General features: G+C 36.7%; 1 protein-coding gene and 1 pseudogene across 3 annotated transcripts; one reads left to right on the top strand and one right to left on the bottom strand.

The window, feature by feature from the left end:
- The first annotated feature begins 24,605 nt into the window (after positions 1-24,605).
- ZNF148 (zinc finger protein 148) lies at positions 24,606-121,500 on the top strand. 3 transcript variants are annotated; one of them, XM_087818194.1, is made up of 9 exons: positions 24,606-24,712; positions 58,915-58,995; positions 66,824-66,959; positions 75,402-75,750; positions 97,903-98,028; positions 106,371-106,494; positions 107,747-107,830; positions 117,392-117,510; positions 118,053-121,500. In XM_087818194.1, the coding sequence occupies exons 4-9, from the start codon at positions 75,418-75,420 to the stop codon at positions 119,649-119,651; spliced, it is 2,385 nt and encodes a 794-aa protein (XP_087674320.1). In that variant the 5' UTR covers positions 24,606-24,712; positions 58,915-58,995; positions 66,824-66,959; positions 75,402-75,417; the 3' UTR covers positions 119,652-121,500. The 3 variants fall into 3 exon arrangements, with proteins under 3 accessions (XP_087674320.1, XP_016055438.1, XP_016055439.1); XM_016199952.2 differs by lacking the exons at positions 24,606-24,712; positions 58,915-58,995 and having other exon boundaries at positions 66,069-66,959; XM_016199953.2 differs by lacking the exons at positions 24,606-24,712; positions 58,915-58,995; positions 66,824-66,959 and having other exon boundaries at positions 74,759-75,750.
- On the bottom strand, positions 42,079-42,578 carry LOC148092896 (large ribosomal subunit protein uL23 pseudogene; annotated as a pseudogene).
- Positions 121,501-123,696: the final 2,196 nt, after the last annotated feature.

Genomic DNA, 123,696 nt, shown 5'->3' with positions numbered 1-123,696 from the left:
TCTCACCAGCAGGATGGGCTTGTTTTAGAAAGAGGCCCAGGAGAGGGCCAAGGGGTCAGGACCCTCCATCCTACAGGAAGGGGACAACAGCCCAGGGATCAGCCACTAGCTCTCTGTGTTGTTCTTTTGTTTTGTTTGTTTGTTTGTTTAATCCTCAACATATCACCAAGTGCGATAACTTCATAATAAAAGGCTTTCTGGTTTTGTGGGTGGATGGTGGCCGATAAGGCAACATCTGATCTGATTTTCTCCTTCTAATGTGACCATCTTCCTGGATACTATCTCCTGAAATACAAACGAGAAACAAGGAACAATTAACTACATAAACTGAAGGGCAGACGCCAAAGGAGAGCTTGTTTTCTTTGTCTGAAATATCTGGATTCTTGAGTTATGTCCTGGCTTGCCTGACATCTGAAACGATGTGACATGTGGCAATTGGAAAAAAAAATTCACAAAAAGAACTTCCATGAATGGGTATTCTCCTTTTAAAGAAAAAGTAACCTCTTATTGATGCTATTTCTTTCAACTGGAGGCAGTCAACATTTAGCCCGAGTGGGTCCTCACAAGCTCCTCTAACAACTCAAACGAAAAACCTAGATAGTGTCTAGTAAAATTCACAGAGTCTCAGAAATTCCAGGGAACATACCGTTCTCATGTTTTAGAGAAGGAAGCAGGTATGGAGGTGGAATCTGTTGAAATGAATGTCACCCTGCCAGGAATTATGCTCCTGTGATTGGAGAGGAATTTAAATGTCCTCAACATGTGCAACTATCCAAAGTCACAGAGTGTGAAATATTCACCTATTCATTTATTTAACAAATATTTATTGAGAGCCAACTCTGTGTCCACAGTGTCGACTGGAAGGTGGGAAGCAGCTCTGCCCCAGGGGCCTAGCTCTGTAGGAGGAAGATAGCGCATATTCATTAATCTCCCTCTGAGAGGCAGGGTGGGCCAGGTGACTGGATGACAGTCGGGCGCATGGAGCATCACCGTTATGTTTTCTTTTGTGAGCTCCCAGCAGCTTTCATGTTTCGAAACACAGCTGTAGAGGCAAATGATCTCACCTGCACGGCTAGGATTGGGGCCACCTGAACCCAGGCGTGCTCACCTTCCCTATCTCCACGTTAAATTGTCTCTGTATCTTCACTCGGTCCCTCCTTCCCTCTTGTTTCGGAGAAAGAAGTGTCCAAGGCAGACTTCTCCAGCTGTCCTCACTTTCTCCAGCATCTGACCTTTCTCTTCCCTCTTCACTTTTTTTCTGTTTCCACAAACATACCTAGTTCTCCCTGTCTTGTACAGACCATCTCTCTATTCTGTTCCTCCTCAAACTACCATCATTTTTCTTTCTCTATTCCCAGTGGCCAAATGTACTGATCAGCTGGTACTTCCTCCTCTCTATTCACTCTGTTCTCTCTGCAAATTACACACAGCCCACTAGATGAAATTAACTGCAAAAGCGACCAGTGACCTTTATGTAAAGAGTTGTATTCCAATACCTGTAATTTTTTTCTTTCTTTAGAAATAGAACCCATCAGTTTTAGCTGAGTACCAGACTGCCCAGCTAAAGGCAGTGTCTTCCAGGTTCCCTTGCAGCTATGTGTTGGCATATATATAACTTCTGGGCCATCCTCTTAAAAGGAAGGTGTATGCTCTCCACTTTTGCTGTTTACCTTCATGCTGGCTAGACTGCGGAGGGATCACAGGAACAGTCATTTTAGACCTGAGATAGAAACTTCATGCTCAAGATGGTAGAGCAGCAAGTTAGAAGAAGGTTGGGTCCCCAACAAGATGTCATAACCATATTAGCCCTGAATTGTTTATGCTGGACTGTTATGTGAGGGGAAATACATTTCTCACTGTTATCTTGGCCTTTATTACAGCAGTCAAACGTGTCCTTATAGAATAACCCACATCTTCATCAACAAAGCTTCAGAGCACCACTTGCAATGTCCATTTCGCAGGCCCCACTCTTCTAGAGCTCTCTGCAGCTCTGGGCGCTGTGGAAAACCTTTCTTCTTCAAGACGTTTCCTCCCTCGGCTCCCCTGCTATTGCACATTCCTGATCCCCTTCCCACTTATCTGACTGTTCCTTCTTTGTCTATCTCAGTGGCTTTCCCTTCTCTGCCTCTCCTTTAACCATGGCTATTCTCCACTGACTTTCTCCTCGCCATTGGGTGCCCTGCACTGATAAGCAGATCATAACTCACAATTTCAGTCCTTTCTTTAGACCTTGCAGGCACTGCCTTGGCCCGCCTCCCGGGCGGGGGCAGGCGCTTACGTAGCAGTATGGCGTGAGAGTTAAGAGCAAGGACTCTGGAGCCACACTGTCCTGTTTGACTCCCAACTCTGCCAGTTACTCATTGTGGGATCTTGGGCAAGTCACTTAACCTCTCTCTGTTCAATTTCCTCATGGACGAAAGGAAGATAATAAGAGTACTTTTCTCGGAGGGCTGTTTTGAACATTAAACGGGTTAATAGATACATAGCAGTTAGAGCACACAGCCTGGCACCTAGAACGCGCTATGTAAGTGTTAAGTCTCGTCGTTGGCATTTACACCCGAGGACACAGGTCCCAGTCCCTGACCGAGTCATGGCTGGCCCAGACATTACATCAGAGTCACAGTCACTTCGTAGTGCTTTGGTGGCTGGAAACGTGATTGGATTTCTCTGCCTGCCTGGGTTCCTGATCTCCTCCCTGCTCTGGTCTTTGGAAATTACACAATAGCCTTATTCCCCTTTGTGTCAGTGACATTTGGACACCAATCTCCATTCCTAACCCTTCCCTGGAGCCCCAGTGCTGCCTCTTAAACAATCCGTGGCTGTGGCGCCTCGAACCCTTGCTTCACATCACTGTCAAAGCTGCCCGGTTGGGCTCTGCCTAGTGGGTGGACTCACAGGCCTTGTGGGGCTGATCCATTGAGATAATTCCCCCAGGCTACTGAGCATTTTTTCTGGGAAGTTTCTCTTTCCTTCTCCTGGATAACTGTGGTATGTAGATTAGTAGGAAGACCCAATTCCAGAATCAGACTGATCCTAATTCAAATCCAAGCTACTCCCCTAGCATCGGGGAAATTATTAAACTATTCAGAGTTCCCTAACTCAGCCCACAGCTATGTTAGGTAAAACTGGATACATTCAGGAGGTAGTTGAGAAATATGCTTTCTCTTGTTTTAAAAGTAAAGCTCATTCTATTTACTTTTATTTATGTTTTGCCTTTGTTTCCCTGTTAACCTTATATGAGATGCTAGAGGGTTTGAATTTGCTTGTGCCCTTCTCTGTAGGGCAAGCTCACTACTAGAGGTTTGCTAGCAGTGCAATGACTCAAACAGTTTAAAATGAAATGATGAAATTGTATCAGGCTGATTTCAGAAGTGAGTTTGAGTGACCCTCTCATGGAGATTAGCTTGCTTCCTTCCCTAGCTATGCTGCATTAAACAGGCAGGATAGTCATTTTTTCATCTGACTTCACACAGAGCCAGCCCAGAGGAGCTTTGCTGTTTTTGTTGTGTTTTTTCGTTTTTGTTTTTTTTTAAAATAGGAATTGTTACTGAAAGGTAGGTCACTGCGATCTAGCTTTGGTCCTTTATGTTTCTCCGGTCTCATGACTGATGCAGTTCTGGGGGAAATAAGTAGTTGTCTATATACCCTGCCTCTGGAAAAAACAAACAAGCAACGAGCATAGGGCTAAAAGAAATCAAATAGGTTCTTGTCTCTGTCCTTAAGTAAGAGCTTGACTCCCTTAATAAAAATAAGGTAGCTCCTTCAACATTAGCAGTGGAGGAAAGCTCCAAATAGTGCATGAGATCTACTTAAACTAAAAATGATTTATTGTTTATCTGAAATTCAAATTTAACTGGGAATCCTGTATTTCTTCTGGCAACCACAACTAGCAGAGCCAGAAAAAGCGGTCACGGTGATGGCATCTACGTGAGAAGGGGGAGGGAAATTGGGCCCATGTAGGTAGGCCAGCGTCCACGGGGCGAAGGGAAGAATTCTGGCGGACAGATGACTGTAGCATGTGAAGCAGTGTGCTCTTGCTGGGTCTGAGCGGAAGGCTGTGCCGTCGAGGGCTGGTGGTTTTGTTTTTCTTTCCTCGGCTGCCTTAGAGAGAGTGCCTGGTGGAGGCCTCCATCTATCTCCCCACTGTCCTCAGAGAGCGAGACTTCTCTCCAACCCAGGGCCAGTTGTTCTTTGGAGAGCCTTCTGAGAAACGCAACACTGAGGGGAAAAGGAAGAGATATGCAGTGAAACGCCTAAAGTATAACCTCGTCTGAGCCAAATGTAGCCCACAGCATCCTAAAAATGAGACACGTGGGCACCTCCAGCCTCTAATTACACCGCGAGGATGACGCAGATCGGCTGCAGCTCAGGGCTGCTAGAGAGTGGACCAAACCAGACGTTTCTTTCCTTATGGGAAATGGGGAAGCAGTCGCTTTGGAGATGGCAGGGTGGAGAGAAGGCATGCATTTAATTCTTGTCGGTATGAACACATTGTTTATTTTAGCCTACCTAATATAGATTTTCTGTGAGGCGCAAAGCATCCAAAATGGTCTGTCTGTTGTAAAATGAAATCAAAACAGAGGAGCTCACTAGTTATTAGGGAAAATGCAAATTAAAAAACACAATAAAATACCACTACCTGCCTTCTAGAATGACTAAAATTAAATTACAAAACAATACAAAAACTGACAATACCACATGCAAGCCAGGTTGTAGATCAACAAGGCAAAAGGATGCACTCACTTTGGAAAACAGTTTGGCAGTTTCTTACAAAGTCAAACATACACTTACCAGGATACCCAGAGACCTCATTCCTGGTGTTATATTTGTTTATTCCAAGAGAAGTAAAAACACACATTCACACAAAGACCTGTATGCTAATATTTATAACAACTGTTCTCATAATAGCCAAAACACTGAACCAAACAAAAGTCCGTCAAGCGGTACATGGATAAACAAACCGTGGTACATCCAAACAACGGACTACTACGCAGCAACGAAAAGGAACAAAGCTGCAGAAACATCAACAACACAGAAAGACTGCAAAGCATTATGTACGTGAAAGAAGCCAGACTCACAGGCTAGGTGCTACTCTATGATTCCATTTACATGGCGTTTTGGAAAATGCAAAAAAAGATACAGAAAGTAGACCAGTAGGATGGGGATTTTCTACAAAGGGATATGAAGGAATTTGGGGGTGATGTAACTGTTCGATACCCTGATTGTGGTGGTGATTACACAATTGCGTACATTTGTCAAAACTCGTTGAACTGTGCACTTTAAAAAATGATTTTACTCTATAAATTAGCCTAATAAACCTGACTTCAAAAAACTCTTAGGTATTATTTTTATTACGATGTTGTTATCACCTATGTTAATGTGAGCTACTATTTGAATAATAAGTGCCAGTCACTATGCCACACATTATATGTATATTAGATAATTTTAAATATGTATTAGATGACGGTTCTATACATGTTAGATAATTATATATATGCATATATGTTAGAGTGATTATGAGATGAGAAAACTAAGGCTCAGAGAGGTTAAGGAACTTGCTCAGGGTCACCAAGGTGGTCAGTGGTAGAGCTGCGATTTGAACCCAGGCGCGTCTGATTCCAGAGCCGTCGTATCTTGCCGCCCTAGTTCAAGGTGCAAGCATCGTCAGCTCACATGTGTCTAGTCACGGTTTCTGAACCTCGGCACAATTGACATTTGGGGCTGGATATGTTTTTGTTTGGGGGGACTGTCCTGTGCATTGTAGAATGTTTAGAAGTACCCCTGGCTTCTGCTCAGGAGATGCTACTAGTGCCCCTTCAGTTGTGACAGCCAAAAATATCTCCAGACATTGCCATGTGGACTCTAGCGGCAAAGTCCTCTCCTCCCCCCATTAAAAGCCCTGAGATTTCAGTGAGACTGTCCCAAAGAAAAACCCACATGGACCCTCTGAAAATACTATCCAGAGAGGCTGTTTGGCATATTTGGGTGGCTGGAGCACTGACTTGGAGCATTTGGGTAGTGGGTGAACCCTCGGGAGTTAATTCTACATAAAGCTCATGTGAAGAAATATATGTGCACATGGACATTGAAACATAAGAATAAATCTATAGAGTTTCATAACAATTACTTATGGCAAAATGTGCGTTTTCCTGCCAGTGCAATCACCCTGGGAAGCTTTCTGCTCGTGCCAGCGGTGCCTCATAGTCTGGGGCAGCGCTGGGGCTGCCCTGGGAGCCGCCTCTGCTTTGAAAGCTTCGCCTGGGGCGAGTCTTCACCTTTGGAGACAGCTGGCAGTGCCCAAGGAAGGCAAACAGGCGGGCAAACAAACTAGGTGATTATGTGTGTGTGTGTGGTTTTTTCTGAAAAAGATGCAGCTCTGGCCTGTGTGCTCTAGTGGTTAGAGCACTGGCTCACACAGAAGGGTCTTGGGTTTGGTTCTCAGTCAAGGGCATGTATTTGGGTTGTAGGTTTGATCTGCACCAGCCCTGGTTCAGGGCTCCTGAGGGCGGCAGCCAATTGATGTCTCTCCCCCTCCCTCCCTCTCTTCCATTCTCTCTATAAATCCATGAAAAAAATGTCCTCAGGTGAGGATTGACAACAGCAACAAAGGAGATGTAACCATGAAGTAATAAGATTGATCTTTCTCTGCAGTTTGTTTAATGCCTTATGTGTTTAGTGGTTTTTTAAACAGATCATGCAATAGTAATATTAGCTACCAATCAGTCGCCGAGCGCTTACTATGTTACCTTGCAGTATGAGAGAGTCATCTTGTTGAGTCATCATAAGAACTCTGAGAACTATTATCATATTTAAAAATTAACTCAAAAGGAATCAGTGACCTCAATATAAAAACTAAAACTCAGCGGCTGAGCATCGGCCTATGATCCAGGTGTGCGGGAGGCGGCACATCAGTGGCTCTCTCATCGTTTTTGTTTCTCTCTCCCTCCCTCTCCTTTCCTCTCTCTGAAATCAATAAAGACATATTTTTTAAAAAAGAAAAGCTAAAACTATTAGTTTTATAGCTAAAACTCTTAGAAAACATAGATATAAATCCTTGTGACCATGGATTAGACAATGTTTGTTTTTAAAATATGACACTAAAAGCACAAGCAATAAAAAAATAGATAAATTGGACTTAAAAGCTTTTGCGTTTCACAGGACACTATCAAGAAAGTGAAGACAGCCCTAGCCGGTTTGCCTCAGTGGTCAGGAGGGTCCCAGGTTTGATTCCGGCCAAGGGCACATACCTCAGTTGCAGGTTTGAGCCCTGGCCCCGGTTGGGGCATGTGCAGGAGGCAACCAATGGATGTGTCTCTCTTATATTGATTTTTTTTTCTCTCTCTCCCTTACATTCTTTCTGAAAAGCAATGAAAAAAATATCCTCTGGTGAGGGTTAAAAAACAAACAAAACAAAGACAGTCCACAGAATGGGAGAAGATATTTGCGAATAATAAATAAGAGATTAATATCCAGAATATATAAAGATCTCTTACAATGCAACAATAAAAAGACAAATACTCTGATTTTAAAATGGGCAAAGGAAATACACATTTCTGTGAAGAAGATACACAAAGGCCAATAAGCTTGTGAAAAGATGCTCAACATCACAGCCATCAGAGCCATCAAGGACACACAAATCAAAACCACAGCGAGATAGTACTTTATACCCACTAGGACAGCTGTACTAGGATGGCTGTGATAAAAAAGACAGACAATACCAAGTGTGGGTAAGGATGTGGAGAAACTGGAACCTTCATACATTGCTGATGGGAATGTAAAATGGTGCAGCTGCTGTAGAAAGAAGTTGGGCAGTTCCTCAAAAATTTAAATTTAAATTTTTGAATATGACTCAGCAATTCCACTCCTGGATACACACCCAAGAGAAATAAAAATATTCCCACAACAAAATCTTGTACAGGAATGTTCATAGCAGTAATATTCATAATAGCAAAAACATGGAAACAGCTCAAATGTCTGTCAACTGATGAGTGGATAAATTGTGATACACTCATCCAATGGACTATTATTCAGCCATGAAAAGAAATAAAATACTGCTACATGGTTATAAAATGGATGAACCTTGAAAATATGGTATGATTTCATTTATATGAAATGTTTAGAATAGCCAGATCCACAGAAGCAGAAAGTAGGTAAGTGGTCACCAGGGTCTGGGAAGAAGGTGGAATGAGGAGTGACTGCTGTGGGTATGGGGCTTCTTTGTGGGGTAATGAAATGTTCTGGATTAAACACCTCAGTAGTGATGCCTGCACAACTTTGTGAATATGCTGAAAAACACTGAATTGTACACTTTAAAAGGGTGAATTTTGTGATGAGTGAATTATATGTCAATTTTAAAAAAAGAACTCTGTGAGGTGATTACTATCATCTCTCTATTTTACATAAAAGAAAACTCATGTTCAGAGGCAAATTATTCAAAGTGGCTGAATAATATGTGAAAATTCTGCTTTGTACTTCCAAACTCTTTGCAGTTTTGTGTATTTGCTTGCTTTCCTTTTAAAAATGTGATCACGAGTGTGTGTGTGTGTAATATAACTATAATGTAAATCATGTTATGCCTATTGTGCTACATCTTGCTGGCAATTTTTATTATATACATATAATAAAATATATATGAGAAAAATAGAGAGAGGAATTCCTTAGTATTTCATAGAATAAGTGCATCGAATTTATTTAATCGTCTCCTCTATTGATCGATATTTTAGCCTGCTCATTCTGTAAGCAATGTGTTTATTCCATTCTTGTTTGCTCACTACTCTTCTCACTCCCACCCACGCCCCCTGGATCCTCTCTCCTCCACTCTATGTTACCCCTACCCAACGGCACCTACCCAGTACCTTCGTTAGACTTAGACGAGAGTCTTTCCCCAGACTGTGTGTACTTTAGAGGACCCTACACATGCATACACACAATGTAAATTAATTGAGGACTATATGGGCCCCTTTATCATTCAGGATCCAGCACTCAGCACAGGTGCAATGTGATCCACATCTTTAAACATCTACTCTACTAACTAACACAGCCCAGGGAAACACTTCTCTACATCTCTTGCCCTATGTCCCCCAAACAAAGGCAACTGCCTCCAGACCTGTGCTGCCGATGTTGAAGGCGGATGCTGCTCCTGAGTTTGGAGAGGACTGGAGCAGGGTAAGTATTTAGACAACTAACGCGTCAAATCCTTCCTCTCACACTGCAGGGGTGTAATAGATTATTGCATAACAAAGTATTTCCCAGTAGTGCTGAACATCCATTTCTCGCTTCTTTTCATGTTTCTAAATCATGATTCTCCTGGTAGTCACACTAGTTGCACAGAATGTCAAAGAAATATTTTACAATAGTAAACAATGTTATTGTTATATATTTTATTGCTTAATACATATTAATTGTGTATATGTAGGTCTAGGCATAACATATGTGAAGCTCTGTAAATAACCAATCCTTTACAATGGCAATCTGATGGGCTGTGGTAAATTGTCTGCAAAGATAGCTGCCAATAATTTCTCTCATTCCTGTCTACTCATGCCATTTCTCCCATCGAGAAGTGGAGCCTGCCTCAGCTAAACGTGATCCCTGCTTTTCTCTGATCCCCACCACATTGGGCCTCTCCTATGATACCCAATTAACTCTATAATGTGCTATCTCCCTTCTCATTGGAAAACTTCTTAAGGACAGGTATGTCACATTTATCAATTTTCCTTTGGAGTCTAGCACACAGCAAGGCCCATTAAATATGTTTTTTAATAGAAATAGGAGTTTGACATCAGTCTCAAGGGCTTTTGGTGTTTATAAGCTGAATTTTGAAGGAATCCTAGAGCTAGAAGATTCAAACCCCAGCTTCTTCAAGTCTTTAAACAACTAAACAAGAGAGGCAACATAGTTTTATAGGGAAGACTATGAATTCTGCAGCCAGACTGTCTGGGGTTGAGTCCTGGCTCTTACCACATACTAGCTATGATATGACCTTGAACAAGTTACTTTATTTCTCTCTGCCTCAGTTTCCTCATCGGTAAAATGAGGATAATTACATTTCCTACCTTAGAAGGTTATTAAGAAAAATAAATGAATTGATATCTGATAGCACTTAGCTCAGTGCCTGACACATAATAAATTAATATAATATTAAAAAAAAAAGAAGTGGAGTCTGTTTCTTTTCCCTTGAATCTGGGATGACCTTATGATTTGCTTTGATTAATAGAGTATGGCAGAGGAGACTGCCATTCAGGGCCTGGGTGTTAGGCCTGGCAGCTTCTGCTTTCCTGCTGGGATCTAGCCACTGTGTAAGGAAGCGACCTTCGTTCAGACGACTGAGTGATGAGAAACCATATGGAGAGAGAGGTCTCAGCCTTCTAGCCATCCCCTTAAAGGCTCAGACATGTGAATGAGGTAATCTTAGAGTCTCCATCTTGAGTGAGACCGCCCCATGACTGCAGTCTCATGAGTGAGCCTGGGAGAGACCAGTAGAAGAACCAGCAATTCAATTCACAGAATGGTGAGAAATAAGAGATCATTATATTAAGCCAACACGTGTTTTCTTAAAATATATTTTTATTGATTTTAGAGAAAGAGAAAGGGAGAGGGAGAGAGAGAGAAACATTGGTGAGAAGAAAGATCAATATTGATCGGCTGCCTCCTGCACGCTCCCTCCTGAGAATCGACCCTGCAACCCGGGTATGTGCCCTGACGGGAATTGAACCATGACCTCTTGGTGCATGGGTCCACGCTCAACCACTGAGCCACACCAGCTGGGCAAGCCACTAAGTTTTGAGGTGATTTGTTATGTAGCAAAAGATAACTAAAACATGAATGTTGCTAGAGTTGCTAATAGTTCTATCTTTATAAAAATAGTTAATAAGATTTAAATTGTCAAAAAATTAAAACTTTCAACTTTAAGTAATTTTGATCTAAATTGTTGCTATTGATGAATTATGATCTGCATTTTTAAAAAAATTTTAATAGTTTTGAATAGTTTAGGGAAAAAAACTTTAAATTTTTACATTTCTCAGACTTATGTTTTTATGAACATTTATTTTAAATTTTGTGTACTTTGTTTTTTTTCTTTTGTTTTTTAAAAATACACCTTTATTGATTTCAGAGAGAAGAAGGAAGAGGGAGAGAGAGAGAGAGAAACATCAATGATGAGAAAGTTGTCACTGATCGGCTGCCTCCTGCAAGCCCTTGACTGGGGATCGAGCCTGCAACCCAGGCACGTGCCCTGGCCAGGAATTGAAACACGATCTCCTGGATCCTAGGTCAATGCTCAACTGCTGAGCCACGCCCACTGGGCGAATTTTGTGTACTTTGAATAGTTACATTTACTTTTTAGCTCTGAATAATCACTTCTGTCATTTGAATACAAATTATGTGAAAATCTTCATTATGACAACATTATTGAACATTTTACTGAAATGAAAGCATGAAAAACAAATTTCATGGCTGAAAAAACAATAATTCACGAATTACGTGTATATTTTATGACCCACCAACAGAACTCCCACATTGCTTTTGCCATTTTACACACATATTTAAAATTTTTTGCCATTATAAACATAAATTTGTTAAGGTAAAAGGAGAGAGTGTATTTCATTTAACAATAAGTTAGTTTGATTTATAACTTTTATTTATTTAGTTAGTTAGTTGTTAATCCTCACTTGAGGATATTTTTTCCATTGATTTTTTTTTTTTTTTTTTTTTTAAGAGAGAGTGGAAGTGAAGGGGAAAGACATAGCGAGAGAAACATAGCCTGCAACCCAGGTATATAGCCTTGACCAGAAATGAACCCGCAACCTTTCAGTCCATGAGCCAACACTCTAACCACTGAGCCAAGCCGGCTAGGGCTGAATAACTTTTAAACATTTAGATCCTTGGTATGTGGTTATTTGTGCTCTTGCCCCAGGCCCTGCAGACGTTCGGGGCAGGCTTGTCTCTGTCATGACCTTTCCTTCAACCATCTGACAAATACATTTATTTACCTACTAGATAGCTCTGCCTACTTGCCTACGAGAATTTCAGACTCAGCCTGTCCAAAACGAAATTCATCATCTTTCTCTACCAAACATCCTTCCCCTTCTGGTGATTTCTCTGGAAATCACCCTTGGTTTCTCCACCCAGTTACTCTTCCTTAACTCCCTACATAATCCAATCTGTCCCCTCATTTTTCCTCACCTGCGGAGGCTGGGCCTCGACAGTCAGCATCTCCCGCGGAGTTATCTGGCCCGCGGGCCAGGCTGAAACACGAGCTCCTGGGCTGCTCCCCCAGAGTTTCCACTTCAGGGGGTCTGGGCTTGGACTCGATAATCCGCATTTCTAACAGGTTCCTAGGTGACGCTGCTACTGGTCCAGGGCTGCACTTTGGGAACTATGGGCATAGAGGGTGAATTCAAATCTTACTGCTCTTATTTACTCTGGGAACTTAGGCAATTTTCTTAGTTTCTCAGCCTGTTTCCCAATCTATGTAATAGCGATAAACCTTTGAGAGTTGAAGTCAGTGAGCTAACACAGGTAAAGCACTTTATACAATAAGCCTGGACCAGTAAGGGCTTGATAAGTGGTAGCTAGTCCTTCATCACCTTTCTCCTGCATCTATAAAACCATCTGAGTAATCTGTCCCTATCTCTGACCACAATCTCTTCCTTTCTATTCCTGCCTACTCAATAACATTTGAACGCATTCAAATCTCTTCCAATTAAAAAAATCCCCACAGTTTGGCTTTGACTGCATTCCTTCCTCTAGCCACCCTATCTCAATCCTTTCCTTCATATCTAAGCATCTTGAAAGAACTAAGATTGCTGCCTCTACTTCTTCTGTTACAAGCCACTCTTCAGTCCATCTTAGCCTGGCCTTTGCTTCCTCAGTCTCCTAAGCCAGCTCTCTCTAAAATAGCAAATGGCTTCCCCTCATTGCCAAATCTCCTGGACAGTCGACGGCGATATGACATTTAACGCTGCTGACACATCTTCCGTAGGAAGCAGTTTCGAAAATGGATCCCAGTGATCTCCACCTCCTGGTATTCACTCCCTTTTATAACCCCCTCCCCTTCTGCGTGGGCTGAGCCTTGTAACTTTGTTCCAAGGAACAGAATAAGGCAGAAGTGAGATGAGATGACATGGTACTTCCAAGATGAAGTTATAAAAGACTCTTTCTCTGAGTCTTCTTGCATGTTTGCTCTGTGAAGCGAGCTCCCATGTTGTGAGGTGCCCTGTGGAGAGATTCACATGAGAAAGATCTGAGGCCCTCTTCCTAACAGCTCTCTGAAATGGAATCCTGCCAACAACTGGAACAGTTTGCCGATAGTATGGAAGAGAATCGATTCCCAGTCAACCCTTCAGATGAGATCGCAGCCTTGGCTAACACCTGGATTGCAGCCTTGTAAGATACTTTAAAACAGAGGACCCAGCCTAGCATCGCACGGATTCCTGACCCACGCAAAGAGTGAGATGGTAGATGTGCTTTGTTTTAAGCCACGAAGATTTGGGATAATTGTTACACAGCATAGATAACTAACAGATCTTCCTTCTTAAAATGACTTTTCCATGGACTTCCACAGTTCCTGGTTTTCTCTAATTCCCTGTCTCTTCCTTCTTTCTCTCCTTCACAAGCTCTTCTGATATTGCTGCCTCTCACCTCCCACTGTTTCTTAAGATTCTTCTTTTCTTTCTACCTACATTTCTTGAAAGTATCACCCCTTCTATAATGCCATCTATAATCCAGTGGCCCAGATTTATATCTCCAGCTCTTTTGAGTGCCAAGCCCATATAGTCAACTGCCTAAAGGCCATTCCCACCTGACACAGACTCAGCATATTCAAAACTGAACTTTTTATTTCCTACCTAATCCTACCTCATCCTGTGCTTTCTGCCTCAGGGAGCCACCAGCCACCCAGTTGTTCAAACCGGAGACCCAAGAGTCACCTTTTATTTCTATATTCAACAGATATTTATGGAGCAGCTAAAGTGTGCCAAGAGTGCTCTAGGCTCAAGGAGAGTTTATATTCTTGTGAATAGAGACAATGAAGATAAATTACATGGCATGAGATCTATCTATCTATATCTTTCTCTTTCTCTCTCTCTGTAACATCTATATAACATGAAATGGTACTGGGGGAAAACTGAGCAGGCAGGACAATGACCGTCAGGGAAAGTGAATTGCAGTATCAGACAGTGTTGTCAGCATAGGCTTCATGAAGAAGGAGACACTCAAAGGAAGCAAGGACTATGCTCTATGAATATTTGGGAAAAGAGCATTTCAGGAAGCGGGGACAGCTAGTTCAAATGCTTTGACAAGAAACTTAACTAGGAGTGTGAGGAACAGCAAGCTGGCCAGTGTGGCTGGAATAGAGAGAGCTGGGGGAGATTATTGGTGATAAGGTCAGTGAGGTACCCAAGCCCAGATCATGTACAGCCTTACTGGCCATTGTAAGGATTTGGGCTTTTACTCTGAGCACAGCAGGGAAACCATGGGAGTGTATGGAGTGGAGAAATCATGTGATCACTCTGGTTACTATATTTACAATAGGCTGTAGAGAAATTATTTCCTCTTCTTTTTATCTCTCAGCCTCCAAGCCCTGCTTATTTTATCTCTTAAATATATCTCGAACCCTTCTACTTCTCTTAATTTCTTTTATCACTACCTAAGTAAAGCCAATAACATCCCTCATTCATTCACTCAACTAATGCTTATTGAACAGCTACTATGCTCCAGGCACCAGTCCTCAGTGCTTGGGATACAGCAGTAAAAAGACAGCCTGTATAGAGCTTACATTTCTCCCTTGGACTTACTGCTTTTAAAAACTTGTCGTCTCTTAAATCGTGTTATTAATTATTTGGTTACTTGTGAAATCAGGGACATTATCAATTTTGTTTACCAACGATATTCTCAGGGTCTAGAACAACAACTTTCATATAATATGTGCTCAACAAATAGTAGTTGAATGAATAAAGTACTGCAACAGCCTCCTAACTGGGGTATTTCCAGTGACTTTTAAACTTTTTTGACCTTGACCTACAGGAAGAAAAACATTTTACACTGTGGTCCAGTAAAGACTCACACACACACACACACACACACACACACACACACACACACACACACACGAATGCATGAATGTATACATATATAATCAAAAGTATCATTATGTGTGGTGCTGTCTGCTTATGTGTGAAGTTACCTAATATTATTTATTCTATCCTATTATGTTTCATTAAAACACCCTGCCAGTTCCAACTTTAAATTTTATTTGAGAGTCCACTACTGGGACTTAACCAGAAGTTTGACAAACACTGCCCTAAAGTATCCTCCACAACCAGAGTGTTGTTTCTAACTCAGAAGTCTTGTCATGTTACTTCTCTGCATAAAATCCTTCAGTGACAGCCTGTTAGTCTCAGGCAGTTTTTCCCAAACACCAGTCATTTATGACTGTTCATGTACCAACTATAATGTAATATATTCAATTTTTTGCCTGTGAATTGAATCACTTTTGTCACTCAGCCTCATCTTAAGCAATAATTTAAGAGAAGTAATATGTTAGATGCATGAATTATATATTTTTCTAGTGCTTATGAAATCCATTCACTACCCAAATAAAAAACACTGGACTGTGTGCCATCTAAAATCCTCTTATTTATCATCCAGCCACGCTTCGGGGAAACCTGCTCTCAGGATAAAGGTCAGATGCCTCAGCTTAGCCCACGAGGCACTCTGAAGCTGGCTGGTGCTTTCCACTGCAGTCTCATTTTTTTACCACTTCCTGCATTCATTCATTCTGAACGACTGGCAGGCCCCCGAATGCACTAAGCCCTCTTTGGCTCTAGGACTCTGTACTGCCATCTCCTTCTGCCCAGAGCTCCACCAGAACCTCCACTTACCCCTCTTCAGGTCTCAGCTTAGATGCTGCCTTGGGAGAGCTGTTCTGGCCACGGGGCTGGGCTGGGTGCTCCCTAGGACCCCAAGCTTAGCCCTGTCTTCGAGTGCATCCCTCTGAAGCGAAGCAGTGTCTTCACCATGTTTTACTTCAGCTGAGGACCACGAGCTCCTTTAGGGGAGAAAGAATATTTTATTTACCATAGTATTTCTAGTATTTGGTAGAGTACTAGAAATTTAATAACAATTTGGTTGATAGACAAAAGAACCAATGTATGGATTTCTCAAGGAAATGAACATTGCTAACAGTGCGTTGCCTGAAACATATTAGGCATTCAAAAAATATTGTTGAGTGATTGAAAGAAGTGAGGGCTGACCCTCACCCTAGTGACATTGCTTAAAAAAAGATATTTGAGAGATGGTCTCAAATTCTAATGTCTTTGCTCAGTGTGACAGTATTCTCTGCTCCCTGCCCAGGAAGAGGTCAGAAATGAGGTCAAAGTGTCTATCTGTGGCCTCGGAGACTTTTGGTCCCTTGATAAACAAGCCTGCTGCAGCAGAGGACAGGGTCTGTCGGGAAAGCCGCAGCACAGAGGGGACATATCTGTACCCTTTTCTCTTGCTCAGTGTGAAGTAGCTATAAAGTAAATATCAAATGTTTGAATTAATTTTCGAATCCATACTTCATGCGTGTGTTCACTACACTTAATGTTATTTTACTATCTGTCCATATTTTGATGGCATTACTCCCCTTTTCCAAGGTTTTAGAATACAGCCTATGTGATTTTTAAGACTGATGGTAATAATTTTTCTTACACTGTGCGCCATAGGGATATATGATAAAGGTTTCACAGTAACTAAATTGTACTCTAAGACTTTTATTTTTCTTTTCTCTATTAGCTCTCCTATCTGGCATCTTGGAGAGTGGGGTATTTGGTATAAATAGAGTCCCCCTATAACTGATGTTTAATACTGTAAGCACCAAAACATTAAAAAACAAAATATTTGGAAGCTTTCCCAATATACCATATTCCCTAGCTTTTTGAACAAGATGCCCCAAATATTAACGGTTCTATGCTGACTCGGGCTCTCCCTATGGAACCAGTTTCTTGGATGTCATATCTGTTCATGCCAGAGGTCTGCGGAGCCCTCCTGCAGACTCAGATGACATGGGGCCTGAGGCTAAGCGGGTGATGACTTTAGCTGTGACATTGAAATTCATTTTCTTGCAAACAAAACCAACCCCCAAATCAGCTGATTTCTAAGCTTTCCCTGCTTTTTTCTTTTTCATGTTTTTGGAGGGGTGGGGGGTAAATGCTATTTGTTGGTTCTCCGATTTTATAATCAGAGCACGGAAGACTCGCTCACAGTTATGAAAGATGCCCCCTCCTTTTCAGAAGGGAAGAATGAAGCTTATGGAGCTTTATCATTATTTTCCGGAAAAGTATAAAATAATTGTCTTTATGAAATATCAGTTAGCGAAAGGGAAGGTAAAACAGACTTTCCCACCAGACAGTCATCTACTCGATCACTGATGCTGTCGCTTCCTTTCGCTGTTGCTGCTGTAGGTCACTTTCGCATGGTCCTCAGCTTGCATTTGCGCTTCAGCCTTCCTTGTTCACATTTTGTTCACGGGGCAGGGAGGATTATTTGGCAACCAGTTCAAGATGATTTTTTTTGTGTGTGTGTGTGTGTGTGTGTGCTTATGTGTGTGTGTGAAAGGACTTCAAAGCTTACACATTTTTTTAATTATCAGGAGATAAGTGCTTCTCTAAATATAAAAGTCTTGCATAATGTTTGATATTTGTACAGAGCTTCACATGTCCGTTTTTAGATGCATGGACAAGGCGGAAAGTATTGTTTTGGTATTGGAATGACAGGCTAGAGGCTCCGTCCATGAGGTGACCCAAAGCACCCTCTCTATACCTCGATGTTTTCACAGCGTATTATGCTGAAATTATTGCATTTCTTGAGCTGTCTCCTCCGTTAGTCTAAGAGTGTCTCCTGAGCTTACAGCATGTCTGAGCCTTCTCTGAACCCAACACTTGTATTCTTATGTAGCTGCATAATCTTCAGAAAAGTATAAAATGGTTGCCTTTATGAAAAATCCATTAGCGAGTGAAGAGGTAACACAGCCCCAGCCCCGGCCCTTCTTTCTCGTGTTCATGCACATCTTGGCCTCCCAGTCCTGGGTCCCCCACATCCCTCTAAACCACAGTTACCCCAGGGTTGGTGAACCCAGTGCCTCCTTTACATTCTTCTGTTGTCTTGCATGTGGGCTCTCAGTCAATGTTTACACTGCACATTGGCAGGTAGGAAGATAGTCAACTAACTCCTTCGTGTTGATCTCCATCATTGTTTAGCAGCAGGGTCGTTTTCATATTCCCTGATAAGTCCAGAACTCTGACATGCTTTTAAATTTAAATTTTAAAAAGATAGTAAAAACAAGAAAGAAAAAAGTTCATCACTGCACTATATCACACTCTCTGGCAATATGCAAATGTATAAAATCTTTAAAAGCTCTAGAATGATACAACATTTCCAATCGATATTTTCTTTTATGGACACTCACAGCTTTAATATATCTGAGTAGTTAACTTATCTTCATTCTGCTTAAACTTTGGGAAAGGAGAGGTGGGAACTTGATTCCCTGTCATTTGCTAAGTAGAAGTATCTTTACAAAAGCCCAATTTCATCAGCTTTATAAATAAAATTAGTCAAGCAAAGATTATGCTCAGAAATAAATTCTCTGAATAATGTGACATATTTTTTTATGCGGCTTAATTTTTCCTAGTGCCATCTACCTATCGTATGCACTTTTTATTCCCCATGCTGAACATCCTTTAAGATATTTTCCCACCTAAGTCATTTCTTATACTTGTATAGTTTCTGTCCTTTCTCTTGCCTCAACCCACTTGCAGAGCTGACTTCTTTTCCCTATTGAATTCTATTTTTAGGAAATTTGATTCAGCACCATTTTTAAGTCCTTCTTAATAGTAAGAATAGCAATAACTATACTACTACTACTACTACCTACAACACAAAGAACATTTAACTATGTGTCAGATATTGTTCTAAATATTTTACGTGCATTAAGATTTAATATTCTTGCCTGGCCGGGCATGGCTCAGTGGTTAAGCATCAACCTAGGATCCAGGAGATCAGGGTTCGATTCCTGGTCAGGGCACATGCCCGGGTTGCGGGCTGCAGCCGATCAATGACTCTCTCATCATTGATGTTTCTATCTCTCTCTCTCTCCCTCTCCCTTCCTCTCTCTGAAATCAATAAAGATATATTAAAAAAAAAAAAAGATTTAATATTCTTAACAACCCTAAGAGGAAATTACTATTATTAGCCCCATTTCCTAGGTGGGGCATTTGACAGCACTGAGAAGTTAAGCTAGTAAGTGGTAGAAGCAGGATTTAAACTGAGGAGTGTTTAATTGCAATCTGTAGACTTAACCATCAGGCTAACCTCTAGGTACTAATAGGATTGTATCCTCACAATGTTGCTTTATTTTATTTTTTTTCCTTTCCCACTGGCACCATCCTGGTCCAAGACCTTATTTTCATTTATTATTGTGTTCTTATGCATCTTGATTTTTCACTCATGTCTTTTCTATATCCCTCCAAACAACAGTTATCTCACAGTTGATGAACGTTAGCGTAATCGAGTACCTCCCTTAGATGCTCCTGAGAGGTGGAGGGCTACTTATCTTTGTAAACTCAAGAATTCATTACATTACCTAAATTCTACATACTAACAGAGTAAGTAGGAGAGACTAGGCCATTCATTAGTTTTCTAAAAATTTATTGATTGATTTTTAGAGAGAGGGGAAGGAAGAGAGAGAAAGAAACATGGATTTATTGTTCCACTTACTCATACATTCATTGGATGCTTCTTGTACGTGCCCTGACCAGAGATTGGATCCCTAACTTTGGTCTCCTGGGATGACGCTCTAACCAACTGAACCACTGGCTAGGGCCCATTCGTTTTTTTGTTTTTGTTTTTAAACAGCCTTACTGAAGTATAACTGATATACAAAGAACCGCACATATTTAATGTGTACCATTTGATGAGTTTGGACATATGCAAGCCCCATTGATACTATCACTACGTTCAAGGCAATAGATATATCCAACACCTCCCAGAGCTTTGTCTCTCTCTCCCTCTTTCTCTCTCTGTAAGAACACTTAACATGAGATTGGTTAAGAAAACAAATTGTGAAGTACACAAAACCATATTGTTAACTGTAGGCACATGTTGTACAGCAGTGCTCTAAAACTTATTCATCTTGCATAACTGAAACTTTATACCCATTGAATAACAACTCCCCATTTCCCTGCCCCCTGGCACCTGGCAACCACTATCGTATTCTCTGCTTCTATAAATTTGACTATTTTAGATACCTCATATAAATGGAATCATGCAGTATTGGTCTTGCATGTCCTCCAGGTTCATTTGTGTTGTCACGAATGGCAGGATTTCCTTCCTTTTAAAGGTTGAATAATATTCCATTGTAGGTATATACATTTTCTTTATCAATTCATCTGTTGATGGACACTTAAGCTGTTTCCATAGCTTGGTCATTAATTTTAGAATATATCAATGATATGGAAGTGCCCTTCAGACCTGAAGTAGGATCTCAGGGGCAGGTGTTGTAGGAAAAGGTGGCCCATTGGACCAGGAAAAGCCATTTTTCTCCTGGGTCCATTAGGAATGACGAGATGTGGAGGCAGGCTCTTGTGGGCCAGTCTGACAAGGCTACAAATTTAGAGCTTTGCAAAAGGGAGCCAAGTTTCTCCTTAAGGTAGAACCAGACTTGACAAATGGCTCATGCTGCAGAGAAGATAGTTCTTTCACAAACTCCTGAGCTTGAGAGGTCCAGGATGCTTAAAAGATGGATCTGAAGACCTGGTCAAGTCTTTGGGGACAAGAGATGGAAATACATTCCTCTTCTAAAGAAGCCTGAGGACCAACACTGAAGAGAACCCTTTCCTAAGCCAGAGGAGAGGAAAGAGGCTCTGGGAGACCCTGAAAATCCCACCAGTTGAAGCAGTGGTGCCAGCCCTCTCTAGGTTAGGCCACATCAGGTAAGATAGATGGGTGGCTATAGGCTGAATGACTCCCAGACATGTTTTGTCTGACATGCTTTCATGTTTTAAAGAAATGGAATTAGTTGTCAACGTTAATATTGGGGAGAGCTCACCCAATAATTTGGATTCCTTTCTCTTGCTTTCCTAATCTTCACATTCCCACTTGGAAATAATCCGTTGGACATGAGTAACGGCTATGCTCTTTAGCCTGGCTTGAGCTCTGGTTCTTCACAATCCCTTTCACTGACTGTGGTCTTTATATCTGGCCTGTTTCACCTATTCATGTTACCTGCTTGGCTTTTTGGGCATTTAAGTTTGCTACCTGTGGACTGCATTCCGAGCAGCTTAGTTTAATGTGTATCGCACCCTCACCCCCCATTTTTTCTAGGCTCACTTAACAGATGTTCATTTCCTGGAGCCATCTGAAAAAGGGTGTCAAAGAAAGACATAAGCTATATAAACTATTTCAAGAAACTTTGTAACTTACCCATAAGAGTTGTGTTTCTCCATGGTGGTATGGAACAAAATTCAACAAAAGGGGCCCACAAAGTTGTTTAAAAGCACACCAAAGAAAGTAGGAGTTAGACAGCATTCATCCTGTTCCCCCTTTTAAAAGAGAAAGAACCACAATGAGATACCATTACATACCTATTAAAATAGCTAAAATAAAAAAGAGTGATAAAACCAAGTGTTGGTGAGAACTGGAAGAAACTCTATCTCTTATACATTGTTAGTGGGAATGTAAAATGATAGTGATTCTGGCAGTTCCTTAAAAAATTAAGTGTGCATTTACCATGCAACCTATCAATCATACTCTCAGGCGTTTATCCCAGAGAAATGAAAACTTAGGTTCACACAAAAGCCTGTACAGATATGCCTTGTTTTTATTGTGTTTCACTTTATTACACTTCACAGATGTTGCATTTTTTACAAATCAAAGGCAAGACCCTTCACCAGCAGAAAGATTAAGGCTAGCTTTATTGTGATACCACTTTTTTGCAGTGGTCTTGGAATCTAATCCACAATATCTCAGGTATGCCTGTACACAAATGTTCAGCAGTTTTATTTGCAATAGTTAAAAAAAAAAAAAAAAAGGAATCCAAATGTACCTCACCTGGGGAATCAATGGACAGACCCTGGTATATTTATACACTGGAATACTACTGGGCCACAGAATGAATGTTTGATACCTGCAACAACCTAGATGGAACCCAAGGGCATTATGCTTAAGTAAAAACACCAGTCTCAAAAGGCTATATGTTGTATAATTCCATTTATGTAACATTCTTGAAATGACAAAACTATAGAGATAGAAAACAGATTAGTGGTTAGCAGGGTTCAGAAATGGAGTAGGGGGTGGGATGGGGAGGTGGATTTTTGAATACAAAAAGGTAGCATGAGAAAATTCTTTTGTGGTGATGGAACAGTTCTGTATCTTGATCCTAGTGGTCACGTTAATCGACACACGGAATAGCATTGCATATACACACGAATTAAGCTTTTTCAAAATTGGTAAAAATGAAGTAAGTTTGTAGCCTAATTGATCATTGTTAATTTCCTGGTTTTAATGTCTTAATAAAATTTTAAAAGGTGTCACCATTGGGAGAAGCTGGGGAAAGGTAAATGGGACTCTGTACTATTTTTGCAACTTCTTGTGAGTCTATACTTCAGAATAAAATTTTTTAAAAAAAGTAAAGTTGGATGAGTGCCTACAGCTGGTATTTGGGGAGGTGAGCAGAGGAGCATGGAAAGGCAAAATGGGGCTGAGAAATATTTGTAGAATTTTAACCTACAAAAGGCTTAAACTTGCTCCCCCTCTCCACTTCTGCTGTTACTAACTCTATGGTGCTCTTTATTCAACTCACGTTACAGTGTGTTGTTGCTCAGTTATGGTGTAGAGCAGAGAACCAGATCTATTCCTAACCAACCAACTTTAGCCCATTGGGTATAATCTCCAGGCCTTCAATCCTTTTTAGTTATTAGTTTTCCTGTTACCTATTATTCAAAGTTTGCTTCTTTGCTGCCAGAGGTGCTTCGCATTTTAACCTCTGAATCTGATGCCATTGCAGATGCTGGAAGTTGCCAGAAGGCTGTCCTCCGGATAACTCTCTTGCTCTAGTTTGAATCACTGTTCTGTTGCAATTAGCATTCAGAATGTGCACTGTCATCTTATTTAAAAATACATATTTTTAAATGCAGAAAACACACGGAGAGTTGACTGTGGAGCTGTGGCTTGTCCTTGCTCTTCTTCGTTACCTGTGTCTCAATGAAGCTGAACCGCTGGGCCTCCGCTCTTTCTAAACAGGCGTCAGGGTTTACTAAGGTTAGTGCCTGGGGGTACATTAACCTTGCAGACACTAATCTAATTCGGTGCCATCACAAGGGCATAATACCAGAGTTTGGAACTTCGCCAGAAAGCACTATTCAAATGAGCATTCAGTTGGCAAGGGGTGGGGACGTGGGTGTGGACAAAGGAAGGGCTCCAGAAATGGTTATACAGGTATCTTAACGCCTTTCCTTTCCCTCTCCCCTCAGAGGTTATGCTTAAGTACTGCAGGGGACGCTCTAAATAAATCTTCAGGCAATTATGAAGAAACAGTAGTGAAGGTGTTTCTTCCCATGGTAAGCGGCTGGTGCTCATAACCACTCAGCATTCACTGAGCATCTTTTATGTCACGGGGCTGACCTTGTGCTAGGGCGGGGACGTGGAGATGAGTAATTGTAAACCATCCAGTACAGCAGCACCTCAGGGTGCCTCATAAATGCTGGTTGAGGGAAGGCACCGTGGCGGAGGTCACAATTGGGCTAAGGTCACTTAAAGGGCTCCAAGGATGGAGACGCGTAATTGTGCAATTCTAGCGTTTCCTAGATCATCACCAAGACTTTGCCACACAGACGGAGAAGTTTTGGGCCCCAGGTGAAGGGAGCGGGAAATACCACGTAAGACCTTGCGCAGCGGGGTCCGGGGCCGCATCGCTGCGTCTCGTCGGCGGACACTAACGGGGTTCGCCGCCTTCCAGGGCGCAGGGCCGCCGCTTCCGGAAGAGGCGGCATTTGGGGTGGTGGAGGCTAACGGCCGGAGGTGGAGAGCGGAGCGCCAGGTAAGAGAGGAGAAACGAAAAGGCTAAGAAAGGCTGGCCGATGACCTTTCACCGACGCCCCGCGCCCGCCCTTCTCCCCGGGCCTGAAACGCACGCGACCCCCGGGTCCTCCGCTTCCCAGCGCGCTAGGTACTGATCACGGCTGAAGGCGGACCTCCGCTCAAAGAGTTTTCCACAGTTCCGATCTTTTTCAAACTGCTATCCTCCCAAGCGCAGCCCGGGGGACTCGTGGCCGAGGCCAGCCTCCCCGGCCACGCCGGGCGGGTGACACGCAGGCGCCGGGACAGAAACCACGCTGGGTCTTCCCAGCTCGGCCGCGGGAACAGGGAGAGCGAGCGCAGCAGAGCGCTTCCCGTGTGCGGGGCTTCCCATAATGCACCGCGCGGGCAGGGCCGGCGATCGCGGCGGCGCTCTAGCCGCAATGTCTGCGTCTCTACTGCTCTGGGAGGAGGAAGAGAAGGAGGAAGAGGAGGAGGAGGAGGGGGAGGAAGAGGAGAAAGGCGCAGGGGTGGGAGCAGTTGCCGAAGCTGCTACAGCAAAAGTTCTCCCCCCTCCCCCCTTCCCCTCTTCTCAAGGTCCCTAGAAAGGTTGGAGCTGCTGCCGTCTGCAGTCGGTGACCGCGCGACTCGGCGCCCGCCCGCGGTAAAGCGCTCGGCCTGGCAGGCCCGGGCCCGGGGGAGGGCGGGGGAGGGGGAGGGGGCGGCGCGCGGGGGGAGCGCACGGCGGTAATGGCCTGACCCCGGGGGGAGCGCGCCGTGGGGAGGCTGGGGGTGGCCGGGGGACAGGCTGAGGCCCGGGGAAACGCTGGAGCAGGCTGGGGGACTGGAGGAAGCAGGGCGCGGATGGTGGGTTGGGGGGTTGAGAAAGGATAATGACGGGGGTGGCAGAGGCGAGAAGGCGGCCTCCGAGGCCTGAGGGGGGTGGCAGAGGTAGGGAAGAAGGTGGGATGTTTGCATGGGGAGGCCGGAGGGTGCCCGGTGTGGGTGTGAAAAGGCTAGAGAGACACCAGGTCTCTGCCCACGGTGCCTGGTGCAGTGCTTTATGCACCGCAGGCCTCAGTCACTGTTGCTGCCTGAGTGTTCTTTGGGAGAAGGGAAGGGCAGGGGTTGGAGGAAAGGGAATCCTTGCAGGAAACCTAGCGGGAGTGTGTACAAGGAGAGAGGCCGGGGCGAAGAATGTCGGATAGGTGGAGGAATGCAGGGGATGGCTGTGGAGAAGTCTTGATTCTGGGGGGCTGTTCATTGTGCAGATACATTAGGTATTTCGTTATGGAAAAAACCCGAAGCGTCTCTAAGGAAAGGAAAGAAGGAATATAAAGAATTTCCGTGAATAGAAAGAACAGCGTTTGAAGCAAGAGGGAGCGCTAAAATTAGAGACTATGAAGAGAACGCATGATAGAATAGACAGATATAGTAGAATTAATACAAATGTTGGCCCAAGGACTAAAGAGTGATTCCAGATGGGCCGGGATGGCCTAGTTCCGAACCTGTTTGGGCTCTTCTGTAGATGACATCTGGTAAGTGTGACTCCCGGCAGTGGTTGGGGGTCACTGAGAATTAAACCTTAGTCTGTAGTTTGGGCTGAGACGTTTTAGACCTGCACCAATGAATGTGAGAATCTCAGGAACAGATCTTAAGAAAACACCTGGCCCACAGGTATTCTCCAGGTCATGGAGTTTATATTTTAGCAAATTTGAAGTATTATCACTTACCAGAGACTGGATGAACACTATCCTGGCAAATGCTGGAATGGAAATTACTTGACTTGGCGGTTTTCTTCTTCATGGCCCAGCTTCATGGTCTAGGAGAACTAGTGCCATGTTATTCAGCCTGGATTGCTGTACACAGGGTTATAATTAATGGTGGGGGGATTCCATGCATGGTGGCCCTTTGGAGGCTCCTTTTGTAGCTCCAATTAGTGTAATTGACTGGACTTGTTCCATAACTCTGGGGCCGATAGGAGACCTTTTGCTGTTCACAGCTTCTGAATGTGTACTCTTACTGAAGGGCTGGTGGTATTGAAGAAAATGCATCAGCCTACAGAGTGTGGGCCAGCAGAATGGAGGATCTAGAATATCTGTTTTGGTCTTAAGTTGCAAGGTTAGGGCTGGTTGCCTTGAGGTCTAGGGGAACCTGAAGAGACTGGATGATTCTAAATCCAGGTTGGAGGGAGTATTAGCATTTTTATATCAGGAAATGGACCAAGACTTAATGGGAGTTGCTGAGTTCACACCAGACCAGATTTCAAGAGGGAACTCTGGGCTAGAACCATACTCTTAAAGCTTTATTCACCTGAAAATGGGTTATTAAGAAAGACTTCTATACACATTACATTATAATATTAATTCAGCTGAGGAGAGGTTAGTATGAAAAATCCTTTTATGGAAGTAGAGGGTGGAGGGATTAATGAAGAAGGTGGAAAGAAATTTGGGAGAGGGATGGAAAAATTCAATCATTTAACAACTTCTGTATCTCTAAAGGAGGGTGATAATTTAGCATTAGAGTGGAGAGGGATTTTATTAAAAATGTTTAATAGAAATAATCCAGATTATTTTTTTTAAATTTGGAAAACTCTATGTCAGTTCCTGTGGGATGCTTCAATATTTTACATTTTTATTGTCATAGTATGAGAGGGTCTCCCCCTCCCTTATCACTGGCACTGTGTATTATCAGTTTTTTAAATTTTTGTAAGTTTATGGACTTTAAATGATACTATTACATTATTGTTTTTCTCCCCTTTTTATATTATATGAAATAATACATTTACATAATTTAAAAATAAAATTGTACAGAGGGAGCTTATGATGAAAAGCAGTAGTGCCTATCTCACTTGTTCAATTGCAGTTCCACTTTCCAGAGTCCATTACTTCTAGGCATTAATTTTTGTAGTTCTTATCATGCTTCTCTTGAGGTCCAAAAATTACTTGCATGTACTATTATTTCTTGATTGATTAAAATGACATTATGAAGTAGTCAGAAGACTTTTTACTGTGAATGGAAAGGATTTGTGTCACTAGCACTATCCCCTTCCTGCTTCTCCTTTTCAAAAACATAGAATAAAAACATAGAATAAAACATAAATTAACATACTTAATCTATGAACATGTTGCTAATATGGTGGAAAAAGGCATGTTGCTCATATATTAGGAAAGATTAATGAAATACTGGTTTTTGGAATTTGTGTATGAGGTGCAACATTACTGTGTCAGTGTGACTGAGATTGGGAGAATAGAAAGATCCCATTTTAGGAAGTCGTCTTTAACCCCACCTCTTGAGATCTCTTATTCTAAATAAAAACAGCATTCACATTTAGATTATATACTGCTAAATTTTGTCTTTGTTTATGGAATTATTCTCTCTTTGTTTTGCAATTGGTGGCTAGATTGTAACCTGCTCTAGAGCTGAGATTGACTTTAATCTCTGGGGATACTCACAATAGCTTGATTCTTAAGTACTTAGTAAAATACCTGTTGAATGACTAATAGAAAGTATTGTTTTAGTGATAATAGTGGGAATGTGTAAAATTGTTGAGCACTATGAGGGTATTGCTGACAACATGTGTGTGTGTGTGAGGGAGAGGAAGAGACGGAGGGAGAAGGAAGGAGAGAGAAAGAAAGGGAGAGAGAGAGAAAGGAGTTGAAATAGAGAGGGAGGGAGGGACAGAAGGGATATCCTACTAGGGAAGGTTTTTAGATTTAAGGGGAGAAGACAGAATGGATTAGAATGGAACTGTAACAATTCTGGAAAAACATTGAAGGGGAGGGACCAAAGGTTCTAGTCTAATCTGAGGCTAGTTTAATCTGAGTTAATCTGGTCTGGTCTGGAGTTTGGGACTGGTTTAATTTGGATTGTTTTACCTCAGGCCTAAATGACTGGAGATTTTTAGCTGTTTTAAGAATATGTCTGATTTAATTCATTTTTAAGATAATAAAGTGTTAGATGAAGTTTCTTCCCTCAAGGAATTTATAATACTTATATTCTTTTAGAAAGGGCAAGACAGTTTGAATTAACTCAGTACTGGTGTAAGATTGCAGAAACTTGATTTTTTATAACAAATATCAAAAGTATACCTTCGATGAGAATTTTTGTACTTTGATAGTAATTTACAGAGTTAGTATTCAGAACTTCTGAATTACCTTCTGACCCTCTTAGCACATTCTATACAATATACGTATTTATTGAGGACCTGTTGTGGGAGGGAGTCTATAAAGGTGAGTAAAACATGGTCCCTGTCCTCTAGGAGTTCATAATCCCTCCAGGATGGCACAGTTACAAAGAATACGGGGCATAATGTTATTCTGCCTTTTTTTTTTTTTTCCATAACGTTATTCTGAATAGTTTTATTGGTGATGGATCTTTTTAGTTTGAAAGGTTTGATTTTAAGAAATGCTGAAGATTTGTTGATATCAAGTAGAGTGTATAAAGAATAGTTTTGGTTTAAATTCACTGAGTCACAGAAATGGGAGTGATTTTTTTTGGTTGACTTACTCACTGACTTTGGAAAACACTCCTAAAGAGGAAGTCGGAAATATTTTAAACAATGGTGACAGTTCACATGTAGTTAGTTAGGTACTAGATGATATTGATTAAATGCATCAGATGGTTGGATGAATAGAATGAATAAATGAGTAAGTAGTAGTCTCCCAAGTTAAATATTTAAAAGAGGACCACACTGGTTTTAATATGTAAATAAATTCTGGGTGTGTTTATTAATAGTTTCATTACAGTGAACAAGATAGTTTATGATTAAGTTCCCAAATGAGTTTTACAGACAGTAAGTGCTTTAGGAGTTCAAAGAATAGAGAAATGAATATTGGCTAAGGTTTGGGGAAAGAATTTCAGTGTACCATACTTTAGCTAGATATTTGAAAGGATTCCCTAGGGATCTCAAGAGAGGAACTAAATTGCTCCAAATTTCTCTTGCAGCCCTAGAGTGAACCTAGAGTTCTGATCTATTTTTGTCTGAATGCTTTCTGCCTGTTTCATTTTAGCTACTTCTACTGATTTGTTTCTTTTCAAATCCACCTTTGCTGGGTAGGTTTTGAGCACTCCAGAACATCTGGGGGTGGGGTAGTGGTGGTGGTGTCTTTCCATCTGTGTCTAGTGTAATTTAATTTTCCTTTTTTGAGCCTGTACCTCACAAATTCCTTGGTTTCTGTGTGTGACGATCATGAGTCGACTTGGCTCTTATTCTAGCATTTTCCTGCATGCTTTAATCAACGTTGCTTTCTGAATTACAGAGTAGAATAGACAGAGAATTGAGGGCATATGTCCAGTAGACACATGTTTGATGAATAAATGAATGAATGAGAAAGTGCCTCAGATAATTAAGGAGATCTAAATTATCTATATGTTTTCTGTTTGTTTCAATTTATTTATTCACAACTAGCCTTTTTCTACAAAGGATTTAATGGGGCTGACAAATACATAGGGGTGCACAAAAGTAGGTTAAATTACCAGCCATCATTACCTAAAAGATAAGTCATAAGTAAGGATATGAAATAATAGTAATAATAATAAGACAAATAATACAAATAAATAATACAGTAATTAATTAATAAATAATACAAGAATAAGCTTTTGCGCATCCACAGCTGTAAACTTACTTTTGTCCATACCTGCATATACATGAATTGAAAAGACTACTGAAGAGAAAATGAAAGAAAAATCTGTTTAAAGACTGTAAGATCTATCATTATGGATGTTAGAAAACTAGGAATAAAGTGAAAGATAAGTAGGTGGAGAAGGAAAGGTGTTATCTGATAGGAAATATGATTCCGAAAGAAGAAAAAGATTAATATATGACAGGTTATATTTAGAGGAAAGGAAGAGAAGATTGAAGCGAAAGGATTATTTGAAATGGCCGTTTTGGGGAGGAAGATGGTAAGACTATTTGAAGGATAAGTCAGAATATAGTAGAAATTATTTATCATGTTTATTTATTACTGAGGTTTCAGAAAATAATGGGATGAATTTTCTTTAGTCCACAGATAATGCCTGTTTGTTATATGCAAAAGCATTGTTGGATGCAGTCGGGAATAAATCCTTTGGTATTTATATTCTAATAGGGGGCTGGACTTTTGCACAAATAACTACACTGTGATCACAAATGTGTCATGAGAAAAATACTGAATGTTACTGAAGTAAAAGGGAGTAAAAAACATTTGACTAAGGGAAAACCTGGGACTGCATTTAGTGGCATGGAAGTGATATTTTAGCTAGTCTTGGAAGGGATGGATAGGATCCTGACTGGCAGAAATTACTGGAAAGAGAGCATTCCAGCCTGAGGGATTAGCAAAATCAAAGTTTGGAGGTGAGGAGCCACGATGTGGAGAGTAGTGAGTTTAAAATTTTTTACTATGACCTGCAGTAAGAAATACATGCTACATCTTCACCTAATACATGCATGTGTGAATGTCTGTGTGTATGTATAAAAAAATTTCAGTAACAATAACAGTCCTTACCATGTTGGATATACTCAGATGTTTTCCATTCTGTTTGGCTAAAAAAGATAAAAAGATGGCTTTCACTCAAACTGATTTCAGGACTAACTAAATAATTGATTACCACCTGTAGTTTTGAACATAGAGTTCATGAATAGGGCATGATCTAAGGTAGAAAGAGAGTTATTTGAGGGTTGGGTAGAAAATGGATGGCCTTGAAAGCTAAGATAAATAGTTTGTCTTTGATATGATGTAGTGTTGTGCTTAGTAAGCAAACAGAAGCTGGGTTTTAGTATTGGCCCTTCTGTTTACCCATGCTATGATATGGAGAGATTACTTTTCTGAGACTCAGTTTTCTCATCAGGGAATTGATAATCATTATACCTTCTGGCAAGGATTTGAGGATTAAAGTATGTTAACATATATCATTAAAGTATAGCCATTGAACTTTTTTGAGAATTGAATCAAGGACTGTGTATTAGGTGACTTAACCTGACAATAGCTATACTGTACGGATAGATTGGGGGGTGCAGTGTGGTGGTAGAGTAAGATTGGAGGTGAGAAGCTTAGTTAGGAGGCTACTGGAGAAACTAAGAAGGACTTGAATTAATTTGATAGCATCAGGATTAGAAATGAGGGGTGGCATATGATTGTATGGAGAGAAGAGGGGAAGATGGAAATTTAGAGTTGTGGAAAGATTCAAAAGGCAGCTGCTAAAATTGGATTGTATTTTTGGGTAGTTCAGTGGGGTACATTAGAGTAAGTAGTTACAATTTCAATTATTTGTTGCACGATTAAATGTAAACTGAGAAATTCTGAGTGGAGACAGTGATGATGGGTTTGAGAAGGCAGGGTTAGATTGAGGGGTGCTTTTGATGGACTGCAGAGTATATTCATTCAGGGAATATTTTTGTATACTTAATGTGTGCGAGATTATATGGTATGCATTGTGAAGGATTCATGTTTATGTATGATGCAGTTCATGTTCTTTTAGGAGTTTATCAGGGACAGAAGTGTGTACATATCTGTCTATGACAGAGGTACTATGGCAGGTTCAATCCTGTGGAGGAATTGGTGTGTAGCTTAGACCTTGAAGGATAACTAGGATTGTAGTAGACAAGATGGTGAGAGTTGTCATTCTTTGAAGAGGGAGTGATATGCGTGGCAGTGAGAAAAGTTCTGCATATGTTTAGAGGTTGGTGGTCTCGATTAGCTGGAATTTAGGTTTCATGTTGATGAATGTAGGGAAATAAAGCTGTAAAGTAGTAGAAACATCTAAAAATCCAGACTAAACTGGTTTTAAAAGTACTTATTGACATATAACTTATATAAAGTGCTCAAATCTCAAGGGGTATAGGTTGAGTTTTTTTCGATATACAATGATGTGTAACTACTGCCGAGTTCAATACATAGAACATTTCCACATGTTTGTAGCCTTCCTCATGTGTCACCTCCAAGATGATGTCTCCTTCAACCAAAAGTAACTATTGATACCTCTATTACAACAGAGTAGTTTTGTATGTTTTTTCATCTCATGTAAGTGGAATCATGCTTCTTCTGTGTGTGATTTCTTGTGCTCAGCGTATGTCTGTGAGATTCATCCATGAGTCATATAGCAGTAGTTCATTCTTTTTCCTTGCTTTTTGGGATTCCATTATATGAATATACTACAGTGTATTTGTTTCATAATTGTTGGGCAGCCAAGTAGTTTCTATTTTTTGGAAGTCTAAGGAGTTTTAACTTGACTCCATATGCAGTGGGGGACCATTGCTGATTTTATTTTATTTTATTTATTAAAAATATATCTTTATTGATTTCAGAGAGAGGAAAGGAGAGGGAGAGAGAGAGACAGAAACATCAATGATGAGAGAGTCATTGATCGGCTGCAGCCCACAACCCGGGCATGTGCCCTGACTGGGAATCGAACCCTGATCGCCTGGATCCTAGGTCGAGGCTTAACCACTGAGCCACGCCCGGCCGGGCCATTGCTGATTTTAGAGTGGGGAAATAGGTGGGTTCAAGAATAGTAATGTGGTGACCTGTTTTTGTTTTGCAAAGGGAGAACTTAGTGACTAAGAGACAAAGTTAGAAGGCTATGACATAAGCTTGAAGTATTGAGAGTCTAAGTTGGAATGGTGGTAGTGGGAATAAAAGGAAAGGGATAGATATAAGAAATACTTCAAAGAAAGAATCAGAGGATTTGACAGCAAATGGGCTCTTGGGAAACTGGAGAAAAAGTGAACAAGAACAATTATGGTAAATTCTAGGGCTTTTAACATGGTGACTGAGAATGGTAGTGCCATTAACAGGGATTGTTGGATCAGTTAGCAGAACTATTTTGTGGGGGGAAAATGGCTACTTTAGTTTTAAGACACATTGACCAATGTGTGAGACGCCTGTGGAAGTTTCCAAGGGGAATTTTCTAGCGGGAGTTAAAAATACTGGATTCAGCTGAGGAAAGAGATCCACTAAAGAATACGTACATAGGGTTGATAATTGAAGCTACTAATTCTGAATTTGGTAGGACACTGATGGCTGTGAAATTATTTGGACTGACAATTGAAGTGTTAATTGAAGCAATATTTGAAGAATCTAGTTAAAAAGAAATCATTATATTCTAATTCCTCAGGAATAAATTAGATTAGCAGAGGGTAATGGTTTAATGGCTATTTTGGGGCCCTGGGGGAAGAGAACCATATGAGAAATGGAAATGTAGAAGCAGTGGTTAGAGATGAGACTGTAAGGGGAAGAGAATTAGAGAAAGCTCCAGGACAGAACTTGGCAAAATATCCACTATTTGGGCTAAGAAGAGGACCAGTAATCATTGGAGACAGAAGAAGCAACTAAAGAGACCAGAGTAGAAACTTGTGGTACAGTGATATAAACCAAAGGTAGTTCAAGTGTCATTGCCAAAGATAGGATAAGGACTTGGGTGGTGGGTCATAGGTACATGGAATTTTTTTTGAGGGGAGGGTGGTCATCAAGAGAATGATTCAGAGGCCAGTGTGTGTGTGGGTAAAGGACTAAGTGGATTGGATTAATATGGAAGAATTGACTTTAGGAATTGTACTAAGGAGTTTATTTTGAGAGAGAACAATTCTTTTTTCAAAACTGGAGGCAAGAAGTAAGTGGATGAAGATACAGAATTTTAGAAGCTGTCAAGAGTATTTGATGGTAGGTGGAGAAGGTGTGGTTTGGGGGAATTTCATGAAATAGATTGAGTATTTGATGGGTTTAATTATTTAAATATATAAATGATTTGGATCAATGAGATGAGAGTTGTATTTAGAGTAAATCAGTTGTAAATTATTTCATAGCTCTCTGGTGGTGCTTAACACCCAGTGTGTGGGTGGGTGTGGAGAAAACAGATGGTGAAGATTATCATTGGGGAGATACATGGTGAATATAATGGGAGGTCATGATATTCTGGAGAGGGCAGTATTAAAATGATTGATGGACAGATTTAAATTGTGTAGGAAGACAAGTGAAGCTAAAAGGAGGTGAAGAACAGGTAGAAAAATAAGTGGTTAAAAAAAGAAAGGGTTTCTGAAGTTACACTTAGTGGTACAGCACTTCCAGTTGATGACCTCTTTTCAATATATATATGCGTGGGTGAAGTACAGATGGAGGTTTTAGGAGTTGAAGAAGGTCAGGGTGTAGAAAGTTCTTCAGCATTGTTTTTGAAGTCACTGAGAATAATGGCTGAATCTGGGACAAAGTAGAATTGAAATCTTTGGGCAAGGAAGGTGGGAAAGTATTGTGGAGCTTGGTGATGTTGCAGATGGAATGGTTTAAGTGAATAATGTGAATTGCAAAGAGATTTTTTTAGTGATTGAGAACAGTGGGAGTGTCCCTGGGGAGCATGAAGCAGTTGGTCCCTTAACAAACTGAAGGAATAGGAGAATGGATAGCTAAGTCATTAGAGAAGCAGGTTGTCCAGGAAAAGCCAAGCTTGAGATAAAATGAGGAGGTGGTCACAACAGTCCAGGCAAAAGATGATAGTGGCATTGGGATGGAGATAGGTGAATTTGTTACATTCACCAGTTCTTTAAATTTCTTTATTATACTTAATTATACTTCAAAGTCATAACTGTTCATATGTAATATACTGATAAAAATTCTACTGAGAGATTTGTGGATTAGAAATGAGACAATGAAAGAAAAATAAGATGAGGTAAAGGTGTACTAATACGAAAGGCAAAAGACATGGGGTAATTTGTTGACAAAGAACATGAACAAGCTGATAGAAGCTACTAAATGGGTAATATGGAAAAGAATGAGGAGGTTGGAGTTGACCTGAATAGGAGCAAGAGTAAGATGAAGAGAAATGTGAGTAGCTTATAGCAGAGAAAATATGGAGAAAACAGTGCTACCTATGAAATAACTAATGCCAGGAGCCTATTTCTTCTCTGTGCATATATAAGGACAGTCCTTGCCACCCATGATGTTATAAAGGTGATAGTACATATGCATAATTTTTTTAATAGCATAAATGATAGAGACATGAGATCTTTGATCTCTACTTGAGTGCCTCAAAACTGCATCAAACTTGTCTGGAAAAATTGTGTGGTGGTAATTTGTATACATAAAGAGTTTTAGGTAAAAAGTGGAAAGAATGGGTGAAAGGTAAGAAGTAGGTGTCCTAAGGGATCTAAAATAGCCTCTGTAGTTTTTTTCTTTTTTGTCTAAATGACTTTAATGTTATATTTCTTACAGTTATAAGGAGGCTGGTTTGCTCTGTGTTCTCATTTCATTTATTACTTGGGTATGGGTGACTTCCAGTTGCACAATTCTATAGAAATGCTTTCTTGTCCTTTTTCTAATTGTCATTTATTGAATATCTCAAAAGGAACTATCTTGCCAGTTCCAAAACAAAATGTGGCTAAATGGAAACACTTTTTTTGTTTTGTTTTGTTTTGTTTTTAGATCTTGAACATTTAAGGGCTTGGAACCTTCATCATCTTCCATTGATGATATTTAAGACCTAGACCAGGTCTCATATTCTTTTGCTTCTCTGCTCTCAAACTTTTGTTTGTCCAGTTCTGTAGTAGTTAGACTTTGTCTTCTGTCAGCTTTAACTATGTACTATCAAAGATTTGATTCTCAAGGGCTTACCAAACTGTGGTTTTTGAGTTCTCTATCAGTGCCTTGCTGTGGTCCTGGCAACTGACATTTTAAACCATGAAGGTACCAGTACTGTATGCTTCATACCCTTTGTATTTGCATTGTATACCTCACACGATTAACTAATAACTCTTTCAGCCTCTGAGCAAAGTATACTTTCTGACCCTCCAGATTTAATAATGAAAGGCCTGTGGGGATCTAGAACTTTGACAGCCTAAGAGGGCCAAGGGATGTCACTTTGCTCAACTCAATCTTTGCTATAACCCCCCTGATTTCGTCTAGAATTATTTCTAGGACCAGCTTCAAACATAGCTAGGCCTTGGGGGATAGGGGCATATTCTGAATATTTGAGTGGATTGTTTGGGTTAGACTAATGATGGATATCTTACGGAAAGTGTTGGGAATGATTATGGTAGAAATGGGGAGTGTGTTAGTGATAATTATATTAATTTAACATAGATAAGTGACTTAACAAGATAGGGGTTGGATGCCTGGAAATCTTGGTTGGCATGGAGTTTTCCTTGTAAATTTGAGAGGAGTCAGTATCCAAGGAATTAGAATGAAATACACATGATATTCTGCATATGTGTTCTTGCCAACACATACAGACCTGCATGTATAGATACATATAATGGTTGAGGTAATGTATTAATTTGATTAGATTCTATAATTAGTCTTTAAGGAAATGGGCACGGTAGGTTATGAGTGATTCACATAAAATTGGTGGAGAATGTTTGGAAAGATCATTGTCGAGTTATTGGGGGTATGCTTAGGAAATGGGGTTTTCACTGACTGGTGGTCTCTGAAGTAGGTTCACAAAATATGAGGGCAATTTGGGGCAAATTTGTGTGTTCAATTGCAGAGTTAGCTTTCAGGGAATGAGGGAACAGACAACAAATGCGGTATTTGATAACGTTTTGAATAGGTGAGAGATGGAAGGTGTTTATGAGGAAGCTTATTAGAAAAGTAAGTTTCAAAAGAATAAAGTTGGAAAGATGGTTTAGGGAAGATTACTTTGGGAAAATGCAGTTCTTAGGTTAAAAACTCCTGGGAAAATGCAGTTTTTAGGTTAAAAACTGGAAGGCAAGGGGAAACTAAAATGAGTAAATTGAGGCGTAGAGAAGAAAGATAGGAAGGCTTAAGGAAGAGGTTACTGCAAGAGATTTCTTACTGTAAGGAGTGTTGTGTTGGATTCTACTTTTGATTAGTGGTTCAGTTAAGAAAAAGGGGCGCTTAAACATCCCACGGTTTGTAGGGTTGGGGAATTTTACCAAGGGTAATTATGCATAGTGGTTTATTTCTTAAGAAACCCGACAGGTAGGGAGCCCTCCCGTTCCCTGGGCTTTTGGAGCCCAGGCCCGATCCGACAGCCGCGCGTGCGGGATTTCGCCGGCGCTAGGCTTGTCGGCGGGCGGCGCAGCGTGGCGGAGCCGCTCGCGTGGTGGGCCCGGAGCCGCAGTGCTGCCACCGGCACCGCCCGCGAGCGCGGCCCAGCCGAGCGGAGCCGCTTGTCGCGGACTGCCGGGATCCGCGCCCCCACGGCCCCTCCGGGGCGCTCCAGTGAGTGAGCGGGCCCCGCGGCGCTGTGAGGGCCGGGGGTGGGGTTTCCCTGAGCCCGGGACCAAACCTCCGCACGCTGCGCGCACCGCTTCCTTTTGTTGTGTGTGCGCGTGTGAGTGCGCGCTTGCGTTAGTGCGCCGGAGTGCAGCAGGCGGCGGGGCGCGGAGAAGCCGGGCTTTTCCTGAGGGTGGCTGCCTCTCCCGAGGCCTCAGCGGGTGGTGGGGCCTGCCAGACGCTGGTCTTCCGGGTCAGGGCCCGCGGCGCGGTCAGGCCCCTTCCCCGCGGCGAGATGGCAAACTTTGTGAGTGGCTCCTCCGCGGCTAACAAGTGTCTGCCTGACAGTGGGGGCTGCCGAACCTTAATAGACACCACCTCCCCCCCCCCCCAGCTTCTGTGGGACTGCATTGTTTACAGTTTTATGGTATCCGAAAAGGTCAGACGGGTAACTTGGTCTAATAGACAGTTTTTTATTTGGTGTGACGAGCACAAAAATGTACGCAGGTATCTGCATATCGGTTGCGCTAGTGAAATCTGCATGTTTAGTGGTCAGAACAGCGCTAAGGCCTTTCCAGATTTAGACTACGGGGCAGACTTTTGCTTTCCAGACTTCGTGAAGTGCTTCTTACAGTGCCAGGAAAGAACTACTTGTGTAGTAGACTAAAAGCTAGATGGAGTTAAAAGCCTTCCCAAGATGTTGAATTAAAAACAGCTTTTATTTTTGGTTTTGCATAATTATAATTTGTGTAGTTTTACATAGAGTTTTGCAAAATCGGGTGTGGTGATTAAAAAAAGCATTTCTTATTAATTTTATAGAGGACAACGGTAAAGGCATCACACAGTTTTGAAATTTCAAGTATGTTAAATGTTGCTATAAATAAAATGCTATTCAGATTTTTAGATTTAAAAATCTAAAAATACGTTTGCAGTTGTCCTTTGGGTGTAGGAGGAAGTCCTGGGTTTCTCAGTGCATGTTCCTGGGCAGATTTTCAGTATTGTCAGCATGATACGGGTATAGAACCTTAACCTGAGTGAATAATTTGTTTGAGATTACCAGTCTGTTTTGCAGCTGGGAATAGACTCTGGGTCTCTTATTCCCAGTCTGGTGACCTATCCAAGAATAGACTAAGGAAACTGTGTATTTATCTGTTTGGTGGAAAATAATGACTGAGTTGATTTTATAATGAGTATTAAAGAGCCCCAAAATGGATGTGTGAACGTTTAATTTTTTGTCTTAATATTTAAATGTAGTTTCTCCACTGAAAGTTTTTGGCCTTTCTTTAAATACATAAAGAATTTGAGGATATTCCTCAGTGTTAACTTTTCATGGCGTTTGTAGCCCATTTACACTTCATTAAAACAAATAGATGCTTTTTGTATTTAACTGGGTGGATGTGTTTTTCATGCGGGTATTCTCACTGGTTAGTGAATGGCAGGTAACTTGAGAATGTTTAGCCTCCTCACAAATGCTAGGGAGAATAATAACTATGTTAACTTCAATAATCTTTGATTAAAAAAACAACTTTGGTTTTATTGAGGATGGAATACCTGTGGATTTTCTCCTCAGCTTTGTATGTATACTATTATTCTCACTCTTGTTACTGTATTAGATCCACACAACAATATTTGGCTAACATGTTTTTCAGTAAGCCTAATACAAAAAAGTACCTTTTCTTTTTATAGTGTTTGAGTTGCAATTGGACCTTTCTGTTTTGTTCATTGCTAGCCTTTCCTCCTATATTGCAAAAACAAAAGCACTATTTCTTCTTCCTTTTTCCCATTTCCAAAGAACCCTCAAATTTTTAAATCTAATACCAGAGTTTCTCCACCAGAAGTGATTTTGCCAATGTCTGAAGACATTTTTGGTTGCACTGGGGGATTCTGCTGGTTTCTAGTGGGTAGGTGCTAATCATCCTAAAATGGATATGATGGCCCCCACATCGAAGAATTTTCCAGTGCAGAATGTCAGTAGTGTTGATACTGAGAAACTCTGATCTAATATATCGAGAATAACATTCTCCCAAATAATAAATATATAAGTATTATTTATAGTATTATAACAATCTAATTGTAATTAAGTATTATGTAATTATATTTTATTTTATATACTTATAATATTTATAATAACATTTCTGTATCACATCTGTTATAAATGTTTTTCTGAAGATGTCATTAGAATGATCATGGGTCAAAGGTTATGAACAATATATTTTAGAGTCTCATTATATAGGATTTTGGAGCTGGAAGATTAACAACTATAACCTTTTCAGTATGTAGATAAGGAAATGGCTTCAGAGAGATTGTGACTTACCCAAGGTCCACAGATAATGTAGAGCTCAGGTCTCTTGTTATTTCTATTATAATTTAATTAAAATTAATTTAAATTATTACTGAAACAAATAGTATTGTATCATTTTTGCTTGATATACAAGTCAATCAAATAAAAATAGAAATAATTACATCATGAGAATCTCAGTATTCAGTGAATTGTTACTTTTTCTTGAACTTTTTTCAGCATGGTTGTGTAATCACTGTCAGCTTTTAAGTATCTGCTTTTTAAAAAGTTGAAAATTTAAAAAGAGCACATGCAATTTTAAAACAAAATTTAAAGTTAATAATGATACTTTAGGCAACATTGCAAGTGCAAACCCAACTGGGATTGTTAAAACGTCTTATGGTGTCTTGAACTTAGACATGTGATCTGTAATGTGAGGATCACTATAATAGTGAGTTATTGTGCTGATTGTAAATCTATTCTAGCAAGAGTGTTTTGGCTAATTTTTGGAAAAAGATAATGGAACTTTCAGGTGAAATGTAATTGGGTGAAATAAAAATTGGCTGTTGAAATATATTCAGATAAAGCTTTGTATTGTCAGGAAGAAGTATCAGTGGGGTTCTTTCTATGTTTAAATATTTTTTCTGTAGTGCTACTTTTTAAAAACATGAGTAAAACAGTGAGGACAGAAGACCATGTGAGCAAAGATTTTTTTAAACATTGTTTTATGTAAGAAATGTATAGAAAAAATTTAAAATGAATATTTGTAAAAATAAAATCACCAACTGGAGAAGCTGCTATTAATATTTTGATATATGGCTTTCTTATATTTTCATTAAAGTTTTATTATGGAAAAATTTAAGTAGATGAAAAATAGAATAGCTTCAGGAGTTAGCAATTAATGGCCAGTGTTGTTTCATACATACAGGCATACCTTGTTTTATTGTGCTTTACTTTATTGGGCCTCACAGATGTTGCATTTTTAACAAATCGAAGGCGAGACCCTCTACCAGCAAAAGGATTACAACTCGCTTTACTGTGGTGGTCTGGAACCAAACCTACGATATCTCGTACACCTGTACCTCCACCCCCTTTCTCCCCTCTCATTTTTCAAAAAAACTTTATTTTGAAATAATTATGGGCTCAACAGAAGTTGCAGAATTAGTGTATGTGTATATGTATATATCCTTCATCCAGCTTTCCCCCAGTGATGACATCTTATAATGCTCTAGTAAGACATCAAAACCAGGAAATCGATACTGGCACATTACTGTTAACTAAACTTACTCAGTTTTTACCATTTTTTAAACCTGAATTCACTTTTGTGTGTATAGTTCTATGCAGTTGTCTCCCATTTATAAATTTATGTAACTACCACCACAGCAAAGATAACAGAACTGTTCATTACCCTAAAGAAAACCTCTTTTGCCCAGCTGGGCGTGGCTCAGCGGTTGAGCGTCGACTTAGGATCCAGGCTATCAGGGTTTGATTCCTGGTCAGGGCACATGCCCAGGTTAAGGGCTCTATCCCCAGTCAGGGGCATGCAGGAGGCAGCTGATCAATAACTCTCTCATCATTGATGTTTCTGTCTCTCTCTCCCTCTCCTTTCCTCTCTCTGTAATCAATAAAAATATATTTAAAAAAAGAAAGAAAGAAAAAAAGAAAACCCCTTTTGCTACCGTTGTATATTCTCACCCCAACCTCAAACCCCTCCCTGTCCCCTGACAAACTTTTCTCTCTATCACTATAGTTTTGTCATTTCAAGAATAGTATATAACAGTATATTAATATACACTTTGTTTAACCATTCACCTGTCAAAGGACTTTTGGTATATTCCGCATTTTGCTATTAAGGATAAAGTGGTTATGAACATTTATGTACAGGATTTTATATATAATTCTTTGAGATAAAGAGTGAGCTTCCTGGCTTGTACGGCAAGTGCATGTTTAGTTTTATAGGAAACTTCCAAACTGTCTTTCCAGAATAGTTGTACCATTTTACATTTCTCATCAGCAATGGATGAGAGATCTACATTTTCATCATCCTTGTTAGCATTTGTTGTTACTGCTATTTTTAATTGTAGCTGACCTAATAGGTACATAGTAATATCTTAAACAGTTTTAATTTGCATTTCCCTAATGGCTAATGATATTTAATGTCTTTATATGCACTTATTTGCTGTTTATGTCTTTTGCTTCTTTTCAAATCAGATAATCAGATTTTTTTACTGTTAAGTTCTGAGAATTCTTTAAAGACTTTTGTCAGCTATATGGTTTGCAAACATTTTCTCTCAGTCCAAAGCTTATTTTTTCATTTTCTTAATAAGGTCTTTTACAGGGCAAATGTTTTTTTATTTTGATGATGTCTGGCTTATTTTCTTTTATATGGAGCACACTTTTGGTGCCAAGTTCGAGAACCCTTTTCTTTAGGTCCTAAAGGATCTTGCCTGTGTTTTCTTCTAAAAGTTTTAAAGTTCCATGTTTAAATTAATGATCCATCTTGAATTAATTGTATTTGGCTGTGAGGTTTAGGTCAAGACTTCTGTTTTGTGTGTGTTTGTTTTTACAGTATAAAATTTTTATATTTAGAATTAGCCAGCTGGACTCAATCTAGAAGATCCCAGTTTTGTTGGCAACATCCAAAGCGTCATAGTCAGTAGAACATATATATGCCTTCCTTTCTCCATCAGGCTTGACCAGGGTGTTGACCTTGGCCTGATCAGGGTGTTGACCTTGGCCACGTCAGTGTCATAGAGCTTCTTCACAGCCTGTTTGATCTGGTGCTTGTTGGCCTTGACATTCACAGTGAACACAGGTGTATTGTTGTCTTCTATCTTCTTCATGGCTGATTTGGTAGTCAGGAGGAACTTGATGGCATAGTGGTCAAGCTCGTTTCTCCTGGGTGTGCTCTTCCCAGGATATTTAGGCTGCCTTTGGAGCCTCAGTGTCTTTGGCTATCAGAAGGTGGGTGATGTACAGATCTTTTTGTGTGTGTGTGTGGCCGTGGATGTTTTTTAGCACTGCTTTCTTTGCCTCAAAGCCTTTGCTTTGGCTTCAGCTTTGGGAGGGGTAGGGGCTTCCTTTTTCTCTTTCAGTGCCATCTTCGTAAAAAGTTGTGGTGTATTTTTTATTTTATTTTATTTTTTAACACCTATGGATGTTTAATTGTTTCAGCACTGTTGAAAGGACTATTCTTCCTCCATTGAATTGTTTTTGCCCTTTGTCAAAAGTCAGTTGGGCGTATTCTTGTTGGTCTGTTTTGGGTTCTGTATTCTGTTCATTAATCTCTGTGTTTATCTCTTTGTCAGTACCACACTGTCTTATTATTATAACTGTATAATATGTCTTAACATCAGATAGAGTATTCCTCCCACTCCATCAAGATTGTTTTAGCTATTATGGTTTCTTTCCTCTTCATATAATTTTTAGAGTAATCTTGTCTATGTCTACAAAAAAAGTCTTGCTAGGATTTTGATAGGAATAGAATAAACCTATAATTTAATTTGGGGAGACTTTATTGTATACCAATTTTCAGTTAATGACCATGGAATGTCTGTGCATTAGCAGTCACTCTCCATTCCCCCTTTGTCCTGACCACTGGCAACCACTAATTTACTTTCTGTCTATACGAATTTGCCTGTTCTGGTCATTTTATATCAATGGAATCATAACAATAGGTGGTCTTTTATGTCTGGCTTCTTTCACTTAGCATAATGTTGCACTATGTAGCATATGTCAGGAGTTCACTCCTTTTTATTGCTGAGTAGTATTCTACTGTATGGATATACTACTACATTTGTCTATCGGTTGACCAACATGTGGGTTGTTTCCACTTTTTGGCTACTGTGAATAATGCTGCTATGAACATTCTTATGCAAGTTTTTATGTGAACATTTACTTTTAGTTCTCTTGGGTATATACCTTTGAGTGGAATTGCTGAGTCATAGCCAATAAATCATTGCTAAGACCAATGTCATGAGCCTTTCCCCCTTAAGTTTTCTTTTAGTAGTTTAATAGTTTTAAGAAAGTCTTTTTTAATCCATTTTGAGTTGATTTTTGCATATGGTATAAGGTAAGGGTCCATTTCCATTTTCATTCTTTTGCATGTGGATATCCAGTTTTCTCAGCATCATTTGTTGAAAAGCCTATCCATTGTATATTCTTAGTACTCTTTTAAAAAATTGTTTTCCATTTTAAAAAAATTAACAGTTTACGTTTAATATTATTTCGTATTAATTTCAAGTGTACAGCATAGTGGTTACTATGATGGTTAGACAATCATACTTTATAAAGTGTTCCCCCCTGATATTTCCAGCTATCCATCTGGTGCCATATATAGTCATTATTATTGACTATATTTGCTGTGCTGTACTTTAAAATCCCCATGACTATTTTGTAACTACCAATCTGCACTTCTTAATCTCTTCACCCTTTTCACCCAATCCCCCTCCCTTCTAGCAACCATCAGTCTGTTCTCTGTATCAAGGAGTCTGTTTCTGTTTTACTTGCTCGTTTATATTGTCCTTCAGATTCCACTTATAAGTGAAATCGTATGGTATTTGTCTTTCTCTGACTTATTTCACTAAGCATAAGACCCTCTAGGTTCATTCATACTGTTACAAATGCTAGGACTTTATTCTTTTTTATGGCTTAGTATTGGTATTCTTGTTGAAGATCAGTTTGTCCTTATATGTATGGGTCTTTTCTGAGTTAGGTTTCTTTTATTGGTCTGTATGTCTGTCTTTATGCTGGTACTATACTGTTTTAATTATTGTAGCTTTGCAGTATGTGTTGAAATTAGGAAATTTGAGGCCTCCAGCTTTGTTCTTTTATATTGTTTTCGCTATTTGGGTGTTTTTTTTGTGTGTGGTTTCTTTCACATTTTAGGATTATATTTCTAGTTCTGTAAAAAAGGCCATTGGGATTTTGATAGGGTTGCATTGAATCTGTAAATTGCTTTGGATAGTACAGGCCTTTTAACAATCCATGAACATGGGGTATCTTTCCATTTATTTGTGTTTTAACTATTTTCATTTGTGTTATGTAGTTTTTAATGTACATGTCTCTTATCTCCTTGGTTAAACTTATTCCTAAGTGCTTTATTCTTTTTGCTAAGTACTTATTCCTAAGTACTTATTCTTTTTGTAACAGTTTTAAATTTTGAGAAACTTGAAGTCAGATTCATCTATTTTTTTCTTTTCTTTATGGTACTTTTGGAATCATATCTAAGAAGGTTTTGCCTTATCCTGGGTTGCAAAGATTTACTTCTGTATTTTCTAAGAGTTTTATAACTTTAGTTTTTACATATAGATCTTAAATCCATTTAGAGTTAATTTTTGTATATGATGTGAGGAAGGGGTTTTTTAACTTCATTCTTTTGCATATGGGTATCTGTTGGTTCCAGCACCATTTGTTGAAAAGATTATTTTTTTCTCCATTACATTGTCTTGACACCCTGCCAGAAATCATTTGACCACAGTGTAGGTATTTATTTCTGGACTCTCGGTTCTATTCCATGATCTATATATCTAACTTTATGCCACTATCAAGTGTCTTGATTACTGTAGCTTTGTAGTAAGTTTTGAAATCAGGAAGTATGTATTCTCCAACTTTGTTCTTGTCTTTCAAGATTGTTTTGGGTATTCTGGGTCCCTTGCAATTCCATGTGCATTTTAGGATCAGTTTGTCAGTTTCTGCAAAAGCCACTGTTGGAATTTTGACATGGTTTGTGTTGAATCTGCAGATCAATTTGTTAAAATATTTTCATCTTAACAATATTAAGTTTCCCTGTTCATGAACACCAGATGTCTATTTGTTTAGCTCTTAATTTTTTTGAATGATGTTTTAAAGTTTTTCAGTGTACAAGGCTTCTACCCCTCTTGTTAAATTTGTTGCTAAGTATTTTATCCTTTTTGATGCTTTTATGAGTGACATTACTTTCTTAATTTTATTATTGCATTGTTCATTGCTAGTATATAGGAATACAGTTGATTTTTGTATAATATTCTTATATTATGCAACCTTGTTGAATTTGTTTATTAGTTCTTGTAGTTTTTTAGTGGATTCTCTAGGGTTTTCTGTATGTAAGATCATTTCATCTGCAAATAGAGATAATTTTATGTCTTTCTTTTCATGTTAATGCTTTTTCTTTTCTTGCCTAACTCTTCTTGCTGGAATGTCTAGTACAGTATTGACTAGAAGTAGCGAAAGTAGACATCTTTGTCTTGTAGGGGGAAAGCATTCACTATTTTATCATCGAGTAAAATGTTAGCTCAGGATTTTTCTTAGATCGTCTTTATCAGGTTGAGGGAATTTTCTTCTATTCCTAATTTGTTGGGTAGTTTTATTGTTTAAGTTGAATTTCATAAAATGTTTTTCTGCATCTGCTGAGATGATTTACAAAAAATAAAGGTTTATGTCTGGGCCAGTGTGGCTTAGTTGGGTTGGGTGACATCCCATACACCTAAAGGTTGCCAGTTTGATTCCCAGTCAGGGCACATGCCCTGGTTTGCAGGCTCGATCCCTGGTAGGGGGCGTGCAGGAGGCAGCCAATCAGTTTCTCTCTCTCACGTTGTCGTTTCTCTCTCTCTTCTTCTCGCTCTAAAAATCAATAAAAAAATTTTTAAAAAAAATCTTTACAGAGAAATAAAGGTTTATGTTCTTTATTCTTTTGATATGGTAATAATATATTAGTTGATTTTTGGATGTTAAACCCATTTTGCATTCCCAAGATAAATCCTATGTAGTCTTGATACATAATTGTTTTTCTATGTTAGTAAATTTGATTTGCTAGTATTTTGTTAAGGGTTTTTGTGTCTATATTTGTTAGAGATAATGGCTTGCCATTTTCTTTTCTTGTAATGTCTCTAACTCATTTTAGTATCAGTAATACTGATCTTAAAAATGAATTTAGAAATGTTTCTTTGTATGTTTTTGGGAGGAATGTGTGAACAACTGGGATTAATTTTTCATTAAATTTTTGGTAGAGCTCCCCAGTGAAGCCTAGAGTTTCTTTTCTTGGTGGACCTTTTAAATTTAAGAATTCATCCTTCTTTATTAATTATAGAACTGTTTAGATTATGGAATTCATTTCAGTTTAGTTTTGGTTGTATGATTTTTGAGAAATTGGTTCATTTTTCCTAAGTGTTGAATTTAAGAGTGTAAAGTTGTTTGTAGTATTATCTTAGTATCTTTTTAATTGCTGCAAATCTATAGTGGTATCCCTATTTCAATCCTGATATTGGTGATTTGTATCTTTTTTTTCTTTTTGTAGAGGCTTTATGTATTTATTTTTTAGCCTCACCTGAGGATATGTTTTTATTGATTTTAGGGAGGGAGTGAGGGAGGGACAGAGAGAGAGAGAGAGGGAAACATTGGTGTGAGAGAGAAACTTTGATTGGTTGCCTGCTGTACGTGCCCAACTGGGGATTGAACCGGCAGCCTAGGTATGTGCCCTGACTGGGAATTGAACCTGCAACCTCTTGATGTACTGGATTATACTCCAACCAACGGATCCGCCTGGCCAGAGCATGTTCGAGGGTTATAAAATCTTGCTTGCTTGCTTTTCTTTATTTTCCTATTTTTAAAAAATTAATGTATCTTTATTGATTTCAGAGAGCGGAAGGGAGAGGGGGGGAGAGAGAGAGAAACATCAATGATGAGAGAGTCGTCATTGATTGGCTGCCTCCCACACACCCCCAACTGGGGATCGAGCCTGCAACCTGGGAATGTGCCCTGACCAGGAATTGAACTGCGATCTCCTGGATCCTAGGTTGATGCTCAGCGGCTGAGCCACACCTGGCCGGGCTATTTTCCTATTTTTGATTTCATTGGTTTCTGCTCTTTAATGTTTCCATCATACTCTTTGCTTTGGCTTTCTATTTTGCTTTTTATTTATTTTTTTTAGTTTGTTAGGACAGGTAATTAAGTTATTGATTTGAGATCATTAGTCATTTTCTTCTAATTACTGCTTTAGCTTCATTCCGCATATTTTGACATGTACTTCTATTTTCATTTGTTTTTATGTATATATTTAAAAAATTTTTTTGAGATTTCCTCTTTTACTCACGGATTTTTTAGAAGTATGTTGTTGTTTTTTCTGTATTTAGAGTTTTCTGTTGTCTTTCTGTTACTGATTTCTAGTTTGAGTTCTTTATGGTCAGAGAATGTACTCTGTATTATTTTAGTTCTTTTAAATTTGTTGAGGCTTGTTTTATGGTAGAGGATATGGTCTGTCAAGATGAATGTTCCATAGGTGCTTCAGAAGAAGTGTGTATTCTGCTCTTGTTGGGTACAGTATTCCGTATGGGTGGGCAAAAATAGGTTTATAGTTGTTCATATGGAAAAAGATTATTAGGATAGCTTTATTAACTCAAAAGAATGTTACTCAAAACCATAAACCTACGTTTGCCCACCCTGTATATATCAATTAGACTCTTTTGGTTGATTGTGTTATTAATATGGCTACTCTGCTTTAAAAAAATTGTTAACGTTTTCCCACTCTTTTACTTTCAGTATGTGTTAGAATTTCTTATTAGCAACATATAGTTGGGTGAGTATAAAAATCTACCCTGCTAATCTTTTGATTGGTTTATTCAGACCATCTGCACTTAAGGTAATTATTGATATATTAGTGCTGCTATTTCATTATTTGTGTTTTGTTTATTTTCTCTGTGTTTTTTTTCTTGCCTTCCTGCAGATTAGTAGAACATTTTTTTAGGATTCCGTCTTTCATAAAAGATCTGTTTATGATGTTTTTGAGTCTGTTTTGGTATAGTTTTTGTAGGTGGTTGTAGTTATTATAGAATGTATATATGATTTTTAACAGCTTACTGGTATCAACATTTTATTACTTCGACCAAAGTGTTGAAACTTTATTTCTGTATTACCTTTTTATTCTCAGCTTTGAAACATAATTGTATATCAGGTGGTGTTATACTTTTTTGTTTCAATCATCAAGTATGATTTATAAAACTACTGATGGAAAGATAAGCAGTGTATATACCTGTATTTCCTTTCCTTTTGTTTGGAAATTTTTTGTCAGCCAATCTATGGATTTGGCTGCTAGTGACACATTGTTTTAGTTTTTCTTCTTTTGAGAATACTTAAAAAAAAATGTCCTCTTTGTACCTTGCTGTTGCCTGAATGTATTCCCCTAAAATTCATATGTTGAAATCCTAATGCCCAGCACGATGGTATTAGGAGTTGGAGCCTTTGGTGGGTTATTAGGTCATATGAGTGGGGAACCCTTATGATTGGGGTTATTGCTGTTATGAAAGAGGCCCCTCACCTCACTCTACTGGGACATGATCTTGGACTTCAGCCTCCAGAACAGTGAGAAGTAAATTTCTGTTGCTTGTAAGCCACCCATTTGTATCTTGTTATAGCAGCCCGAATGGACTAAGACATTCCTGAATAGTTTTCCCTGTGTATAGAATTCTTGGTTGGCAGTTCATTTTTTTTGTATTCAAATAATACTGTGCCACCTTTTTGGGCTCTGGTTTCAGAACAGAAATCTGGTGTCATTTGAATTGTTTTATTACAGGCAATATGTCCTTAAGTTTTTTTGTTGGTCTTTAGTTTTTGAACATTTAATTATTATGTGTCTTGGTGTAAATTTCTTTGTGTTTATCCTGTTTTGGGTTTGCTCAGTTTTTTGGATCTGTAAGTTTGTATCTGCCACATTAGAGAAGTTTTCAGCCATTATTTCTTCAAATACTATTTAAGCCCCTCTTTCGTTTTCCTTTCTATGTGGGGCTCCAGTGATATGAATGTTGGGCCTTTAGTTATTGCAAGACTTTTAATGTTTTCCAAGACTGTTGGTTTTTTTCATTCTATTTTCTCTCTGTTGTTCAGATTGGGTAAGTTCTATTTTTCTGTCCTCAAGTTCATTTATTCTCTTCTCTGTCATCTCCGTGTTTATGTTGAGACATTCCAGTGAGTTTTAAAATTTTCTGTTACAGTAGTTCCCCCTCATCTGTGGTTTTACTTTTCATGGTTTCAGTTATCCACAGTCAACCACAGTCTGAAAGTATTACAGTTTCCCAACCATCTACATTGGCTTTGCTGACATTCAGCCATAGACATCATTATGGCTTGATGATCCAGGATAACCTGAAGCAGATGATCCTCCTTCTGACGTATCGTCAGAGGTCATCAATAGCCTGATGCTATGTTGCAGTGCCTATGTCATTCACCTCACTTCATCTCATCATGGAGGCATTTTATCATCTTGCATCATCACAAGGAGGAGTGTGAGTACAGTACAATAAGATATTTTGAGAGAAAGACCACATTCACATACCTTTTATTATAGTATATTGTTATAATTTTTCTATTTCAGAGGTTTTCAACCTTTTTCATCTCATGGCACATATACACTAATTACTAAAACTCTGTGGCACACCAAAACATATTTTTTGCTGACCTGACTAAAAAAATAGGTATAATTTTGGTTCATTCCCATTGGATGGCTATTGTTGGTTGTTTTCATTTTTTAATTTGACAGCCTAAGGGAAAAGAGGTCAGTGCCCCTGACTAAATATTCAAAGTACTGTGTGTTTTAAAAATTCTTGCAGCACACCAGTTGAAAATTGCTGTTTTATTTCACTTTTAGTTATTGTTAATATCTTACTGTGCCTAGTTTAAATTAAACTTTATCATGAGTATGTATGTATAGGAAAAAGCATAATATATGTAGGATTTGTTACTACTTTGGTTTTAGGCATCATCTTGGAACATATCCCTCACAAATACTGTATTGTATTTTTTAGTTATGTAGTTTCCTTTTGCTTCTTTTTTATAGCTTCTGTTTCTTTGCTGAGATTTTCTCTTGTTTCAGGAAAATTTATAATTGATTACTGAAACATTTTTATTACGGTTGCTATAAAATTTTTGTTAATCTCAACATCTGATTCATTTCTCTATATTGGCCTTAGTTGATTATCTTTTCTCTCATGTTGCAATTTTCTTGGGTCATTTCTATTTTATCTATTATGTTAAGAGGTTCTGGGCCCTATTTACATTTTTTAATTTAGCAGGCAGTCACCCTATTTAGGTTTAGCATACAGGTCCTGGTCCATTTTTGTGGGCTGTGGTTCCAATGACAGTTTAATATTCAGGGCCTTTATGGTCAGCTTGATTTATCGGATGTTGCTGGGCTCCCACTGATCCTTGCTAGTGCTTCCTGAGGGAGCATAGGGGATTTCCCCGTGCTGAGCTTCTTTCTGAGTATCTCTAGGTTTCTCCTTCTGGTTCCCCCTACCCCAACATTCTTTCCTGTCCCCACATTTCTGGTTGGGGGAAGATTGTCTTGGCCCAGACTGAGTCATTTGCTCTGGCTGGGCCCCTCAGTTTTGCCTGTTTGCCTCTGTATCTCTCGGGAGAAACTAGCAGTCTCAGACCAGGTGGGGAAGGAAGAATTGCTTCTCTTGGTGTTTGCCGTTGGCTGGGCTTCCAGTTCATCTCCCCTGATATTGCAGAAGGGTTCCCTTTTAATTTGGATGAAGAATATGACTATCTGGTCTGCCTTCAGTTGTTGAATTGGTGGTTGGGAAGTGTCAGTCTGGATTGCCTTCCCAACTGTTCTTTTGTTTCCTCAGTCCTGAGGAGTCAAACTAGTTTGCTGCTGCCTTACCACTTTCAGAGTTTTTCTTTGGTTGCCTCTTGTGTTATTTTCGTGGTTTATAGCTGTGTTTGGTGAGGAGGGACGGGAAAAACAAATCTATGCCTTCGTATCCTGTCCTTAATTTTTGTGAACGTGCATGCTCTCCATCCAGTGGGTTATTTCAGCTTTGAAAATGATAGTATATGCATATGTGCTTTGTGATGTTTTGCGCACTATATAAGTGTTTGTTTCAATTATAATTCTCAGTATTGGACACCTAAGAAGCTTTGGGGAGGTAAGTTATAACCAATTCAAGAGCGTGCCAGGGAATAGGTGCACTCTTTTATTTTATTATTTTATTTCTTTATTTTTTAATCCTCACTGGAGGATATATTTATTGATGTTAGAGAGGGAGGGAGGGGGGGAGAGAGAGAACATTGATCAGTTGCCTTTCGCATGCGCCATAGCTGGGCATCAAACACACAACCTAGGTATGTGCCCTAACTGGGAATCAAACCTGCAAACCCCTGATGTACAGGACAGTGCCCCAACCAACTGAACCACCTGGCCAGGGCAGTGCATGCTACTTTACTTTGTTTCTCACATAAATAGAATTTTGTTATGTAGTTAATTAAAACAAGGTTATAAAGTCTAGGTGTATTTTTTAATTTTTATTTTTATTTATTTTTTAAATCCTCACCAGAGGATATTTTTTCCACTGCTTTTCAGAGAGAGTGGAAGGGGGAGAGAGAGAGAAACATCGATGTGAGTGATAGAAACACATTGATTGGTTGCCTCCAGCACACACCCTGACCAGGACTGGGGATTGAGCCTGCAACCGAGGTATGTGCCCTTTGCTGGAATCAAACCCAGAACCCTTCAGTCCGAAGGCCAATGCTCTAACCACTGATCCAAACCATTTAGGGCTCTGGGTGTATTTTTTAAAGATATGTTTGTTTAATAGATTATTTGCATGTAAAATATTTAATAATTCCAGTAATACATAATAGTATTTTAATATTAATAAACATTTCCCAAAACAATATTGTAAATACTATATTTCTAATTTATAGATTGAAAAGGAAAGATAAGATAAAATGTCTTGCATTTATATTTCCTAGTTTTCTACTTGAGAATAAATTGACCACAAATAAGAAAATGTCCATTCTACATTAGTAGAAGCTAGTGTTTCTAAACAGTGAGTTAACTTGCTAAATTGACTTCTATTAAAAAACACACAAACTATCTCACTAAGGTTTCTTGAATTGTTCAAATTTAATACAGTTACTGCAATTATGGAGAAATCACTGGGATCCTTTGTAGCCAGTTGAGATATTCTCTGATACCTATGGCAAATCTCAGCTCCCTAATCAGATTATAAACCATTTCCTTTATGTATATGGGCACACCTCTACAATGTGTCTAGTGCCAGTTGTAGTTCTGGGCATGTGTTGGAGCCAGGAGATGAGACTGTTTGACTTTGGTATTGAAATTTAAGGTGAAAATTGTCAAAAGATGAACTGGATTTTTATGAACCACATGCAAGTTTTTAAATGAGAATATTTAATCATATTTTATATTAGAAGTAATAGTTTCCTCTTTGAGTTTTAACATGTTTTTGTTCACAAAGAATTTACATTTTAAAAAATCAAATTAAATAAACTTTAATTTTAAAATGTGCATTCTGATAATTTTTTGTAGGTTTCCCTTATTACAGTAGGATAATTTTGGTGTTATAAAAAAATCAGATGAATTTAATTTTCTCTGTTTATTTAGATAGTAACTTATTGAGATAGCATTTTAATTTCAAATTTTGTGTTCATTGATGTTAGACTTCAAAGATTTTTTTTACTCTTAGAACATTGCTAAGAGTAACATGAAATTTATTTTAACTTGGGAATGATCTCTCTTGTGGTTCTATGTTACAATAGACATTAGGAGGCAGAGGAATCCAGTTGAAGTCTTTGACTTGACACTTAGGTGTTGTGTAACCTTGGGTACTTAACCCATTGAACCCCAGTTTCATCATCTATAGAACAGAGACAAACAGTAACGGTGTCCAGGTGGTTATAAGGGTCAAATGAAATGTGACATGTGAAAGCACTTTGTAAACTGTGAAGTACTTTATCAAGCTATGGCTATATCATCTTTGAGAAGATGAAAACTTGCATGAGTGATCTTGATCATCATAGTACAAAATTATGATTATTTAAAAATTAATGCGTATTTAGTGAAACTTCATGGACAAATAAAGCAGCTTTTTCTTGAGTTTAGTGGCTTACTAATTTTAAAAACTAATTTCTGTTTGTAAATTTGGGGAAGGATAACATTGCTACATTCCGATTGTGATAGGTTTAATTTGGGGAGGTGTCTTCCCTCAGTAGGTGATTTAGATTTAAAGGTCAACTCTATCTCTTCAGTGGTTTATGGTCTAAGGAGTTTATGAAAATGCTTACTGATGTGTTTTCTAACGTGGGTGCACAGTTGGTTTCTTGGTTAACGAATGTTTTCCTGGTTAGGTGATTTGAAAAGGTCAACAGGTGAAAATTTTTAGTTGGTGGCTTTCATTTTCCCACTTAGATAAATTATCTTTTAAGAATTTGATTACCCTCTGTAGGATTTACTTCCTCAGCAAAGTGGATTAATTACAGTAATTGCAAAGTTTATAAGATTTTTGGCTTGATTTTTGGTGAGAGTAGAAATGGAAAATGATTTAGAAAGACCTGAGTAGGGTTATTTCTGGGTTGTTGGTTTGAATTTGTTGGGCTATCATTGTCATTCCTCCTTGGGATAGATGTGGTCATGAAAAATATGTATTCCGTTAGACCATCCTTCAGAGTTCTTAAAAGAACACACACGTCTGTGCTTTGTTACTATATAGTAATTCTTTTTTTTTTTTTAAATATATCTTTATTGATTTCAGAGAGAGGGAAGGAGAGGGAGAGAGAGAGATAGAAACATCAGTGATGAGGGAGTCATTGATCAGCTGCAGCCCACAACCGGGGCATGTGCCCTGACCGGGAATCGAACCCTGATCGCCTGGATCCTAGGTCGATGCTCAACCCCTGAGCCACGCCCGGCTGGGCATTATATAGTAATTCTAACCGTAGTCATAGAAATCTCTTGCCTGGAACAGTTTTTTTTCTTTACTTTTTTTTCTTTTTTAAACTTCAGAAAGCATTATTAAATCAAAAAAGTAAAAATGAATGTAAAATTTGAACTTGACCAATTATGTTAAAATGATCTAGTTAAAAGAGGCTAAAGGACTTTTAGCTAAAGTATTTTTTGTTTCAGATTCTTATGCCCTGTGTGCTAATATTTATTCTTTCTTTGCTTTGGGGTTTTTCTTGATTACATTTAAAGGGCATAGGTTGCCTTTTTATTTGACAGTGCTTATAGAAGCAAAAAAGGAAAAAATTTGTAAGCATACATATTTCAATAAACTTTAAAAATTAGGCTCTACAGCCCAGCTGGAGTGGCTCAGTTGGTTGAGCATTGTTTTGGGCGCTGAAAGGTTTCCAGTTCGATTCCTGGTCAGGGCACATACCCGGATTGCAGGTGTGGTCCCTGGATGGGGCACATACAGAAGGCAATGGATTGATGTTTCTCTCTCACATCATCTCCCTCCCTCCCTCCCCACCCCCATCCTCCCTGCTCACCCCCCATCTTCCCTCTAAGCATGCCCTCTGGTGAGGATTAAAAAAAAATAATAATAAAATAAAAAACAACAACAAAAAACGAGGCTTTGGAAAAACGAGAATTTTAACCAAAATTTCTGTTTATGAATTTAGACTTTACGGTTATATTATTTTGTGCATGTGTTCATGTGGGAGAGAGGCATGTTTATTTTTCCTTCTTGCTTCACTATTTTATTTGTTGTTTCCTTCCCTTTTAACATGTCTGGTTATGTTCTTTGATATATGACAGCCTTAGTTTAGGCTTTTCAATAAAAAGTGAATCAAGAAGGTAAGTAGGCTTTTTGTGAAAATGTTTTAAACAAAAAAATTAACATTTCAAGAACACATGTCCGGCCTGTAGATCGTACCATGCTGTGTGATGATGTATGTCGTGAGATTGTGGGCTCGATATCCAGTCATCCTTTTTTTTTAATCCTCATCCAAGGACATACTTAGAGGAAGGGAGAAAGAACGAGAAAGAAACAGAAGCATCGATTGGCTGTCTTCCATACTTGCCCCGATTGGGGATCAGACCCGCAAGCTGGGCATGTACCCTGACCTGGAATGGAACCGGTGACCTTCCAGTGCACAGGATGGTGCTCAATCAGCTGAGCCACTCAGGCCAGATTCGAGTCAACTGTTAAAAAGACTCATAATGTAATACTAAAATGTATAATTAGAAGACGTTTTTATTTCCTATATGCAGACTTTGCCACGCTTTTCTGTCAGCTTTATTCATGTAGCCATGTTAGAGATTCTGAAAGTTGAATATAGTAAAGAACTTTAGAGTAGTGAATAGCAGGGTAGTGCAGATACAGTTTTGCTTTGCTTTACCTGTTTTTAATGTCTACGACAGTACAGTCATGTGCCCCATAACGTTTCCTGCAATGATGGACCTCATTTACAGCCTTAGCCCCATAAGATTATAATGGAACCGAAAAATTCCTGTTACCTAGTGACTATGGAGCTGAAAAGTTCCGATGGCCTAGTGAAGCCCTGTCCCTCCTAAGGACCTAGTAGTCTTAACTTCCTGGCATAACACGTTATACAAATACTTACCGTTGCATTACAGTTGTTCACAGCATTCAGTACATTACCATACTGTACAGGTTTGTAGTGTAACAGCTGTAGGAGAACAGAATTTTGTTGCTCCAAAATATGTCCATTTTTCATAAGGATTATTTAAGTCCGTTAATTTTAAGAAATTGTAGACATGGGAGAAGTTCTAAAAACCAAGTAGAAGTTACAGTTTGTAAAAGATACTTACATTTGTAAGGGGAATTTCTGTTTGTAAGGGTGTCTCCCTTTTGTTCCTGGGAGGGGACAGGGATGATATATCTCTAGAAACTTATCACTTCTGAAGACAGCTCTCCATAACAACCTTACTCATCTCATGTTTATTGTGCTTTTCCTGGTAACCTCCCATAACTGACTCCCTCCAGCCATATCTTCTTTTGTCTTCAGTGAAGATGGTAATTAAAATGGTAGCTTTAGCCCTAGCCGGTTTGGTTCACTGGTTAGAGTGTTGGCCCCAGGATCGAAGGGTCCAGGTTCGATTCCAGCCAAAGGCACGTACCTTGGTCACAGGCTCGGCTCTAGTTGGGGCGTGAGCATGAGGCAACCAGTCGATGTGTCTCTCTCACATCGATGTTTCTTTCACTCTCCCTTCCACGATCTTGAGAAGGCAATGGAAAAAATATCCTCGGGTGAGGATTAAAAAAAATAATGAAAAATATATAAAGTGGTGGCTTCATTTTGGTGAGTTACTCGGTTTTCCTGGTTCTCTCCCATGTATACAGGAGGTACGCATGTTATTAAACTTTTGTTTTCTTTTGTTAATCTGTCTTTTACTACAGGGATGTCTCAGCCAAGAACCCAGAAGGGTAGAGGGTAAATTATTTTTCCTACCCTACAAAGCAATAGACATAGTATGCTATATAGCCTAGGTGTGTAGTAGGTCCATCTAGGTTTGTGTAAGTGCACTCTGTGATGTTTGCCCAATGATGAAATAGCCTAATGGTGCATTTCTTAGAATGTATCCCTGTTGTTAAGTGGCACATATTTAATGGCTTTTATTATCTACTATCGTTACTGGTAGAAGTGGGGGGTCCTCATCACCATCTGTTGCTCGTGGGAGTGGAATTCTTTCGATATCCCAAGAAAAAGAATTTTCTGAGACTCCTACGGGAGAACAAGTGATTTTTGTTTCTATGGAATTACATCCCTGAGTTTCCAAGGTCCCTTTTCCCTCAGTCCTACCATAAAAGAAGTGTTGCTGTGGTTTTAATAGAAATAGAATCAGAGTAGTCAGTGTCCAGTTTCCATTCTGTATTGAAGCAGTGTTCAATCCAGCATCAGACTAGCTTAGTTGGTGTTCTCCACTGCAGTCCATCAGTCTATTGCATGTGGGGTCTGCAGGGCCACATGGCTATGGAGGAAACATGGGAGAATGCAAGGAAGCAGGAATGAGAGCTCCACAAGTTACAAGAGCAACAAGAGCCATGCACAAGAGAGAGAATTCCTTTGTTAAGGGGATTATGTATTCCTGGATTTTCTTGGACTTGTAGTGGCCATGCCCATTCTGGCCAATGATTTCTGTTCCCAGGTGTGACTTACAGGCACCTTCCTTGAGTCGCCCTGGCTACTGCACATACATCTATCTCCCCTTCGTTGAACCCCTTCCCCTAGTGTTTTGCAGGGACTATACACCGGTTATTCCCTGGGGAATGCGAAGTTGCAGCTTCCTGGTGAAGCTGCTCAAATGACATATCTATAATATCTGGCTTTTCCTTTGCTCCATCCTGTTATTAATAACTAGCTAATTACAACAGTATCACTATCACTGTAGAAATATGTATTTTAAAAGTTTTACATAATTGAGAAGAATGGCATATATGCACTTTTGAATGGAAGAAAACTGAGGCAGGCAGTGAAGAACTTTATAGAAATAAATTGTTCTAAAGTAGATTTTTTTGTTGGTAACTAATGTAGCAACAAAGCTACTGACCAGCTCAGGACTAGAAAATACTCATTTAGCAGAAGGCTGCAGTGTTTGTAATCCCTTGATAAAAAGGTATAAACATAACTTTGAAATAATATACTTGGTTATTTTCTACAGATTTAAAGTTTGCTTAATTTTTCTGTTTTTATATTCATTGAGCCCTAAAAGTATGTTAGGGCTCCTATATAAAATACTTCATTTTTTCTGAATAAAAAATTATATTTGACCTATTGGTTGTTTCTAATAAAATTTTAGCTTTTAATTTTAATTATCTCCATTTCATATGCCAGGAAAAAGTATTCCATTTACCCGAAGAAATTACGTGTCCAGCATCAATGCAGTATTAACACAGGGTGTTAATTTTCTGTATTAGTCTCTGCTAAAAGGTTGATTATAGCATGACATTTAAAAAATATGGACTATTTTAAAATTATTAAATACTTTTGCCTTGAAAGTTTTCAATACTTAATATTTTTGTGTTTTTAAAAACTATGTTCTTGCCCAGCCTGGCGGGGCTCAGCAGTTGAGCGTCGACCTAGGATCCAGGCGATCGGGGTTCGATTCTCGGTCAGGGCACATGCCCGCGTTGTGGGTTCGATCAATGACTCTCTCATCATTGATGTTTCTACCTCTCTCTCTCTCCCTCTCCTTTCCTTCCTCTGAAGTCAATAAAGATATACTTAAAATAAAAATAAAAATAAAGTTTCTTAAAAAACAAACAAACAAAAAAACTATGTTCTTAATATAATTTTGAGCTGAGGGAATGTTAGTGTGGGATTTTATCAAGAAATAGTACTATTTGAGTAATGGAGAGTATCAACATAAGATTTTACTGAAACACATTTTGTGCTGTTTCCTATTTTAAGTTTAAGATAATTCTAGATTATTGCCCTGACTTTAAAGAAATGTTTATCCTCAATTAGAAGTTAAATTTTAAAAAGTCCAATTAATGTCAGAGTCATTTTCTTATCCTCATAATATCATTTAGCACTGATGGGTCATTAAATGTTAGTTGCTACTAATTTGATTTAATCCAACAGTATCTGTCATGGAAAAATTTTTGTTAGATTTAGCATATTTAGATATAACTACCTTACCTGACTTTAAGAGTATGTCTAATCTTGATTCTTTTGGGGGTAACTTGTATTTTTGTACTTTTGTAGGATAAAGGGAGCAATCAACAGCTTGGAAGTTCAGCTAAGTGGTCTCGCGGGATGGGCATTTTCCTGACATATTTTGTAGAGGTAATGCAATACTGTTTTCCTCAATCTTTATTTTTCACCTGTGTTAGATGCCCATATGCTTGCATATAAACATACCTATAACAACTGCATGTTACTAGACAATCCCTTTTCCTTTTATACCCACTTATATGTAGCTTGAATGTTATGTATGCATAGCATATCACTATATAGATATATAAAATCTGTACATTGAAATAAATTAATGCTATTAGTTTTATAGGATGAAGACCATTATCTTTTCTCACTTAAGTAGATCACTTGCATCTTTCTTTTTTAGACCCCAGTTCTCTTTTTTTAGGAAGACAGATGATTCTCTTTTCTTATTGGTGTATGCTGGTGCTTATATTGGACCTGTGGTTTTTATCTTTCAAAGTGGAAGAAAATTAAATATTTAACAGTTGTCAGGGTATTTACGTATCTGTCAATGGCGCACATTCTTTTGTTTCTCATAAATTTATTTGAGAATTCTTTTAAAAACATGGATGTGAAAATATTAGCAGTTTTAGTGGCCATATTTTCAGATTTTTTTTTTTCCTCTTTTCACATTTTCTGGTAATTGTCATATTCAGCATTTCTCATTTCTTATCAAGGGCTTATCTCTACACTTAAGTAGTAGAGAATGTTATAAGGTAAAAAAAATGGGGGGCATTCCCTATTCACATTTATTGTTAACATTTTTGTGTTTGTATGTATCCTTCCAGACATTTTCTATACATGTGCAAGCATTTATATCTCTACCTGTGCTTGCATGTTCTTTACACAGTGAGATCATACCATACATACTGTTAAGCAGCATGTCTTTTTTTGTCGTGGTTAACTCCTGTATCTTTGCATATTATTCCTTATTTCATTCTGTGTGGTATTCCAGTATTTGGATGTACCATAATTATTTTAGCTGGTCACCCTTTTATGGATATTTATTTATTTTAACTGAGACTCTTTTGAGCAGTTTTTGGTTGCAGAAAAACTTAGCAAAAACCACAGTCAGTTGCCATATACCCTCTCCTCAGCCCAGTTTTCCCTGGTAACATCTTTCATCGGTGTGATACATTTGTTGCAATTGATGAGCCAATAATGGTGATGCATTATTATTAATTAAAGTCCATAGTTTATATTAGGGTTCACTCTTTGTGTTGTCCGTTCTGCATATAATTTTTTAAAGCATTATTTAACTTTTTAATTTTTTTCCCCATTACCATTTATCCCTCCTATACCCTCCTCCACCTTTACTCACCTGCCCTGCAACCCCACCCCATACAATTGTTGTCCATTTCCATGAGTTCTTTATTTTTTTATTTTTTTGCTCAATCCCTCCACACTTGGATATTTAGCCTTTTAGCATTTTTGCTGTAATAAATGCTGATACAGTGAATATTCTTGGGTATGTCTTTGCACATATTTAAAAACATATTTGCAGTGTAGATTCCCACAGAAAAAATTGGGTCAAAAAAGTGTATACATTTAATAATTTGGTGGGTGAATTGCCTAACTAAGAAAGATTGCCCCAATATCAGTAGTCTAGGAAAATGGGAATCTTCTTTGACAACATTAGCTAGTGTCAAAACTTTTAAATATTTGTCAATTCTTTGTTGTTTAGTTTTGCTTTTCAAATTTTCATTATGAGTGTGAGCATTTCTTCCATTATTATTAGCCCTATATATTTTCAGTGATCTATTTGGTCATGCGCTGAGCCCCTTGTCATTTGTTAAGCAAGTTATTTTGACTGAGTTTTTGCATATCTTTTTATTTTGTTTTTGCCTTACAGATGTTTTAAATTTTTATGCTTGAATTTAGTGATCTTTTCCTTCATAGCTGTGGGTGGGAAGGTTTCTGTGTAAGGTTTAAAAGGTCTTCACCATTGATTATAGGACTCACTGTTCCTTCCGTGTTATAACATCTCTGAATGACATGAATCTCTAGTTTGTCATAGTTTGACATCATTTTCTTTCTTAGTGATTTATAAAATAGTTGTGTATCTTGAGATTGGTAGTTTTAGATTCAGTGAACTATGGTACTTGAAAGAAGTTAATGCAGGTTTTTTATTATTTTTTTTATGGTTTAAATTGTTTAAAATCTTGTTATATAGAAAATATTAGGTATAAAAAATGGATGTAGACATCCAGCTTTACTTTTTTCCAGATAGCTAACTAGTTGCCCCCTTCTTATTATTGAATGATGTATTTCTTTTCTATATATTTGAAATGCCACATTTATCATATATTAAATTTCCATGTTAATGGGGTGCAGGCTGTTTCTGAAATCAGTTCTATTCAGTTCATCTGCCTGACTGTTTTTGTATTGATAGTATTAAGAGAATTCACTAAGGGAAGTGCTTATAAAATTAATATGCATAATTAATTTTTAAAAATTAATTTTCAATTGATTTTAGAGAGAGAGGCAGGAGGAGGGAGGGAGAGAGAGAGAAAGAGAGAGATATCTATCAGCTGCCTCCCACAGGTACCCCAACTGGTAGTCAAACCTGGGACCGTTTGTGTATTGGTCGGTGCTCCAATCAACTGAGCCACACTGGCTAGGGCGCATAAGTAATTTTTTATAAGAATAATAGACATCAGGACTAGTAATGGAAGAAAAGGTATACATTCACAATAACAACTAAAAAGATAAAGTGCCTGGGAGCAATCTACTTGAAATTTTTGAAGCTCTACTGAAGGATAAGAAAGAAAATTTGAATCAATTCAAATTTTTTGAGAGGAAGATAAGATATAAAGCTGTCATTTCACTATGGAAATACATTGATTTCTGTTTATTGATCTAAGATCTTGTGACCTTGCTGAATTTGTATCGAGACTGTGTTGAACTTAATAGTTCTTGTAGCATTTTTGTGGACTCATTGGGAAATTTCTACATACAGAATCAATCACTAGAGAATAAAGACAGGTTTTTTCCTTCCTTTCTAATCTGGATGCCTTATTTATTTATTTATGTATTTATCATTTATTTATTTATGCCTGCTTTATTTTACTAGCTAGAACCTTCATTGTTGATAGAAGTGGTTAAGATGGACATCATGATTTTTACAAGAAAAACACTTAATGTTTAACCATCAAGTATGATGTTAATTGTGGGTATTTTGTGGATACCTTTTAACAACTTGAGGACATTCTCTTCTAGTGTTAAGTTTGGTGAGTTTTTATCATGAATGGCTATTAAGTTTTTCACATGCTTTTTTTTCTGTGTCTATTAAAATAACCATGTAGTTTTTGTCTTTTATTTTCTTAATATGGTGTACTATATTAATTGATTTTCAAATTTTAAGTTTTGTGTTCATGGGGCAAATTCTATTTGGTATTGGTGTATAGGTCTTTTTATATGTTGCTGGAATCAGTTTGCCAATATTTTGTAAGCAGTTTTGTACCTTTGTTTATGAGAGACATTGGTATGTAGTTATCATGTATTATCTTTGTCTGAATTTGGTGTCAGGGTAATTGGTCTAATAGGTTGAGCCGTAAAATGTGCCCTCTTCTGTTCTGTGAAGGAGTTTATGAAGGATTGGTATATCTTCTTTAAATATTTGATGGAGTTCATCAGTGAAGCTATTTGGCCCTGATCTTTTTTTTTTTTTTTTTTTTTGGTGGGAAGATTTTAAAGTACTAGTTCAGTTTGTTTGTTTTTTTGTCATAGTCAGATTTTTCTATCTGTAGTCAGTTTTGATAATATCTGTCTTTTTAGAAATTTTTCCATTTGATAAAAGTTTTCTAACTTGTCATCAATTTGCTTATAATATTCCTTGCCTTTTAATTCTTTAGATTTTTGAAATTTTTTATTGGGCAGGGGGTTAGTGTTAATGTCCTCTCTTTTACTCCTGATTTTGGTAATTCGTGTATTTTTCTCTTTGACTTTGGTCAGTCTACCTAAAAGTTTTTCAGCTTTTTTTTTTTAAAGAACCAAGTTTTTCTCTTAATTTACTGTTTTGTATTTTATTACTTTCTGCTCTGATCTTTATTATTCCCTTTCATCTGCATGCTTTAGGGTTTAGTTTACTATTTTCCTGTTTTGTTAAGGTGGAGGCTCATGTTATTGATTTGAGACTTTTTTTCAAATATATACTTAAAGTTGTAAATTTTCTTCTAAGTACTGCTTTATTTAGCTGCATGCAATACATTTTGATGTTTGTTTTCGTTTTCATTCAGTTAAAATATTCTCTAATTTCTCTTTTAATTTCTTCTTTGACCCATATATTATTTAGAAGTGTAAAATTTAATTTCCAAACACTTGAGGATTTTCCAGTTTCTAATTTAATTGATTCTGAACATACTTTGTATGGCTTCCACTCATTTACATTTATGAGACTTGTTTTATGGCTTAGCATTTTGTCTGTCTTGGTGAATGTTTCGTGTGTGCCTGAAAACAATATGTATTCCTTTGTTTGCTGGAGTTTTTTATATATGCTAGTTAAGTCTAGTTGATTGATAGTGTAGTTCAGGTTTTCTGTATTGCTAATTTTCTGTCTAGTTATTCTATCAGGTATTTAGAGTGGGATATTGAAATCTTCCACTATGGTTGTTTGATTTTTTATTTTTATTTTTTACTCTTCAGTGATGTTCTTGCTTCATTATTTTGGGGCTCTGCTCTGTTTTTAGGTGTACATTTATAATGTACATTTATAATTATAATATCTTTCTGGTTTATTGAATCTTTACCATTGTGGAATACCTTTCTTTGTCTCTAGTAATATTTGTTTTAAAGTCTAGATAATGTTCATATAACTATTCTAGCTCTCTTATGGTTACTGTTTTTATAGTATTTCCTTTTCCCCCCATCTTTTTCTTTTGATCTTAAATATAAAGTGTGTCTCTTGTTGACAGCATGTAATTGAATCCTTTTTTTGTCCATTCTGAAAGACTTTGCCTTTCTATTGGGCTATTTAGACCATTCAGATTTAATTCTAGACATGGTTGGATTTACACCTGCCATTTTGCTGCTTGTTTTTTGTTTCTTGTGGTTCTTGTTCCTCTGTGCCTCCTTTACTGCCTCCTTTGTTATTAAATATTTTTTTTGTGCCATATTCTTTTATTTTTATTTTTAGTAAACATAATTGAAGATATTTTCTTTGTGGTCACTGTAGGGTTTACAGTGCGCATTTTATCAATCTGCTTAATGTTAACACGAACTCAGTATCAGTAAAATACAGAAACCTTGCGCCAGTATAGCTCCATTTCCTCCCTTCACTATTGTGCCATTATTGTTATATATATTGTATCTGTATATACTGTAAACCCAGCAATACAATGATATAATCATTGCTTTATATAGTCTTATATCTTTGAAAGATGTTAAGAGAAGAAATGAGAAAAATAAAGTCATGTGTCACTTAATGATGGGGATACATGCATAGAAATGTGTTATGCAGGTATGTTGCACTAACAATGTAGAGTGAGTATACTTACACAAACCTAGATGGTATAACCTACCACACACCAAGGCTATATGGTATAGCCTACTACTTCTAGGCTACAGACCTGTACAGCATGTTACTGTACTGAATACTGTAGGTACTGATACTGCATTGTGCTACATTACAACAGCTGTGACCTCACTGTATGCAATTTTTCAGCTCCATGATAATCCTAAGGGACCACTGTCATATACATGGTCTGTCATTGACCGAAATGTTGTATGTGGCTTGTGACTGTATTTATAGTTGTTTAACCCACACACTTACCATTTTTACAATTTCTGGTGTTCTTCTTTTCTTCCTGTGTATTTGAGTCTGGTACCTTTTCCTTTCAGCTCATGTACTTCCTTTAGTATTTCTTATCAGGCAGGTCTGCTAGCAAAAAATTCTCTCAGCCTTAGTTTATCTGAGACCATATTATCCTTCATTTTTGAAGGATAGTTTTACCTCCTTCTTGGTTGATAGCTCTTCCCATCAGCACTTTGAATATGTGATGCCACTCTTACGGCCTTTATTGTTTCTGATTGAAAGTTAGCTCTTAATCGTGTTGGTGGTTCCCTGCATATGCTGAATAATTTGTCTCTGTGCTTGCTAGAGTTTTCTGAGTTTGTTTTCAACAGTTTGCTTATGATATGTCTAGGTGTGGTCTCTTTGAATTTATCCTACTTTAAATTTATCGAACTTTCAAGACCTGCAGATTTGATTTCTTTCAAAAAAATTAAATTTGGGATATTTCTGGGGGGTATGTTATTTGAAAAATATTTTTCTGCCTTTTCTCTACTCTCCTTCTTGGACTCCAGAAATGACGGTAAGTTGGTCTTTGAGGCTCTGCTCAGTTTCCTTCATCCTTTTTCTTTCTGGCCTTTCGATTGGGTAACTGCTCCTGACGTGTCTGTCTTTAAGGTCATTGATTTTTTTTTTCCTGCCATCTTGAATCCACTTCTGAATCTTCTAGTAAATATTTTATTTTTCTTCAAATTCAGAGTTTCCATGTGGTTCCTCTACATAATTTCTTTACCCTTATTGATGATCTCTTTATGGCTTATTTGCTTTCATAATTAAAATTTTGAAAAATTTTTACTTTTAACATACCTATAATAGATGTTTTGAAATATCTGCTTAAGCCAATATCTGGGGATACTCATAAACAGTTTGTAATGACTGCTGTTTTTCATTAATATGGGTTACATTTTCCTGTTTTAAAAATATACATCTTATAATATATTGTTAAAAACTGGGAATTTTAGATAATTTATTGGAGCAATGCTGTATTGTCACTCCCTCCTCCTCCTGCCCAGGTTATTGTTACTGTTGTCATTTTATTATCATTTATATATGATACAACCCTATTCCTATTGAAAGAAAACTAATTTTACTTTGGGATAAAAGTTTATCTGGAAAAATAGACATGCATGAAAAAACAGTGTTAAGAGAAACAGATTAAGAGAAATAGAAGGGTACTAAGGGTGAATAGCCCATTACAATTTAAAGTTTTAAAAAATAAAGATACAATATTGAAATGGTTTTAAAAAGTGATTTAGTATTCTACTTTCTGAATTTCAAAGATAGAATTATTACTGGTTTGTTCTAGGTAAGAAAGACTATTCTTGCCTTTGCACCATTGTAAAAATTGATAGAAAATCATAAGACTTTTTATATATCATCTGGTCTCCAAGCTTCCTGAGAAGGAATACATAATGAATTATTCTTGATAGATAGGAATCTAGTATTTTGAAGAACTCTGTGGTGGGAAGTTCTATAAACTCTTTAGTCTTTTACTAAGCTCAGAAATACTGTCAGGAAGTTTTCTTGTGTATAGCTTATGTCTTGGTTTTTATTTTTGGATATGGTACACAGTCTCTCTATGATTATTCTCTTTTTGTCAACTTTTGCTATCAGAGATGACCTTACTGATTATGTTTCTGAAACTAGATCTTTTCTATTGCGATTACAAACATGCATTCTGTACATGACTAGTTCTATTTGTTATTTGTTAGGCTTGGTATTATGTTTGCTGCTTTCTTCTCTTCATAGATGTTACAAAGCAGATATGAATAGTGTTATTAAGTGGTTTCTTAATCTTTGTTTTCTCTTTTCTAACCTTTTAGGTCTGTAATCCTCTGAATTTCCTTCAACGTCCTGTATCTCTGAATCTGTAAACTCCAGATCTGGGCAAATTATTCTTTATAAGGCCAAGGTTATATCACAGTTACTACTTAGCACTCATATTTTCCCAGTTTCAGATTAAAAGCAAGCCATTGCATTGGTCATTCAGGCATAGCTTATTATTTATAAAGAGTGATTATATCATTATTGGTACCAATTTTTCCACGTTGTATTTGTACAGTATTTTTTTCCTCCATAAGTAATGTGTTTTGTTCGTTGTGTGTGTGTTTGTTTTTTTTTTTGTAGGAATCGGATGGCATAAGTGGTTAAGGTGGTATTCAGGGTCACTGAAGCCTATGAAAGGTAGAAACTCAACCATGATTTCTTTTTCAACTCTACAGCATTCCCATCCTTGAAGTCTTCAGTTTTACCTTAGTCTCAGGTAACTTTAATATTTGTTTTTCATAATCATGAATAAGTAAAATTTTCAAATATGAAATCAGTTTTTTGGATGCTAGGATTTCATGTTGAGTTTGTACAGTAGTTTCTTTATGTTTTGGTATTTATATCTGATAGAAATTTGGGATTTAATTTTTTTTCCTGAAAAAACAGTGTTAAGAGAAAATTGAAGAATTATTGTATTATTTTGGATTTTAAGTTTAGTTCCACACAGAAAAACATGTGTATTTTGTTATGTAATTTTAAGAAATATAAGTGGGAAAGTTTTCTTATTTAACCCTTTTGCTATTTAGGGTATTGTATTTTTCACCTACCTGTCATCAACACATATATATACCTACATTAAATTTTTCAGGATTTCCAGGGAAAGTATTTATTTTTATTTTTTTTAAAGTTAATTTTAGAGAGAGGAAGAGAGAGAGAGAGAGGTAGACAGACAGACACTGATTGGGTGCCTTCTGCACTTGCCCTGACCGGGGATCAAACTGGAAACCTGGATATGTGCCCTGACTAGGAATTGAACATGCCACCGTTTGGTTTACGGGATGACACTCCAACCAACTGAGCCATGCCAGCCAGGGCTCCAGGGAATCTGTTTTCATATGTGGGAAAATTAGACTTATTAATAAAATTTAATGGTCTCTAGCATATAATTTTTCAAATGTGAAAAGACATACTAGTTACTGTATATTTGTACATATTGTGATGTTTGCCTATACTAATATAAAAAAGCAATTATGTAGATAATTCAGTAATCATTTATATTAGATATACTAGTTAAAATATAGACTTGGCTACTATGACAGAGTTAGCTTAAAAAGGTAGAAATGTATTTATTTGAAAAGTCCCTGTAAATAATGTCAAGATTGTATGGAGGCTCTGGTAACTGGTTCCTCTAATTCTAAAATGTCTGTTATTTTAAATGTTTAGATATGATCAGAATAACTTATTCTCAAAGACATTATATACTTTAAATTGCTCCTTTTAGATAAAATGTATTTCATTGACATTGCATTTTATGGTTCTTGTCCTGTTGTAAATACTGTATTTTGAAAAAAGTATCAAATACTCTATATTTCTATTACAGAATTTATTAAAGAGTTGGAAACTAGTTGTCAGTTTTCTACCATATTTTGTCAACATATGAACCTTAGTATTTTTGTAAAGAGACTTGAGATAGCAATTAGTTTTGATAAATTTACATACTTGTATACAGTATTTATACTGGAACTATTGATTTAAATTTATTACTAAATGTATCTCTAGTGCTATTGTACTTCACAAATAGGGTTTGTAGTATTAAAGTAAGAGCATTTATCTAATGTTTGAAAATGAAAGGTTGTGGATTAAGTAGTTCACACTTTTCTGTTCTGGAGTGAGTCTTGGTTACTCTAATAGTACATATTAAAAATAACTTAGGTGTTTTGCCCTGGCTGGTTTGGCTCAGTGGTTGGAGTGTCGACCTGTGGACCAAAGGGTTGAGGGTTTGATTCCCGGTCAAGGGCATGTACCTCAGTTGCAGGTTCGATGCCCAGGCCGGGATGCATGTGGGAGGCAACTGACCAGTGTGTCTCTCTGGAGTCGATGCCTTTCTATCCCCCCCTTCCCTTCCACTGTCTCTGAAATCAGTGTAAAAGATATCCTTGGTGAGGATTAACAAAAAAGAACTTAGATGTTTAATGTTTGTCCATAGTGTACAGGGAAGTTTTTAAAAAAATTGATATTAAAGAGGGAGAAAGGGGTAGAGAGAGAGAGCGAGAAAGAGAAAAAGAGAGAAACATCGATGTGAGAGATACATTGATCGGTTGCCTCTTGTACATGCCCCTTACGTGCTCCAACCAGGGACTGAACCCACAAGCTATGTGTGTGTGACCTGGTGAATAGGATAATGCTCCAACCAACTGAGCCACACTGGCCTGGGCGGAAATTTTGTTTTAGGAAGTATTTTTGATAATCTTTTTATTATACAAGACTGTAGAAAATTCATAGTTTCCTAATAGAAGAAATATTTTTAATATTGGTGTTTGAATTGTTGGCATAAAATGTGATGGATGAAACAACTGGATCCAGTAGAATGTAGGGTTCTCTTTTACTTGAACCTTTTCACACACCCTCACTCCTTTTTAAGATAAATTACAACTGTGTCTTTAAACAGTTTTAGTTACCATAAATTTGATATTTTAATATTTCTAAATACCATTATTTTCTTGTTACATTGTTTTAGAAGACTTTGTGGATGAGTATTTGGAATGCAGGATAGGCTTAGATTTTGCTTTTCTTTCTTTACTTTTTATTTATTTTTTATTTTTTAAAAATATATGTTTATTGATTTCAGAGAGAGGAAGGGAGAGGGAGAGAGAGTTGAAACATCAATGATGAGAGAGTCGTCATTGATTGGCTGCGAGCCCGCAACCCGAGCATGTGCCCTGACTGGGAATCGAACCTCGATCTCCTGGATCCTAGGTCAATGCTCAACCACTGAGCCACGCCCGGCCGGGCTCTTCACTTTTTAAGTGGAGATATACTTTTTCTTGAGTGTTATTGTAAATATTAAGTAAAGTAAAATACACAGATGTGCTCAGCACAGTGCTTTCCACATTACGATAATCTCTGAACTTCATAATACAGACTCAAACCTATTAACAAATGTGGAAAGATATTTTTCTCATTAATTGCATAGAACTTTCATAAAAAAAGAACTCAATAAGCATTTTAAGTGCCTTGTGTAGCTGATTAAAAATGAGTAGTAATGCCCAGCTTGTCCATATGTTATGCTTTGTCCTCTGAAAACAAGCCTAACAGTCCTTCCCCTCAGTTTAGGAAGTAATTGTTGCAAATGCTTGTATTAAAAGCCCACGTGTTTAGTTCCTTGTGAAACGCCCCGGCTCAAAGCTTATTTACTCCATTTCAGTTTATAAGTCTATAAAGATTAGTTTCTGATTGTATGTACATAGATGATTAGAAGCATTAAATTAGACGGTGACAACAAAAAGAAGAAGCTGTCTCTTCTGGAAGACGGGAGAGAGATGGTTGGTAATTCATGTTCTCTTTAGGGTTACATAACCCACGGTAATTCAGATTGCTTTTACGTAGCTGAACGAAACATTTTATACTGGGGAAGGATGGTGGGGGGTGTGTGGGAGAGCGGGACTTCAATGGAGCAGGAAGCTGTATTGTGGCGCCCTAAATATCTCTGTTGCTGTACCTTTTGGCTTCTCTGGCAGAGGGCTGGAGATGAGGAGGAATAAAACTTGGAAAGGGTAAAGTAATGTAGTGTTAGAAATAAGCTGCTAAAGTGACATTTAGCAGAATTTGGCCCTGCGGTGGGCCTTGTCCTTTCTTCCTCTCTCCTCTTCTGTTCTTGTTTTTAACAATTTCTGTTCTGGTTAATTTGAAACTCCAGGAGTACCATCCCACCTTTAGCTAAATTTGCCTTTGGGTTTCATTTTTTATCCTGTTTTGGCTGTTAATAGCTCTGCCATTTTATACCATTGTCAGCTGCCCAAGTTCCCTTCACTTATAAGATAATGGGTCATCTGAAGGAGCTCAGGGTTGCTTATTATTTTAAAATATGTTTTTGTTGATTGCAGAGAGAGGAAGGGAGAAGGATAGAGATAGAAACATCACTGATGGGAGTCATTGATCGGCTGCCTCCTGCACGCCCCCTACTGTGGATTTAGCCTGCAACCTTGGCATGTGCCCTGACCTGGAATGGAACTGTGGCCTCCTGGTTCATAGGTCAGAGCTCAACCCCTGAGCCATGCTGGCTGGGCGTAGCTTTTTATTACTCCACTTAGTCCTTTCCCCCCCACAGTTGTCCAGCAGCTCCTGGGAATGCAAATTGTTTCTTTTTATCTTCCACTCTTTCATGTGACATGATTTAAAAGAAGCATTATTTCTTTCTTCCTTTCTCCTGTATAATGTCCCTATCTCCTGAATTTTCATTAATTGTACAGACATTTGGGTCAAAAACAGTTAGCTTTTTTTTTTTTCCAATCCCTACCCAAGGATATTTTTTCCATTGCTTTTCAGAGAGAGTGAAAGGATGAGAGGTAGGGGTGGGGGGCTGAGAGGTGGGGAAAACATCAATGTGAGACACATCGACTCATTGCCTCCTGCATGAGCCCCGACTGGGGGCCGAGGATCGAGCCTGCAACCAAGGTACGTGCCCTTGGCCGGAATCTAACCCGGGACCCTTCAGTCCATGGGCCTACACTCTAACCACTGAGCCAGACCAGCTAGTGCAACAGTTGGCTTTTTTCAAGGTATATTAGGAAAAGACATTTAACTGTTCACATCTAAATGTGAATTGATTACATGAGTTTTCTTTACACTCATCTAGTCCTTCCTAAAAATACTGAAATTAAAGAAGGGAAGTATCTTGTGTTAAATTTTGAGCATGGGACCTTTTGTTGTATTCGGATTTTGAATGTGCTGTGAAGCACGTGAGACTGTTAGGAGGTAGAGGGGGAAAGTTAAGGATTACAAAAAATGTACTTTCCTCTGTCATTTCTCTTAGTATAGCTTTGTACTATTCCCTTTTACTATAGGGTTGCTGAAATTAACTTTTTTGTTTGAGAGCCTTGTTTCATTTCCTGTTCAGCTTACTCTGCCCAGACACTAGCTGAGGTATGTGATACAAATATGGGTCATATTATTTGTTTATGTTTCTTCTTGGATTTTTTTCACTTAATATATCTTGGAGAACTTTTCACCAGCACTTATAGCTACCTCATTCCTTTTAATGGCTATGTGCATGTCATTGTATGGTTGAATCATAATAAGTCTTGTCAGTGGACACTTAAGTTGTTTACAATCTTTTCCTATTAAAGGGTTGTGCCAAACTTCCTTGTACATATACCTTTGGTTAATTTTTATGAATAAGCCCATAGGATTGTATATATTCCTAGCAGTGAGGTCACTGGGTCAAGGGTACACGTCGTTTTCGTTTTGATAGATATTTCCAAGGCTTAGTTTAAAACCTTCTTCAGAGCATTGTTCATTGATATTGAAATCTATGTTATCTTAGTATTTTCTGGTATTTCAGAAAATTGTCTTAAAAACTGTTTCTAGGCTAAGCCAGTAACTCAAAGTGTATGGCTTTGTTTGAGAGTCATAGGAATAAGAACCCATATATAAAAAAGGAAGAGAGAATTCTTTTTGCTGTGTATATGGCTTGTTTTCAAGAAAGTTTTTGAAGAGGTCAACTTTATCTTCCATTTACAGTATTTCCACTTCCCTTTCCATTTACTACTTCTATATTGAGGCTTGCTATCTTCCTGTTCTAAATCCCTCACTTTGGCACTTTATGCAAACCTGCCTTTCCCCCCAAAATATTCTCTATCTCCAAAGTACTTCAACTTCCTCAATTCTAATAGTTTCAGCCTGATATTAGGGATAAGGTGCGTAAAAATATATACATATTTTTGTGTTTGCTAATGTCTACATGGTATTGTATAGTTTAAAAATAGTATGCATATACAGGTGGCCCTCTGTATTTCCAGGTTTCACGTCTGTGGATTCAGCCAACCATAGATTGAAATAAGTTTTAACCCTAAGAAACTTATTTTTGATCAGCAGTTGGAAATCTGTGGGTACAGAAGGCTGACTGTATGCATTGTTCTATGCCATTTTATATAAGGACTTGAACATCCTTGAATTTTGGTATTAAAGGGTATTGAAGGGGGGCCGTCCTGGAACCAATCCTGTAGTCAAGTTTTGGGGGAGTTAAAAGTTATATATGGATTTTCTATTGTGTGAAGTCAGCACCCCAACCCTTGTGTTGTTCAAAGGTCAAATGTATTAGGATGTGCTAAATTTAAAAAAGTTGATGAGGTACATGATCAGAAACATTGGATTTGGATACTGCTGCTTTAGGGGAATGTAGACCTTGTGTTGGGTTAATAAGTCAGCTTCAACTTTGGCCACTTTCTTTTAAAAAACTGAGTTCTGTCCTAGGTCAGTTTCTCTAAATTGTTAATTTAATAATCTCTTCTTCTACATCTCCTATATTTAAAAAAGCTCCTTAAAAAAACAAACAAACTGTGTGGCAATAGCAACTATAACAGCAACTAAGAATTATAATATAGGATGGCTTTCTGTGTATATAAGTCATTTTTAAATTAGGGCTTTTCCAAATTCTTTAAGAAAACAGTAAATAGATTAGAAGAATATAATTTATTTGGTAAAGATTTCCAAAGAAATTGCCAAAATAAGCAAATTCTGGCCCTAAAAACTTAAGTTTCACTTAGTCGGAGGGTAGTTTATTTTGTGAGAAATATGATAAATTAGAATATTTGAAGAGAATGGGTATTTGGTGGTATATTTAAAATATTTTTTCTTTAGATTTTAAATTTGCTACTTAGAGATTTTAAAAAATGAAATTAGATTCTTGGTCCTTTGTCCTATGTATTCTAGACCGATTGTACCTGGTATCAGGGAAGACAAGATTAGCAAGTATGAATTATATTTTTATTTTGCTTACTTTGCTGTTCATATATATATAGCTATTTATTTCAGTAAAGTTTTCTCCCTAGATAAAGACCTTAGTAAAAGAAATAGCATTTAGATTTCAGTAGTGTATTTGAATTTAACTGATCCTTTATTTACCTCTGAAAGCTATGATCAAGGCAGTAACCATTACCTACCTTATTGATTTGGGAAAGAGATGACTAAACTGAAACATAGTTAATGTGTGTATTAATTATGGGCCCTTTTCCTTGGATAGGGTATGTATGTTTATTTCACACAATCTGATAATAGAAATTGGTTTTAAAAAAAACAAGCTTTGTACCAATGCTTTGACCTTCTTTGAAATGTTGTTTCTTTGGGTTTCATGATTATTGTTGTTAGTTCCTAGAGTAACACAATGGAATATGAATTTATAGCAACCAGAGTTATAAGGGTGGATTTAATATTGCCCGACTTTTCTATAATAGAGAAAAAAGGATAATGCCTAGAAAACAAGATAGTGTCTAGTTTTTATCATGACCTATTTATTTAATCATGTACAACTACTTAACACTATATTAATAACGAATTAGTAAATTTAGTAAATTTGCTTTTATTTTATTTAAACAAATTTAAAAACATTTATAAAAAAATTTTATTATAGAAAGCTTTCAAATTAGAGATAAATATAATTATGAGAAAAAAACTGGTAATTTTACCACCCGTGGATAATGTTAATATTGTTAGCATTTTAGATAAACCTGTGCACATTCACACACACACACACACACACACACACACACCCCTTTCCTTTATGTTGGGATATTTCCCCGAATTTAAAAATATTTTTAAAGAAGTTTTTTATGACTGGATTTTTTGTTTCAACAGACTTTTTACTGAATTACTATAACAGCTGACAGAAATGTGCACATATCACAGATGTACATCTTGAAATTTTACAAATTGAGCACACCTGTGCAACCATCATTCAGCTCAAGAAAAAACATTGCCAGCTCTCAGACATCCTTCTCTTCCTGCCTTCTATCAGCAGCCCCTCCCAAGGGTAGCCATTCTAATTTTATTTTTAAGAAAAACTTTATTGAGATAAAGTTAAAATTCACCTATTTTAAGTGTAAAATTCAGTGATTTTTTAGTAAATTTGCTGATTTGTGCAGCTATCACTATAGTTTTAAAACATACATATGAATATATTTAATCATTTTTTTGTTGAATATGTAGTGTATTTGCAGTTATTCACTATTGTAAACACTAGTGATTTTTCGTATATATCTTTCTATGCATTTCTGATTTCATCAGAATAGGTTCCTAAAAGCATAGTCACTGGTTCAAAGAGTATGTGCATTTTTATGACTTTTGATACATAGATCAAATTGCCTTTGAAAATTGTTGAACTAATTTATATTCCCACTGTCAGTGGATAAGTGTGTTTTTTTTAAAACCACCTCAACATTGGACTTAATTTTTTTAAGTCATCACCAGTTTTGTAGAAGAAATATTGATATCTTTGTTTTAATATTTATTTCTTTGATTACTACTGTAATTGACTATTATTTTATGTATTTAGTGACTGTTTCTAAGTTTTTTTATGATTTGCCTGATAATGTTCTGTTAGTTTATTTCCTAATGAATGCATTTCTTTTTATTTTAAGACATTTTAATATATTAGAGGATATGAATCCTTGACTATTACAAATACTTTTTTCCTAATTTGCTTAATGTCAGCCTCATTTTTCATAAAAATAGAGTATACTTTTAAGACAAAAATGAAAATTTGTGTTTTACTAGCCTTATGGAAACTTACCTTGGTAATTTAAAAATTGGAGGCAATACTGAACTATATGAATGAAGTTTTTCTATTAAAGTGGGTACCTTTCATAATTTGAATTAACAAAATTATCAAGTAGACCTATAAAACTAATTTATTATGCTTTGTTGCCAAACTTGGTCTTTCTAGGCAGTTATAATTAAGCATGAACATTGACGACAAACTGGAAGGATTATTTCTTAAATGTGGCGGCATAGACGAAATGCAGTCTTCCAGGGCGATGGTTGTAATGGGTGGAGTGTCTGGCCAGTCCACTGTGTCCGGGGACCTGCAGGAGTCAGTACTTCAAGATCGGAGTTTGCCCCACCAGGAGATCCTTGCTGCAGATGAAGTGTTACAAGAAAGTGAAATGAGACAACAGGATATGATATCACATGATGAACTCATGGTCCATGAGGAGACAGTGAAAAATGATGAAGAGCAGATGGAAACACATGAAAGACTTCCTCAAGGACTGCAATATGCACTTAATGTCCCTGTAAGTAACTCCTTTATAAAACATTGATCATAGAAATATAACTAGAACATTATACATTAACTAGAAACATAATTTTGTATTAAGTAATACTACAAGTCATTGAAGAAATTTCAGAAAATGTTTAATGGCTAAATAGTTAAATTGGTGTTTTTAAATAGATACAGTGAAGAGTGACAGAAATTATATTTGAAAAGGCAAAATTAAGTTTTTGTATTACATACATTTTAGAAACTTATCTTTTCCAGGATAACATTTATTTCTTCATCAGGATTACTGTGTTAAATTTTTAAGTGCTTAATTTTTATAGTATTTTGTTTTAACTTCTGGGTTTTCCTTTAATGGATAGAAAGATTGAATCTTTTTTTTTTTTAAATATATCTTTATTGATTTCATAGAGAGGAAAGGAGAGGGATAGAGAGATGGAAACATCTATGATGAGAGAGTCATTGATCGGCTGCCTCCTGCACACCCCCGACTGGGGATCGAGCCCGTAACCTGGGCATGTGCCCTGACCGGGAATCGAACCCCGATCGCCTGGATCCTGGGTCAACGCTCAACCGCTGAGCCATGCCCAGCTGGGTGAAAGATTGAATCTTGAGCATAATTAGAGAAAGAGCATGCACTTGAGAGGTTTTCCTTCAAGTTGTGTAACTCAGCAATTCCTGCCGTCTTAGTTTTTTAAATTATCTTTTGAAAGTATATCAGATGTTTAGTCCTCTCTCTACCTTAGATATGGCTCATCACCTAAGGTATTCTTTTGTAAGGCACCCATAACGTTTTTGCCTTCTATTTTTATTTTTACCTCATAAACAACAAAACCACAACCATGTGCAATCCTTTTCTATTCTTCCTGTGATATTAAACCTGGATTCCTTTCAGTACATTTAACATACTGTACTTTTTCTTTTGCTTCATGACCTTCATATACCTGGCTTATGATATTCCCTTCAGCCATACCGCTCTGTGTTTTTTAACCAAGTTAGTGCTTCATCACCATCACCCTGCCACTTCTGTCCAGTCTAGGTTGAGTCCCTGCTATAGGGGCTTGTGATTGCGTGTTCAGTGTTCTGTCTCTCTGATAGATTGTAGATTCTACAAGAGCGTGAAGTCTGCCTTATCTTTCCTTATATCCCAGTTGTTGGTACACGGTGTGAATAAATGGATAACTGCTTGTAGTTGTGTTCTAGTACATGTGCTTACCAACTTTTACCTAGCTCATAGCAATAGCCTTTTCTTATTTTAGTAGGCTGATGTGATTTTTGAATGTTGAACCGGCCTTGCATAGCGGGAATAAATTCCACTTGGTTGTGGTGTATAATTCTTTTTATACATTATTGGATTTAATTTGCTAATATTTTGTTGAGGATCTTGCATCTATGTTCATGAGAGATATTGGTCTAGTTTTATTTTTTTGTAATATCTTTGTCAGATTTTGATATTAGAGTAATCCCGAATTAATAGAGTGAATTAGGAATATTCCTTCTGCTTCTGGTCTTCTGGAAGAGATTGTAAAGAATTGGTATGTCTTCCTTAAATGTTTGTTAGAATTTACAAGCGAATCCATATGGCCTGGTATTTTCTTTTTTGTAAGGTTATTAATTACTGATTCAATTTCTTTTACAGATATAGGCCTACATAGATGGTTTTTTTTTTCTTGTGTGAGTTTTGGCAAATTGTATCTTCCAAGGAATTGATCTATTTCATCAAGGTTCAAGGAATTGATCCATTTCACCAAGGTTATCAAATTTGTCAGCATAGAGTTGTTCGTAGTAATTCCCTTATTATCCTGCCAGTCTCCATGGAGTCTGTTGTGGTGTCCCCACTTTCATTTTTGATATTAATTGCTTATGTGTTCTTCTCCCGTTTCTTCTTAGCCTGGCTAGGTAGGGTCTTGTTGCCTTTCTTAAGTACAGTTTTTAAGTATAAAGTAGTGTTAGCTATATTCATATTGTCATAAAACAAATCTCTAGAACCGTTTCATTTTGCAAAACTGAATTTCTATACCCATTGAACAATTTCCCATTTCCTCTCGTCCCATTAGAGGCTTACTCATATCTATTTAGAAAGAACCAACTTTTGATTTTCACTATTTATTTCCAGTTTTCAATTTAATTGATTTCTGTTCTAATTTTTATGGTTTCTTTTCTGTTATTTTGGATTTAATTTGCTCTTTTTCCCCCTAGTTTTCTAAGGTAGAAGGTTAGATGATTGATTTTAGATCTTCTTTTCTAATATATGTATTCAAGGCTATAAATTTCCCTCTAAGCATTCTTTTCACTGTGTTCCACAAATTTTGATAAGTTGTATTTTTATTTTCATTTTGTTCTGCATATCTTTTAATTTCTCCTGAGATTTCTTTTTTAAATTAATTTTTTTGCAGGTGACATTGGTTAATAAGATTATATAGGTTTCAAGTGTTCAGTTCTCTGATACATCATCCGTATATTGCATTGTCTGTTCACCGCCCAAAGTCAAATCTCCTTCTGTCATTATACATTTGACCTCATTTACCCTTTATTACCTTTTCACCACCCCCACCCCTCTGGCAACCACCATACTGTTAACTGTGTCTATGAGTTTTTGTTTGTTGTGTTTGTTCATTTGTTTTCAGTTTTATATCCCATGTAAGAATGAAATCATATGGTTCTTGACTTTTTCTCTCTGACTTATTTTGCTTAGCATGATATTTTCAAGATCCACGGTTGTTGCAAATGGCAGTATTTCATCTTTTCTTATGCCTGAGTAGTATTCCATTGTATATATGTACCACATCTTCTTTATCCAATTCTCTATCGAAGGACACTGGTTGTCTCTATGCCTTGGCCACTGTGAATAATGCTGCAATGAACATAGGGGTGCATATATGTTTACCAATAAATGTTTTCTAGTTTCTCAGGTAGATACCCAGGAAAGGGATTGCTGTGTCATTTGGTAACTCTATTCTTAATTTTTTGAGGAACCACCAGACTGTACCAGTTTGCACCCCCATCAGTAGTGAAGGAGGGTTCCTTTTCTCCACAACCTCTCCAGCACTTGTTAGTATACTCGTCTTATTGAAAATAGCCATTCTAACAGGTGTGAGGTGGTATCTCATTGTCGTTTGGATTTGTATTTCCCTAATAATGAAGTTGAGCATCTTTTCATATATCTGTTGGCCATTTGTATGTCTTCTTGGGAGAAGTGTCTGTCTGGGTCCTCTCCCCATATTTTAATTGGATTGTCTGTTTGTTTAGTGTTGAGTTGTATGAATTCTTTTTTTTTAAAATCTTTATTGTTGAAAGTATTACAGGTGTCCCATTTTTCCCCCCAATTGACCCCCTCCGCCTCGCTCCCACGCCCTCCCCAGGCCTTCACCCCATTATTGTCTGTGTCCATGAGTTATGCACATAACTCTTCCCTCTGAAATATGATCATCTGTTGCATGCATCAGTGTCTCTGGATCTATTTCGTTTGTCAGGTTCTTCTGTTCATTAGCTTCTTCTTAAAGAAGACCCTTCAACATTTCATGTAGTACTGGTCTGGTGGTGATGAACTCCTTTAGCTTTTCCTTGTGTGAGAAGCTCTTTATCTGACCTTCACTTCTAAGTGACAGCTTTGCTGGGTAGAGCAATCTTGGTTGTATGTCCTTGTTTATCATCACTTTGAATATTTCTTGCCACTCCCTTCTGGCCTGCAAAGTTTCTGTTGAGAAATCAGCTGACAGTCATATGGGTGCTCCCTTGTAGGTAACTAATTGCTTTTCTCTTGCTGCTTTTAAGATTCTCTCTTTGTCTTTAACTTTTGGCATTTTAATTATGGTGCATCTTGCTGTGGGCCTCTTTGAGTTCCTCTTGTTTGGGACTGTCTGTGCTTCCTGGACTTGTAAGTCGATTTCTTTCCCCAGGTAGGGGAAGTTTTCTGTCATAATTTTTTTAAATAGGTTTTCAATTTCTTGCTCTCTTCTCCTTCTGGCACTCAATAATACGAATGTTGGGCCTCTTGAATTTGTCCCAGAGGCTCCTTATACTATTTTCATATTTCTGGATTCTTTTTTCTTTTTGCTCTTCTGATTGGGTGGTTTTTGTTTCCTCATGTTCCAAATTGCTGATTTGATTCTCAGCGTCCTCTACTCTACTGTTGATTCCCTGTAAATTATTATTCATTTCAGTTCCTGTAGCCTTCATTTCTGATTGGTACTTTATTATGTCATCGATGGTCTCACTTGTTTTTGTAATAGTCTTACTAATATCCTTGAGCATCCTTATAACCATAATTCTGAACTCTGTATCTACTAGCTTGCTTGGTTCTATTTCATTTAGTTCCTTTTCTGGAGATTTCTTCTTTTGTTTCCTTTTTGACATGTTTCTTTGCCTCCACATTATGGCTGCTTCCAGGTGTTTGTTTCTATGTATTAGGTAGAGCTGCTATGTCTCCTGGAATTTGTAGAGTGGCTTTGTGTAGTAGGTGTCCTGTAGGGTCCAGTGACTCAGCCTCCCCAGTCAGCTGAGCTGGGCTTTCTAGGTGCTCCCCTGTGTAGGCTGTCTTGTTGTAGTTGAGCCTTGGTTGCTATTGGGTTCACTGGGAGGAACTGACCCCCAGACCCCCTCTGTGTGGGGAGGGTTTGCCAAAGGAGCAGTGGCCTCTGTCAGCTCTTCTGTCTGGGAGAAAGCTGCCCCTCCACCTCTGGCCCTGATTTCAGGCAAGTTAGTTCCTCCCCAAATGTCCCAGGTTACTTTCAAGCTGCTTCCCAGCACTGGAGCTCAGAGGGAGCATGTTTCTGAGTGAGTCCGTGTGCGGGCCCTTTAAGAGAACAACCTGGGACTCCTGCTGCTTCTGTGTCCCTCAGTGACAGTCCCCGCTGGTTTTTACAGCCTGAAGTTGTGGGGACTTCTCTTCCCGGCCCTGGAGCCCTGGGCTGGGGGTCCGATGTGGGGCTGGGACCTCTCACTCCTCTGGGAAACCCCCACCACTGAGATGTTCCTTCTGGGTTTCAACCGCGGTACAGGGTGTGGGCCTGCGGCGGAGTCTCCGGGATTCAGCCCTGATCTGCCCGCCCCTCCGCCCCTCCGCCCCCTCCTACCGATCTCATTGCTTCCTCAGTTCCCTGGTTGTAGGGCTTCTGTTAAGCTAGATTTCAGGAGGTTCTGAGTGATGGTTGTTCTGTATTTTAGTTGTAATTTTGATGTGGTTGTGGGAGGCGACGGGTACAGCTGTTACCTACACCACCATCTTAGTAAGTTTCCCAGCTCAGAGAAATCTTGAACCATGTTTAAAACTACTGATAGCAGATTGTTAACTACTGCTGGATTCTCCATCCCAATACTATCGTCAGATAGAAAATTCCCACAGGACTTCATGTTAGACTTCTAGCAGTCACTGCTTTCCTTTGCTAGCTTTCTTGGCACACCCTTCAGATCTGAATTCTTTCTATATTTTGTCTATTAACCCCTTGTTGGAGCTGTTGTCTGTAAATGGTTGCCTTTTTGTTGGCTGGTTGTCATTGTTGAATTGTATAAGTGCTTTGTATATTGTGGATATTAACCCCCTATTGGGAGGTGGTGTTCACAAATGTCTTCTCCCATTCAGTTGATTGCCTTTTTGTTTTTTACAGTTTTGTTTGCTGTGCAGAAGCTTTTTAGTTTGATGTAGCGCTGTTTGTTTAATTTTGCTTCTGCTTTCCTTGCCTTTGAGGTCAAATTCATAAAATCGTCTCCTGAGATTTTTATTTGAGACGTAGGCATATCGGGGCTAAATCCCAGAGACTCCGCCGCGGGCCCACACCCTGTGCTGCGGTTTTTTTTAGAAATATGTTGTTTAATCTCCCAAGTGTTTTGGGATCTTCCAGCTGTTTTTCTGTTATTGATTTCTAGTTTAATTCCATTGTGCCTTGAGAGCATATTTGGCATATTTTCTATTTTAAATTTGTTAAGGTGTTTTATGACCCTGATTGTGGTGAATGCTCTATGTGAGCTTGAGAAGAATGTGTGTTCTGCTGTATTAGGATGAAGTAGTCTATACATTACAGTAGCCTTTCTATTGGATTGACTGTAGCCTGACTGAGCCTTGTCCAAACTATATAGTTTCTATACTGATCGTTCCAAAATGAGACTTTTACTTCTCACTCCTCTACTCAAACTTCTTCAGAGGTTCTTTGTTGCCAAACAGCTAAAATATACCCTTTTGCATGGGCTGAAAGAGCCTTCAAGTCAGATCTCTTCTCATCTTATCTGGCTTCTTAGACAATAATTCAAGCCCGTCTCCTCACTTCGTCCTTCAAGCATATCAAATTACTTTAATTGTCCAGGTCCACTATTATTTTTTCTATTGCTTCTGTACATGTTGTATGTACCTGTACTATTTTTTGGCAATATACCATTTTTCACTTCTCAGGAGATCTCTTTTCTGGAGCCTGTCTTTTAACTTTGTGTTGTCAGTACCTGGGCTACTGTAAGCAATTAAATATTTTTTGAGTGAAAATACTATTTTTTTTCAACTGAGGGAAAGTTTAAAGTGGAATGCTCTCAGATGCTAAGTTTTGACAACTGCTTAAACTTGTATAACCCATAGCCCATAAAGATATAGAATATTTCCATCATCTTAGAAGATTTCTTTGTGTTTTTTCCTAGTTAATCCCTTATACAGCAGTTGTTTGATGCTCCCCCCCCCCACTCCAGTAGATTAGAGTTGTCCTTTGAGAACTTCATGAAAATAGAATCATGTAACTCTTTTGTCTCGCTTTTGCTGAGCATAATGTTTTTGCAGTTTATCCATGTTGGTTAAGTGTATCAGCAAATACTTTATTTCTTTTAATTGTTGATTAGTATTCTGTTGTTTTACCCTAAATTTTGTTTATTTTCCTTTATATGATTGTTAGTTTTCAAACTTTATGAATAAAGCTGCTGTAACATTTTTGAACAACTCTTTTTCTTGTATATTTTTGTTGAAATTAACCATTTCTCTTGTGTTTTCATTTTGTTTTATTGATCTGATGTCTATCTTTGCATCAGCATTACATATCTTGATTGCTCTATCTTTTATAGTAAATATAAAAATTAGGTAGTGTAGTCCTCTGATTTTGTTGTTATTTTGCAAGACAGTTGTGACTATTCTAGGTTGTTTGCATTTTCATATAAAAATATAGAATCAGCCTTTCAGTTTCTCGACTTGATGGAAAGCAACATTTAAACAATACTGGCTTCCAATCCATGAACGTGGTATATTGCCACATTTATTTAGGTTTTCTTTAACTTATCTTAGCATTGTTTTTTAAGTTTTCACTGTAAAGTTACTGGACATATTTTCTTATATTTACCCTTAAGTGCTATTTTATTTTTTGGAAACAATTATAAGTGGCATTTTTATGTCTAATTGTTCAGGACTAGTATGTAGAAATCTTTTTATATTGACTGTGTATTCTATGACCTTGTTACATGTAGTTAATAGTTCTAGCAGTTATTTAGGTTTATTCACAGTCATATTGTCTGATTATATTGTTTATACATTTTACATCTTCCTTTCCAATCTGTGTGTCTTACTTTTTCCTTCCTTATTGCACTGACCATACCCTCCAGTACAATGTTGAATAAAAGTGGTAAGAGAAGACATCTTTGCCTTGTTTCTCATCTTTAGGGGGCTGCATTCGGTTTTTTATCATTAAGAATTATTTTTTTAAGAAGTATTTTAGCTCTAGGTTTTTTTATAGATGACTTTATTAGGTTGAAGAAGTTTTCTTTCTAGTTTGCTAGAAATTCTTTGTAAAAATGAATGGATGTATAACTTTATCAAATGCTTTTTCTCCATCTATTAGATAATCTTACAGTTTTTTCTCCTTATTATCTTAAAATAGGGAATTACATTGATTTTCAAAATTAAATCAACCTTGCATTCCTGGGATTAACTGATTTGGGTCATGATGTATCATCATTTTTATATGTTGTTAGATTCAGTTTACTAAGTTTTTAAAAGAAATTACTGTGTATGTTTATGAGGGATATTAGTTTTCTTTTGAAAGTTTTTAATTACAAATCCAATTTTTAAAACACATATAAAGCTACTCAGACTTTAAAATTTTTTCTTGAACCATTTTTAATAAGTTGTATTTTTCAAGGAGTTTGTCCATTTTGTTTTAACTGTTTAGTTGAACAGAGTTGTAAATAATATTTTTTTATTTTTTATAGCCTAAAGGACAGATCTATGATTTCTTCTTTCTCATTCCTGATAGTGGTAATTAATTTTTTTCTTCCTTAGTCTGCGAAGAGATTTATCAATTTTACTGATATCTTCAAAGAATCAGGTTTTGGTTTTATTGATTATTTACTGTTATTTATTTTAACTTTCGTCTTCATTCTGTTAGTTTCTTCTTTCTACTTTTTAAAAAATTTGGTCTTTTCCTAGCTTTTTGAAGTGGAAGGTTAGATGATTCTTAGACTTCATTTTTAATGTAAGCGTTTGAAGTTCTAAACTCCTTACCTTCCTTTTGATTTCTTTTTGACCCATGAATTGATTAGAAGTGCTTTGTTCAATTTCTTAATATTTTGAAAAGTTGCAGATATCTTTTTGCCATTGATATTTAATCATTGCATTCAGAGAACTGTACATTGTATAATTTCAGTCTTTTTAAATTTGTTGAGACTTGTGTTAGCGCCCACCATTTAATTAGTTGATGAATATTCTTTATTCACTTGAAAAGAATGTGCATTCTGGCTGTCCTTGTGTGGGTTATTTTGTAAATGTCAATTAGGTCACATTGGTTAGTTGTGTTCTTCAAGTCTTTTATATCCTTACTTGTTTTCCAACAATTAAAAGGTGTTTGCAGAAAGACCCAGTTCAAATTTGTATGTTGCATTCATTGTCATGTCTTTAGTTTTCTTTAGTCTGGGTTACTTTTTTATGATTATAATACTTGAAAATTACCAACCCTCTATTTTATAAAGTACTTCTTAGTTTGGGTTTATCTGATTTTTTTTCCTTTTAATGAGATTTAAGTTATTACCTTTGGCAGGCATATCGCAAAAAGTGGTGCTGTGTTCTCTCCCCACTGCATTCTGACATGTGGCACTTGATTTTTATTTTCCCTGTTCTGATGATGGTTCACTTTGATCAGTTGATTAAAATGATGTCTGCCAGGTTTTCCCACTGTAAAGTTAATCTCATTTCTCATCACACTTTTAATTTATTCATTTATTTATTTGTATCAACATGGACGTAGGAGTTTTTTATTCACTGGGTTAAAATCTATTATATGATTATTTTAATGCTTGGTTGGAGATTTGTCCAGTTGGAGCCTCTTAAAGTGGGCTTCTATGTTCTTTGACATGTTCCATCAATCTTTGAGCACCTTGCCTTCTGTCACAGGGTGTTCTAGGCTTATCTTTATTTTTCCTGGCTTATCTTGTATTTTTCCTGCCTCAGCCCTGGAATCAGTCATTTCTCTGAGTACCTTTAGTTCATTTTAGTAGAGAATGGTATTTAGAAGTCAAGACCTGGGTTCTTAATGTGCTGCTTATTGCTGTTGTGGTATAGCTGCTCCCAGTCCTCTCAGTGGACAAAGCCAGAGAAAATATGTATGTATGTAATTATATACGTCTGTATGTATATATGTGCACCCATTTACTTATATAATTATCTCCATATCTATCTATTAGTATTGAAAACCATGAGTTCACACTGATATCTCCAGTTAGAGTCCATTACACAGAGTATATTTTAGGTTTCTCGTGTCTGTATTTTATGACTTCCTTCTTATAAACAGTGAGAAACCTGGCTTTTGATATCCTTAATATATTTACTTATTTGGTCCATTTTTCCTGCTCTACTACCTCCCTTCCTGTGCAGATTCCCTCTTCACTCTACCCAGGCTCCTATTCTCCATGGCAGAGCATGCCACTCCGGGTCTCCTGTATAGATGCCTTTCTCTCCTTGCATATGCTTTAACAACTTGTATTGAGTTTCATCACCACATGGAGCCTGCCCTCTTTATACACTGTGCTCGTCCACACCTACTCTTTTGATACCTTCTACACCCCACCTAGCTTCTGAACCTTGCTCCAGGCTGACCTTCCTTCACAGCATAGATCCTTACTTATGCTGTTTGGGCTCCAGCACCTCATGCTGAGTTGCCCTTGAATGTGGAGAACCTGCTTTGGGCAGCCCTGCCATGCAGATGCCCTGTTTATCTTGCCTGGGATCTAATACCATGTTCTGCTCTAGCTTATGGCTTTAGGAGTGAGTGGTCCACAAAGAGTAAGTGGTTTAGGAGGGCCAAGAAGGGAAGGGGCGTGACTTACTTTTACTGCTTTTAAACTTAAGTTTGAAATTACACAGATTCATAGGAAGTTGTAGAAATACTATAGAGATATCCCATGTACTCTTATTTTCCCTCAGTGGTTACTTAGGTAACTATAGTACAGTCTCAGAATAAGGAAATTGACATTGCTACAATATCTAGTGTTCTATATATATAATATAGGTGGGTATGTGTAACCACAGTCAAGATACAGAACTAATACATCAGCACAAAAGGTCTTCCTTGTGCTTTCCCTTTGTAGTCACACCATTTTCCCCCTGCACCATTCCTTACCCCTGGCTGTCCTATTCCTAATTTTTCATTTCTATAACTTAGTCATTTTGAGAATGTTATGTCATTTGAGGTTGACATTTTTCACTTAACATAATTCCCTTGAGAACCACCTGAGTTGTGCTTATCAAGAATTTGTTCTTTTTTATTACAAAGTGGTATTCCATGGTATGGATGAACCACACTTTAACCATTCAGTTATTAAAGGACATTTTAGTTGTTTCCACATTTTGGCTATTACAAATAAAGGTACTATGAAAACTCATGTGTAGGTCATAGGTGTACATATTTCCAGAATAAATACCCTATTATATTCCTACCACTAAATATAGTTACTCCTAACACTTTGGTATAACTGGTTTTCTTTGATTTGCACACCGTGCATAACATCATGTTGCTTTTTATCCACTCTTTTTACTTACCCACATATTTTGAACTTTTTGTGAACTTCTTATTCTTCTAATACATACTTCTTAAATGTCTGCTCGATATTCCATATTTATGGATAATCCATAATTGATGTGAAAGGAAAGATTATTTTTAGCAGTTTTGAGTTTTAGGTAATAGAATATTTAAGTGATGTTTTATAGAAATTGGTAACCCTCTTTGTACCTAAGGAATTACTCATCTGTAATTGTATAATAATAACCATAAATATTTGTGTAGAATTTCAAAGTTTTCTAGGTGCTCTTTATGTAATCTCATTTGATATTTTGATGTGTTGTATGAGTTGGATATTACTACTGTCACTAATTAATAGATGAGGAAATGATTATGATAATAAGTGGCATCAAGAACCTACCATATATTGCTGTGGGCTATAGTTGATGCTTTATGTATGTAATCTCTTTTAACTCTACAGAAATTTCATGAGGATTATTTCCTCCATTTTACAGGTGGAAAAAGTTTCAAATGATTAAAATTTAATTGATCAGCCTCACTGCTAATATTACTGTTTGGAATTAGATTGTGTTTCCTTTAACTCCAACTTATGCTTTTCTTGCTTTGCTGTATTACTTCTGGAAGCCAAGTTCACCTACATAGTAATTGGAAAAGGTGGGATTAAAACTCAGATCTTGTGCTTCATGTAAATATTTTGGCATTTTGTGTACTTGTTATTTTTTAAATTATTATTTTTTTCCTTTAGTAGTACCTGTTATAGAACCACTAAAAAATTCTTTGCACATTCTGGCAGTAACCAAACTATAGTTCATATATGGAAAAATAAAATACGTTCATGCAAAAATCATTTTAAAATAAGTTTGAGTAATTTATATTTATTAAGAAGCAGTTACAGTAATGGAAATAACACTGGATTAAGTGATCTAAGATCTTGGTTAAGTCCTAGTTTTGAAACTTAACAGCTTGGGTAAGACACTTAACTCCCTGAAGTTCTAGTTTTCTTATTGGTATTCTTATTGGTAACATAAGGATAAAACGTAATTCACAGATCACAGTAGTCAGGATCTGAGTTGCTAGATTTGGAAGATATGTTTAAATTTTGGTTTTCCCTCTTAATGGAATTTTAGATAAGCAACCTAACCTTTGTGAGCCTTAGTTTTCTCATTTTGAGGATGGGATGTAAAGAACTAACCTCATAGTGTTATTGTAGGATTAAATGCAATAGAGTATAGTCTAGAGTATACGCACCTCACCCCCCAATTCCCCAAACAGTGTCCCCTAGCACCTAGGACAGTGCCTAGCGCATAGTAAATGTTAGGTAAGTCTTAGTTTATTTTGCTGAGGAGGAGGAATCACAGATTTGTAGAATACCATATAAATGTTGAATATTTTTAAAAACAGCTTTATTGAGGTATTATTGAACACAAAAATTTGCACATATTTAATGTATGCAATTTGATAAGTTTTGAATATTAAATATTTTTGTAGCTAGAAAAAAATCAAAGTAGTACAGAGCTCACATAAACCCGTCACCCAGCTTTCTCTAATATCAAAGCTTCTTCAACCATAGTATTGTTATCAAAACCAGGAACTTAATGTTGATAAAATGCTATTCACTAGTAGTTTTACAGACCTTATTTATATTTGTTTTCTTCCTAATGTCCTTTCCTGTTCCAGGATTCAGTTCAGAATCCCGTATAGCGTTTAGTTATTGTATCTTCATAAGTCTCCTTTATCCTGTGGCAGTTGCTCAGTCTTTCCTTATCTTTTATGACCATGACACTTGATGAATATTAGTCAGTTATTTTTTAGAATTCCTCAGTTTGAGTTTGTCTGATGTTTTCTCATGATTAGCTTGAGGCTCTGCATTTTTTGACAGTCCCACAGAAGTGATGTTGTGTTGTCAGTGCCTCATATTAGGGAGTACAAAAAGTGGATATGTCTTATTACTAGTGATATTAATCATGATTCTTTGTTAAGGTGATATTGGCCAGTTTTCCCCGCTGTAAAGTCACTAGTTTTCCCTTTGTAATTGACAGATATCTTGGAGGAGATACTTTGAATCTGTTTAAATATCCTATTTTACCTCAAATTTTTACCTACTGATTTTAGCATCCATCAGTGGACCCTACTGGCTGTTGTTAATTAATGTGTTTGCCTAATTGTGATTTTTCATTTTCCTCATTTCTTCTATATTTTGTTGTAGCTGTCTGTTTCTCCCATTTATTATTTTTTTCAACTTATATCAGTATGGCTGTTCATTGTTTTCTATGATTATAACCCAATACTGTCATCATTTATCTTGTGGCTCAGATTGTCCCAGCCTTGCCCATTAGGAGCTCTTTCAGATTGGCTTTGTGTCCTTCGACATGTGCTGATCCTTTTTCAGGCGTTTTCACTTCTGGCTCCACAAGGTGTTCCAGGGACATCTTATATTTTCCCCTGCACCAGCTCTGAAGTCAGTCACTTTAAGGAGCCCCAGTTCTTTTATTTGAATCATGGTATTTAGAAAGTAAGTTCTGGGTGCTAGATGTGTTGGATGTCATTGTTCCTCGGTGATCTCAGCAGGTACAACTAGAAAATACATGTATGTCTTCTAACCCACACGTGCACACACATCTATAGTAATTTCATTATGTTGCTGGGGCCCAGGCATCTGTATTAAAAGAGATTGAGTGGAGATGAGGCAGGGAATGCAGAATATAGTTAAGTATCTAGATCAGTGGTTCTCCAAATTTCTGGTTTTCTTTACTCTTTATTTATTTATTTTTATTTATTTTATTTTATTTTTTAAACATATCTTTATTGATGTCAGAGAGAGGAAAGGAGGGGGAGAGAGAGAGAGAGAAACATCAATGATGAGAGAGTCATCGATCAACTGCCTGGCCCGCAATCCGGGCCTGTGCCCTGACCAGGAATCGAACCCTGATCTCCTGGATCCTAGGTCGATGCTCAACCGCTGAGCCACGCCCAGCCGGGCGGTTTCCTTTACTCTTGAAAAATACTTAAAATTCCTAACAGTTCTTGCTTATGTTGTTTATATATCAATATTTACTATTTTAGAAATTAAAACTGAGAAATTTAAAATTTTACTTAATTTATAAACAGCAGGTCTCCTTAGTTAACATATTTTTAGTGAAAACCCTATTTTCTAAAACAAAATTTAGAATTTGTTTTACAATTTTACAAATCTTTTTATTGTCTGGCTTATTAAAAGGTAACTGGTTTCTCAAACTTGCTAATTCATTCCACCTGTGGTGACAGCACATGCTAGTTAGCGTCTGGATAATGCCACTGTATACTTATGAGAGGAGAGTGAAAAAAACAGGTATTACGATGAAAGTCTTTTTTGATCTTGTGGACCACCTGAAAGTGTGTCAGGGACCTTCAGGAGTCCCTGGACCACACTTTGAGAACCACTGGTACAGATTTACTGAAACTCTTACAAAATAAAGGGTCGTATGTTCTAGAGGGATGGGTCTAGAACTACTGCCATGAGGAACAGGAGAGAACTTAAATCATGATGTTATGAAATTGAAAGAATCACATTTCCAGGTAGGATGGGTAGGATTGGGATGGGCAGCATTATTTCAGGTAGGATAACTTGATCACTTTGTCTATTTTATCTGCCAGTTATCTAAATTATAAGATGCCAATATAGCAAGCCAAATGCAAATTTATAGTGAGAAATGTCATAGGGCAGTAGACTAGAGTGTTTTTGTGAACTGTAGATCCCTGAACCTTTTCGATATTGAAAGGTAGCTGTGGACTTTCTCAAACCCTGACAAATGTAGCGCCTTTCAAAATTTTGCATGCAATTATAGGTTAGACGGAAGGGAGGGTTATGGTTCACGAATCACACAAAGGTCTGTCTGTCAGTCTGCTGCTGCCCCTCGCTGCTGTGTTCTGTGGCTTGGTGAGCTTTGAATCAGAAATCTTCCTGTTGGCTGGTTACATCTAACTGTTCTTGCCAAAACCATTCTGGAAAAAAAAAAACACACACACACACACACACACACACACACACACACACACACACACACACACACACACCACCCCCCCACCCCCACCCCCCACCCACCCCTATTTGCTTGGTCTTAAATTTCTTTTTCTCTGGACTCCATGAATACTCCCAAATATTGCTAACATTCTTTCTTTAGAGAGTATGTTTGTAGTTCAGTTAATTGTGTTGTATCTTTCTTTTTACATTTTAACACTTGTTATATTTGTGGTCACATTGATTCAACTTGTTTCCTAGGTAATATTGTGAAACAAATTCCTTCTAGTGATAGTTAAACACATCCTTTTTGTTTGGCTATGTAGTGCTTTATTACTCTCAGAATAACTGTTTCTCTAAATTTGGGAGCAGTTGTTTTGTCTATATGCTTACTCTAGATAATTCTTTCTGAAAGTTTGTCAGTAAGAAGAAGGAAGTTGTTAGAAGAATTTTGGTCTACGAGAATTTATTTTATGGGGGAAGTTTAAGTGTGCTTTTAGGTAGAGAAGTCGCTGGTTGAGTAAAAAATTATTTTAGAGACAGTTGAAGCAGCAGAGCCTCGGAGATGGGCAGGAATGGAATCATACCTTCTTTTTGCTCAAACGGGGACCAGAAGAGGAATGAGAATACCAAAAATTAAAATTGAAAATTGAAAGGAGAGGAGAGTTGGTTAAGGACAGATACTTCTGTCAAGCGTATTAGGTCTTTTCAGTAAAGTACATCAGAAAGAATCTTGAAAGCTGAGCTAGGAGAATAGAATTGATATCATAGGGAAGGAGTTATGGCAGATCCCTCATTGGGGAAATGACAAGAAAACAGTTTTATATTAGTTTATTTGTGGAAGAACATATTGGGAACATGATAATGCCCTAAAACAGCAAGGCTGATAAGGTTAGTTGGAATGAATTGGATGCTGCTGGATATGGATGTGTAGGAAACTGAGAACAAAGAGGACAAGTTCAGAACGATTCATTCTCAGGAGTCACCTTCTTATTTGGGAGTTAGGTAGACCAAAATTAGCAAACCAAATCAAATATTTATTCATTGCATACTGGCAACATTTATTTTAGGTTATATGTACATTTATTGCGTCACTTTTTAACACAGTCTGGAAGAAAAGTGAAGGAGAGTAGCATGTTTGGAAGAAAAAAATAAATGGATTTATGTGATAAACTTGCAGTTCTGCTTAAGTCTTGTGCTTCATCTATGAAGCCTTTTGCAGTTATGTCAAATTCATTAATCTCTCACTTTTATTTCTGCCCTTACTCTCTGTTCCATTTATTTAGGTTGAGCCCAACATGTGTTGTCTTGAATTAGTTTATTTTTTTTGGGTAATACATTAAAATTCCCCATCTACATTTTAAGACATTTGAAAAGGAGACCATTTATTTATTTATTTAAAATTTTATTTTTCATTCACTATCATTTTGTATTAGTTTCAGGTGTACAGTGTAGTATTAGACAATCATATACTTTACAAGTGATCCCCTGGTATTTCAAGTACCCACCTGGTACCATATGTAGTTATTACAATATTATTCACTATATTCCCTATGCTGTGCTTTACATCCCCATTGATTATTTTGTAACTGCCAATCTTTACTTCTTAATCCTTTCACCTTTTTACCCAGCTTCCTAATTCCCCTCCCCATGGGCAACCATCAGTCTGTTCTCTGTATCTGTAAGTCTGTTTTGTTTGTTTCTTTATTTTGTTCTTTAGAGTCCACATATAAGTGAAATAAATAGTATTTGTCTTTCACTTATTTCACTTAGCGTAATATTCTCTAGGCCCATCCATGCTGTCACAAATTGTAAGATTTTATTCTTTTTTATAGCTGAGTAATATTCCATTGTATATATGTACCATTACTTTTGTATCCAGACGTCTGTTGATGGGTACTAGGGTTGCTTCCATATCTTGGCTTTTATAAATAATGCTGCAGTGAACATAGGGGTGCATATATCCTTTCAAATTAGTGTTTTGGGTTTTTCCGGATATATACTCAGAAGTGGAATCTCTGGGTCATAAGGCAGTTTTAACTTTTTGAGGACCCTCTCCATCCTGTTTTTTCATGGTGGCTGCACCAATCTACATTCCCACCAACAGTGCATGGGGGTTCCCTTTTCTCCACATCTTTGCCAACACTTGTCGTGTGTTAGTTTGTTGATGATAGCTGTTCTGTCAGGTGGGAGGTGATATCTCATTGTGGTTTTCATTTGCATTTCTTTGATGATTAGTGATGCTGAGCATGTTTTCATATGTCTGTTGGCCATCTGAATGTCCTCTTTGGAGAAGTGTCTATTCGTGTCCTCTGCCCACTTTTTAATTGCATTGTTTCTTTGGGGGGGGGGTGTCGAGTTGTATTCTTTATAAATACGGTCTTTAAAAATAAGGGGTATTAGTCTCTTATTGGATGTATCATTGGTGAATATCTGTTTCTATTCAATAGGTTGTCTTTTCATTTTGTTGATGGAAACCTTTTATTTATTATTTTAAAAAATAGGTTTTTATTGATTTCAGAGAGGAAGGGAGAGGGAGAGAGGGATAGAAATATCAATGATGAGAGAGAGTCATTGATCAACTGCCTCCTGCATTCCCCTACTTGGGATTGAGCCCGAAACCTGGGCATGTGCCCTGACCAGGAATGAAACTGTGACCTCCTGGTTCATGGATTGACACTCAATTACTGAGCCACACTGGCTGGGCAAGACCTTATATTTAGAATGTGTTCTAATATCTAGAATTATGCTCTACACATATTAGAATCTCAGTAAATTTAAAACTTTTGCTGTATTATCTTAGACTGAATTTAGCACATATTAGGCATTTAATAACTGTTGAATGAATAGGTGAGTGAAAGCTGTTATGGAAAATACCAAAGAGAATATCATATTATCAGATACCAAGATAATGTATAGGTACCTGAACTAATAAAATATAAAAGTATGGCTAGTTTTAAAATTGAATTTATTGGGGTGACATTGGTTAATAAAATTATATAGGTTTTAAGTACACAGTTCTGTAATATATCATCTGTATATTGTGTTGTGTGTTCACCACCTCAAGTCAAGTCCCATTTCATCACCATTTATCCCCAATTCACCTTCTTCTAAATCCCCCCCACACCCTTGTCCCTCTGATAATCATGATATTATTGTGTCTGTGAGGTTTTTAGTTTTGTTTTGTTTTTTGCTTAATCCCTTCACCTTTTTCACCCGGCCTCCAAACGAACACAGTTTATTTTTTATTTTATTGAACCAGAAACAGTGAAATAAGTCTTGAAAAAGAAGGAATTATCCTGTGTTCTAGGCTTGAGTTATTAGTGTTTAGAATCAAGGGAAGGACATTTTCATATAGAGAGGCCATTTTATGTGTAAGGTTGGGAAAATAAAGAGAAAGAAAGCTCAAAAACGAGAAAACATCAGAATAATTATGAGGTATATCTTAGAACTAGCAAGAAAGAACCAGCTTTGACCATGGCAAGGGGTAAGGAAACATTGACACTGTAGGACTTTAAGTCTTCTAAGGATGCCGAGGAAGAAGTTACATGAGTGTAGAGGGTAGATATGACATGCCTGACAGCTCCCCTCGTCTCATAGTGGGAGACCCACAGGGAGCTTTAATCCGTGAATGAGTCCTAGAGTTTTAGGTGGAGAAATGTCTGGGTTTAGTCAAATCTTATGAAAGAAGGATGGATAGGGTGATTAACAGTATTAATGATATTTCTGGTTTGGTAGTGAGAACAGCATTGAAATTTACCTCTCAAACGTAGGCATGAGGTTTCACATGGGAGTAGGTAAAAAACTTAAGTGTTGGGGAAGAAACTAGAGGTTTTATTTTTGTTTTTATTTTTAAAATTATTATTTTTTTAAATCTTCACCTGAGAATATGTTTTTATTGATTTTAGAGAAAGAGAGAGAGAAAGAGAGATAGAAACATTGATGTGAGAAACATCAATCAGTTGCCTTTTGTACGCTCAACAGGGAATTGAACCCAAGACTGTTCAGTATGTATGGGATGATGCTCCAACCATCTGATCCACACCGGACGAGGGCTATTTTTATTTTTTAAAAAATTTACCATACTACCTAGTTTATTGGTTTTCATGATGCTTTAGTAAATATGTTTCAAAAGTCCAGCAAACCAATCTTCAAGTATTAACCCATGTGTAGGTGCTTGGTTTAATTATATTTCAGTTTATTTAGGTGAAAAGTAACACTGAGAATTTGATTTTCTTTTAAAGATAGTTCTCAAGAAAAGAGTAGATAACTTATGGATGAATTATTGTCTTTTTCATTATGCTTATTTTTCATGTTCTTATAGATTACTATAGTCTTCCTTGGGCCAAAGAAGTCTTAAAGTTTCTCCAGACTTTTTGTAACTCACTTTGCTAGCTGTCTTATTATTACACCCATCACTTTATGTTTTTGGATTTACTGACATCTTTTCTAAAAACCTTAGGCTGAACCATATACTTTAGTGTGTAGTTGATTATGTTATATATAGAAGATACTACTTTATTCCATTTATGAGTGATAGCTTATTGGAGCATTCTAAAAGTGTAACTTGCTGTGTGCATATTAACATTCATAATGATTTGATCCATTGATAGTTCTAGGTTTGGGTCTGTGCTTTCACAATGTTAAAAGTGTGCCTTGTATTTGAAAATGCAAGTACTAATATGGTCACTTTCCATATATGTGGAAATAAGTAGGAGGTTCAGATACACATATTAATCTTTTTCACTGCATATAAAGGTTCTTCCTTGGTTTGTAACTGCTAATTGCAGAACTTATTTGTGCATTTGCCTTACACTCCACTTGATACTTCTACTAAAAAGAGTTCCCGTTTCCCGTTTCTTTTTGCCTCATGCTACATTTTCATGGTGTCTTAGCAATTTATAAGCTTACAGAAATGTTGGAACTACTTTAGTGCCACTACGAAATAGGACAGAGCAGTTCAACAGATACTTATAGATGGTTTGCTATCATTTCACCTTGTCTCATACCCAACCCAAGTATGTCACTTTTAGTTCCTATCACTTTAGATGGTAACATGACTGTATGTTCCAAATAGTGATACCAAAAGAAGCCATAAAGAATGATCACTAGTACTATTCTATAACCTGATGGAATTATTAGCTGAATAATCATTTACATCATATTTTTTGTTGCAAGGTTCTCCTTGATTTGCGATTCTCATACTGCCTACATTCCAGGAATTTATGAAAGCTTTCAGTTCCTTATTTTGTTAGTCTGAAATCCCTGGCTTATGTTGCATTTTCCTCATGAACCCCTTTCACACAGCTGTGTCTTCCAACTTTACACTCTGAATCTGTAAGATGTTTATAACCTTTTGCATCTTTTTTAGTGTATTTTTAAAAAATGTAATCATTAGCACATTTTTACTTCCTGGATTATTATTAGGATTTTTTTTAAAGCTTATGAATGCATAAATTTATTTCTCACAGTTCTGGAGGTTGGAAGTTCTAAATCAGGGTGCCAGCATGATAGGATGCAGACTTCTTGTTGTGTCCTCACATGGTGCAAGGGTCAGGTATTTTTAATATATTTCATAGCTTGTTGAGTTGAAAGTTTCTTAGTTTTAAGATTCTTGTGTTTTCATTTCAAAAATAGAGTGAAAATGTAGCAGTGAGGGGTGGATGACTGAGCACCATCAATTCCTTATGAGAATTGACACTAACATTAGTGACCTTAGAACCCTGGTTACACAGTAAAACCACGATATAAGGGACTAATTCGGGCCAGGGGGTGTCTGTTAAAGCCAAAAGTACATTATAATAAAGTAGATTTTCCAAATGCATATTTAAAAAATTTGACAAATCAGTTTACCTGTTTTTACTTATATATACACATTTGTATAATTAAAATTATGTATGAAAAGTTTAATTTCACAGAAAAGTTTTCTGTGTGTATTACAGTAATTTTAAATTTATACTGAATAGGTCTAGTAAATGCGTGCATTGACCAGTCACTGAGAATAAACAAATGAATACAGCTGGGGGGGGGTGTGGCTTAGTGCATGTGGGAATCATCTGGCACCAGCTAAAACTGCTACAGAAAGTCACGCCACTAGAGATAACAGAACCAATTACTGCGCAAGATGCGATGTGATCACATGCTAATCATTTGTTGAACATTGTTTATGAGCTGTGACTCTTGGATTTAAATATGTAGATATAGTTGTAGATATGTAATGTTTATGTTGATGAAATTACTACAGTGTTTTTTTTTGACATATGGCCTATTCGCTAAAATTTGTTAAAAATAACAGTGAATTAATAAAAAAAAACCTGTTAATTTAATTATAAGCAAATCTTGGTTAAAAGCATTTTAACATTAACAATGTTAATTTTCACATATGACATACGGACTGGAAATTTTGTCCATTAAATCCAAAGTCCGTTAAATCGAGGTCCGCAAAATCAAGGGTTTACTGTATCTTTTTTGGGACAGATAACTCTTCGTATCTGTGGGAACTGACATCTGAAAATAGGTAATATTGTTGATATCTTAATGTTTCTTGTAGTAGTACTATATTTATTGTGTAATTAGCATCATGTCTTGTACATAGCAGGAAGCCTAAACTCATTTGCCAATTCCATAAACAAATTTGGTGATGGTTTGTTGTAGAAGCCAGGAAAATATTGGCTAAAATATTGTCAAAAGTGTTGTGCTTAAAAATAACTGAAGTTTCATTGTTTGTCTTACTTTTCTTTTGATGTGATTACCTTTTAGAATTTTGTTGTTTTCTTGATCTTTTGTAAATTGAGAGAAAGCCCATTGTGAAGTTAGAATACTCCTTTTATCCCCCAGTATTTTATTGATTTTTGGAATTTAACCTTTTTCTGTGCTTTTAACCTCAGTATCACTTCACTTCCTTATTCTGGTAGGTCTTATAATTAACCATTTTTTCGCAGGGCTTCTTTAATCTTTTTTTCCAGATAGATGCTTGTAAAATCTTAGTTTATCCCTCAGTTTATGTCCTCTTGGTTTTTATTTTTCAATTGCCCATTAATGAACTGAAATTCTTCAGTGAATTATTTACTTGCATACACACATAGATTATCTGGGGAGCCACATATATGTAGGGTTAGCAAAGAATTAAACATGCAATGGCATTTTGTCACAATGGATTGTGTTTATTTCTAAAATTGGCCTTTTGTTTTTTTAACAGATAAGTGTAAAACAGGAAATTACTTTTACTGATGTATCTGAGCAACTGATGAGAGACAAAAAACAAATCAGAGAGCCAGTAGACTTACAGAAAAAGAAGAAACGGAAACAACGTTCTCCTGCAAAAGTAAGAGACTATGTTAAGGTGGTGGTCCCTAACCTGTTAATCCTGAACTGTTGGTTAACCTTATGGGCAGCAACCTTGACTGGACCATAAGGCAGATGTACAAAGTATCACATGGCTTAGTAAAGTTGGAATGTTGCATCAGCTTCCCTGAGAGGAAGGGATGCATGCCTGCATGGAGGTGGCGGGCCATTCCTTTCAATTTTTTCACTTTTCTTTTACCGTGCCTTTTTTCTAAAAACATTTTTCTTTCCCTATGTCCCTCTTCTTTAAAAACTGGCAGATGGTATGCAGTGCCCTGCTTTTCATTCATATTAATTTTACTTATTTTAATATTACGGTTTTAGGAAAACTCAGTACCAATTATTCATCAGGAAAAAGTTGTGGAATACCTGTATTAGAATAGAATGTAAGCTCCATGAGGGGCAGGGACCTTATTTTTTTCACAGCTTTATCCCAAGAGCCTGGAATAGTAGGCATAATAGATAATTAATATTTTTTGGGTGAATGAATGGGTAAGTAAACAAACAAGTGACCCAGTAAACGCTATTAGGAATTGCCTGCTTTTTTCCCCTCTTCAGTACAGTAATAGTTGACTATATGTAACGTTTTGATATTCCTGTAAAGTCTATGGACTCTGCAGTGTATTTACAGCTTTGTAGTTATTTTTCATCTTTTGTTTTCTTTCCTCATATAATGAAGAGGGCTTTTTAAAAAAGATTCTATTATAACATGGCGTTTTTATTTTGAGGGCTGTTTTTGCATATGTGATTTAAATCATAATTATCACTATTTATTATTTATATACTTTTAGACTCAGTAGTGTTCTAGAGCCAGCTGGTACTGGCTTGCCATAACTGATTGCTAGGTTTTCAGGAATTTTGCAAGCCAGTGCTAAAACCATTGGTAGCTTAAAATTAGTCACGGTGAGAATATTTACACCATGGAAATCAGTAAACCTTTTCCAGCCCTCTGACTTCTTAACCTGTTGTTAAACATTTACCACCATACCACTGCTTTTGGGGTATATAAGTATGCCTGTTATAGAAAAGTTTGAAAAATATAGAGGTGAAAATAACCCATAGTCATGTTTCCTGGAGATAAACTACCTTAATTTCCTGCCATATTCCCTTTCTATCTTCAAGTTTGTAGGTAGGTAGGTAGGTAGGTAGATGATTGATAGATAGATAGATAGATAGATAGATAGATAGATAGATAGATAGATAGATAGATAGAATTTTCAGATTTTTAACACTTGAAGTGTTTGTAAGCTATTTAAAGTTATTAGTGGTTTTTATAAGGATATAAGGATATTACTAGCTGCATAATATTCTTGATATATCACATATTCAGTGATTATTTTGTTGAAAAGTTGTATTCTCTTTGCCTTTATTTTAAATCATGCCGCACTTAAAATATTTGTGTATAGATATTTGTGCCCTACTGAATCAGAGGCCGTGAACTTTTGAAAAGGTTTCTTGATGATGTTACTCCTACCAGAAATGTTGTACCAGTTGCTAATTGCAGTGACCTAAGGTGTGTCTGTCTACAGCCTCATCAGCCTTGAGTATGAGACCTTTGCTTTTTTTTGTAGCTTAAGATGGGCATCTCAGTATAGTTTAATTTCTTTAGCTATTGGTCATACTAAATTTGGTTTGTTTGGTTTTTCCCCCATAATCGTTGGCATTTTATATTTCATGTTTTCTGAAATCCCTCCCTCCTTCTCTTTTCTTGGGGCTGATGTTTTTCTGGGCAATTTATATGATACTTTTTGAATGTTTATTTATATTAATGAATAAATCAGATTCTTCATTATAGAACAATACCAGGTTTTGGGGGGAAATTAATTTCTAAAATGGTTTGTGATAGTGTTGCATTCACTGCTGATCTGTGAGGAATTTATTTCAGGTCTAAAAACAACATAATATATGTAAGTTCTACATTTTCTTTGATATTTTATTGCCATATTTTCCAAGTACTATTCTTCAGTGTAATGTATTCTGAAATTCTGACTAAAACTCAGGCTGTTATCTTCTAGTAGAGTGTATTTGGTAGTATGTTCTAGGTGTTTGTAAGTAGATTAGATTTTTATAGAGTTTAAGCTGTTTTCCTTTCTATTTGAGATAAATTCATTTATAGTGTATTACTTTATATTTCTAAAGGTATTATTTAAGTATTTATATAATCTCCGTAGTTGCTAGGTGAAAGATTTGGCTTAGTCTAACTATATTTTATATAAGAAAATACTTTGGGGAAGTATTTTTAGGGAATTCTTAGGAGGTGAAATGACCAGAAATAATGTATGGCAGACGGAAGTGCGAGAATACAATTATTTTTAAATTGTTTTGGCATGTCACATATAATGGGACATAGAGCTGTTGTGGACTGTTTTTAACACAGGTCCGCAGTCTCCAGATAAATGCTTTTTGTATCTGGAGTTTTAGAACCTTGAGGCATAACTAATGAGTTATTTTACATTCTCAGGCTTGTGTTTAAAAATTCATACTTCTGATTTTTTCATTAAACTCTCACTTCCCTTTTGTATGAACAGCAAGAAAAATTTAACTCACATTTATAAATCAGTGTGTTGCTTGTTTTAAATTCCTTAAAAACAACTTGAATTTTATTAAAGAATTGTAATTTATTATGCTTAGAGGACTCCACTGTCCCCCAGCACCTTTCCCAAATCTTGAATTTTTCCATTATGAGTACTTTGAATATGTGTTACCATTGTGTCATGCGAGAGTGGCGATCTGTACAAGAAGCCTAACTAAAGTAATGTGATAGACTTCTGGTAAAAATATCAGCGCTTACAATATCCATATAAATGTGGTACACTTCCAGATAAGCTTTGTGGTGTGAAGTACTGTATTGTTAGGTCATCTTTAGCTGCCATGGACTTTAATTAATAATTGCTTTTTTAGCCTTTATCATATGGCAGAGTCTAGTCATCTTAAGGTAGATTTGATGCTTGAAAGTTGCCAAAATACATTTGGCATCAAGTTTGTAGAAGAGGGTGATCAAGCTAGGAAATTTTACCTAAGTCAAATTATTTGATACTATCATAGAATAAGATGTTTTATGAAAGTAAAATTTTCATATTATAAGAGTTTATCATTTTTAAATGTCAAATTTTATTTTATTTTAGCCACTTTGGTGGAAATCTTTAATGTGTTTTCTTTTTAAATATAGTACATTTGAACATGACTCAGATATCTTAGAGTTGATGTTGTAAACATTTTTTAAAAAGTGTATCTATTGTAATGAAGCCCTCTGGGAGGACTGAGATATTAGGTCCTTTTTCTCCCCTTATTCTGAAAACTCTTGACTGCTAGATTTTGTTTCTTGACTGCTTATAATAGCTTAGCTGTCTCATTCCTTAATGACATGCTATTCATTTTTACATTGCTGTACCTATGTGGCCACTTAACATTATATTCCACTGCCCCTTTGAGTCTGTTTTTATTTTGTTGTGGATTAGGACTACAGAGCACTAAAGGTATTAGAAATGTATGAAAAGTCTCACTGGACTTAATTCTCTCTTAGTGCATTCATGTCAGTGGCTCTGCATTAGTTACCTGTAGAGCTTTTCTGTTTATAAATACCAGGCCCCATCCCTAGTGGTTTTTATTTGGAGGATTTCCACTTACGCTTTAAAAAGTCCAAGGTGATTGTGATTTATGTTAAAGCTTGAGAATCCCAAGTCTTGATACTAGAAGTTTCTGGAGAAATGAGGTATTATCACCTGACTTGGGTGTTGACTTGTTAGGTGTTTAGGAGATAATGTTTCCCACCACAGAAGATTTTATGATGATAACTGAGTTAACGTTGATGAACTCTAAGAATCCTTTTCAGTAAAATATAACAGTATTGTCTTAATCCAGTACTGTATATATTTTATAGGTCTTTCAGACTTCTTAGTAATTGAAAGAAATAGAGCCAGGGTACTTATTAATTCCTTCCTTCTCCTTATTTTGAAATGTAACTCCTTTTTTACTCTGTCAGCAAATACTTTTCATGTTTATGATATGCCAGGATCTCTTTCCAAATAAAGGAAACTGGGATTGTTTGTTATAACGCTGTAGGTGGTCTGACTAGAAATTGATTATTCAAAGTTATGCTGAACTCAGGAAGGAAGAGCATAGTCCACAAATCAAATTGATTATAAATTGCATTGAGAATCCTTTCCTGGCAATTTATTATACACCATTGGTTCCCAGAAAAGATTTGTGATTTTGGTATAAAAAATATTTTAATTTGAATGTTAGAAAATGAGGAAATTTTAATTAAAAGCAGAGAAATAGATAATACTAGGCATTTTTCATACTTTGTCCTATATGCTAACATGATTGTGGAAAAAGTGGCTTTGAAGATGAAGTACTGATTATAAGACTGGGGGCGGAAATAGGAAATAATACTTAAGAGAAAAATGAAGAAGAAAATTAGTAAAAGAAGGCATTAGTATTTTAGTTATATAATTCCACCATGGAATTATATTCTGACAAAACAATTTTTTCATAGAACTGAACTCCAACTTAAAAATATTTCATTAAAATCCTTCTTTAAAAAATACCACATAATTCTTTGCTTAATATTTAGAAAACCTGAGAGAAATAGCCTTTTCTAAAACTCAGGGTTGTTATGCTGAACATGTCTTCTTGTACATGCTTATGCTACTGTGTATTTCATGTTCTGGCACCGTCAAAAACTTGCCATTTAAAAAACAAAATTTGGTAATATGTGAGCATGGGACTTAGAGATGACTAGGATGTCAGAATGTGGTGGTTATTGCCCTGGACAACTTTATTATTCTGTTGTATGACTTTGGGGTTGCACTGTTCTTCCATTTCTAATTGGGTTTGAAGAATAAAGAGAATTTCAGAAGATCTCACTTCCCACCCCGTTTCAGCAAAATAACAGATAGTAGGTGAGAAATTTAAACTATTTTCTCTAAATTATCTTTTGGTGGTTTAGAGATTTAGATTGACTTAAGAATGTATGATAAAATCTATAATCACTAGTTTGAAAAATGCTTTAATAATTTTGGTAGTTCATAGATACAGTATACATAGTATAGAATGGGAAAATCTCCTCTGCCTTTTAAGAGAGCAAAACTTCTCACTGAGAGGTGTCAGGTTTCACTTATTCAGTGGCAGTGACCCTTGAGGACTAAAAAATCTCTGAATTGAATAGTGCTTTGCCTGACTAAATAAAGTTGGTATATTATTTAAGATAACCATCACTATATGTATAGGTATCTAGCTGGGTACACATTTAGCTCAGAACAAAAACATACCTACTAATAGACCATGAGATAGATTGGTTGAGTTCCATTTGGCGCTGAAATTTTTTACTGAAAAATTGTTTTAAATTTATTAAACAATTAAGAGAAAAATAAGGTATGTTGAGTATTTAGATTATTACTAATTCTGCACTCTTGATAAAGCCTGATTGCTTGGTCTTTACAATATATCACATTTCTTCAAAGGTATCAGTGACAGGAGGCAAGATAAATCATGTGGAGATGTAATAGGCACCTTAGGACTTAAATTTTGAAATTTCAAAGTCTTTAGTTGTAATGTTCTTTTGTTGAAAGGAAAAAGAAAAGCAGAAATATTTTGATACTAGTAGCAAGTAAGACTGCTAATCTCTAAGGCAAATGTACTTAACTGGTAGGTCACATTCTACTAAAAGATCTTGAAAAGGGGGGTGTGAACAAGAAAAAAGAAGCCAAGTCTATACCAAGGAGGAAAATTTTGCCTGCATTAATTTGCCATTTCTCTTCCACTATGGGACTTTGTTCTTTACATTTACCTCTCTGTGGCTCTACTTAGTGACTTTGAAAAATTGACAAGTATTACTTCTTATAAGAAGTTTTAAAAAGAAAAAAGTGGTAAGTTTGTGAGGATGTTTGTTCTGGATAGCTGGTAGCCACATCAATAGACATGTATAGCATAGCATCTCACTATGTTCCAGACCCCGTTTTGGACATTGGGTTTATGAGTAAAACAGACAAAATTAGGTAGTTACATTTTAAGACAGATTACAAATTAGAAGAGCCACTGGCCGTTTTCTGAGGCACGATGAATTTTACTTTGTGTCCTTTATACAAAGACGTTTGTTACTCTAGCCTAAAAAAAGAAAAAAAAGTAAGTAAATATAAAATGCCTAAGAATTTGATTTTTCTGTCTTTGAACATTATAAATATGCTAGATTTTTCAGTCTGCTATTCACAATCCAGTGTTAGCTATTTCATCCATAAAATCCACCTTGAATTAAGGCTTGAATCCACAATGAAAAGCAGCATTACCTCCAGAGACAGAAAACAATGACTTAGAACTCTTTAAGTCTTCATAAAAGGGCTTTGTACCGCCAAGGATTGCATCCGTTTCACATTAAGTAACTTGGGCCAGATTTGTTCCTCACAAAGCCTTTCCTTGCAGTTGCTACGCCACAGAAAGCTATTGAGCTGCCATGTTTTTTGGCACATGGATCTTCTTTTTAATCAACATATGTGAAAAAAATACCTGGTACTATGTTGTTTTTAGTTCTGTTTTATATAAAATGCTTAATATCTGTTATTTTTTATGTTAGAAATATTTTAAATCATATTTTAAAACCTTTTGTTTATTTTTTGTTTTATACAATATTAACTTGCATATTATTTTGTGACTTGGAAGGGTTGAAAAAATTTTTAACTGACTGGCTAGAGATGAAACTTTTCATTCTCACTGACTCTCTTCAGGAAGCTGTGACACCCACTTCCATTCTCCTGCCAAATGTTTCCCTCCGACTCTGGTGCATAGACTTTGAAGCATTGTTGACCATGTTGGCAGTTTGCCCAGAACCCAAATGCCCTGTATAATTTGCGTAATAATTATCATTGATTTACATACAGTGTAGGTGAATTGTCTTTCTAAATTTAAAGTAAAAGAATATTTTAAAATGTTTAAAGCCTTTGTTCCTTACCTGTTCCCCTTTTCTAGGATTGAGAGGAGGTCATAGTTGTGTATTTATAGGCCCTTCATATTTTTAAAGATGTTTCCTAGGTATCTCTATGCCTTATGGGCACCGTTCCTTAGCTCGCACTCTCTATGCCCCCACCTCCAGTACTGTTTGCCTCTCAGTTGCCATGCTTCTCCTGATTTTCTAGCTTTATTTGCTTATCTTCAAGTCGTATTCTGCCATCTTTCTTCTCTCCTCAATGCTGAAAAAAGGGATGGTTGATTATTTTTATTCTGCCACCTGTCTGGTAAAGGGAGGCAGTTGAATGTTGCTCATTGAACAAATAGTTGATAAATTGGAATACGTGAAGCCTAAATGTGGCTTCTCTCTGGCACTGTCCAGCCCAGGCCCACACTATTTTCAACTTTAAGAAACCCAGGAAGATAAAGTTGCTTTCTTGTCACCTGTCTTCCTTTCCCATACCCACTCAAATTTATTTATCCAACAAATATTTTTAGGAATATTTTTAATAATAGTTTAATAGTCCTAGAATAACCTTAGAGATCCTGGACTGAACCAGACTCTAAATTCTATCCTAGGGTGACTTGAAAACTTTGTTTTCTCATCTTAAAAAAAAAAAAAAAAAAAGGAAAATGTAATAGGCAAGCATTTTATGTGGTTTAGAGAAGTGTTTTAAGTATGTTCAGTGTAAGGCTCTCTCCCACCTTATCTCCTACCTGCCATGTTCCTCATCCATCACAACTGAGGTTATATACACTTTGTGTACATCCTTCTCAAATACATTTTATGTGTACACAAACATACACACACACACACACCTATATGTACCCTTTTGTATATAAAAATTAGAAGAATTATATACTGGATTCTAAACCTTGCTCTTTTTACTTACTAAACCCTGGACCTCTTTCTGTATAAGTAATAAGAGAGCTTTCTTATTTTACTTTATAACCACATGATATTAAATTGTATACATTTTCCATGATTTATTTAACCAGTCCTATCTGATTGATATTTATGCTATGTCTAAAACATAAGACTTTTGTTCTGCGTATGTGAGAATAAAGCTACACTCACCCTAACAGAGAACACTTAGGGATTCTGTTAGACATCAGCTTTGGAGGAAGGGGCAGAGTACTGAGATCTTACTTAGCTACCTTCCAAGGTTTTATTAGCAATCTTTACCCATTCTGAGTCACACTGTGCTTTAAATTAATGATAACATTATTTAACAGCCTTTTCAAATTTATTTAGGAAAAAAAATATTTCATAATCTCTGGTGACCATTGTTTGCATTAAAAGGCATTCTCTTTTTTATACATTAGTGTTACGTTTTTAAAACTTCTTTCTTTTGTTTTTGCCTTTTTTTTTTAAACTAGATTCTTACAATAAATGAGGACGGATCACTTGGTTTGAAAAACCCTAAATCTCACGTTTGTGAGCACTGCAATGCTGCCTTTAGAACGAACTATCACTTACAGAGACATGTCTTCATTCATACAGGTATTACAGTCATTAAAATTATCTTTGCTGTTTTCATCTTCGTGTAAATGTCATTTATTCCTAAGACCATAGCAACCTGGCATTTCAAATCAGAGATTTCATAAGGCTAAAATGTCAGAAGGAAACCAGGAAAAACTTTAAATGAGAAAACAATTAGCTGTGGAGGTGCAAAATTAATTAATCTTAATTGGACACTTATTTGGCTTAATGTATTCTTTTTAGCTAGAGAAACAGTTAAATAATGTATTATTAAAAGCCTGTCAGCATTTATTTTTCTATGTAAGACATCCAAGTGGAGTTTGAAATATGAATTTGGGAATCAAACATAACAATGATAATTAAGAACATGAAGTTGTAGAGGTTAGAACTAAAAGACTGATCATAGATCTTTGGGAAAACAGATTAGACATGTAGACTATATTAAGGGGGTCGGGGAGAGACTGTAAAAAGGTAGTTTTAACAAACTAGGAAAATACAGTTGTTTCAGAAGACAAAAAAAGAGACGACCAGGGAGGGTATGGTCAACAGTGGCACAACCTTCAGAGAGCATAGAGAACTCAGAACAAAACACATTAGAATAAATAGCAAGGAGATAATGAGTAGCTTTTAAGAAAGTGGAGTGTAGGGTTAAACACAAGTGGGTAGTGAAGAGTTTGAGACATAGGATAGACTTTTCTTTCAAGAAGGTGTGGTAAAAGGAAGGAGTGTTTTAGAATTTCTGGAAAGTTTCTTTGCATAGAGCAGACCAAAAAATACTTTCCTTAAAAGGAAAAGCTCCAACAGAGAGGGAATGTTTGAAGATAGAGGATTTTTTTTTTTTTAAGGATGTTTAGAAAGTTCTGAAGGTTCTGGAGAAAATAAGTAAACAGGCATAAAGTGATGGTTAGCCATGGAGAGCAACATGGGGTGATCTCCAGATAAAAAGGAAGAAAAGATGTTTAAGACACTAGATAACCTGCAGAGTTCTAGCCTCGTGGTTTTTAAATTCTATTTTAAGTTGTTTATTTGCCCTTTTTTTAAATCCCTTGAAGGCTATAGGTCAGATTTAGTCTCATTTTTGTGTGATTGAGATGATGTGAATTTTAAAACCTTGGGGAAAAATTGAGAGGAAGTAAAATTCTGTTAAGTTAATGAATAGTTTAAAACATTTGTATGGATAATTTGGAATTTTCTAAATTTGGGCTTCTAAGATCAGTAACTCTAAACTGTGTTTTATCCAGTAACTAATTTGTGGATGTGAAATTATTTTAAGGTGAAAAACCATTTCAATGTAGTCAATGTGACATGCGTTTCATACAGAAGTACCTGCTACAGAGACATGAGAAGATTCATACTGGTGAGTGTTGCCACCCTTACTAGGGTCATTAAAATTACCATTTCAAATATAGGGAAGAATTTTTAATGAGTAGCAACAACTTGTTGCCACTTTCATTAGTTTTATTTCTAAAGAGTATATGTCATAGCTCATCTCTTTTCTTCTTTCAATAAATCAATGTTAACTGTTAAGACTTGGCTTTAATGTCCAAGCCCAATAAATTACCTTGAAATAGGGTTTTAGAATAACTTAAAATATATTTAAAATGACAAAAGGAAGTTTTTGTGAAATAGTTGTTTCCTTAGATGTTTATTTAATAAGTTTAGAGTAGGTAAAATTAGCATTTATATTAAATAGCCTAGGGGTGGGAGGAAAGTGTTTCAGCCTTAAGATAGCAGTACTACTTTTTTTCTTACTATTTCACGTATTTAGCTTGCTGTATCAAGAAAATTGTGATCCTAATACGTTGGAAACTTTCAGTTTTTCAGTTAAGTTGTTAATGATTTAGAAACATATTTCAGAAGATCACTGTTAAGGAACCCATTTTGGAGCAAACATTTATTTATTTTTGGCTAGTTCTATATGTAATCTTGATTTAGTAGACTGTTAACTTTTGACTTTTGAGGTCTCTCAGCATGGTAACAGTGTTCCTTTAGAATTTATTTTCAGTGTTTTGCTTTTTGTGAGATTATAAAAGTAGAGTTGGTGAATTTGCATAACTTTGATTCTTACATTTAAGTAGAATTGAGAATGATGGTGATAATATATGAATATGAAAAATATTAAAGTTCTTCATATTTCTCTATATTAAGTACTCAAGCAAGTGCCTGCTGGGGGGTGTTATTTAGATATGTTCTCATGGTACCTGCAGTACCTTTTCTGCCTAGTAACTTCCCTTACTGTTCTGTGCCCGTAACAAGGAAACATGAATGTGGCTGGTCTCCTTAAGTAAAACTGCAACTCTGCAGCATATCTATATGCTTTGATGTTCTACTTTTCAAAGATTATTATTATGCGCATCACCCATTTCAGTTTCTTAAGAAAACATTTATTCATCACTTCCAGATGGAAGGGAGTATACTAGGTACTTTGGGGAAAAGAACAACTTTTTCAATTATGACTTATAGCTAAATTTAACATTTTATATATTAATAAAGCCTGATCAGATAATGATAAGTGAAAGTGGTTAACTATTTTTGTTTGTTTTTAATACCTCTTAGATTTGGATGATTTACTCATTCATTCAAAAAATTTTACTGAGCCTTCAGTATTTTTTAGGTACCAGAAATATGGAGGTAATACAAGGCAGTTTTCTTGGAAAGGAAGGGGGGAGAAGACATTGATGTGAGAGAGACACATCGACTGGTTGCCTCTTGTATGTCCCCTACCAGGGTGGGGTATGAACCTGCAACCAAAGTATGTGCCCTTGGCGGAAATCAAACCTGGGACCCTTCAGTCTGAGGGCTGATGCTCTAACCATTGAGCCAACTAGCCAGGGCTTTTTCATAGCTAATTTTTAAGTTGATAATTTTGTATGGCCCGCGAATGATGTTATAAATATCCAAATGGCCCTTGACAGAAAGAAAATTCCCACCTCTGGTTTAGAAGAACGCATTGAAATAGTTACTGCAATTAAAAAGATTTTGCATATGTTTGTCTTTTTAAATTGTCAAGAAGGTAATGAGTCACCTATCATTGATCATGATCCTCAAAGGATGTGTGGTGAGAAGAGCTACCAGTTCTTACAGGCGCTATTTTCCTTAAGCCTCCCTCATCCTTTTAGGTCTTAGTATACTGTCTCCTCCAGTCAGTCTCCAGCCCCCAAGCCCATTTTCTCCTCTGTTTGTAACATGAGTAAAAAGAATTACCTGCTTGGCTGCTCTTGTCACCAATAAAAAAAAATCCTCTGTGGCCTTTAAAAACCAAGAACCTAGCTTGATTTCGTTTTCAAATAGAAAAATTTTAAACTCAGCCGGGACAGACTATCACTGCTCTTTCCAAATTTAGGCTAGCCTACCAAATACCACTTTAAGCAAGGGTACTTTTTCATCCTAAGGCTGATACTTAAAGTTCTGGTTAAAGCTTTGTTTCTTTGGCCTAAGTCATTGAAAACTGTCAAAATGCAAATATCCTTGGGATTGCTATTTTTGGCAGTTATGGGAGATTTATATCTTGTGAATATATTATATAGATCTTTTGTTTAAGATATGTTTGGGGATATGGGAGAGAAGGTGAGGACTTGAAGTGAACGTTGAAGATAATAATCCCAATAGATCTTTGTTTAGGGTCAGAATTACTGCTCAGGTACACACCATGGTTAAACATTCATCATCACTGGAAGATTTACTTTGTGATCAGGTGCCTTTAACTAAGGTGCCTCCTCTTCTGTATTTTCAAATGCATATGTAGAATAAACGTTAGAATGACATGTATCTAGTTGTATTCTTTTCTAGAGGAAAATCTTGTCACCATTTTACTGTAAGGAAAAGCCAGTCTTATTACCATGGGGAGAGAGTGTGGATTTAAGGAATAAAGAACTTAAGTACAATTTTCAATATTTTATTTTAATTTTCTAAATTCCTCTAAAGAGTAAGTCACAGACTACCTATCCTGATATTCTGACTCTTATTACAAATTATGCTTGTTTTGTACAGTGTGGCAGTTTTCCTAACTTATTTTTTATTTCATTAGTAAAAAATGTTATGAAACCATTTTTGTCTTTAGGGAAATTTTTATAAGTTGACTTTATAAATCCTTCCAAAAATAAAAGGGATTTTGAAAATAAGCCAAATCATTTAGAATTACGCATATACATTAGGTTTCTTTTCCCAAAAAGTGTTTTTAAGGCTTTAGTTCTTGAATATGTATAATTTTATAGATAAAAATGTAGTAAATTCTAGAAAACATCTAAGTAAGCATTTTTCACATCCAAAAACATGTATTGATCGTTTTTTCCTCTTAACTATGACTTTTGCTCACAACAGTGTTAAATTGCTGAATAATAGCATTATTATTATTTTTTCTTTTTTGCTAAATCCCCACCCCCACCCAGCTGCATTATTATTTTTTAAACCAGTTGGGTTAGTGGGGTGAAGTCAGAGAGAATGTTGATTCACCCTTGACTATGTCAGCTCAACACTTTGTATTTCCTTCACTATAGTTCAGTTACTAATAAAAATTACAGTTTTCCTCTCATTTTGATGCTCTAGTTTATAGTTTATAAGCTATAATGGAGAAACCTTATTAAAATAAAATGTTACAGACCCAGTTAGGGTTTCACTCTTATTTGGAAGATGGAGGAGCTGAATCCTGTTTGTGCTACCTAGAGCCTTGCCTGCAGTGTGAGCTCCTGGCATTGAGACTGCTGAAGCCAGGCAGCACTGGCATGGTCAGGGCTTGACGAGAGAGAGTAAGCAGGGAAGCACACATTGCTGTGACAGACATTCTCTGCTGTAACAAAGCTTTCAGAAACCAGATTTTTTTTTCCCCCCTCTAGTAAACTATTAGCAATTCACACTAAAAGATTTGATTACACATAAGACGCATATAAAAGTTTCACACTATATAACAAACATCTCAGTAAAGATATGAAAGAAATCATACATACACGTACATATAAAACACTGCATCATACTTAAAGGTTTTCTGTTTTGGGGTGGAGATGAGAGGAGAAGTCGTCCAGAAAATTAACTCTATTTTAACATTATGCATTAGAACTGAAATATGGAGAATCAGAGAGGCTTTATAATGAAAATTGCCCAGTTTTCAATTAAGTGTCTATGTATGTTTTGTGTGTGTGAGTACCCCTTTCCCTCAGATTCATGTAAAGTGTTCTTTGTTAGTTTATAGTGTCTATAGTTTTGAAAATATTGTTGTCATTTATTTTGACAAGTCTCTAGTTCAACAAATCTCCTGAAGTGGTCTCATTCTTATTTATGTATCATCATTGAATGAATGAAGGAGTGAGTTGTGATTCACAGTTTCTCAAATCCTATAAAGTAGTACTGAACCAGTGCTTTGGCAGTTGAGATGAATTAGACCATTGAGGATTCAGATTGATCGCTTCATGGAAGTGGTAGAACATAACTGGCCCTGTGAGGTAGATTTAGATTTTGTAGTCCATGTGTTCCATGGGAGTCAAGTGTCATCGCAGGAACTGTAGGTGGTAGAGCAGAAGCATCACGGAAGTCAGGTCCAGGAGAAAGATCTGGGGTGTACTGAAGTTGGGAATCTTTGGGAAAGGATAGGTAAATTGGTGGTAGACAATCAATTCAGAAACCATGGAGTAGCAAGTTAAAAATCAGGCAGACAGGCAGACACCAGGACAGTTATAGATTCTGGATATCAAGACAAGTGTCAGATATGCTTGTTTAAAAGAACCAGATGGAGTCAGGTACTTGCAGATAGTTAAAAGGCTAGAAATTCCTGATTCCTTACTTTCTGTCATATCTCAGCTGCGGAATGCTATTTACAGCAAAATTTCATTCAGGGCTATTGCCTGTGGCTTGAATCTTTCAGTTCACCATGAAAAATGTGCACAGATTTTATGTGCGACACCACTCACTTCTCAACAGATCATCCTGCTTGACTTTAACAAAAGAAATAGTGTCTTTGAGTGGGGGAAAAAGCTAGAAATTCCTAAGAAGTCATCATTTTCATAAACCTATGAATACTGTCAAATAAATGTCTTGAGTACCTATTCTCTGCCAAGCACTCTATTAAACACAATACATAAATTATCTTTGTTCTCACAGAAATTCTGTGAGGAGGGTACTATTATTAATTTTATTTTTTTTATAGATAAGAAAACTAAGGGTCGCAATGATTAAGTGACTTGCCCCAGTGTGCACAACTGGTTAATGACACAGTCCAGGTCTTAGCCAGTATGCTATTGAAAGGGTAGATCCAGCACCAGGAACATTTCACAAAAACTTGCGATTTTAAACATAGAGGTTTTTATTTTGTTCAGGTAAGAGTAGAGCCACTCCTGGACCTGAGCTTGTGGGTAATGGGTATGCCTGCTGAAATGAAGTCTGTGGATATAGGAGTAAGAGCAAATTCCAGCTCGTATGGGATGAACAAAGGCAAGATGGCCATTCTGAGTAGAGCAGGAAGGAGTGGGTGGAATTGGAATGAGGAGGTAAGACTGGAAGGCTTGATTTTAGTTACATTGTCAAGCCTTGATGCCATCTAAGGAGTGTCAGATTTATCCTATGAGTATTATAAAAAACCAGGGCATTTAACTCCCATTTTGGAAGAATATTATTGTTTTGTAAAGAAAACTGGAAATTTGTTAACTGTTTTGTTAACTATAATTAATATGAAAAATTATAATTTCAGCTAATTGCAAATTTATTAGTCAAGTTTACTTTTTAGGTATTAGAATTTAAACAAATGAAACAACATTGTTAAGCTTCAAGGAATTTAGTATTAACTTCAGTTTTGACCAGTTTATGAGAAACAGGTAACATTTGGAAACCACAAACAGTACTGTGAAATAAAAAATGCTTTTTGGACTTTGGATCCTCTTCATTTTTGGATAGTGTAGGATGCACTGATTTTCAGAAAAAGAGCTGAAAGAGGAATACTCAGATTTAACTTTAACAGAATTTCCTAAGTTTTAAAAAAGTTACTCTGAGAGCAGTTTTTTCATTTTTGGTGTTTTGATTTTTTGTGTTTTCTTTTTTAAAATTATTTTTGTTCTTTAAAGAACATGGTTAGTCTAGACCAAGTAAGTTTCTTTACCCTTTCACTTGTTAGTTTGCCTTCCTTTAATATGGATTCTTCCCTGCTCCCCACCCCCACATTATTTTACATTCTACAAAAGATGAAGCATAAGACATCAGAGTCTAGATCTAACGCTTTGTTTTACAACTCCTTTCACACCATATCCTTTAGGAAAAGTACCCCATTACTTGCTTGAGACTACTGGATTATTATTTAGGAGGAGAATTTGCTCAGTGGCTAACCAGTATTACCTAGCTTTTTATGATATTAAAAAGAGAAAGATTGCAACCAAGAAATAGACAATGGTAACAGGCCATTTTAGCAGAATAACAACATTTTTGGTCATTTATTATTTATTTATTTATTTATTTATTTATTTATTTATTTATTTATTTATTTATTTATTTATTTTTTAAAATATATCTTTATTGATTTCAGAGAGAGGAAGGGAGAGGGAGAGATAGAAACATCAATGATGAGAGAGTCATTGATCAGCTGCAGCCCGCAACCCGGGCATGTGCCCTGACCGGGAATCGAACCCTGATCGCCTGGATCCTAGGTCGATGCTCAAACGCTGAGCCACGCCCGGCTGGGCACATTTTTGGTCATTTATCCCGTTGTATTTCATGTAATGTTTTGTATTTGCAAGCTGTTATATTGGCATTGTTTTTACATTTTGGATGACAGTTCCTGGGTGGTAAATATGTTCCTGAATATTTGGATTAAATCATTGTGCTGAATTGAGAAGCTACTACTTCTGTAATAGTCTGGATTTACTTGCTAATCAGTGCTTGGGTTTTAGATTAATTAATTAGCTATTAATACTTTTTTCCACTGCAGGAAAGTAACTTCTGAAACGAATCTCAATCATTATTTTTTCTTCCTCATTGAAACGATTGCTTGTATAAAATTTCTTAGGAATGCCACTGTCATACTCTGATGAGGGCCTGAATTTATGAACAAGACATTGACTAGAAATTGAATAAAATGGGTAGAAAGACATTTCAAAGGAAAAAAAAAAAAAAGATGAAATTTAACAACAGTTTAATCAGAAGGAACTAAAGGACTAAAACTAGTATAGGGTAATGGTCTTTAAGCTTGTATTGTGGAACCCAGATTTTCAGATGAAATCCTATGTGGAACAACATTAATAGTCAACTAAAAAAACAAGGCAAATGGTTCCAAGTGGTGTCCTTGGCTTTTGGTGAGTTGAATTATCAGTACTACTCATTTGTTATTTATCCAAGGAGACAAGGCCAAGTTTGAAATGACTGGAGAATTAGCTGCTGTGGAACAAGTATAAAGAATATTTTCAAAAGGGAATTATACACTCTAAATGGTTGAGTTGCATGCTGTATGAATTGAGTCTCAGTAATTCTTAACAAGAATACGTGATAAAACATTATTTCAGTGTAATCTGAAATGGATTCTGCTAAGATGTGTTACAGCTGACTGAGAAATGTGTGGAGCAGAAAAAGTTTAGTTGGACTAATTTACAAAGCTTGAGAAAATATAAAGCATTTAAAGCATATGGATATTGAGCAGTACTTTGTGGAACATTTGAATATATTATATGTCATTGGACCAGTAGTGTCAACTGTGAACTTCATTTGCTCTAGTGGGTTTAACCATCATTGGTTCCATAAATTTTTGTCTAATATGGAAACTGGATATCCTCACTTATTTTATACAGCAGTTTAATAGCTTAGAATTGGTAAAAGTTTTATTGGGAGTTTTTGAGTGTAGAAAAAAGGTTAAAATTTTTCTGAATGAGAAGAACCACTCTCAACCACTATTATTGAACACTGAAGAATGGCTTTGGAAATTAGCTTTTGCTGAAGACTCGAAAATGTTTCTTAATAAAGTCAGCCTAATATGAGAAGGGGAAAACGATGCTTGTAGTGAAACTTCTACTGTGGTTAAGTCCTTTTGACAGCTGCTAAGGTTGTTTAATCACAAAATGCTGCTTTATACACTTCCCTCCTTACAAGTTACAGTAAGAAGCAAAACCTCCATCCCCACACATATAGGGTAGATATACTTTCTAAGCTCAAACTACACTTCTGTCAGTTTTTGGACCGTGATGCAAGTCGATATTTCAAAATCCATTAAACTGTAACTCTACCTGTCTTCATTTGGAAGTAATTAATCTGCAGTGTAATGACATGCTAACAGGTAAATATCAAGAGAAAAATCTAATAGAATTCTATAAATGCCTTCCAAGTGATGAATAATTCTTAATTAAAAGTATGTTTTTATGGATTGTTATCAGTATCTGTCTTTGTGACAAGACAGTTTCAAAGATAGAATATGTAAAATCTCATGCAGATAAGTATTAGCAGATAAACATTTACAATTGACTGATGATAGAGAACATTAACTTTAAACCCCAACTTGGCAGAATGCTGCCTCTCATAAAAATAATTTCAATCTTTTCATTAGGACACTTGTATGGTGAAAAATTGTATTCTGTTAGCATCATTATTATAATCATTATATGTTGAATTTCATCAATAAAGAATTTGTGGCATTTTCTCTCATTATTGGAGTATGTATACAATATCCTTGATTTTACCTCTTTGCACACAAAGCTTATACTGTCTGGCCCTTTATTAAAAAAATTTGCCAACCCTGTCAAAGTTTATTTTTTGAATGTTCTCAGTTCTTAGAACTCTGCTTTTTGGTGATCTTGCTGTTCATTTGACCTCCCTCTTGTTGCCTTAGACTCATTTAAATCTTTGTGATTTAAATTTCTCATTTTCCAAGCACTACCTCCTGTCATTCCTGCTTCATGCCTTAGTTAAGTTTCATCTTTTATCTCCACGAAAACCTACAATCCAGCGATTCTGCCTCCTTTTTACTATCCCTCGTTTTCCTTGTATTCTCATTACTTTCCTTTCCCAGTTTAAATTCATTCTTTGTTTATCATAAATTCAGTTCTCACATTTAGGCCTATGATCCATTTTGAGTAAATTTGTGTGTATGAGATGAGGTAGAAGTCTAACTCCTTTCCTTTGTATGTGGGCATCAAATTGTCCCAGCTTCGTTGTTGAAAACACTGTTCTTTCCTCATTGAAGTACCTTGGCACCTGTGTGGTTTTATAAGTAAAAATTATTTTAGATCTCCATAGTAATGGTTCCTTATGGCTGAGAAGTCTTTATGAGATTTTTAAAAAAGTGTATATGTATGTCCAATTTAACAGTGCTTATTTAGTTCATTCCCATAAGGACATGAGAAATGCTGGTTTGAGTTGAGAAAAAGAGAAACTTTACTTTTGATACTTAGTCTCTCATCTAAGCTCTTTTTACATTTTAGTAAATTAGATTTTTAAGAATATTTTCCTAGGATTCCAGTTTCATTTAACCAGAAATATATTTTAAAAGAAATGTAGAATTGAAAAGGTTGTACCCAAGAATTGTTTTGGGCTATGTATGGGTAACATTTCTTTTTCAAAAATCTTTTTAAAATACTATTTTGTATGATTGAGAAAAAGATTAGAAACATCAGCCACTCTACTGAAATAACGTTCATATTGTTATAAGTTCTTGGTACTACTGGTCTCCATGGAAAACAGTATGTTGTATATACACATAATTGAAAGGCAGGGAAATTGAGTATGTCTGCTTTCAGGTTTTTCTTTTCAGTGGTATATGCCAATCTCTTTCATTTTTATATAGCAAAATATTCTTGAAAATTTTAATTGGATGATATTTTTAGTATAGGGGAGACTTTTTGTCATTTAAAAAGAGCCAAGTATGACAACTCTCAAAAGCCATTTATTTAGAGATTCTTGTGTTAAGATAATTCATTATTTTACAATATTTGTTTTTTAAACTTTCTATATCGTGTACTAGGTGAAAAACCGTTTCGCTGTGATGAATGTGGTATGAGATTCATACAAAAATATCATATGGAAAGGCATAAGAGAACTCACAGTGGAGAGAAACCTTACCAGTGTGAATACTGTTTACAGGTAAGAGGTTATTTGAAATGCTTCTTTTTTAAAAATATTTTTTTATTAATTTTTAGAGAGAGAGAAAGGGAGAGGAATTGAGAGAGAGAAACATTGATGTGAGAGTGAAACATTGATTGGCTGCCTCTTGCTTGCCCCCTACTGGGGATCGAGCCCTGACTGGAAATAGAACAGGCAACGCTTTGGTGCATGGCACGACACCCAGCCAACCTAGCCACACCAGCCAGGGCTGAAATTCTTTTAAAAAAATCCACTTTATTGAGGTATGATTGACTCTTGAAAATTCTTCTAGCCTAAGTTAAATTATCAAGTAATTCTAATAAATTAGAAACTATCACTACTAGAACTACTTGAAGAACTTCCTAGCTGTTGTTGATTACATTTATATTAGATGATTGGCTCAGCAGATTAGTTTAGAATTGCTTGTATTATTATACTTATATCTATATATTAATTTCTTTTTTCTTCTTTCTTTTCTGTTTTTGGTTGACCAAAACCACAAACTAAAACAAAAAATCACTACCAAACTCTGAATTCGACAGTATTTTTCCAGAACAGATCGTGTATTGAAACATAAACGTATGTGCCATGAAAATCATGACAAAAAACTGAACAGATGTGCCATCAAAGGTGGCCTTCTGACATCCGAGGAAGATTCTGGCTTTTCTACATCACCAAAAGATAACTCACTGCCAAAAAAGAAAAGGCAGAAAACTGAGAAAAAATCATCTGGGATGGACAAAGAGAGTGCTTTGGACAAATCAGATCTGAAGAAAGACAAAAATGATTATTTGCCTCTTTATTCTTCAAGTACTAAAGTAAAAGATGAGTATATGGTAGCAGAGTATGCTGTTGAAATGCCGCATTCTTCAGTTGGGGGATCACATTTAGAAGATGCATCAGGAGAAATACATCCACCTAAGTTGGTTCTCAAAAAAATTAACAGTAAGAGAAGTCTGAAACAGCCACTGGAGCAAAATCAAACAATTTCACCTTTATCCACATACGAAGAGAGCAAAGTTTCAAAGTATGCTTTTGAACTTGTGGATAAACAAGCTTTACTGGACTCAGAGGGCAATGCTGACATTGATCAGGTTGATAATTTGCAAGAGGGTCCCAGTAAACCTGTGCATAGCAGTACTAATTACGATGATGCCATGCAATTTTTGAAGAAGAAGCGATATCTTCAAGCAGCGAGTAACAACAGTAGAGAGTACGCGCTGAATGTGGGTACCATAGCCTCCCAGCCATCTGTAACACAAGCAGCTGTGGCAAGTGTCATCGATGAAAGTACCACAGCATCCATATTAGATTCACAGGCACTGAATGTGGAGATTAAGAGTAATCATGACAAAAATGTTATTCCAGATGAGGTACTGCAGACTCTGTTGGATCATTATTCCCATAAAGCTAATGGACAGCATGAGATATCATTCAGTGTTTCCGACACAGAGGTGACGTCTAGCATATCAATAAATTCTTCAGAAGTACCTGAAGTCACCCAGTCAGAGAATGTTGGATCAAGCTCCCAAGCATCCTCATCAGATAAAGCCAACATGTTGCAGGAATACTCAAAGTTTCTGCAGCAGGCTTTGGACAGAACTAGCCAAAATGATGCCTATTTGAATAGCCCGAGCCTTAACTTTGTGACTGATAACCAGACCCTTCCAAGTCAGCCAGCATTCTCTTCCATAGACAAGCAAGTCTATGCAGCCATGCCCATCAATAGCTTTCGATCAGGAATGAATTCTCCACTAAGAACAACTCCAGATAAGTCCCACTTTGGACTAATAGTTGGTGATTCACAGCACTCATTTCCCTTTTCAGGTGATGAGACAAACCATGCTTCTGCCACATCAACACAGGACTTTTTGGATCAAGTGACTTCTCAGAAGAAAGCTGAGGCTCAGCCTGTCCACCAAGCTTACCAAATGAGCTCCTTCGAACAGCCCTTCCGTGCTCCATATCACGGATCGAGAGCTGGAATAGCTACTCAATTTAGCACTGCCAATGGACAGGTGAACCTTCGGGGACCAGGGACAAGTGCTGAATTTCCAGAATTTCCCTTGGTGAATGTAAATGATAGTAGAGCTGGGATGACATCTTCACCTGATGCCACAACTGGCCAGACTTTTGGCTAAAAAAAATTAAAAGTGTAAATAATACTGGCACTTTAGAACAGATTAATCAAGATTGGGGTTACTCTGTGTAAAATGGAGTGCTGTACAGATTTAAGAGCAACGCGATATAACAAGTTAAGCTGATATGAATAGCAAGATAATCCAATAACTGCGTTTTGTTTGGTTAGTCAGCATTCTTTGAACTGCCTTACATGTTGTCACCTTTATAGAAGCAATGCATTACTTGTTTTAGATCAGAAACTTGCTATTCCACCTACACCACATTTAAAAGGAAAAAAAAAAAGACTTTCGCACAATTGTTTCCTAACTGATAACATTGTACATTCTTAGGAGATTAGTAATTGTGTGAAATTTACTCATACTGTTTAAGTTTTTCAGCATAGTCATTGCACTTCAGCAGGGAATCTGATTATACTTTACAGAGTGAACTTAAACGTTTAAATGTCAAGAGATTATGGCTTCAGTAAATTAGTGTGTCTCCTGTGGGGGAAAAAGAAACCAAGAAACCACCCTTTTAAAAAGAATGATATGCCATATACCCTTGATTTTCATTTTGCATTATATTGACATGTTTTTTGTTTTTTTTTAAAGAAGAAAAGTAATAAAAATCTGATAGTCTAAGACTCCACTATTTAAAATCTTACTTTTAAAATATGCATACTTTCAAAAGTTTTACCAAAATATGTAACTATTGAAGCATTCACTTCTATGGGAGTATGCATATGGTGTCAGTTTCTTTGTACAGTTGTACCTAGATATTTTTTATGATTTTTCATGTGCAAGTATAAGATTTTGAAGTTTTAGTAAGAAGATATTCTGTAGAGTACATTCCCAAGAACATAATGCTTATACAAATGTATATTCCACGTTTTAAAGCTTAATTGTATTTTACTTTACATATACACTTCAGTTAACATAGAGCACTTAGAATCTATTTGGTATTTTTGATTTCTCAAAGTAAAAAAAGATTTAGATTTTTAGGTTTGATGTGGTTGTGTCATAATCATCTCATAATTGACAATTTTAATTTTTGGCAATAAAAGGAAATTGGGTATCTTTGGAACTGTAAAACCTGGTTTAATCTTTTTCTTTCTAGAATCTTGATAGATTGGATAAACAGTATCCAGAGAAACGAAAGAAATGGGCATTTTAATTGCTTATTTTATTTTGAGTTAATATTTAATGAACACTGTTCATTACAATTTTACAAACCAAAAGTGTTTACTAATTCTAGTAACTACAATTTCTTTTTCAGCTAGATGAGTGATCGGAAACTTTTTGTTGCATTTCAAAATCTAAATAAACTACAGACTTTATCCTTACACCACGAATGTTTTATTTTTAATACTTTGTCTTAGAATAATACAGCATGGTACAATAAATAGTGCTTTTATATATACATATATACTTTTCTGAAGAATGATGGTTGGAGTTACACATTGGACAGTTAATTTTTGGAAAATAACATTAATTTTATTGATTTTGTTAGCCTATCTGTTCCAAGTTTTTTTGTTGTTTTTTTTAAAGTTTCGCCATCTTTGTCATAATGCACATACTGACATAGTACCAGTGATAATCTAAAATTAATACCCCTGGAAAATGAAACTTTATTGTTAGTTTCCAATTTAACTTTTATATTGACCCTATAGGTCTGTAGTCTTTGTTTCAGTATAGAATGTTATACATTTAAATTATTTTTCTTTTATTTAATGTTATTCCAAGACTGTTCTCATAAAGAAAGGGAACAAAGAAATATCCACCCTAAATATCTTTTCAGTTATTTTTAACATGTTGGTGTTTTTATGGTAAGGTATATAAATAAATTATCTTTAATGTGGTTTCCTCTACACTTTGGTTATTAAGCTTTGCTTGAAATACTCATTTTTCCATTTGACAGCTTTGCTGCCAGATTTTTCAAGAATTTTAGACTTCTTTGAAGTAGGTATTTTAAAATGTTCTGCCATTATTGACTCGTAATTAAGAATGGTGTGTGTTGTGTTGCACATCACAGTCGCGAGAAGACTTCATTCAGGTGGGTTGTTAAAAATGGAACTGTGCTCTCCCTAGATAGGCATTTGTATTTTTCTTACACTACTATTGAACGATAGTAGGCATTTATTTCCTCAGTTGATGTTTTTTGAGCCTGATCAAAATTTTTGTTCTATTGAGAACTTGATGTAGTTCTTGGTACAGTATAAAGCTTTTTGTTGGTTTGTTTTAACAGCAGCACAGTTTTTAGAATGTGACTCTACTGCTGAGCAGTTAGAGTAAGCTAAGGAAAGAAAGCCTTTGAAAATAGTAGTTAAGCAGAATTGCAGGTGTTGCATTCCTATCTTCAGCACGTTTCTTTAAATCTGTATAATGGCAGACATTTCTACCACATTATAAGCATTTTTGCGATAAGTGATACTTGGCATAACTTATTGACTCACCATTTAAGTATAGTTATTCTCTTACTGTGAAATTCTAAATGCCTACCAGAATTACCTTGTATTATTATCATATGATAAACATCTCAACATTTTGGGTTTCCCAGTTTGGTTTAAAAAGTTCCTTAATTTCTATTTGGGCATTAGGAGAGAAAGCAAGTAGCCTTTTGTGCTGCTTTAGGTCAGAATATTGAGGATATATCTTTTTGCAATTTGTGTTTCTCATTACTTTCAGTGAGCAAATTGTTCTTTTAAAACATGCTTTTACACCCTTAAACTTTTGCTGTGTGAAGGAGGTGCTTTTTCACTTGGGACCTACGTTTGAGGATTGGAAACAGATCCCGTTAGATGAGGTCATATCTCTTGCACGTCTTCGAAAAGTGTTTTGGGTTTTTTTTTAAACTTATTGCACGCATTTCATTTGGTTCAGAGTATTTGAGTAGCTATTAAATTTTTTGGATCTACTTGCAAGTTTTCTACTTGATGCCATAGAAAATCCATCCTTGTAGCTCTGGCTGAGGACTGCCAGTGGTCGGGTAATTTTCTCTTTGCGAGAGAGGCCTGTGCTCAGGGTAGGCTTTCATTTCCACAGGGGAGAGAAACTTGTGAAGTGCCAGCTAGGTTAGATCTTTCCACCTATTTCATTTTAATAATTTGGGTTTTTAAAGGGCTGTTTCAAAAAAAAACCAACAAGCCGGGAAACTTTAAAAGTAGGCATTACTGTAGTACTACATTTCTTAGACTTAGAACATTTTAAACTAGAGCTCATTTTTTCACAGTATATTTACTTGAAGAAGCACTATTATAATCAGTGAGAAACTTTTTGACTCTGCAATTTAATTTAAACTCTTTTTCGTTTCAAATTACTTTATTTCAGGGAAATAATTTTCCAGTTGTTTTTGCTGTACTCTGCAAATAAAAACCGTATGTTTCCTTTATTCACCTAAACTTTGGTAGGAAACAAACTAAAGCAGACAAACATTTCTTGTTGTGTTTGTTGCTTTCTTTAATCCAATGGATAAAAAAGTAAAACCCTGTAAACATTATTTTATTTTTTTATGCAATACCATGCTGTACATATGGTTCATCAAATAAGGATGTACCTATGATTAAATCTTTAATTCTGCACAGTTAGAGTTTATATATAAACGTGTCTTGACAATCAAGGACTTTTATGTGTCTTCCTTTATGATGTTTATTAATGTTATGCATTCCATTTGTTTTGAAGTGAGTACCAATGTGCTAATTTGTATTGTCTGAAAGTATGTAATGTTTTTACAGCTTGTTTTTAAGAATCTGTAAATATGTACAAACAAATCACAGTACTGCTTTATGTTAGAAGGCATATGATGTTGTACTGTATGTAAGCAATAATACATAGCAGTGCTAACTTTACAAGTAGCATCAGGAAATTCTAAAAAACATTTCAGAGTTATCAATCGATTATCCTTATTTCATTTAATGATTATCTTTAATCAGTTTTATAAGCAAATTCCATTGTTCCTCCTATTGGAACGTAACACTGTTTACACAGCATAATTGAAGTTGCAGGGGAGACAGGCTAAATCTGACTTCATCTGTACTCACTTTCACTAAGCATTGAATGGCCTTACCAC

This window comes from Miniopterus natalensis, chromosome 6 (assembly GCF_054644295.1).
Source record: "Miniopterus natalensis isolate mMinNat1 chromosome 6, mMinNat1.hap1, whole genome shotgun sequence".
Classification (NCBI taxonomy): domain Eukaryota; kingdom Metazoa; phylum Chordata; class Mammalia; order Chiroptera; family Miniopteridae; genus Miniopterus; species Miniopterus natalensis.
This window is presented reverse-complemented; position numbering and strand designations above follow the sequence as displayed.

Bases quoted from the DNA above. Each gene is read 5' to 3' on its own strand.
- ZNF148 (XM_087818194.1), top strand. From the start codon at position 75,418: ATGAACATTGACGACAAACTGGAAGGATTATTTCTTAAATGTGGCGGC. The intron at 75,751-97,902 runs GTAAGTAACTCC...TTTTTTTAACAG, and splicing joins AATATGCACTTAATGTCCCT to ATAAGTGTAAAACAGGAAAT. The intron at 117,511-118,052 runs GTAAGAGGTTAT...TGAATTCGACAG, and splicing joins AGTGTGAATACTGTTTACAG to TATTTTTCCAGAACAGATCG.